Source organism: Ammospiza nelsoni, chromosome 14, assembly GCF_027579445.1.
Source record: "Ammospiza nelsoni isolate bAmmNel1 chromosome 14, bAmmNel1.pri, whole genome shotgun sequence".
Lineage (NCBI taxonomy): Eukaryota > Metazoa > Chordata > Aves > Passeriformes > Passerellidae > Ammospiza > Ammospiza nelsoni.
The window spans coordinates 16,933,134-17,042,053 of NC_080646.1; the positions used below are offsets into that span (position 1 = coordinate 16,933,134).

Sequence of the window (108,920 nt, forward strand, 5' to 3'; positions counted from 1 at the left end):
AATAGTGATACAGGTTATAAAAATGTTGCAGTAAGGTAGAAAAATCATAAAGAAAGGCTTCATGAAATCAGGCCTGCTCTGGCTAGCCTGTCATTTCTTCTAAGGCACTTTCCAAGTTCCCATGTAAAAGCAATCCTGTTGTGAGCAGTTTGTTAGCACAACAATCTATTCCTGGCTGAAAAACAACTGGCACCTGTATAAACCGTTTTTACACCATTAGGTAGAAAAATGAAAAGTATCTCTCACTAACAGCTTTCCTGCATGCACACCCGGGGGTTTGAGTGACTAATCAATACAGAATAGCAACTTGTTACTAACCAATAATTGACAGGAAAGCTACTAACCCACTGGAGTCACACACAAGGTGTGTAAAACTGTATAAACAGGAGTTATGTGAATAAAGAATGGGCTTTTTCCACCATGAAGAAAATCAAGTCCCACGTGATTTATTCCCATATAAAAACACCAGCGGTGATGGGAAAGGGGTGCTTTTCTCCGGGTGGGACATCTGCAAGAAGCTCCATATAGGAGGAGATGGTCCAGGAGGCCAACTGGAGCTTCACCATCCTCCTCTCCTGGGTGGCTTGGCCTGACAATTCAGCAGAGGAGAGAGCAGAGCATCCCCATGACCTGCCAGGGTGCATTCAGGCTCCTCTGCTCCAGTCTGCAGGCTAATTGCAGGTGGGACCAGGAAGAGGAGCCTTCTCTGTTTACTCACATAGTTTCGGGGTGAGTAACACACTCTGGGCCCAGCTCTGGCTCCCTAGTGCTGTCAGTGAGACCTTCCCCTCACAGCTGCCCCAGCCCCTGGGCTGAAGAAGCTCTCAAATGGAAGGACACAGGGCTTTGAACCCCCTCCTGCACCATCCCAGAGGGGCTGGGGGACACAGAACTCTCCTTGCCTGGCATTGAAGATCTTTGTCCTCCTTTCCTCCCCTTCCCCCTTCCTTCTGGCACACAAGGAGCTGCTTTGATGCCCTCATGAGACAGATTTTCCACCGATAACAGATCCTTGTGATAACAGATCCTTGTGGTCACCCCTGTGACTGACTCATTCTTCCCAGGAGCTAAATCCTGGTGTCTTCAACTCTCTTCAGGCACCTTGGGAAAGGAGTTATCTTGTTTCCTTTATAACTACCTCTACCAAATAACCCCCTCCTGACCCTGCAGCTTGGCCAACCCTTGGCCAACCTGTCCCCAGGAACTCCCTGTCCCTTGGATGTGGGAGCAACCCTTGCTGATTGGTTTTCTTCCTCCACAACCATGGGCTGAAGCAGAAGATCCCACAAAAACATCAGACCTCAATGAGCTTTTACACCCAGCAGAGTGAGTGGTCTTGGTGTCCTGGGTGGTTTCCTCGTCCAGGAATTGCTTTTTGAAGCCACCCTCATCCTCTCCTGTCAGGAGATATCCTACGGAGAAACATCTTTGGACATGCTGGATGCATTGGGAGAAACATCTTTGGACATGCTGGATGCATTGGATGGTGCTGGGTTTTGCACAAGAGGCAGTGAGTCATCACCCTCTCATCACTTATCTTCTCTGGACTCATGAGGGTATCACAGACCTTGGTCACTGTGCCCTTGGTGCCCCCTTCCCAGCCTGTTTTCAAGGAAGTGGGCTGGGGACAGTGACTCTTCGAGGGTGTTTTCCAAGGAGAGCTGCTGGGGGAAGGATGCTGGTGGGATTTGGGGAGCCGCCCTTGTTTGCCGGGGCTGTGCAGGGTGTGAGGAGCCCTGGCTGGGAACACGGCGTGCTCTGCAGCCGCCGGCAGTGGGAGGTGCTGCTGGCTCCGGGGGTTATTGCTGCACCACTGAGGTAAGAGGGATTAGCACCGCGAGGTTGGGAAACCTCGGCCGGACCCTCTTGCCGAGCTGGAGTCGGATTGCAGCAGGAGCACCACGGAGAGCCCGAGGCCACGGGCTGGCAATCACCGCCCCGGCAGGCTGGGACATCTTATTGCCCTCGTAAAAACCTCTTTTCACTCATCAGGCTAATGTGGGTTTTGGCTGGAGTAATTAAAGCCTCATAAAGGGCCCGCTCGCCTCCCACTGCCACATCCCCGCTGTCCCCAAGCTGCCCCTCGCTCCGCTCCGCCCTCCGTGCCAAGTATTTCCTTCTCCTTTTCTCTGCGGTGAGAAGGAAAAAATCCCAAGCAAACCCCACAAAAAGGCCACTTTCCCCCCCTTTTGTCTTGCAGCTAACCCGTGGGTGCAGGGAGCTGTTGGAGCACCCGGGCTTTTGGCAGGAATGCTGCTGGCCTGTCCCGTTTGTAGGAGCTGAGACAGCCAAGCCTGCCAAGCACTGGAGAGCTGGGGATGAACCTGAAGCTGTTCCTTGAGCTGGGAGCTGGCCAAGCTCTACTGGCCAAGTGTCTTCTTTATTCCCTTCTAGGCTTTTTCCATGCCTGGGTGTATTTCCACAGCGTGGAGACGGGTGGAAAATTACTGGTGATGCTCCAGTGCCAGGTCCCTGCCCTGGCAGAGGTGAGCTAAGGCTGCGTGCTCATCCAGGGAACTTCTCACCACGGGATGCTGCTGGGGGAGGAATGCCTTGAAGAACCAGCTAAGAAGTTAAAAAAAAAAATAAATAAAGCTGTTAAAAATAAATAAATAGATAAATAAATAAATAAATGTTATAAATATATCCCTTTTTTTCCCTGATTAAAAATATTTCTCTGAAGAAATCCATCTGTGCCAGTTCACTGAAGTTTTTCCAGCCCAACAGCTGTCTGGGTTCTGCTCCTCAGAAGTACCATGAGAAAGTACAAATACATCCCAAACAGAGCAGATAAACCAGGATAAACAATGTGCACCAACATCCACAGCCCCGATTCCCTGTGATCGCACCCTCAGGGAGGAAAGCAGCAGTGGCAGAGAGCTTGGGATGACAGGGAGCACCTGGGATTGGTGGGATGGCTTAGCGAGGGAGGGAGTGATGGATGGATGGATGGATGGATGGATGGATGGATGGATGGATGGATGGATGGATGGATGAAGGGATGGATGTTTAGAGGAGCAAGGAGCAAGCCCTGAAGATCTCCCTTCTGCTGTCCAAGGCATGATTCACAGCCCACATGCTGCTCCACCAAGGAAGCAGAGGCAACACCACAATCTTCCTGTTATGGGAAAACCTCGAGTTCAACACGCAAACCAAGGAGCTGAGGTTGGGGTGCTGCACCCCTGGGACCTGGGAGCCTCCATCCCAGTGTGGTTCTCCTCCTCCAAACTCAGGGATGCTTATCTAACCCAGTTCCCCTGAGCCAGGACTGGTGGGAGGGACAGAGTGTGCCCTGCTCACATCCAGGTCATTGGAAAATCCCTTTGGCTGGGACAGATGCAGCACATGGACATCACATACCTCAGACTGCTGAGCCTGGCTTCTCCCCTCCTCTGCAATGGCACCTCCAGCCTTCCTCTTTTTCTCCTGAAACTACTGATTTGGCCTGTATTTGTGAGCTGTTTTAGGGAATTTCACTCTTCCAGCCAGGAAGGGCAAGCCCAGGTGTTTTGGTGCCCATCAAAGGAAAACATCTCCTTGGCAAACATAGCAAAGCCATTCATCACCTTCAGACACCTCTCTTCCCACGCAGCAATTTTCAGTGCCTGCAAAGGAAAAGAAAATAACAATAAATGAGTGAGGCTCTGGCTGTGCCTGCTGCAGAATCCCTGGATGGGGCTGCAGGACCTTCTCCAGCCCAGTGTGGGACAGGACATGCCCCAGCTGACTGCTTGGATGCACAATCTGTCCTTTCCCATCCCTCTGTTACTGGGACACTGATGTTGGGGATGACCCCAGTTCCCTCAGCAGGGTTTTTATTATGGAAACCCTCAGGAGAGAGGGCTGGGAATGAGGAGGTGGTGGATAAACCCCACTGCCAGTTCAGGCATGGCTTCATCATGCCAGGGAGAGGAGAGGAATGGCTGCTCAGGGTTAGGGCTGAAATGACCCCCTGCCTTGCTCTTCCCCAACCCAACTCCATGTCCTCATCATCTTGCAGCTCATGGAAACCTGTTAGAAGGAGGTTTACTCTTGGCTGACCCTCCCTCAGGGATATCTGATGCCATCTGATTCACAGCAGCTGGATCAGCCCTTCCCACAGGGAACCACAGCTTGGCTCCAGTTCAGCATCTGCCCCTGGGCTGGGGACTCCCCAGCCCCAGCTGGCAGCTGGCCTTGATGCTACCAAAGTTCCTGGGGACTTCCCAGGGCATCCCAGCTTTGGAAGGGCTCACATTGCATCAGCCAGGCCTGGAGGAGATGCTCAGTGACACTCAGGGATCTCGTCTTCCTCTTGGCTTTCAAAGCTTTTCCTGCTTTGCATGTTCTCCAGAAGGACGCCAGATCTCCCTGGGGCACTCTTGGTGCCACTTGGATGGGGACCTCCTTGGAACAGACACTAAGAAAACACAAATCCACAAGTTTTTTGTCCTCAGGCAGGTAATTAGTGGCTTGGGCTTTGCCTGCGCCAAGCCAGTGGCTCTGCAAGACATGGCAGGTCCTGGGTTTTCCAGACTTTTCATCAGCTGGCCAGTGGCATACATAAATCCCAGCCCAGGAAAATCCTGGATGAGTCTTTGCTGTTTTCCACAGTCCCAAAACCCACTGAGCACTTTCTCATCAAAGCTCAGCACCAGCAGAAGAATTATGCTCAGGGCAGGGTCCCATCTGCTCTCCAGAAGGTGATTCCCAGCTCACAATTCCAGCTTGGGCCTTCTAGCCCCAGCAGGACTTTTCAGCCTCAAACAATGATGAATTTTTGGAGAAGGCTCCATTACCCAGCATGGCCCTGGCTGGGTAATCCCATCACCACATCCTGACATATTTTTTCCCTGCAGCAAAAGGGAAAAATCCCCCATAGCCTTTGGTCCTCCCATCCCACCACCTCAGGCCACCACCAGCTTGGAGGCTTCCTGCTTTCCCAACCTCCTTGCTGCTCCAAACATCTCATGGGGCTCAGTGGATGGCCTGGGGCTGTGTCCTGGTGGATTTGACTCCAAGGGATCAGGGACAGACTGGGGAGGCAGCACAGGATGCTCTCACAGCCTCAAAGCTTGGAGACACCATCACAGCCTGGGATGGTTGTAAGTTGGTGCTGTGAAAAATGCATATGGCATTATTGGCTCTTTGCAAATATTAAAATGAATATTAGATGTGTTATGTTGGAAAGTTATTCTGTATTAATCTCTTTTAAGTAGTGTGATAAATATGGTTTTTAGGCTACAGCATGATATTAAAATAGAAACTACGTGATGTAAGATACTTTTTGTATTATTTTGTATACTTTTTCATTCCTAGCTCAAGGAATGGAAAAGATAATCAAGAAATTCTTCGCATTATCCTATGTGGATAGAGATAACAGCAACAGACACCAAGATCCCAAGAGAAGAATTATTGCCTCCTTATCAGGACAGCTCAGACTTTGAGGAACCAAGAAGGTCGATTTACAAGATGGGGAGGGGGGGCAGCTGAAATTAAGCAGAAACCCCCTAGTTTGAAAGCAATGTTTGAATCATGTATGAGATCTATGAATATGCAATAGGCTATTGCTTTTAAGGGGAAATCCTTTGTTAGCAAAGTGTGCTTTGTGGCAGAGTGCCAGGCACCCTATGTCAGTAATCCTTTGCTTTTTGTTTTATTCAGACTTATTGTCCTAATTATTATTACTATTTTCATTACTATTAAACTTCTAAAATTTTAACAAAAGCAAATGGCATCCCTAAAATCTCCATCATATCCCCACAAAAACGTGTGGGCAGCACATGGAGAAGTCCTTTTCCATGACAGCATTTCAAAAGTCCAGGAGGAAAAATAAATTCCAGAGAATAAATCAATAAATTTCTCCCAAACGTGGTTTTAATTATCAGTGTTGATGCAGACTTCAAAGGGAGGAAAGAGAGAGGAGGACGAAGAGGAGGAGGAGCAGAGGCTCTGATTGAGCTCTTAGCAATGTGTATTCCTCTGCATCCAGCAAAGATTGAGAAAGGGATTGATTTTGGAAAGAAAAAAAAACCCCAAAAACAGATGTTAACACATTTGCAACCCAAAAACCCATGGGAAAAAAAGCCCCAGATCCTCACATTCTTGCACTGACGCCCATCAGCTCCTCCCAAACACCCGTGGCCACTGCTGACATCAGTTCCAGGAGAGCCGCAGGAGCTGGGACGTGTTTTGGGGCTAAGCCGCCTGTTTTGGAAACACTTCCCTCATTTCGAGGGTGCTGGTGCCAGCTCATCTTGGGCACGATGCCCTCCTTTATCTTCGGCTTCCCCATCGCCCCGAGGCTGCTCCTCCCAAGGTCATCCCAGTGATCCCTCTGGGTGGCTGCTCCTTATCTGCCCAACCAGGAGCTGCAGCTTCCCCTCTCCCCTCCAGGGATGGATGCCAGGCTGAGATAAAGATCCACTGGCTCCAGGGAGGGGGATGGAAAGAGGTTCGATGGAAAGAGGTTCTCCCATCCAAGCACGAGGTGGAGGGGACCATCTGCCACCAGGACACTCGATGGGCCAAAGAGCCCCGGGGCACCTCGTGCCCATTGTCTGGGCACGCTTGGATATGGGGAAATTAACATAAACCGAGATAAAACCAAGAGAAAATTAGCATAAAATATATATATAGCCAAGAGAGGGGGGTGAGAGAGAAGCTGTTGCACTTCTCCAGGTATTTCTAAAACTCCTCTCCAGGGCCATGGTGGGGGAAAGCTGATTTTGCTCCAAAATTTTGTGCAGGCTGAAGCCAGCAGAGAACCAAAACCAGGGAGAAAACCAAACCCAAACCCGTGGCGTTTTGCATCTCATCCTCTGCTGGGCCTGGGAGGATGCTCGGGAGAGGGAAATCTTCAAATCCTGGCTCAGAGGATCCATCCCCACCATCTCCTATTTTCCACAAGGGCAGAGGAGATGTTGGCACGGTGGAGCCTCAGCTGGAGCATCCCAGGGGCACACCTGGGTGCCACGGGAGGGCTGCTGCCTCCGGGGCATGGGAAGGGCTCATGGGGAGGAGCCGGACAGACGGACAGCCCCGTGCCCGGCACTGGCCGGGTGGGGACGCGGCCGGCCGGGATTTTCAGCAGCTGAGTGAGCCAGCAAAGCCAACAGGAGAAAAGAGCTCCCGAGTCATGTAAACAAACAAACAAGCAATTAAGAGATGAAATGAATCTCCCGAGTACATAACCTTTCTATTTAAACACTCCAAGCCTGGAAGTGTCCCAGCACATCTGACCCAGCTTCGCCTGTGATCTCCCTGAGGGATGAAAGGGGCTGGGTTTTAGGGAGTGGCTTTTCTTCTGCCTAATTATATTATCCTTTCTTTCTTGTGTTGGTTTATTTCAAAGGGAAAGTCCCCAGATGTTTCCTTCTGTTAAAAACAGGTTAGAAACTGTTGTAAAATAGTTGATAATTGTTAAACACGTACTGTTAGTTTGGTTATTATATTGTAAAAGGGTAGTTATAAGAAATACTGTACTCAGTAAAGTGCAGTATTTCAGTTTCAGTAAAGTGAAACGAGCCAGCCTGGACAGAACAGTAATGGGCCAATCAGGCGCCTCAAACCTTCATGCAAATGAAGGATCCGAAAAGAAACCAATCCAAAGGGACAAAAAACAGGATTAAAAGGGGCTTCTAACCCATTGAGCCCCTGCTGCTCCACCTGGAACACCGGGGCCATCACTGCGGAGCAGCCCCAGCGCTGCAGCATCCTCGAGGGAACGCTCCTGCTCGGCCCCCCTTGCTTTAGGCCTTTATTTTTATTATAATAAATGCTGAAATCACTTTAGTACCGGGAGCCTGCTCTCGTTTTTAACACTTCTGCATCCCCTCCTCAGCACGGAGCAGGAGCTGTCTCCCTCCCCAGCCCTGGAACAGGACCGACTGCATTGACCTGTTAATGATGGAATTTAAGGACGGTATAGAGGAAACGATACCGTCCTTAAACTGGGGTAAATGGACCCAGCAGCATTAAAAGAGCAGAGGGAAGAGAAAAACTAGGCTTTAAAAGGAAGGCAGACAGCCTTGGGAGAATTTTGGGGGAGAATGAGGGTGCTTCTTCCACACCAGGACAAGGCACAGAGGTTTAAGTGGGTTAAACCCAGTGGGAGTGGTGTTAATTTCACTGGGATTTCTGTCCCCTGCAGCTCAGGGGACCCTTGACCAGCTCCCTCCTTGGAGCATCCAACACCCCACGAGCTGCCAGACTCCCTCCTGCCTGCTCTGGGGCTTCCCTGTGCGGCCACTGCTGATTCAGGACAGCGAGGGGCTCACCCTGCTGGCTTCAGCACAGCCTCTAATCCCAGGCTTAACTTTAAGCCCAGGTTTGAGGTCCCACAGAGGACAGTAGTCACACAGCCCAGCCGAGGTCACCGCTGAGTTATGCTGACTTTCCAGGGATGGGGCTGGGTGGGGTGTGTGTGGGTGTGTGTCTGCAGGGTTTTAATGAGTGCTGTTAAATTGCTTAAATCCACACCCCTGCAGAATTTTGTGAACCAAAACTAAGTGTGGAGGTTGCAGGGATAAGGACCATTTAGAGGAAGCATCACTTACTAGTTTTTGAGAAAGAAAACCCTTGCTTGATACCAGACTAGGAGCTCTTTCAACCCTTGGTGATGGTGTTCCACGTTAAAAAGGCTTTTACTGAGGTGCTTGATGTACCCAAACACCCCACTCTGCCCCACCACCAGGGCTCAGTCCTGCAGAAAATATTCAGGGACAGGGACCACATATTTGTGAGTCTGCTTAAAAGACTAAAATACCTCCTTATCTGGAGGCCAAACATGCAGATGCAGCCCAGGTGCCATGGGATGGAAAGGGGATGGAGAGGGGTGATGTAGCTTGGATATATCTGCATCCCTGGCAGGGAACAGTCCCCAAAACTTAGCAGACCAGGAATGCTGGGTGACCCCTCCCAAACCCCACCATGCAGAGATGTGGATTTTCCCCCCAAACCCCACCATCCAGGGATGCTCGACAGTCCCCAGACTCCAAAATCTGGTGGCACATGTGGCACTCACCTCCCCACCCACCCCAGGGTGGAATTTATGAGCAAAGACAGGAACGGGGTTAAAAAGAGCCCAAAGCCAAGAAAACCTGCACAGACAGGGAAGTGAGAGCCCCAAGATAGTGCTCCCACTCTTTCACATCTGAGCCTTCAGTAATCACAGCTGCTTTCACTTCCCCTTCGCCCTCCGCCTGTTCCTCCGCTGCTGGGTTTTGGTTCCTCTCCGCTCCCCCATCACCCTCCCCCTTCGGAGGCCAAGCCTTCAAAGCACTTCAGCTTTTATTTCCCTGGGGTGCTGCCAGTTCCCATGTCCCGGCTCTGGCACGACAGTGCCCTCCGAGGAGCTGGGGATGTGACAGGGATGTGAAGTGATGCCTCTTCCCTGCAGCGATGCAGCTTGGATGGGTGCTCTGGGAGAGGATGGATGCTGGGTCAGGGGAGGGAGAGAAGGGTGAGGAGTAAGAAGCAGAGCAGCTGAAGCTCTCTTTCTCTACGGCTTTTCCCAGGTATTTGACTTCCAACAAAGCCGCAGCAGACCTAACAATTTAATGCTGATTGCTTTTAAAGAGGCGGCCCAGAGAGGCGGTGCTGGAGGGACGCGCTGGGCTTTGTTCTGCTGTGGCAGCGGGAGTGGCGCTGCGTGCAAGGGTCAATATTGACTTTGTGCCGAGGCAACCGGCGGGGTTCACGGGCTGCAGGCATTTGGGTGCTCCGGCTGCACCCTGCCCGCACCCTGCCAGCACCCCAGCAGCTTTTTCCCGGCACCAAGAGCGATTTGCTATCGATGACAACTGCTGCTGTAAATAACATCCACCCTGAACATCTCAGAGCACACTCAGCCCGAGGGTATGCAGGATACAGACTCCCTGGGGATGCTGCTGCAAGAGCAGGAGCTCCCCGCCCTCAGGAAGGATATTCTGGATGGGAACAGGGGGCAGAGGTCTGCCTGTGTGTGCCTTGGCACATCCCAGAGCTGGAATTCTTTCTGATAATGGCCGTGTTCTCTCATCACAGCCAAACTTTGCTGCCTTTATAAAGGAGCTGTGTTTGCCAGGATGGCAATCGTGGTGTGTTTGCACAGGGGGCAGCGAGAACCGGGTCAGGGCTTTCCCTGCCACCCTCATTCCCACCGGTGAAGGAAATCTGGGCATGGCATTGGCTGCCCAAGCCATGTGCCCAGCAGGCACACGGAGCTGCCCAGCAGAGCAGGGGGACAAAGGGACAATGCTCCCCTCAGGAGCTTGCTTTGGGATGGCTGGCTCCTAACCCCACGCTGGTTCCTGATTCTCAGGGATGCAGAGCCTCGGGAGCACAGTCAGCCCAGTGCAAACACAGCAGCTTGGGCCATCAATTACCCCAGTTAGGAAGTCTGGCTGATCCATGTCCATGGAGTTTATCTGGAGCCATCCCATGGCCTCAGGCTGCAGTGCATTTGGGGGACAAGAGCCCCTGAAGCAGGGATGGGAAGCTTTCAGCCATTTTTTCCGGCACATGTTCTCATCTTGTCCCTTTTTATGCCTGATCCTCTCTCCCAGGGCTGTTGCCAGCCACAGGCTGGGCTCTCTACCAGCCACATTCCTTCAGGTTGACGTGGCTTTTCTTTCCTCCCTCATCCTTATCACACTGGAGTTCATGAATCATATTTCTCCTAAACCACCCAAGCACCCCGTGGAAATCAAGCAAGACAGAGCAGAGCCAGGCCTGGGGGCTCAGGCTGCTCTTGGGGGTACAACTCTCCTGGGGAAAGGCTCTTGCAGCCATCCAAGGAGCCATGGAGGAATAAATCCCTTTCATAAAGCTTTTATCGCTGTGCTGGCCCTCCCCAGCTTGTTTTGGCACTGCCTCTCCTGGCACGCTCACCCAGTGCTGGAAGAAGGATGGGGGGGAATTTTCTGAATATTCCTGTGGGACTAGAGGGACAAAGGGTCACTGGGGTGCTCTCCCCCACAGCTGGCAGTGGCCAATGATGACCTGCCAGGGGTTGAATGCAATGGGACAGGGATTGGGAGCACCCAGGCACTCCTTGATTTTAGACTGAGGGGTCTTTGTGATCACACTTGCTGGAATCTGATTTTAAGTCTCATTTTAGGAGTCTCCATGCAAAGCCCATTTCTCTTTAGGATCCCAGGAGCCTGTGGTCAAGAGTATATTCATTTTATCGTCATTGTGATGACTAAAGTGACCTTTATTCCTCATCTCCCTGGACAGCACAAAGGCTTTTTGATCATTCCGTCCCCTTTATCCCATTTTCCCAGAGAGTCAGAAAAGTGAGGTACAACACCAAAGCCAGCAATCCCAGAGAAAAAACTCCATCCCCATTTAAAGGACAACATGAGATCCCATGAATAAAACCCCAGACAGAGGAGGGAAAACCCCAGAGACCTAGGAGGGAACTGCCCCATCAGATTATTTCAGTCCCCTGTGCATCTCTGAGCATCCCAGCTCCAGGGAATTCAAGCTCTAATTAAGCTCAATTACTCCTGAACACAATTTTTCAAGCACCCACGGAGGCAGGTGGCCAGGGGAAGAACTCTGCACCTGCAAGTTTTAATTGGGTGCTTGCCCCACCAAAGTTAAGCTATCTGTGTTGCTGGTGCCAAGGAGTCTGTGCCCAGCCCTGCTGCTCTTTTGGCAACCACCTTATCACCAGTCAGGGTCATGCAGCTGCTTTCCAGCATCTCCCAAGTCAGGAGGGCTGGCCAGACAAAAAAATTAAGCACATGGAAAGCAAAACATGAAGGCAGAGGTTGGAACCACCACTATGCCTTTGGATCATCTCCCTTTTCCACTGTCACTCCTCTTACAGGAGGAAGATTTGTGTCTCATGGTGTTGTTTTGAACCCTGCCAGAGCAAGGAAAGGAGAAAACCTCCCAACACCCCCTGTTCTCACTTGCCACCGCTGATCTGTCACCCTGTGGCAAGCCCTGGCCTCCCTCAGTGCCTGGCTGGGCTGTGGTTGGGGACAAAGCCACTTCCTGCCACCTCACGTGCTTTGGGCATCTGGAGTGGGTGGCATCCCCGTGCCCAGGGGGGAAGAGGTGTCAAATCTGGAGCCCTGGGGTGCAAAGCCACTGCACCAGGTGCACCACAGAGACACCGCTGCTCAAAATCTAAATATTGGGAGGTTTTGTCACTTTTTTCAGATGCTCTTTTCCTGCTGTCCCAAGATGGAGGAGTGGGATGGGACAGGCACTTGAGATGATGCAATTCCCATCCCAACTCCTGATCAAATCCAGACCAAAACCACCACGGCATCTCCATCCTCCTCTGGTGCTCCCCAAATCCAAGCAGCAAAGGGATCCCACAGAGTTTGGGATGGGGGGAAGCAGCCAGAGCCAGGGATGCTGAGAGGCATGTGCAAGCCCAGGAAAGGAGGTGGGCTGCTGCCTTTGCTCAGCTTTTGTCCTGGCTCTTTACCACTCCCAAGCCATGCTGAGAGAAACAGTTTTAAGCAGGATGAATGAAATTGCAACACAGCAAGATTCATGGGAGTGCTGCCTCGGTCACCCGACAGTTTCATGGGAAAGTGAAACAAAAAAATCAGCATGAGGCTCAAAAAGAAGAGCTGAAGGAAAAGAAAAAGCTCATGGGAAGTGTCTTGGGCCTGCCCTGTGAACCTGGGTCACACACAGAGCTGTAAGGGATGGAGGTGGAAGCCTGAATGCCCTGAGGGATCCATCCCTCAACACCTCTTGGTGACCTCACTGACTAAGGAGAGCCTGGCAGTGCCTACTGCCCAAGCTGGCACAGAGCCCTGGTTTGGAATCACGTCCTTCATCACCACCCCAAGCCTCATCCTACAAAAACAGTGTCCCAAAGTCACCTCCTCAAGCAGACAGGGCTTCCCCCAGCTCTATTCATGCTCCTTTTCCACAGGGAACAGCTCCTGCATCTCCCTGGCCACGTGTGGGGACCTGTACCTGTGCCAGGCTGGAAGCTGCTCCTGCCTCCCAGAAGGAGCTTAACTGTTTCTTCTATTTGCCCTGAGGGAAAGGTGGTTTGGGCACAGGTTTATCCCAGCCTGGGAAGCCATCACAACCTGCTGCCAAAGAAAAATCACAGCAATTGTGCAGAAGATCACTTCTCAACATTTCTGGAGCAGCTGAAGGCAGCAAAGCAGGCTTGGAAGAGAGGAAGGCTCTTATCAGGAACGTGGTGTTTTGTCCTGGGATAGAGGAATCTCTGTTGGATTTTCTGTGCTGCCAAGTCAGGGAGCAGGAGGAGGGATAAACAACTCCAGGCACAGGAGATAGCTATGACAGATCCCAAGGACAAGTGCCAGTTGGAGCAGCCAAAAGACACATTGTCCTGTGAGCAGAAGAAACACCATTCACATCAGAAGTCATGGAAGCCAGAAACACCTCTGCTACTGTCAGTGAGCTTAAGGGAAGGTCCTGTGATAGGCTGAGAACATGAGCAAACAATGTAGTTCACTCCATAAATCCTGGCAAAATGCAGAAATCACAGCCACAACCCCACTCCAGCCCTCTGTCTGAGCCACAAGCTCTGCTCACACCAAGATCCTTCTCAGAAATTGTGACTACATGGATTTCTGTCAGTGGAAGAGCCAAAACATGGAAGGTTCAGAGGTTTTATTTCTGTGGGATGGGTAAGTTAAGCAAACCTAACCTAATGACCTCTTCCCTCATGCACAGCAGGCTGGAGGTTTCTCTCACTGGCAGGATGCACATGCTGTACCCAAGGCCTCAGATTTGTTTGGGTTTAGCCAAAAATGAACTCTGTAGGTCAGCAGTGCTCTGCTGGAGCAGTATGTTCCACAGCTCCCAGTCCCCTTAGGAGCAAGATCATGTTCCCAAAGAAAGGCTGCACTGGGAGAGCCCTGCCTGGTCTGGCCCACAAGGGCACAGGATTCCCAGTTTATTCATACCAGGCAATAAACTTTCAAGCTGAAAAGGTCATCAAAGGTGAAGTTTCACTTCATTCCCATGGGAAACACACAGCCTTGGCTTTCCATGAGGGCCTGGCTTGCCTGTTTCCTGACTGGGGCACCCAGATGGGCAGGAAGCACTTTGGAATGAGGCTGACACCTGCACCCCTCTCCAGACAACAGCTACAAAAGGGCAAAAGGACTGCAGAGCTCCTTTCAGTCATTTTTTTTCTCTGATAAAAACCCTAAGCAGACACAACTTAGCAAAGATATTGGCCAAAGCAGTTACAAGAGGCAACTCATCAGGAGAAGGATTAAAAACTCTTTTTTATTAAGTTCCCAGAGGGAAAAATCTGTTTGGACAGTGACTCCTGCTGGGAGGAACATGCAGCCAGCACAGCTATGGACCAAGCTTTGTAGAGCAGGAATGGTCCAGGAGACACTTGCTAGAAGGGGCTGCAATTACCCTGCACCAGAATTTGCAGGGCCTTTTCCTCTTTAGAACCACAGGAGCTCAAACACCTTCTGCAGCCTGCCCAGAACAGAGCAGGTGTGAAGCACTGGGGGCTGAGCAGCCTCAGGAACAGTTACTCCCAAAATACCACAGGGTTTTCCACACTAAAGCAGCACATTCTTGGCTCTGGTTTTTGAAAGTCTGTGGTGAGGTACCACAGTTCAGTTTGGCACCAGCTGGAAGACAACCGTTGGCTCCTTCTGTTGGAGAGCAGCTCAAGGTATGCACGCCATGGTACCAGGGTAGCTGAACCCAGCTTCCTGCTGGCTTTATCTCCAAACCATCAGGAAGGCACAAAACCACCATTTACATGCCAAAACATCAGCTCTGCCTTGGCACATCCCGTTCTTCAAGGATCTTTTTAACTCTTTCCACGATGGTCCACACTTCTGCCATGGCACCCCGGCCTGCAGGGCAAGAGCAAAAGCACATGGTGAAATCCAGGGTGGGGGCAACTTAAAGAAAGTGTGTGCAGCAAAATTCCCTATCTCACCTCCTTTCTCCAGGGCATATTTCAATCCAAAATTGTGTGGTTTCAGAATCTTTCTAAAATAGTTTTTGCCTACACAAAGGACTTGAAAAATCCATACCATTCCCATGGCTCTGCCTGGGAGAAAGGACCTCCATTAGAGAAAGCTGTTGTGGATTCCCACCAGACTTCTCCTGGGACTTGGAGAAGGCTGAGTGCTGGACAGAACAAAATGGAAAGGCTTTTCCTTTGGGCCTGGTTATCTGCCAGATGAACATCTAATCTATGTTGTGCTGCTGCTTTCCTTTGAGCAGTTTTAAACTCAGGTTCAGAATTTTAAAGCCTGAGATGATTAAATCACCTTGTCTAACCTTGTGTGCTCAGCTCAGCACTGGGAACTGAGGCCATTCACTCTTCTAATTTGCCTGGAGCTGAGGAAAGATGCTTCTCCCACAGGTATTTGTCTCTTGGAAGACTGAAAAGGAGTCTCTCTCTTGGTAGTTTATCTTGCTGGCTAATTGATCTCATAAATTACTGCTCAGCAGAAATTAGTTCTGGGAAATGTTGTTTTCATCTTTTTCAGACCTGTAAATCCCAGGATGTCTGCAGCATCCTGTGGACAAGCTGCAGGCAGATTTGGACCCTTCTGCTCTCCTAAGCTCAGGGAGAAGAGCTGCACCTGACAAGAGAAACTCCCTCTGCATGGTTTGGTAGAGCTACACCCTTCCAGAACACTTCCAAGGCCTGCCTTCTTCCTCCACCATCCACTACTCCAACACCTCTGGCAATTCAGTGCTGGATTTTGAGGTTTAGCAAAGCAAACTCTTACAGCACAGCTCAGGCCTACAGGTGGAAATCTGGGGGTACCAGGCTCTAGAAATCCAGCCAAGGATGATGAAGACAATGGCAGTGTGGAAACTATCCAGTTAAAAAACTCTGGTATTGTAACTCTTTTAGCTGGACTTTCTGTCTAAACCCACACTTTAGTAAAGGAGAAAAAATAATCAGATAAAACTTGGAGGCAGTAAGGATCTGGTGCATTTCAGGTGAGACCAAACCACACAGGGTGAGGAAGAGAAACCTCCTAGAGCAAAACAAACCACAACATCAACAGACAAAACTGGTGCAAACTGAGTCTCTCCTGCACCACATGTGTGAGCTTTGCTACATGCTGCTTGTGTGGAAACCAGGGAAACCCCTGCGTGGATGGAAGCCACAAAACCAAAGTGAGTGTGGAAGAGGCTGTGGGGTGAAAGGCCTGAGAAAAGGGGAAGGGGTGAAAAAAAGTCAGTTGTGGAGACTAGTTTGGTCTTCAGAGAGATAGAATCCATTAGTGCCCTGCCATAACGTCCCTACAGGCTGCCAGGAGAAGTGCTGGTGTTTGCCATCAGGGAGATCTTGTTGGGAATTGACTCACGAGCACAAGCGGAGTCCAGTCAGATGAGGCTGCTCCTGCCATCCCTGCATCCCTCTCCTCCAAGCTCCTTCAGGAGTTTGCTCTCACAGCTGAGACAGCTGAGCTGGACATGAAGAAATTTGATGTCATCATGTCTAAAATCCCAGTGGAACACTAATCATCTAGGATATTTCAACTGATGTCTCAGTTACTTGACTACACTTACCTAACTGTAAATATTTTTTAGTTTTCAGTTCCAAAAGTACAAATGCACAGAGGCATTGCACCTACCTAAGGATTCCAAAACCAAGCCAGCCTAGAATTTTACCACAAGGGACATTTTAACAGCCTGTCTTTGTCACAGACTCTTTATTGGACTGACAGGGTGGTTAAAATCCTGCTGGAGCCAGGGCTGTTACACAGAAGTAGGTGCAGGCTGTGGCTGTAACTAAGGCACATTTTACAGAGATCTGCCCAATGAAATTAAAAAAAAAAAAAAAAAGCAAATCCATTCATCCAAGTGGTTTGTATCAAAACCCTTCCCAAAAGTCAAAATACCTCCGAGCAAGCTACTGAAACTCAAATGAGAGTATTATTTCTTAGCACTGCAAGCTAAATGTATTCAGTCTGCACTTCCTCCACACCCCTCTTTCACTTCACAGAACTCTGGTGTCAAAACCCCAAATCACAGCTTGTTTGGGAGGCTGAAAAGTAACCAAGGTAACAGCAACAAATGTTAAATGTGTGTCCAGCTACTCCCCCAGCCACATCTGCAGAGGGCTTTTCTCACTGTCTGCACTCAGGGACAAGATTTAATCCCAAAGATGGAGCTGAGGTGTCACAGACATATTTAATGAAAAATCCTTTTGCTAGGATCTTTTTCTCCTGAGAAGCTGAGAGGCCTGAAATGTAAACAATAATTATCTGCTGCTGTGGAATGCAACAGGTGCATCTTTGATTGGTCTCATGTGGCTGTTTTTAATTAATGGCCAATCACAGTCCAGCTGTCTCAGACTCCCTGGTCAGTCACAAGATTTTATTATCATTCCTTTCTATTCCTTGCTAGCCTTCTGATGAAATCCTTTCTTCTATTCTTTTAGTATAGTTTTAATATATAATTTTCTTTTAGTATAATAATATATATATAATAAAATATATAATAAAATAATAAATCAGCCTTCTGAAACATGGAGACAAGATTCCCATCTCTTCCCTCATCCTGGGACCCCTGCAAACACAGCTACACTGAGAAACTGAGGCACAATGAAAACAGCCCTCAGTCCCAGCAGAGGGCAAAGTCAGAACAGCCAAATCCCAGGCTGGTAAATCTTGCCACAGAACCTTCCTTCTCTTTGATGTCCTTTCCTCCTGAATGAGCATCTCTCTTCAGTATCAGGTTCAGCTGGAAGCTCTTAAGGCTATTTAAAAATTAATGACGAGGGATAACACGGGGCAAAGCTTCAGCTTGTTTGTACAAACCGTGGCAGTTCAACATCTCTGTGGCCACACAGCAAAAGGCAGCACATCCCTCCAGGACAGGGCAGGAAAAGGACTGACCTTCATCTCCACACACCAGTTTCTTCACCACACAGGGGATCTCTGTGTAGCCAAAGGCCTTGAGCTGCTCCACGTGGCGAGCAGTGATGGGGTGCTCCCACATGGCCGTGTTCATGGCTGGGCAGAAGAGCAGGGGCTTGCTCAGGTCCCACGCGCGGATCACACATGTCTGCAGGAGAAGCCATGGCAGGGCTGGGATCCCCTCACTCCTTCCCATCCCTCTGCTGCACCTTTCCAGCCTGGCTGTTTTGTCAGCACAGCTGGACTAACCCATGGGCTGGGATGAATTTGTAGCACATTCCAGCCAAGCTCATCTCTGACAGGCAGGAAAGATGAGGGAGGCCAGGCAGAGGATAAATCCCACCCTGCTCCAGGCAGCAGCCCAGGCTGGAGCAAAGCAAGCTGGAAGAAGATGTGTACAGACTGTGAGATACAGAGGAGCTGAGAGGTGGCCACAGATCTTACTGACTACAAAGACACCCCCAGGGCAACACTTCAGATAACAAAGCTGAACACTGAAAGTTGGCAATGAGTCTTTCTGACATGAAATGCCAGCTGGATCCGTTACTCTCTGTAAGGGAAGCAGTGCTGCTTCCAGGATACAACAGAGCACGAGCACATATGGGCTGCTGCAGGAGATGCTGGCAGGTTACAAGGCATCTGGCAGCTCCTGTGTGCTACAGGCAATCGGATCTGACTCCTCAGCACTTCCAGATAACCCAGGACCACCTCATCCCCTTGGAAAGATAAATGCTGGTTGTTCTTAGTGCAATGTCCATTGGGTTCCCCAGGCCTTGTAGCATTTCAAACAAAGGAGCTTCCAAGGGAGCAGCTCTGATCACAGAGTCCTTACAGGAACCCTGCCCATCCTCTTTTGTACCCTGTGACTTCAACCCTTCCCAGCACAAGGAAATCTGATGGAATCTGTTCTGAACTCCCAACCAGCACCTCCAGCACTCACTTCCCTTTTCTGGAGCTGCCTCTTCCCTTCACAAGGCTCTCAAAGATTGGCAGGAGCCTGTGAAGCCACACATCCCTGACATCCATCCTGAGCTCTTCCCTCAGCACACCCACAAGGGACCCAGAAGGACAAGACATTGCTTGTCCCTCCCACAGCTCCTTCTGGCTTCTCTCAGACCCCCAGATCTGCTCTGGGTGGATTTTGTTCATTTATATGCACTTCTTACCCAAAAGGCTGTAGGTCACGCAGATCTGCAGTTTCCTGAGATCTTTTGTGTGGTTAATGCCTGGCCACAAACTATTCAGCCCCACTGAAGGTCCCCAGCACCCAACAAAGAAGCACACTCCCTTTAAATACACTTTCTGATTAGGCTGAAGAGCTCAAGAGCCCTTTAAATACCAAAAAACAAGCCTGAACAAGCAAAATCCTCTGTAGCTGAGGCTGGGAGCTAAGTGGGCATGAGCATGTTTGAAAGTCTGTGCTATGTTAGGTGAGGGAGGTGAAGTAGCAGGAAGTAAACAGTTTTATCTGATCTCACAGGTGTCTTTCCAGATTGCATTGAAAAAAATGTAGAGGAACTCAAAAGGGAGTGTGAGTGTGTTTGTGTGTACAGAGTGACAGAGAGAGAGAATGGAGGCACAAAGAAATACCACCCTCCAGAAAAAGCAGGGAACACAAAGCAGGGCTGGGAAATGAGATGAGAGACAGAGAGAGCTGAGGAATGGGAATGGATTTCAGGGAAGGAAGAAGGAGCAGAGGAACCACGGTGGGGAAGAGAGACAAGCAGATGAAAGGGGAGCAGAACGTGCAAATCTCACTGTTGGCGATGCTGCAGAAGCACCAAGGTTCCATGGAAGCAAGGTCAGGCAGTGCTGAGGGGTGGCAGCAGTGCAGGCAGAGTCTGGGTACTCACCAGCAGGTTGTCACAGATGCCATTGGCGACCTTTGCCAGCGTGTTGGCATCCAGAGGTGCCACCACCATGAGGTCAGCCCAGCGCCGGAGCTCGATGTGCAGGACGGGGTCCGAGCGGCCCTTCCACAGCTGTGGGGGGACATCAAACCCTCACACTCCTCATCCATCCCACCCAGGAACCACAATTCCTATGGAATTCCTGTGGGATTATGCTTATGGAAATTAAGGGATGGCAGTGGATTGGTGGATGGGGGGTCCTTTCCCCACAAGACAATTCCCACATGTGACAACCACAGCAAAGAGCTGCCCCCATCCATGGCATTCCTTAGCTTTGTAATTATTCCTAAGAGCTCCATCCCTCAGCCAGCTGTGCCAGGCAGGCCCAAATCAGGGTACATTTCCTGGAGAACCCATGTAATTTATAATTTTCACATAGAAGTGAAGCTGCCCACTGGTTTCTCACGAGGTACAGACCCCTAAATGAACATGTGACTTTTAATTAGGATACACAACCCTACTCACACTCAAAGCAGCAAAGGGAACCCTCCTAAGTCCTGCAGGGACAGTGTCCTGTTGCCTTTCTCCATGATGGATGAAGTTTATCCAGGTTTTTGGCACTTCTCTACTCTCTCAACTCTTTGAATCACAGAATGGTTTGGGCTGGGAGGGACCTTAGAACTCATCTTCCACTTGACCAGGTTGCTCCAAGGTCCATCCCACACCTGAACACTTCCAGGGATGGGGCAGCCACAGCTTCTCCTTGACACACTCTTTAATGAATATTTCTATTATCTCTAAAGCCCTGAATTGCTCAAGAGAATCCTGGTTTTAAGAGGTCATTTAACTGGCAAATAGTCCTGAGAAGCAGCAAACAGCATCAAGTGCTTATTCCCCAGAGGAGACCCAACCACAGGCCAGCATGGGCTGTGTCAGGGCCACAAACTGCTCCTCCTCTGAGTCACGGGAAGCCACAACAAAAAGGCAGCACCTGAAAAGCTGGGGCTTCCTGAACACCTTTCCACCTCCTCCACTCACTTCTGTCCTTTCTGGTCCTGTTATTGTCAGAGTGGAGGATCTCCCAAAGCGATGCTGAGCAGGCTGTCACACTGAGCCCAGAGAAGGCCATCAAGCTGGTCAGAGGGATGGAGCAGCTCTCCCATGAGGAAAGGCTGACAGAGCTGGCAGTGTTCAGCCTGGAGGAGAGAAGGAAGGCTTTGGGATGACCTAATTGTGTCCTGCCAGTGCCTGAAGGAGCCAGCAAGATGGAGGGAGGCTATTTACAAGGACCTGGAGCAACAGAGCAAGGGGAAATGGGTTTCAGCTGCCAGAGGGCAGGGTTAGATATTGGGATATTGGAAGAAAATGTTCCCTGTGAGGGTGCTGAGGACCTGGCACAGGTTGCCCAGAGAATCTGTGGCTGCACCATCCCTGGAAATGTTCCAGGCCAGGTTGGATGGGGCTTGGAGCAACCTGGTATAGTGGAAGGTGTCCCTGCTCATGGCAGAGGGTGGAACTGGATGAGCTTGAGGTCCCTTCCAACCCAAACCATTCTGTGATTATTTCCCACTACAAGGGCTCTGTGCCTGCTCTCCAGTGTGCCAGCAGACCTCAAAGCCTGACCTGCAGCCCTTCCATCACCCCACTTCCTCAGAAACAACTGCCTGAGGCTGTAGCACCTTGGGATCCAGTAAGTACCAACCAATCCATAAGACCAGCAAGAAATCTTCCTGGCTGTTGTCACTGGCGTGTTTCTATCCACTTAAAAGTGATGCTGATGTGTGAGCAGGAATAGGGGTAAGGAGAGAGCACCTTGTGCTCAGACAGCACTGCAAAGCAGGGATGAAATGTATGGAAAAACAAATCTTGATGCTTGTACAACAAACCTCTTCATACCCAAGGACTCTCAAAGTGTGTCAGTAAAACTGCAGTCAGGAGAAAAAGCTGTTTCACAGGGAGCAGAGATGTTCACAGCTCTGACAGCTGAGCTAAGGAGAACGAAGCTGCTGCCTGCGTGACAAGTATGACTCATGACAAGCATCAAACTTGCTCACCATGGCTCTGCAGTGGCTGTCTTGACATTTCCTGACACTCAGAGCAGCTGAGCCCAGGGTGGAGAGAGTCCACTCTGCTCTTCCTGCCTGCTGCAGGACAAAATCCTGCACTGCATCAGGGCAGCCTCTCTCTTCCTCCTCCTTTACAGCACGTTCTTCAAAAGCCACATTCCAAACTAGACCAAGGAGTGAGCCTTGGCTCAGGTTTAAAAAAAGAACTAAGTGTGGTTTCTTGCAAGAAAACTTAAGAGGAATGCTTCTATTTGCATGGACAACTCACCTGCCACTCCTCTTCATCACCATAGATGGCCACAGGAATCTCCTGGGCATTGTAGAAATGTTTTGCTCTCTCAGTAGTGACCACCTTCACCTCGAGCTAAGCAGAAAGAAAAAACCACTGGTTAGACTTGAGGAGAATGCTGAAGGTTTTGTGGCTTCTCAGAGAACCTTCCCTATTCACAGCTGAAATGCCAGGCCACCACAGGCATCTGAAGGAGCCAGAAACTCATTTCATGTCTACCTAAAAAAGACAAATCCTCACCTGCCAAGCACAAGGGAAAACTTCTGTGCAGCTGTGTCCATAGCACAGGGTTTCTGTGCAGACTGAGTGAACACATGAGGGTTCTGTCTGAAATCTCAGATAAACCTGCAAAGCCACTGGAACCTTCATTTATTGGGGAAAGCCTATCCCATCCTTCAGGTGTTTATCTGGCACACACTTACAAAAGGTGCTAAGGTGAACCTCTTGATTCCTCCTGCAGAAATCTTCCCAAGTGGAAAATTTTCTGCTTTCTATGTGTCCTGCAGCTCTGATAATGTTGCCAACAGCTCCTGCCACAGGCAGTGAACCAGAGATGTCCTCCACACGTCAGGGTCAGCCAGTGCCAGCTCTGCATGCCCTGACAGCCCATGTGGGACATGGAGCTGAATTTCCAGCTGCAATTTCTCCCAAGGGTGTTCCTTAAACCCATCAACATCAAAACACATGGATGGAGCATGGATGAAGAGTGGTAATGAGGAAGATGAACCTCAGGCTGCTGATTACAGTGAAAAATATCCCTTTTCCAGGGTGTTGGCTACTACCTGCTCCTTCCAGCAACTCCCAGAAGCCACTGCATGGTTCCATTGATCTGACAGTGAAACGGGGAGAAATCAGCCCCACCAGCAGCTCCTTCCTATCAGAAAACAGCGCCTTGAGGAGGCACTTGGTGTGTGCACTCCTTGCTACAATCAACTGCTGGAAACCTCCAAGCTCCAAGAAGTTCTCTGCAACAGCAGCAGTGATGTGTCAGAGCACACGAATCCAGCTCCCAGCACCATTTATTCCACTGGGAACCAGGCACGGTTGGCTCCTTACATCCCATGAGATTAGAATAACAGCTGGGAGCAGTGGAAAATCCCAGCCTCAGCATATTGTGCCCAGTGGTAATTTCCCCCAATTTCTGAAGGATAATACAGCTGCACAACACATTTTTGGTACTGCACATTTGCTTTGCTTTTCTGCCTCTTCTAAATGTCTGTTTTTCTTGAAACACCCCTGACTGGGAATGCCAGGTGTTCATAGTGTTTTTGAGCATGAAGATCACACTCCCAGGCATTAGCTAACTGTATTATTTCCATGCTACCCTCACCTCACAGGAAGCTGCTTGAGCCAAGCAGCGACACCCACAAAGGTGCTATCGCTGCGCCGCAGGCTCCAGGCGAGGTGTTAACCTCAGTCTGCAAAAAATTTATTTCATTATTTCTTTATCTGGGGGGTTTGAAGGCCACTGTGCAGTCTGAAGGAGATGGCTGCTCTCTGAAATGCTGCCATTGAAAAAAATATTTATTTCTTCCAAGCACAAGCCCACAACTAGGGAAGAGTTCTGGCTGTCGAGTGCTGCATTCAACCATTCCAGGCCAGAACATTGCAGAGGGATGTTGAAGGAGTTGAGTGCTGAAATCCCACCAGCCCCCAAAAGAAGTTGTTCTGTGAGTTAAATATTCTCCCTAATGAAGGTTTTCTGCTGGGGTGGGCTCCTGGTTCCCTCAAGTCCCTGCAGGTAGACTGGGAAGAGCCCAGTGTTCTCAGGATTACCTCAGCCTGCATAGTTTATTCTGTTTACCTGGCACACCCTCTGTTTGCCTGTGGATATCTTCAACAGCAAAGGCAGTTTGGCCACACTCAAACTCCCTCACTGGAGACAGTTTAGATTAGTTAAAGGGCTTTGACCTAAGCCAAATATCCAAAACAAACTTTACCACAAAGCCCATGTTCAGGCAACACTGCTGGTCTCTGATAAAAGATTCTCCTGGCACAGCCCTTTCAGGGGAAGGAGGTGCACGTGGTTATTTTATTTTTTAATGGTTTTCTCAGATCTGACAGCAAAATCTTTCCAGACAGCCTGAGCCACGAGCTCCTCTGTTAAATGGCACCTACAGCCTGAGGCAGCACAATGAAGTGACAGGGTGGGATTTAAACCTGAAGTCCAGGTGACATCCTGGAGTTTCAAGAGCAAAACATTTTGCCCACCAAAAAGTCCTTGCCTTTCTTTAAGCTAAGATCACAGATTGGTTTGGATTAGAAAGGAAATTAAAGGTGTTCCATGCCACCCCCTGCCATGGCAGGGACACCTTCCACTATCCCAGGGAGCTCCAAGCCCTATCCAACTTGGCCTGGGACACTTCCAGGACAAGTCAAGGACAATTCAAGCAAAAGGCAGTGAGCTGTCACATCCCCTGGCACCCTTGAGGAGGTGTTAAAGCTTAATGAGCAGCAAAATCACTCTGCCAAGTCGTTCACCACAGAGCATTTCAGGCAAAACATCCATTTAAACTAACCACCCTGGTCGCAAGCCTGTGACCACATCTCCTCTGGTATCAAAGCCACGTTCTGCTCCTGCCCTGCCTGCTTTGTAAAGCTCTGCTCCAGCAGTAAAGGAATCGATGCAACAGCCTGGTACAGCATCAATAAATGCCATGGCAAAGTTACACTGACTCAGCAGGCTCGAAATCAGAGCAGAAATGAGTAAATAACTTTGATTAATAAGCTTTTAAAAACTCCTGGATGTCTCACTTTTGCTTTTTCTGCCCTAAAACCAGTGACCACAAAGTCTGCACTGGATGTCACAGACCTCTGGGGTTGCACAGAGAGTTTGAGTGCAGCTGTCTGCAGCTTTTAATTATGAAACACTCAGAGAGAAGCAAAGGGTTTGAGCCATGTTCCTACCACAGGTCATTTGCACAGAAGGATGCCCCAAGCTCCAGGAGCAAAGGAAAATGGACAATAGCCAAGCTAATCCAAGAGGGAGAGGATTAGAAGACCTCTATCTCTGGCTCTGGGCTGGTCACCCCACTCCTTAATGTCATTTTTCTTTGTCTTTATTTCAGGCTGGGACCTTTGACCTCACTAATCACATCAGGCCAAGTCATAAATTAACTGAGGCCTCCCTTTGCCTCACCTCCAGCTCCCTTCCCAGCTTGGGTGACAACACCAACCAGATAAAGCAGCACCTCCTCTGCCTCTACTAACTGTTCCCACAGAGGTACAGCCTCCCAAAGGAAATTCATGCAGCAATCTCACCAATAAATCTGCACATTTCAGTGCACCCCTCTTGCCCCTGCCACTCTTTTCTTTCACTGCTCCAAAATATTTCTTCTTCTTTTTCTGAAAGCCTGAAAGTTTTTTATGTTTAACTTTATCCTACAGCAAAATTAGCACATTTTCCTCCCTGATCAGGCACCAGTGGCCCCTGCTGGGCACCTCTGTTATTCCAGACAACAAATAGTAAAAAAATACTACACAAATACATAGGGAAACTTGTGTTCTCCATTTCTGCTTTTACAAGATCCGTTTTCCCTTTCTGGATCACATTTGGAAAAGCCATATCCCACCCATGGAAAACTGCAATATCCTGGAGATTTCAAGTTTCAGAAGCATCACCTCTGTCTGCAATCACGTTTGATAACTTGACAGATAAGGACAAACTCCAGAAAAAACCAAACACCCAAAGCAAAGATTGTTTCAAGGATGAAATAGTAAGAAAGAAAAAAAAAAAATTTAAAAACAGGTGGAACCCTCCTCACAGAGATGTTTGAACTAAGAGGCCCCCAATGAGGAACTTGTTATTTCAGCAGAAAGCAGAGTAAGCACTCCCCAAAACCAGGGTAACTCCAACTCCAGCAGAAGCTTCACTCACCGCAGGGATTTTCAGCAATTCTGCCACCAGCAGGGGCAGCTTGAGGGCAGCCACGCTTCCAGTCACTCCCAGCAGCACGTGGAACTTTTCCTGTGCCACAGATGAGCTGCTCCCTGCAGGAATGCCTGGCTCTGGCAGGGAGATGGGCTCCATGCTCCAATCCAGCTGTGCAGGCACAGGGAAACAAAGACACTGGGCTAACACAGCTCCAACCCCAACACATTCCCAAAAAGGGGGATCTGCCCTGGATTCTGCAGGACCCACAAAGATGGGATGGCGCTGGGTCGTCCCCAAATGTCACCCATCCCACAGGGATTACAGAACTTTAAGGGCAGCTCAATGTGTAACCACATTTTTCTCTCAGATACTGGGAATCAGACTCCTAAAACTTAAACAGAGAGGCCACAAAATCACCCTGGTAAAGTTCATACCCTCCAAAATTAACACTCCCACGTGCTGAATTTAGGACAGATAAATAAATCAATTTGGGATAAAATTTTACAGCAAGTTCTCTAAAGGCAAACAAACCCCTGCTGAGATGCTTTCCCTCTGCACTCTCTGGTGATTAATAAATGCACAGAGATGTCTTAATAATTAAAAATGTGGGGCCTCAGTGCATGCAAAACCATCTTGTTTCCCACTGTGTCCCTAAATATTAACAGCAGCACGAGAAATAATTCCCTAGCAGCTCTAATTCAGCTCTGCTGCTTCCTCCTGGCCTCCCCATGCTGCTGCCACACTGATAAAAAACAGAAATTAATGTTTTGGTGAGGAAAATAACACAAGTATCTCAAATATAATCAATTAATAATTAAGCAGCAAAGAGCAAATTCAGTTCTTGAAAAATCACTGCATCCAGTAAAGTTTGTTCCATTTTAGTGATGTCTTTGTTGTTCAAAGTGGAATTACTTTGGGTGGAAAGAAGATGGACACAGGCTGTCCTGATTTTTGGGAGAATTTGGAGGTTAGAGAGAGGAATTTCACAGCTTGGTTTGGGTTGGAAGGGAAATTAAAGTGACCAAACCCCATCCCCTGCCATGGGCAGGGACACTTTCCACTAAAAACCCAATTCCAGCTTTGCTGATTAGCAGGGGTAATTAAGAGGTGGCAGGACATTGGCTGAGAGATTTTAAAGCTACCAACATGCTCTGCATATTTATCTATATCTAATTAAAATCAGATTATTATTATTTATAAATAATTTCAATTATTATTTAAAGCATCCCTAGGATGCTCTCAAAGCGTCCACAATTAATTCCACCAAAGCATTCACAAATTAAGGGTAATTAAGAGGTGAGGAAATGTAGCAGGACATTGGCTGAGAGATTTTAATGCTATCACCATGCTTCACATATTTATCTATATCTAATTAAAATCAGACTATTATGATGATTATTTATAAATAATTAAAATTATTATCTATTTAAAGCACCCTTAGGATGTTTCCAATTAATTCCACTGAAGCATCTACAAACTAAAGCCTGGGTATTAAAAAGTAAATTTTTAAGCAGGAAATTTTCAAAATGCTTACAAATTATAATGATAAAAAGGATAAAAATGATAAAATTATAGAACAATTATTAAAATGGTAAAATAATGATGAATACGGTAAAATAACGGTAAAAATGTGAAATTTTAAAATAGTACAAATGTAAAAATAGCGGCAAAACCAGCAAAATAGGGGTAAAAATATAAAAATAACAGCAAAATATTATAGTAAAAGCTGTATGTATAATAATATATGTAACATAACGATAAAAAAAACGCTGGGGCGCGGTTTCCTCTTACCCAAACACACCGGTGGGGAAGCAGCCACCAGAAAACAAGCAATTTACAGGCCCTTAAGGGTTCATTAAATCGACTTTTAATGCGGTAGCGATGCTGAAAAAGGCTCCAAAAGGCCGCACAGCAGCACCGAGAAGCCGCAGGGGCCCCCAGAAGGCGGCAAACAGCGCCCGATACCGCTCCGGGCAGGGCCGGCAGGGCCGGGAGGGGAGCGGGGCCGTGAGGGCAGCGGACGGACCGGAACTGCGGGGTGCTGGGAACGGGAGCACACACAGCGCTGATTGGTGCGCGCTCCTCCCGCCCTCGGCGCTGATTGGTGCGCGCTACTCCGCCCTCAGCGCTGATTGGTGCGCGCTGCTCCCGCCCTCAGCGCGGATTCTTGCGCGCTGCTCCCGGGCTCAGCGCTGATTCTTGCGCACTACTCCTGCCCTCGATACTGATTGGTGCGCACCACTCCTGCCCTCGATACTGATTGGTGCGCACCACTCCTGCCCTCGATACTGATTGGTGCGCACAGCGCGCGCGGCCAGCGGGAGGAAGGGGTGTCATGGCGGCCCCTCACGGCCCCGTCCCGGGTTATGGCGGCAGAGCTGCCACCCGGGAGGGTTCTGTGCCACTCTGTGCCCCAGTCGTGCCCACGCGGCGGATCTCGCCAAGGGCAAGCGGGTGGCTTCAGGCTGCTCAGGAAGCAGTCTTAACTGGGATTGTGGCAAGGCTTTGGAATGTAACAAAAGCCAAAGAAACTCGGTGTAGAAGTCGTGTGGGGAACGGGGTAGAGGAGAGGGCCTGAGGGCCCCTCAAGTGACAGGGGTGATATCTGAGCTTGGAAAGTGCTAGAGAACAGGAATGAAACCTTTCCTATGCGATTCAGGGCAGCCACACAGAGCTGGCAGGGGAAAGTGCATTAAAGGACCGAGTGTTCATTGTCTGAGCCACACACAGGATGAGGGGAATGGCTTCTCATGCCAGAGGGAAGGGTTGGGTGGGATACTGGGAAGGAATTGTGCCCTGGCACAGGGTGCCCTACAGCTGCCCCTGGATCCCTGGAAGTGTCCAGGGCCAGGCTGGACAGGGCTTGGAGCAGCCTGGGACAGTGGAAGGTGTCTCTGCTGGAGGAGCTGTAAGGTCCCTTCCCACCCAAACCAGCCCATGATTATGTAGGCACGACAGATCTGGGGCAGCCCGTGGTGCCCAGCCCTGTGCAGATCCAGCTCAAAAGCAGCACTTATTTGGACATCTCTCTGATATTGGCTACAAACAAGCAGCAAGGCCAGCAAGAGGCAGAGAGAGCTGTGCCCTGCAGGATGTAGAAGGTGACAGGGATGCCTCAGGAGAAGCCCAGGTGTGTTTTATGAGAAGCCTCTTGCCCAGCAGCAGGAACAGCCCATCTCTCCCACCCTGTGGGCTTCAGGAGCACCACACTTTGATCACACCCACATCAGCCCCATCTGGAGCGGGGACAGCTTACAAATAACCGAGGTGAGAACGAGGGGTCAAGTTTCCCACCAGGCTGGAGCCACGGCGGGGGGGCCACATTTCAGCGCTCACACACTCAGGAGACACATCGGAGAGGAGGGTTAGGTGCTGAAGCAATGTCTGTTAGTTACAGCTCGTTACAGTTATTATTGATGCATCTTATTGTCAATGCAAGAGGTGAAGTCACTTAATCCATCATTTCTCAGACACGGATGACAGAGCACGTGGTTTGGCAGAGTAAGTTTTAGGCGAGCTAGAAATGGATTGCACAATATTTAAACCTGATTAAGTACATAATAGGCTTAGCAAAGGATTACTTTTCTCCTGACATTTTATACATAAATATATACACACACACACACACACAGACAGGCATTTTATCAGTAGCTGCATTTTAGTCTGGTCAAGAGACGACTGCCTATTGCAGAATGACTGGAGTGACACCCTTAAAAAGGAAACTAGTCTTGGTGTGCTTTGCTGGAGAAGAGAAGGTCCTTTTTGGGGTGATTCTCAGGGGTAGGGGTCACATCCAAGCATCACTGGAGGGCTGGAGGGGACACATACGGGGCTGGGACTCGCACAGTCCTGGCTGGTGGCACACTGAGCTCCTTCCCCATGCCCAGCAGGAGATACTGGAGCCAAAGGGCTGGATTGGATTCTGTTTGGGCTTCTTTTCGAGGACTTGGAGAAAAATTTGGCTTATTTAAAGTGCATTTAGAGTTGAAAAGCATCTCAGAGAAGTAGCTTTCCCTACTCCTGCCCTGCAGCATCCATCCCATTTACGCTCCCACTCATAATCTTTTCCAGTCACCTTCCCCAAGAAGTGTTGGTCTGAGCTCAGCTGCCTCCTGCTAGTGTGCAGGATCATTATTTAATGTTCATCATCCCCAAATTGGGCAGGGATTCAGGCCTGACAGGGATTTCTGCACCAGGAAAACAGAGGGCCACATCTCACCATGCTTTTCAGGAGTGCAAGTGAGCAGGAGTCCTTCCCTCCAGCCTGGAGGTTTCCTTAAGAGACTTAAATTAGCACAAACCTCCAAAGCTAACGGGAACAAACCTTGGCCTGGCTATTTCCATGAGCAGGGAGACTGCTTGGATGTGCTGGGATTTGGGGTGGCAAGATTTGACCCGCAGCCTTGCCCAAGTGTCAGTCCTCTGAGGAACGCTCTGTGGCTTTTACAGCTGCTTTTCAGAACAGAAGCCTTTCAAAAGAACAGACTCAGGATGCAGAATCTGGAATAGGATGGTTGTATCCCACAGGGAAAACCTGTCCTTGCTCCCCAACACACACACACGTGCACACACACACACACACTGGTCCTCCACGTTGAAGTGTAAACTACTCACAACACCACACACTGAGAGAAGTTGTAGATCCTGAGCCAGGGTAGATTAGGAATCTCTTGGCTTCCAGCATATCAACAGCAGGATTAAGGGTTTCTTATATTTTTTTTCCCTTTTTTTTCTTTTTTTTTTTTAAATCCTAAATCAGCCAGCCACCTGCTAGTTAAAAAGCAAAAGAAAAAAGGAGAATTCCCAGGATTGCTTGCCCTTGCTGAGACAGTGGCAAGTGGCTGGACACTACCAACTGAAAGAGAAAACTCACACACGTCAAAAACCCGAGGTTTGGGGCTTATTCCAAGAGGGAAGATGGGTGCTGGTTGCTCTTTTTCCCTTTTTGGGGGCATGGGGGGGCTTTTGGCTGATGAGGTTCTAACATACACCTATCACCACAGTAATTAAAAAACCACCACTGTACACTATTCCACAGGGAAAAAGAAGACACGTGAACGGACACTGACTACCACGCACAACAAGAGCCCTGCAGGTCAACTCACGGCCTCTTCAGAACGAAAAAGAAAGGAGAAAAGAAGAGCTCAAGACAAGAAAAACAGGAAAAGAAAAAAAAAAAAAAGGAAAGAAAAAAAATCCCAAAGGATCTCGTTACAAAGACGGGAAAAGAACCACCATTATGGTACACTCTGACTTGCTGAGACAGCTGCAGAAACTCAGGCTCAGGCTTCCTCCTCCCTTTCCCCCCCCCCAGCTCTTCCTCCCGAGGACAGAGTCCCGCTGCTGCTCACATCTCGTTGGAGTAGGTGTAGTTGGGGGTGGCCGAGTACTGCGTCTCGTGCTGCATCATGGCGCCCTGCGCCGCCCCCATGGCCGCGTTCTGCGCCGCCTGCTGCACGTGGGGGTTCTTCCAGGCCCCCGTGGTCCACTCCTCCTGCGCTTTGCTGAAGCTCCCGCCGCTGCCCCGGTAAAATTTGTGCACCTGCAGGGGAAATCCAGAAAAATCCGAGCGCCTGCGGCCGGCACGGAGCTCCCAAGATGGCAGGAGGGCCACCCAAAGCCACGTGGAACCCCTGTTCTTCCTGCCATACCATGGTGAGAGCGATGAAGGAGAAGACTGCCATGGCTGTGAAGAGCACAGTGGGGATCAGCATCACCACAGCCGAGCCCACGTTGGTCCCAAAGAAGGAAATCGCTGCAATCCAGCCACTGCAAGGAGATGGAAACAATTGGTTCATTCACCAGCTCTCCCAGACTGCCAGCAGCCCTCCCAGCTCCTCAAACCATCTTCACCAAGGAGAGAACCAGTAAGGACACTAAAACACCACAGTGACCACCCTTGTACCCAGCACAGCAGCATTTTCCTTACCAGACCCCCCATCCAGGGATCCCCACTGCCTGGATAATGCTGATCACCAGCTGGGCCATGAAGGTGAAGAAGAAGGCCATGAAGCTGAAGGAGCTGTCTGTCCTGCAAGAGAAGGTTCAGTCACTCCTGCACCTCCATCCCCATTGCGCTCCAAGGGAAGGGAGATGCTCCGACGTATCAGACCTGGCCGTGGTTTAGCAGGAGGGTGATGGAAAGAAAAATTAAAGGCAAAGGAGAAACTGCAAGAGGCTGGAGGTGGTCAAGGGGCACCTGGGAAAGCCACAGGGCACCAGACCCTCCCTATGGCTCAGTCAGCTGGGCTTGAGGACATCTGTGTTGGGACACGGCTTGAGGACATCTGTGTTGGGACACGACTTTCAGCTCACACCACCCCACATGGGGAATAAATACACCCCTAGTTCTCTAGATTTGGGGACTGACCTCAGCACCACGGGTAATCTGTACAAACACCTCGAGGATTCATGGAAAAATATAAGAGATGCCGTAGGGATGAGAGGGAAAGTGGCACCCCAGCTGCATCCTCACCACTGTCCCCCAGAGGCACAAGGAAAGTATCCTTACATCACCTGATGGGGGGTTTGGCCCCCAGGAAATCCCAGACACTCTGGTTTTGAAGGTTAGAAACTAAAGTTAAAGGGCTGCACAGAAATGAATTCCCCCAATTAGTCAGTCAATGCCCCAAGCTAAACACTGACCATTTATGAAGGAAAACAATGCAGAAAGAAGCCAGGCTCAGGTGCAACCACTTACTTGAAAGCTTTGTAAATAGGTCTAAACCAGCAGACATAGGAGCAGGGCGTAAAGAGAATGAGCCAGAGAATTGCCAGTCCAAAATTTACAGCTCCGCCGCCTCCAATGAGCCACGCGAGGCAGCCCACGAGATTCACCGCCAGGGTGATGCTGTTCACTGCAAACACACACACACACAGAGCAGAGTAGCACGGATGCAAGGGTGGCACTGAGACACCAAGGACCCCGACCCCAGGGATGTGGCCTCAGAGTCCTGCCCTAGCTGGATTTCTCTTAAATTAAGCTTGGGAGCACATTCCCAGGCTGGCAGGGCCGAGGGGGGTCAGGTCTCAGCTGAGTGTAACAGGAAGAAAATCAATGTATCACTCAGAGTTAATTCCCTAAGCAGTTCCTGGGCTCTGAAGATTGGCCGGAGTTGCATCCTCCTGCTCCTGTTGAGCCAGGACACATTTCCACTAACAGAAGGAGGAAAGTTGTGGTGAAGTTTTTTGCTTGCTCCAGATACAGCTTTACTGAAGGAGCTCGTGCAGGAGCTTCCCGAGCACCACTGAGAGCCAAAATCCTGAACTCCTGACCCTGCCTCTCCAGTTCAGGGGGTGACACATTTCCCTCGCCCACCCCTACTTGGGATCAGGCCACACAAGGGCTCTGACTATGAGTCCCAGCTCAGCAGACACAGGACAAAGCAGAGAAGGCTCAGCTGCATTCTGACGCCTCCGAGTTGGGAGAATGATTCATTATTTCGACGAGAACGAGAGCCCTCCCACCACCGCCTGCCTGAGAGCTGCAGCTGGCAAGGCAAGGAGCTCAGCTGCCCTAAAGGACATGAGGGACCTTCCAGCCACGCTGTGCTGGGTGTCTGAGGGGCTGCTGGGGAGAAAATGACCCAGAGAGGAGCTCCAGAGGCAAAACCCAAGGGACAGTGACTGGCTCTAAGAGCTGGTGCTAAGGAGCAAGGACCAAGCTCTGCTGCATTAAGAGGAAGAACATCCTGGTTGGGATGAGGAGAGAACTGAACACCCACAAGAGAAAAGCAGAGCTTTTTTCCTCCTATGCCTTAAACAAGCAAACCCTCCTGACCTGATGAAGCCATCCCAGGGTCACCCTCCTGATGGGACACAGCCCCATGGCTGCCAGCCTGGTGCCATGGCAGAAGCAGGAACACACCACAACCTCTGTAGTGTTAGCTCAGCTCTTCCTAACCTGCCCCTAAAGCACAGGGCACTCCCTGGGCACTGGTGCTTCCAAAGTTCAGGGGAAACGCCTGATAAGGGAACAGAGTTCTAGGAAGAAATGAAATGCTGGTGCCAACTTGCCCTGAGCTGTGCACATTTCCACCTATGCTGGGGTGTGACCTGTCCCTCTGGCTCTGTTCCCTGCCCATGTTTGGTGAAGAAGAGAGATCCAGGACAGCTGGAAGAGCTGGAAGCTGGTGACAGCTCTGTTAGCACAGCACGGCACACAGAGGCATGCAAGAGGAACGGGCAAGCTCCGGGAAGCCTCCAGCTCCACGTTTTGGGGAGCAGACACACCAGCCCTCCAGTCTGAGCTGTCTCCTCCTTACAGCAGGACATCAACAGCACCACCAGTGACCCTGGGACACCGAGCCAGCTGCACAGCTCCATCCTGGAAGCTGGAAGGCTGGGAATCCATGGGATGCTGCAGCCCACCTCTCATTCCTGACTTTTAACAGGAGACACCTGGAGGGGGAGAAGGGCTTCCCCTGACCTTGCCCTGCCCTTTCAGCTGGCAGCTCCCAGAGGAGCAGCCTTTGGAGAGGCAAACAGATCCCACTGGAGCCATTCCCACGGGGCCACTCACGCATCCAGAGGTAGTAAAGCCGCTTGGCCATGGTCCGGTGCTGCGGCGGGATCTCCGCATCGAAGTCCTGGTAGAAACATGGCTTCAGGGGGATGAACTTGGGCAGGGGAGGGAAGTTGTTCACCTTTTCTGCAAGGAAAAGTTTCACTGGTGTCAGGCTGAACAAAAAACAAGAGGCTTCCTAAATAACCCCAAGAACAGTCAGATTTTACACAGGAGTTAAGATTTTACACCAACCCACCCTAAAGGATCAAATTCAGCCCTCACTGGCCACACAGATCCTGCAGCCATGGACACCCACCACCCCACTGGTGACCAACAAGGTGACATTATGGCCAGTAGAGCCCACAATGATCTCCAGAACCCCCCGTACCTGCCATGCTGGCACACGCTCAGCCTCTCTGCTCCTCAGGGAAAAATACTTGGGAAAAACGTGGGAGCTTTAGCAAAGCTGGAGGAGAACGAGAGAAAAAAAGGTTGATTGAAGTGGTCAGGGACGTCTGCAAAAGCCTTCACCTTCCCCCCCATTCCCAAACAACTCAAGGACAGCAGTTGGCTTCACTTGTGTGACACTCTGGACTATCACACATGCAGGCTGGCACCTGGCTGGCAGTGTGATAAATCCTGGCTCCTCTGGCTCAGGCTTATGTGCCAGTTAAGGCAGAAGATTACGAGAGGATCCAGTGATGTGGGGCCTCCCACTCCCAACTGACGTACATCCAGGAGAGGGCCAGGTAGGGCAGCAGGGAAACGAGGTGGCTGTGGGCAGTTTGAAACAAAGTTCACGACCTGCTCCCAAAATAATTCTTTAAAAAAATGTAGTATTGTTGTTTTTTGCTGAATTCCAGCACAGGGTGCTACCTGGCTGCCTCGTAGCTGCCATCTCTGCAAGCCTAAGCCAAAAACAAGGCCAAAAAGGGAGCAGAAAATCAGAGCAGAGAAACCAGCTGGAAAAAAAATAAATCAGTGGCGATTGTCACTAATGAGTCACTTGAGTGCCTGGCTTAACAATTACTCATGTCATTTGGCACCTCATTCCAGAGCATGCAGGTGGGAAAGGGGGGGAGCTCAACATCCCAGGACCATCCCAGACCATTCCACGCTCAGCTCTGTGCCAGATGTGAAAATTACAGCGAATTAAAGCAAAAAATTATTATCTGAGGTTTTAAAGAGAAGGGTGAAGATGGCGTATCCCCACAACCTGCCTGCAGGTTTTGCCCTTTCCCAGCTATCCGGGCAGCGACCAACACATTTCCCAGGACGCAGGGTCCTGGCTGTTTGTACCTGGGGCTCCCGGGGGGATTTGGGGGGCTCTCTCTAGGGGTCTATTGACACCCCCCAGGGCTCGGCGTGCCCGACATCCGCCGGCAGCTCCCGGATGGATGCTTACATCCATCCATCCCGCCGGTGCTATAAATACGAGCTCCTCGGGCGCGGTGACGTCCGCCCGCTCGGCCGCCCCTACCCACGTGTGCCGGGAGCGGGGACACACGGCCCGGCACCCCCCGGCTCCGCCACCGCGGGGGAAAGCACCGCCACAGCGATACAGCGGGTGGGGTTTTAAGGAAAATGAGGAGTATGGTGGAGCGGATGGAAAAAGGACGGGGGATCGCACAGGGGATGGCACCGAGGAGAAACCGCTCTGGTGCGCGGGGCGCGTTTGGGGAGGGCAGGCAGGGCTCGGCATCGCTGCCCCTGCGTTTCCACGCGTGAAGGGCTGCGCGCCCCACGCATCCCCACCTCACAGCCGGCGCAGACTCCCAGCAGCGGCCTGCATCGGGGAGAAGGGCGGCCCAAGCCCCGCTCGGTCCCCGGCGCACCCACGCGTGTGCAGGGTCACCGCGGCTGTCCCCACGCCGCGCATCCCCCCCCGCAAGCGGATGCAGAGCGGGAGGTCGGTGCAAAGGGCGGTCAGCCCCCTCGGGGGGGAGCATCCAGCGGCCTTACGCCGAGGCGTTTCCCCTCTGCACACTCCCGGGACTCACCACGTGGCGTGACCCGTCCCGTCCCCTCCGGTCCCCGGCGGGTGGCGGCGGCCGCCCGCCCGCCCGCCCGGTGCTGCTCCTGCCGCAGCGACCGCGCTCTCGCGAGACTGCGGCGCCGCCGCCACCCGGGCTATGGGCAGCGCCGGGATCTCGCGAGAGCGCCCGCCGCTGTCCAGGGTCCTGATGCCGCCGGATGGAGGGGCGGGGCCACGGGGAAAGGGCGGGGCCGAGGAAAGGGGCGGGGCCTTTCTGGGGGGGTCTATAGGGCTGGGGGCTCCATAGGGTTGGGAGTGCTCTATGGGGTTTGGGGGGCTCCATGGGGCTGGGAATGCTCTATGGGGTTTGGGGGGCTCCATGGGGCTGGGAGTGCTCTATAGGGCTGGGGGCTCCATGGGGCTGGGAGTGCTCTATGGGGTTTGGGGGGCCTCCATGGGGCTGAGAGGGCTCTATGGGGTTTGAGAAGTTCCATGGGGCTGGGAGTGCTCTATAGGGCTGGGGGTTCCATGGGGCTGGGAGTGCTCTGTGGTGCTTGGAGGGCTCTATAGGACTGGGGGTTCTATAGGGCTGGGAGTGCTCTATGGGGATTCGGGGGCTCTATAGGGCTAGGGGCTCCATGAGGCTGGGAATACTCGATGGGATTTGAGGGGCTCCATGGGGCCAGGAGTGCTCTGTGGAGCTTAGGGGATTTTATAGGGCTGGGAGCTCCATGGGGCTGGGGGCTCCATGGGGCTGGGAGTGTTCTATGGAGCCTGGTAAGCTTTACAGGAATGGGGGCTCTATAGGGCTGAGAGTGCTCCAAGGGGCTTGTGGAGCTTTACAGGAATGGGGGCTCTATAGAGCTGGGAGTGGTCTATAGGGCTTGGGGGGCTTTACAGAAATGGGGGATCTATAGGGCTGGGAGTGCTCCATGGGGTTTGGGGGGGCTTTATAGGGATGGGGGCTCTGTGGGGCAGGGGTGCAGCGACCTCTACCCAGGGTATGGCAAGCAGTGTGTGGGTAGAAGACCACTCTCAGAAGGGCAGGGGCTCTTGGGGACAGCCCTGGCAGGGCACACAGGCTCCCTCTGTCCAGGAGGCAATGGGAAACCAGCAGCTCCCCCCCAGCAGGGCCAGTTTTGGGGTACTCCATGTCCATACCCTGATGTGCTTCATTCTGGGAGCAGTAATTAATGAATGGATTGCATTAAGGGCACAGGACATGTTAATTGCTTTTGCCAATGATGCCAAGGTTGGGATGTGGAGGGTAGGGGAAGGGACTGGACTGATTTACAGACAGAACAGGGATATAAATCCCAAATCAGCCTGAGAGCTCCACAGGCTGTGTCCCTTGTTCTCAGTGCACACCACTTGGCCCTCCTGCCTTAGAGCTTGTGAGAATATCAGTGAAATGTGAAAATGACTTTATTGGACAGCTAAATCATCCTCCCTTCCCGGGGTCCAGCCTCAAGGGTCATGGAGGGGCAGCAAGGACAACATCCCACCAGGGGAAGATGAGAACAGCTGGGCAAGGAAGCAGCAAAATCTCTTTCCACCAGTGAGCCCTGGTGGCCAAACCCCTTCAGCAGGGGAACAGCGTTGCTGTGGGGATGCAAGAAAGGAAACCTGGCAGAATCAGGGAAAATGCCTGCTTCGCAGATGGTAAGATAGAGGGAAGCAGGAAAACCAGCGTGCCACAGATGACCCCAAAGCAGGGGGCCCAGCTGTCCACTCTGAGCCCTCTCTGGGTCTTGGAGCCTGAGCTGATCCCCTCAGAGAGCAGGGACCCCAGGGAAGGAAAGGGGGCAGTGATGGGATCATGGATTCCAACTCCTGCCAAGCACTGGGGATGCTCAGTGCCTTGGAGAGCTGCTCTGGCTCTGCCTCTGGGCACTGAGCACACTGGAGATTTGGGGCTGGATTCTTGTCCTTTATTGCTTTCTCTCCAAGCTTTCTCACATCTAAATTTCCTCCCCACCTGCATCTCTGCTGCCTCAGCACCTTCCCATGCCACTGAGGCTTTGGGAAAGGTCACCTACAGAGCTGATCCTTGCCCTTGGCACTACCACATTCCTGTTTGCCTGCAGATTTTCCAGTCAGGGATATTCAGGAATCAAATGGATGTGTGCTCCCCTCCTTCCCAGGGAATGAATGCCTGGAGAGCCAAAGGATAACGGGGAAAAGCCTCCCTGCCCATCCCACACTCCCTAAGCAGGGCAGGCTGGGGAGGAAGGGCAGGGCCAAAGAAAAGGCTGGATCAAGCAGCAAATTCCCAGCAAGAAAACAGGTTCAAAACCAAGGAAATCAATCCACAGGTCCAGTTTAGGGTCAGTCTGTTGGAGTCCAGAGCAGCTGCAGCTGACCTAGAGACCAGTCCTGACATAGCTGACACTAGGACTGAGACCCCTGGGTTGAGCTTAAAAAGAGCTCCTGGGCCATGGGTGGGGGGGAATTGGGGTCCCAGGTGGGGTTGGTGAGGAACATTCAGGTTTATTAATGCCCTCAGGGTCCTTAAAACATCCCTCTGCTTATCATGCTGGAGTTCTGCAAAGGGATTTGTCTTATGAAAGGGATTTTTCCCTTTTCTTTTACTGTCGGGCTATTCAAAATGAGGATTATCTTGAGCTCTGTAATTTTCTGCTTACGGTAGGGATAAGACCTCAGCAGAGAGCTGGTGCCACCCCAGGATGCTCCAAGGGTTCCTCTGGCATCTTGGCACAGCTCTGCACCTTGGGCTGCATCCTCAGGGGGCAGCTCCAGGACCCTGATTGGGATGGGGACAGGGTATCCCTGCAGCTGTGCCATCCTGGAGGTCCCTCTGCACCCCTTTTGCCAGGGTGACAATCCACGCTGGCATCAGCCTGCTGCTGAGTGCAACGTGATGAGAGGCTGAGACCTGAGCCGCGCCGATGTGACGCAGAGATGGGTGATGGCACCCAGACTTTCCTTGTATCGGATGCTCCCACTTTCCGTCCTCTTCCCAAGCACGGCCACCTTGCATGAAAGAAAATATGGAGAGGGCAGGTGGAGGACAGGGGCTCAGGTTACTGCTCCTCTCCAGATGCACCTGATCTCTGTTAGGAATATGTTTCTGGGTTTTTTTCCCCATTTTCCCAGGTTTGTCTGGGCTCTGTGCTGTGTCCAGCAGCCCTCTCCATTCTTGCCGCCACCAGCTCTCCTCTTGGCTCTTCCAAGCTCACACCTCCTGTGGGGTTGGGACCAGGCAAGAGGGTCCCACAGGGATTTGGAAATCCTCTGGCATGGGGTTGGGATGGCACTGGAATGCTCAGAGAGAAACTGTAATGGGAAAGGGGAAGCAGAAACCACTCCCTGGGGGTGGGTCCTACTGTAACCACAGTGGCTGCTCAAGAAGGACAGACAGACAATACTCAGTGTGTAATTCCTTTACTCTTATTTTTTTCATCACTCCTGCCTTTCCCATTTGCTTTTTCTCCATTTTAAAAAGGACTCCTCATTCTCTTTCCCAGCTTTTGTTTCCCTGACCCCCCATGGCTGGAGCTGTCTGTGCCTTTGTCCCCCATCCCTGCTTTTCCTCTCCCACCCCACTGAGCTCATTTCAGCTATTCCTTGGCTTGGAGTAACCCATCCACTCTGTTGTCCTCCAACAAATAAGCTGACAGGCTAATGAATAGCTTCAGATGGTAATTAGCAACGGAGTTGCTAATAATGAATTTCATTTACATTTTAAGCGCTGCAGAGGGAAAATAAGCCCCTGTCATTAATGCCCTCCCTGCTCCCAGCACAGCCTTGGCCTTGGGGGGAATGCACCCTCTGGAAGCCTTGCTGTGATTGCACCTCTCCCTCCTCCATTTCGGAGGCTGTGATAGGCAGAGTTCATTAAGCAGCAATTAGTGATGGAGGGGGGGGAGAAGCTGCTGCTGCTTCCATCATTTGATGGTGGGGAAGCGCCACAGTGCCATGGAAAATGGGCCACGGGAGGCAGGAGCTGGTTCTGGGCCAGGAAAGAAGGGCTGGATGCTTCAGCCAGCACCAGGGACTCACGTGGCTTGCCCAGAGCCCTGGAGCTGTCAGCCCCCTGTGTCCATGTAGCCCTCCCAGGCTACCTGGATAACAACCCTGAGGGATTTCTCAGTCCCTAAAATCCTTCCCCATTATTTCCTCAGGGGTTTAGCACATTTTGAAGGCAGAGCTTTCCCAGATGGGTTTAATTCATCCCTGCCTGCCCAAGGAAGGAACCAAGTGCCTTCTGCACAGATTCCATGAATCGTTGTCAAATGGAAAGATGGAGAAATGTCATTGTTTTGTCTCATAGCAGTGAGGAATTCACGGTGGGAGCACAGGGAATAGGTTTGCTTGCTACTGCAGAGCACCAGAAAGGAGTTGGGAATGCTCAAAGCCTGGATCTGGTGCTGGGGGTGAGCCTGGGAGCATTGCCTGCCCTGCCTCAGTTTCCCTCTGTGTGCCCAAGGAGCCTCAGGGAGGGTTAGATGGATTGGGAAACAATGTTCTGCATCTACAGGGGTTTGCCAGCACACTGCTTGTGGATGGAGGATCCCATCCCATCCCATCCCATCCCACCCACAGACCCACCCAGACCCCAATCCAGTGTTTGGATTGGGGGGGGTGTCCTAAATCCACCCCCATTTAGGCAGTGGGATCCACAGAAAGCTGCTTTGGGGACCACAGGGATGTGGCATCCTCCCTGGATAGGAGGTGACAGCCACATCCTGCCTTCACCTCCACGGACATGGGATCGATTTATTTATATATTTATTTATTTTTTCAAGCCCTGCTAAGAATGAAACCAATCCAGGGGCCTCCAGAGGCCGATAAGATTTGACTGCAAGTCAATACTCACATGTCTTTCCACTGTGCAATGATCCTCCCGGCCAGCGGGGCGGGAGGGGACAGGCAGGTGACAGGGGCGGGCACAGGGCCAGCCTGGGGCAGGGACGTCGCCTCTGCTCCGGGAAAGGATTGGGGGCAGGAAGGGGACATCTCCTGGCCTGTAACAGGGATTTTCTGGGATTTGTTGCCAGTACATGTAATGGTGAGCCCAGAGTGGGCAGCTCCACACTGGGAGGTGAACGAGGGACAGGGATGGGGAAGGAGGAGGAGCAGGGGAGAGGGAGAGAAATTGCCCGTGAAAACCAGCTCTGCTACGGCATCTGCTCCGCGGAGCTTTGGGAATTGAGAGGTTTCCCTGCCGGCACAGCCAGGGCTGAGGCTGCAGGGTGCTGGGGGGAGCAGAGCCCTGGCACACTCGATTCACACTCGATGCCATCTGCCAGGCTTTCTCCTGGCTGCGGGTTCCAGTGGCTTCTCTCATGGCTTCTAAGGGTCGAGCTCAGACTCCAAAGTACTTCCCAAAGTACCTGCTGCATCTTTGTGCCATCCCTGGCCACAGCGTGGCTGGGATTCCGCATCCCTCTGGGAATGCTGCAGGGCAGGCAGGCAGGGTGACATTTGCAGTTAGCAGAGGGTGTCCTTGAGAGGAGCGAGCGCCGAGAGAAGGGACCAGGTTCTCTTTAAGGGGGCAGGACTTTGGGAACATTATGAAGGCAAGAGTGAGCTTCTCCCTCTGCCTTCCACCCTCCCCTCCTTCCCTTCTCTGTTCCGGGACAGAGAGCCGGGTTCCTTGCCCTTCCCTTTGCCTGGCAGGGATGAAGGCAGGAGCTGGGTGCTGGGATGAGCGGATGAGCAGGGGAGGAGGAGGAGGAGGGGAGGAAGGGGAGGGAGAGGGGGAGGATCTGCTAATTACACAGAACAGCTCTGGGGGCTGCTGAAGTCCAGAATGAAGCAAAGAGCAGCAGAAGCGAGTGCTGCAGTGGGAGCGGAGGAGCCCAAGCATCACCGAGAGCTGGAGCCGGCTGTTATCTCTGCTGGGAACAACTGGGAGCACCCAGAGGATCCTGCAGCCCTGTGTCCCACAGGAGACAGCCTCTGGCACTGCCACCGAGCCCGCTGCCAGCCCCTGGAGAGCCGAGGAGAAGGGGCTGGTGGTTGCAGCACGCAGGGCTGGGCTGGAGGGCAGCGAGGTCAGCCCTGCTATGGTTGTGGGGGGCTAGGAGCCTGCGTGCATCCACCGGGAAGAGGTGAAGGATGGCTGCTGAAGGAGGGAGAGCCAAGCCCCTTGCCCAGTCCAGGATGGAGAACTTCCGAAGGGTGAGGACCTCGGAGGAGGAGATGCCATTACCCTTCCCAGATCTGCCCCCAGACGTGGTGGAGATGAAAGTGAAGGAGGGCAGCAAGATCAGGAACCTGATGAACTTCGCCATGGCCCAGATGGAGCTGAAGGGCAGGCGGCAGATCGTGTTCAGCGGCTGCGGCAGGGCGGTCACCAAGACCATCACCTGCGTGGAGATCATGAAGCGCAAGCTGGGAGGGCTCCACCAGGTCACCAAGGTACGCTACAAAACCGTGCTGGAGGTCTGGGAGAGCCAGGACCCGCCGCTTGATGGACCTGCACAGAACCTGACTGTCCACAAGAACGTCCCCTCCATCTGCATCCTGCTCTCCCGGGACCCCCTGGATCCCAACCAGAGCGGATACCAGCCCCCCGAGCCCCGGCACGAGGCAGGAGAAGACACATTGGGATCCTCCAGCAAGGGGCTGAAGCGGCCGCTGCCGCCTCCCTGCGAGGAGTTGCTGCCCAAGAAGCTGCAGGTACAGGAGTCTGACAGCCCCAGGGGCACGGGGACCACCGCTGGCCAGCAGGACCCCTGACCCCAGTGCCTCCCATCCCGCCTGCCAGGTATGGAGGCAGGAACATCCACTCATTCCGGGGTCACTGGTGGGCTGCAGGCTCCCCCTGACCTGTCCCCACTTGCTGCTCCTTGACCCCTGTGGATGGGGGTCCCAGATTTGGCGTGAGGGTTAAACCCACCATGTCTTGGTTATGGATTGAAGCAGGTGAGCATGTGGGGGGGGAGCTGGTGATCTCTAATTCAGCAACCCAGGGACACTGACCACCAGCCACATCCTGCAGTGACTCCCAGGGAGCCGAGGGGTGCCTGGACCACCACCACCGCTCCCCACTGCAACGCCTCATCCATCAGGAGAGATGGGTTTGCCCCAAGCTTATTGGAATAAAACCTTCATTATCAAACCCGCTGCTGAGGAGCTGTTGGAGTTATCAATGCCAGGCTCAGCATCCTGTGAGACTGTGATTCATCCCAAAAAACAAGCACAGGGGTGCTCCCTCCTGCACCCTCAGAGCCGAGCACTGCACTGTGCCGCCTGCCTGTGGGACAGCACGAGGAAATAAAACAATCCATGTCGGATACTCTGGTCTGGAGTGGGGGGAAACCACGCTGTGGGGAGCTGGGGGCAGTGGGATGTTGGGGGGGGGGTTATTGTGACTGGATGCAGTGCCCAGCACAGAATGAGGAGGTTTTGGGGTCGTGTCTTGGCTGCCAAGTGCTTTGGAGCAAAATCCCTGCTACTTCCTTGGGGTAAAGAGAAATGAATGGAAAATAAAAGCTCTTTAGAAATAGTTGAGATATGTCTATGGGAAAATGGGGGGGATCATCTTGGCTGCTGGCTGTGGCATGGATCAGCACAGTTAAGGCTGCTGCCAGCTCACAACAAAGGGATCCCAGCCAAACTCTGTCCCTTGGAAGAATGGGATTGGGGTCTCCTGTGCCGGCACAGCAGCACCTGGCAAAGCCCCAGTTCCAGTGGGGACAGGGGAGATTTGGGGGACAGATTATGGGATGCCAAGCCCTGATCCACCTGGTTGCCTCTGCCCAACAGCACTGCGGGATGAATTAATCTGTATTAAGAGCAAAACCTTCCCAAAATCCACGTGTGAGGGATTGTCTGGCTGCAGCTGCCTTATCTCCCTGCCTCACTCCCGCTCTACAGGGACAGTCAGCGTTCTCTCTTTGTCAAGGGCTTGCTTGGCTGGGAGCGGGAATGAAAGGAGAGGAGGAGGAAGAGGAGGAAGCAGGGTCTGTTTTGTGAGGCAGTGACCTTGTTATCTCCCTCAGCAGACAGCTGCTCCTCGGGCCAGAGGCTCATGCTTATCTGTCCTACTGCAGATTGATTCCTTTCACTTGAACGTTAATTTCCAACTGTTTTTTTATGTTAATGATCATTTTTTGGTGGGTTTGGAGATGGTATAGCTTTGGGCTCTGTCCCATCCAGCTCTTCCCAGTTCCTTCCTTCAGTGCAGACCCCATTCAAGATCAACCCTCCACCCCACACAGTAGCACCGGGTACAGGCACCTACTCCAAATGCATCAAAAATCACTAATAAAATTAATTTTAAACCCTGTAATCATAAGTCCCTCTGTAAACACCCTGATCAGAGCCTGAAGACTGTGAGAGCCACACAGTTAAACACTAACAGCCCTACACCTCCACTGCTGCCACCTCACATTTCTCTCAGCAAGGGAAAAAAAAGAATAAAAGCCACTTATTTCTCCTTATTTTGTTAATTCACAAGATGTTTTTAATGGATTTCATGGGCAGGTAGTTTCTAATCACAGAGGCAGCACTGGGGATCTTACCCTCATTGCTTTGCTGCCTGATGGCTTCCTACATGAGAAAATAATAAAAAATTACTGAAAAAAAATTTTAAAACACGGTGACGATACCGGGGGACATACTGAGTGGAATAATCACGACGGTTTTGTGGTTTTGTGCAGCAGTGCTAAGCACAGCCCCATGGACGATTTCGTGCCCGGGCCGGTGCGATGGCGGCTGAGGGCAGCAGCCCCCGGTGAGGGGACAGGGACACCCTCAGAAAACTGGGGAGCTGGCAGCTGAGCCGGTCTGAGCCCATCCCCCTCATAGGGACCGAGTGCGGTGGCTGTCCTTTGACAGGGACGGGGAAGTTGCACTGGGGCTGCGCGGACTCGGCTAAATAGGGGCAGCAGCAGCCCGAACCCCTTCAAACCGAGCTCAAACCCCTCATAAACGAGCTCAAATACTCCCGAAAAGCGGATCGGCGACCTGAAGGACCCGGATGGCCGCTCCCCTCACGCACAAAATGGCGGCCAGCCCCGCCCCAAGATGGCGGCGGTCCCGCCCCGCCGCGCCTCCTGTCCGTCCCCGCCGCGCCCCCAGCCCGTCCCCGCGGCCTCCCGCCCTTCCACGCGCCCGCTCCGTCCCCGCCGCGCCGCCGTACCCGCCTCAGCGGCCCCCCCTGGCCCTCACCTCCGTCCCTCCCTCCCGGTGCGGTGCGGGAGCTAGCGGCGCGCGCCCCCGGTTGCTGGTGCTGTCTCCCCCCTTCACAGCCCGCCGCCATGCTAGCCGCCAGCGCCTCTCTCCTCCGCCGCTGCGCCGTCTCCGGCCTCCGCGCCGCCGTCCGCCGGCCCGCCGGCCCAGCAGGTGAGCGGCCGCACTCGTCTCCGTCCCTCCCGCCGCGGTTGGCGCCCGGGTTCCCGGTGCGACGGGGAGCGAGGCCGCGCGGCCCGGCGCGTCCTTGCGGTGACCCCGCGGCCTAGCACGGGCCGCCCCCGCCGCTCCCGCCGCCGCCACCGGGACCCCCCCGCTGGCACCGCCTCAGCGGGCACCGGGCACCGCCTGAGGGCTGCAGCGAGGGGCGGCGGCGCTTTCCCTGCGCCCCCCGCCAAGGTGACATTGATGGAGGGCGGCGGTGACCTCCGCAGCACCGGGGCGCCGGCCAGCCCTGGCTTCGCGGCAGCTCCGCGCCAACCCTCACCCTCCTAATTAACACCCCAATTAATTATATTTATTATATTAACGCCCCAGCTAATAGGGAGAGTAGGAGGACCAGCCCCAGGCAGCGTTCTGTGATGGTGGCCAGGGTGGCAGGGCTGGAGGACGGAGGCTGCAGAGAATGCACTGCCTGTGCCTCGCAATTAATAGCTAATTAACCTCTTCATCGCAATTAATACCTAATTAGCAGACACTAGTAATGCTCGGAGACTTGTGTGTGCCTCTGCTGCGGCACGTGTGAGTTCAACGGCTGCCGTAGGGAACTTGTCACTGCGTCTTTTTAAATAATAAGCACAGGATTTCTTAGGTGCTGCTCAACACCTTTGATCTTTTGTTATTTTAAATCCACTAAAATCATTGCTCGCTGTTCCTTTGAGCTGCCGAGCACCGGCTGCTCCTGGGCCTTGTTTCCAGGAGGCTCCGTGTTCTTCTTTTCCAAGCTGTTGTGTGTCAAACACCCCACTTAACGCTGCTGCCACCCTTTTGCAGGGGAGTTCTGTGGCTGCAAAACTTCCCCTGGGCTCCTCGTTCTCAGATTTTCAGTAAATTAATGGTTTTCTTCACATGTGCTCCTTACTGGAGAAAACTGCCCAATTCTGCCCTCACAGAGAAGCTTGAACACGTTTTTGTTTCTTATTAGGTAATTTTATGCTTAATTCCTGTTTAATTCACTTTAAAGCAAAGGTGCTTGCCCTTTGGATTTTCTTTTAGCTGGGGATCTCTGCCTGGATAGGTTGGCTGTCACACAAACGTCATGTGTGTGACAGTGACCTTGATGGACCCTGCTGAAACTCAGGCCACAGGGACTCTGCAGGTACAGAAATAAACATTAATGTGGAAAAGAAACATAGCAGCAATTGAGAAACACACCCTGGAAAGGCAGAGCTTTAATTCTTATGGTCTGTATTTGCCTCCTGGATCCAGGGAATGGTTTTGTTGGGGAAAGACTTCACATTTTGACTTGAAGATGGTATTTGAGCGCTTCAATTTAGGCTTTTCTCCAGTTGAGATTTGCCGGTTCTCTGCAGGATTTTTTTTTCCTGTGTAAGAAAAATAAGGATTCTCCTTCAGCCAGCAGAAACCTGGAGGGTTTTCAGCAGTGTCCTGGGAGCAGGAGCATTTCCAGAGCCCTGCTCTTGCTCTGAGCTCAGCTGTGCAGGTGATTTATTGCAAAGAGCAGGGTCAAAGGTCTGCTTTGGAGCTGGGGAAAGGAGGGGGAATTTCCCCATAAGGAACCAAAACAGCATTTTAATTCTGTCTTGGCCTGTTGTTTACTTTTCCATAGCTAAAATAAATAAAGCTATTTTCATGCTTCCATTGCATAAACCAGTATTGCAGCTGAAATGTTGGACCAGGTTAAATTTTGTTAAAAAAGCAAATTGCCTGATAATTAAGCTGCCATTAATGAAACCAAAGAGAAATACATCAGCAAAAATACGGCCCAGTTGTGGTGTTGGGTTTTTTTGTTTTGTTTTTAAATAAAACCCTGTAGTTGATCGCTGTGAGTGGTTCATGCTAGGTTAAGAAAGAAAAAGTCAGGAGCTAAATTTGACTTGTGTGAAGCAGAGCTTTGAGCTCCAAGGTCGTATCTGGTGAGTGACCTCTCTGCAAATATTAGTGGAGTGAGATTAGCTGTGGGGAAAGGAAGCACCAGGTTTGTAGTTCCCTTAGAAAACTCTTCCAACCTTTGTGGGGTAAAAAACCACAGGTTCATCCAAAAAACCAAAATTTGTGATAGTGTTGAGTGAAGAAACAATGAGCCTGTCTGACTAATTTGTTAGCATACAATCTGCTTTTTGATTAGTTATCAAGTATTAATGCAATTGCAACCTTGAGATCCAGGAGTTTTTGATAGATATCTTGTGATCATTTTTTTTCCTCCTCCAGCCCTTCTGTTGGAAGGAATATCTCTCATCCCTTTGCTTTTGAGAGCCTCTCTAGGAATTGCATGGAATTTTGTTGGTGAGGAACATGCGTGTTACAGCTTCTCAGTCTCGCTTGGTTGTGGGAAGAGGGAGAATTCCTGTATTTTACAGAAAAAGGAATGCCAGAAAACCTCTTCAGAGTAGGTTTTTGTGTGTCTTTGCCCTGCTCTGACCAATGCTCTGGGAACACTTTGATATGGAAAAAAGCAGACACTTTGCTACAACATAAACCACGATATTTAATAAGTTACATCCACCTCATCCAGGACTGACTGTAACAAGGGCAATCCATATTTTATGGCTTCTGGCCTCTTGGTCAGGCCTGAAGCAGTGTTCTGTTCCTTTTGCTCCAAGTTTGTTCCTTTTTTCCTGCACCCAGCTGTGCTTCCTGCCCGCTGCTACTCTCACGGGGGGTCACAAGAGTCAGATGAAGAATTCGATGCTCGCTGGGTGACGTATTTCAACAAGCCAGATATCGATGCCTGGGAGCTCAGGAAAGGTAAGTTGGACACCAGAGAAGCATAACAGCATAACTTGAAGTTTTCTGATTAGAAATAACAACTTTAGTTGGTGTTTTGTGGATTCCCCATCCCTGGAAGTGTCCAAGGCCAGGGCTTGGAGTGACCTGGTCTAGTGGAAGGTGTCCCTGCCTGTGGTGGTGTTTGTAGGGGTCTTAAAATGAGGGAAGAGATGAGAATCTTGACTTTATGTTTCAGAAGGTTGATTTATTATTTTATGATATATATTGTATTAAAAGAAAGTGATATACTAAAACTATACTAAAAGAATAGAAGAAAGGATTTCATCAGAACGCTAGCAAGGAAAAGAAATGATAATAAAATCTTATGACTGACCAGAGAGTCTGAGCCAGCTGGGCTGTGATTGGCCATTAATTAAGAACAACCACATGAGACCAATCACAGATGCACCTGTTGCATTCCACAGCAGCAGATAATCAATGTTTACATTTCATTCCTGAGGCCTCTAAGCTTCTCAGGAGAAAAAGATCCTAGCAAAAGGATTTTTCATAAAATATGTCCGTGACACCTGCCCATGATAGAATGGTGGACGTGATGATCTCTGAGGTTTTTTCAACCCAAACCATTCCATGATTCCATGATTTTAACATCTGGATGGGAGGGACAGTAGCATTTGCTCCAAGGACAGTGTTTTTGAGCTCTGCTATGCTCATTTTTCTTTGCACTTTGGCTGATGGCTCAGCCATAACTCCCTGCAGACTTTTTGTGTGGAGTTTTTTTGCTGTGGAGTTGCCAAGTTGCCAAGTGGAGTTTTTTGCTGTGGAGTTGCCAAGTTTTATTAAACTTACCCCATTTATGGGGTGGTATAGGGCTGAGGGTATCTGTAGGGCAGTGTGGGGTGTGTGCACAGCGGGGATAGGACCAGGGTAGGTGTGTGGGGCAGCATAGGACCAATACAGTGGGAGGATTTATCTTTTAAGGCCCATTATGCCTTAAAAATGATATTTCATAAACAGATAATTGCAGCCAGAGGGATCCTTCCAGCAGCAGCTGCCTGACAAGGTGCTGAGTTTTTCTGTCAGAAGGAAGGGAGCAGACAGCAAGGGGCTCCTTTTGAGATGGTGACAAGCTGGTTCCAAATTCCCCTTGGTGTTCCCCTGTCCCCACAGGCATCAACACACTGGTGGGCTACGACCTGGTCCCGGAGCCCAAGATCATCGACGCGGCTCTGCGGGCCTGCAGACGGTTAAATGACTTTGCCAGCGCTGTGCGCATCCTGGAGGTTGTAAAGGTGGGTGGGACTGCCCTGTTCCCATGGCCAGAGCCTGCCAGCTGGGCAGTTCTCCCTGCTGCAAAGGGAAACCACCATCAGTGGCTCCATGGTGAGCACAAAGCTTGCTGGTTTCTTGGAGGACTGAGAGAAGTAGCTCAGAAAGCTCTCTTGGGGATCACCTGAAACCAGCTCCTTGAAACCTGAATCCAGCCTGGCCAGGGAGTTCAGAGAAGTCAGGACTTTTATTTCAGCCCTAGAGGAGCTCTGCTCTGCCACAGGCAGAACTGGGAGGCTTTGGAAATGTGGATTTTGAAATAACTCCATTTTGAAGTAACTCCATTCTTTGTTTTTTGGGGTTTTTTTTCAGGACAAGGCAGGACCCCACAAGGAAATCTATCCTTACGTTATCCAGGAGCTTAGACCAACTTTGAGTGAACTTGGAATCTCCACTCCAGAGGAACTGGGCCTGGACAAAGCATAAACCTTTTGGTAAGATTTGGTGTTGCTTTCCAGGCTCTTGACATGGGAGTCCTGTACACCAAACCCCCCTGGCAAAGACAGCATAGGCAAGACCTAATGTGCCCTAATCCCAGACTAAAATAAAGCCCTAAATAAAAATCCTCATGGAAGTGAAGCCTCTTAACTCAGTTTCCTCAGGGGATGACCAGTGTCATATTCTTTTTTTAAATATTATGCCTAGAATAGAGATGCTGTGTGTCAGACTGCTGCAAATAGTGCTTGATTCTGGATATTTTAAGTCCTTTTCCTCCTCCTTGCCCTGGGGTCCTGAATCAGCTGTGCTGGGAGTGCAGTACCACATTAACATGGTTAAACAAGACTTGAAGGTAAAAGGGATGGAAAGAACTCATTTGGGACCTCATGGAAACTTTGTGGAGCTTCTAGGCTGCTTCTTTAATGTTTTTTTAATTATTTTTCCCCTGTTATTTTCTATGCCAGGTGGATCACTCAAGCGTTCTGCTGATGCCACAGATTGTACACCGTCACTTGGAGACACAAACTTTAAATCTTACTTGACATAACTTCTTCCTTTATTGAGTCACAGTGGAAGTGCTGTGGAGTTGGGCCTAATAAAGGAGAAACTGGTTTGACTCATGTGGTACCAGTGCCTCGTGTGGTCATTTCCTGTTGCTTTTGTAGGGAAAAACAAGGAACAAACCACAAATGTGCTCGTAGGAGCTTCTAAATTGTTGATTTCTCTGCAAAGCTTGTGTCCAGAGCCTTCCCAAGCACGTGGCTCTGGGAGGGGAAGAGCAGGAGCTGTGTGGAGAGCGTGGTTCCTGTATGCACAGCTTTGGGGGGGAGGCATTTCCCTGAAATCATGTCCAGAGCCTCAGGTGTGGGTTCGGGGTTCCTGTTTGCAAGGGTGGTGTCCTCTCCAGGAAGGGGATCTGTTCTGGGATACTGTCCCTGTTTTCCATTCATCTCTGGCCCAGGCAAGGGTTTGGGGAAGAAAAGAAACCAACAGAAGCAAGTGGGAGGAGAAGGGAAACGCCTTAATTCTGTTATTTTCCTCCTAGAAGAGGGGAATTTTTTGGGAAAACAGGAATTCGTTTCTGGATGCCCTGCTGTTGTGTCCCACAGTCCCATCCCATCCCACTGTTTCATCCATTGTAAGACTTTTTCAGTTCCTGTTCCTTTCTCCTCTTTCTTTTTAGATGTATAAAAGGGTGAGATATAGGAATGTGCCCCCTGTTGACAGAGTGACCAAACTATCCTCTGTCCCCTTAAAAAGGAAAGAAGCTCAGAAGTTTCTGTCCTCGATTATGTGTAAAAGGCATCTCATAGGCTTGGGGGACTTAACCTCAAACTTAAGGATGGCCAATGGGACAGGAGCCAAAAAATCCCGCCTGAGCAATTTACTAGAAAAATAAGAGAACAAACAAACTAATGTTTTTTGTGAGGTGTTTTACCAGGAGCAAGAACCTCTTGCACTTAGATCAGCTTTTCTCTGTAAAGAGTTTATTATTTTGCCTTTTATTAAACATTTTTGTTTCCAACACTGCAACAGAAGCCATCCTGCTCATTTTAGACCTCCAAAAGTGGCTGAGCTATCTTGGGTGTGAAATAGACCACCAAGAGCTTTTGGCTCGAAAAGATTCCTATTTCAATCCGTGGTCCCGTCCCGCCGTTCTGTCCTACCCCGTCCCGCTCTCCCGTCCCATCCCGCGGTCCCGTCCCGCATGCGCGGCAGAGGGGCGCGCCCTTTCCCCGCCTCCCATTGGCTGAGCTCTGCCGGCCCCGCGCTGCCATTGGCGGGCGGGCCATGGGGCGGGGCCAGGGGCGGCCATGGCGACGGGCGGCGGCGGAGCCGGGCCGGGTCCCGGTGCCGGTGCCGGTCCCGCTGCCAGTGGAGCCGCCGGCCGGCGGGGCCCGGGGGTACGTGCGGTGTACGGGCGCGATGGGAGTGCGGGGCTGGGAGGGGTATGTGCATCCTGGGTATGGGGCTGTGTGAGATATCTGTATGGGGATATAGGATATCTGCGTGGGGCTATGGAGCTGTGTGGGGTGTCTGCATGGGGCTGTGTGGGATTTCTTCCTGGGGCTATGGGGCTGTGTGGGATATCTGCACGGGGTTATGGGGCTGTATGGGATATTGCATGGGGCTGTGTGGGGTATCTGCATGGCGCTATTGGGCTGTGTGGGTTATCTATGGGGCTATCAGGCAGGGGTGGGATGTCTGTATGGGGCTGTGTGGGATATGTGCATGGGGCTATGGGGTTGTGTGGGATATCCGTGCGGGGCTATGGGGCTGTGTGGGGTATGTGTATGGGGATATGGGGCTGTGTGGGATATCTATGGGGCTATTGGGCAGGGGTGGGATATCTGTATGGGGCTGTGTGGGATATGTGCATAGGGGGTATGGGGCAGGGGTAGGATATCTGCATCGTGGGTATGGGGCTGTGTGGGGTATCTGTATTGGGCCATGGGGCTGTGTGGGATACGGGTATAGGGCTATGGGGCTGTGTGGGATATGTGCTTGGGGCAGGTGTGGCATATCTGTATCGGGCTATGGAGCTGTGTGGGATATCTGTATGGGGCTATGGGGATGTGTGGGGTATGTGTATGGGGCTGTGTGGGATACGTGTATGGGGCTATGGGGCTGTGTGGGATATGTGCATAGGGGGTATGGGGCAGGGGTGGGATATCTGTATGGGGCTATGGGGCTGTGTGGGATATCTGTATGGGATATGTGCATGGGGGTATGGGGCAAGGGTGGGATATCTGTATGGGGCTGTGTGGGATATGCACATGGGGGTTTGGGGCAGGGGTGGAATATTTGCATGGGGCTATGGGGCTGTGTGGGGTATCTGCATGGGGCTATGGGGCTGTGTGGGATATCAGTGTGGGGCTGTGTGGCTGAGGAGAGCGTGGTGCAGTGTGGGGTACGTGAACAGGGGTGGTGGAGGGCTGGGCTATGTCTATGGGGCAGTGTGGGGTGTGTGCACAGGGGTTATGGGGCTGGGGGTATCTGTAGGGCAGTGTGGGGTGTGTGCACAGGGGTTATGGGGCTGGGCTATGTCCATGGGGCAGTGTGGGGTGGGTGTGTGGAGCAGTATAGGAACAATACAGTGGGACAGTTCATCTTTCAGAGTTGCAGACAGGGAGGCACAGTATTGTATGCAGTGTATAAATATAAATATACAAATAAATATATATATATATGTACACACACAGAGGTGTATCAGCACAGCATCAGCTGGCCAGGAAGGGGTATGGCACACCCAGAGAGATCTGGGGGGACACTGCCTGCCTGGTCATTCCCACCATAAAGCTCTGTCCTGCTAATTCCAGCTTAAGACACTGAGGCTAATCCTGGCTGTGCTCTCCAATCACCATCCCCAGTCCTCTGCCCTGCTCCTTTAATTCCATGTCCCTCCTGTGCCAGCCCTCTCTGATTTTCCCTCTATTTTATTCATTACTTCTTGTGTTTGTGGAGGTTTTATCCTCCCTCTTGCCCTTAGGAGCGTTGGTTCTCCTTGACAATAATTGGATAAAAGGAGAAGCTCGGAAACCCCAAATTAAAATACACAATCCTTACATTTGTGTTTGATTAACCTCTCAGTAAATCTCCTCCACCACCTTTTCCCAGGTATTACTGCAGCCAGGCTTGCACAGGAACTGATGGTGACTACCTGTGCTTTTAATTAGCATCACCATTCCCAAATAATCCTCTCATCTGCTAACAGATCTGCTTATTCCTTTTCCTCTCCCTCCTCCTGGGCTGTCCCTGGGGACAGATTTCCCTGGGGACAGATCTCTCTGCTGACCTTGAGCTCCCAGGAAGGATCAGATGCTCTGAGATGACTCTGCTTTACTTCATCCCCGTGGAGAGGTGCTAAATGATTCTTCCACTCTTTTTTTAGCTGGTTTGGGCTGAAAAGAAGAGGCTGAACAAAGGGACAGATGTGGTGGAGAAAAGAGGTCCATACATCATGAGCAAACCTCCCTCCATCCAGGCCAAGCTGAGTAAGTGATGCTTGGTGCACTCTGCTGGCATTTTGGGTGTCATTCCCACCTCTCTCCCAGAGCTGGGGTTACCAAAAGCCCTTTAATTCCTTGGTGGGATAAAACCTTTATAAAAGCTCACCTGCACCACCCTCCTCACCCATTCCCCAGAAGAAGAACCCCTTTGGGAGCACTTGGGGATTTTTGTCTCTGTCCCTGTGCTTGGCTTGCAGAGAGGCAGCGGGAGCTGGCAAAGGCAGCGCTGCGAAGGCAGGGGCTGCTGGGGGCACCAACTGCCCTGAAACCAACTCCTAAAAGGTCTGATCCCCTCCTCCTCTTTTCAATGCCTTTTCTTTGGGGACACTGGGAAACTCAGAGGATTTTAAAGAAGAGTTTGGGACCTTGTTCTGCTGGCTCTGTTTGGCCAGGAACACCCAGTATAATAAAATACACTGCTTTTCGCTTCTCTATTTTGGGGATGATTTGGTGGTATGGATTTATTTGGGTGTCCTGGGGTTTAGCTGGTGGTGGGAAGGAGTGGGATCCCTGCCCTGGCCCCACAGCCTGTCAGCTCCATGGATGTGTTTGCACATAAAACATCTGTGCTGGTCTCCTTCCTGCATTTCCTGGCAGGTCTGTGAAGTTCAACAAGGGCTACACGGCACTCAGCCAGACAGCTGATGAAAACCTGGTCTCCCTCGACTCAGACAGGTGAATAGCCCAGGATTTTGGGTAAATATCCCACGATTTTGAGGGTGGGGGTGCTCCCAGATGGCTTTTGGGGGGGTTGATTTTCCTTGTCACTTGTAGAGCATCCCTGATGGCACTGGGCACCTCAGGGCAGCAATATGCTCCTGTTGTCATAGATTTCAAATACTCCTTGGGGTTGCACTTCCAGCTCCTTTTTTCCCCCAAATTCCCCTCATCTGCACCCTACAGCCCCCATTTCCTGGCCAGCTCTGTTTCTTTTTCCCCTCAGTGACGGGGAGCCAGGATCCAGGTGTTCCTCGGGATACTCCTCCGCTGAGGCAAGTGCGGGGCTCTGGCTGTGACACTGTGGGGTCCCCAGGGGCTCCCTCGTCCCCCTGACCCCTCGAGGCTCTGGCTGGGGCTGGGAGCATCACCCCCAGGGCGTGGATGTGTGTGCATCCTGCAGAGCTCTGCTTTGTCCCCCTGCAGCAGGTGACCCAGGACCTGAGCCGGCAGCTGCTGCAGGACGGGTACCACCTCGACGAGGTCCCCGATGATGAAGACCTGGATCTCATCCCCCCAAAACCTTCTGCCTCCTCTTCTTGCCCCTGCTGTTTTGGAGAAAATCTCTCCTGTGTGATCCAGTAGCTGCACAAGAACAGGTCAAAATCCAGCACTTTCTTTGTCTCGTGGGATGGCTGGTGGGTGTCCAGGTCCCACGCCAGGACGGTGGCACAAGGACTGAATGATGCTGCTCGTGGCAGAGACCAGCTGACTCCAAAAGACTTCTCCTTACACTCAGCAATACCAGGGGAGGTGGCACAGTGACATTCTGGTGACCTGCATGTTACCTGGCACTTGGCTGGGGTGGGAAGGGAGGACAGGCAGGGCCTGGCACCTCCACAGGCGTATAAAGGGAAGGATTTGGGAGTTTCTGGGGTTGGAGCTAATGGCTTATTCCCATTCTCCTCAACGCTGCTTTGATGCAGGTGAGGCACAGCCCAGGCCCCCCATCCCAGCTCTGCACAGGACTTGGATTTGGGGGGCTGGAGAGCCTCCCTGCTGCAAACCATAAACGCTGCCTTAAACCATGGTCCTGCTCTATGACATAGAGGACAATCAGCTTCTTATACAGAAACCTTATTTAAATATTTCATGTCAAGAGACATGAACTGGTTGGGTGGGGGGCATGTTTGTTTGTTTTTGTATCTTACTTGTAAAAGGGAGCACTTAATAAACTGGATCTCATTACTCAGAAGGGCTGCTGGTGCTGTGAGGGGGACTCCTGTGTTCTCTCATCACATTTTACTCTTTTCCTGTGCCTGAAGAGCAAGGGGGGGAAACACAGCCAGCGTTGGGGGGATGCTGGAGCTGCTCCCAGCCTCTCTGTCCCCCTCCATCCTCCTGCTCCCTCCACCACGCTGCCCTTCGCCAGGGACAAAGTCACTTCTTTATTCACAGCAGCAGAGGCTCTCCTGCTCCATCATCCCCCAGGCAGCCCCCTTTTACAGCCAGGGAAGGGGGACACTGGCCAGGCTTGGGAAGAGCCCACCAGCAGCAGCAGAAAGCCTGTGGTCTGCACCACCTCCAAGAGGTCAATCCATAGAACTGCTCTTTCTACACCTCAGGGCTGCTTTGGGGGTTTAACAGGTGGAGGGAGACCTTTCAAGCGAGAAGACTTTGCCCACAGCAGTTTCTATCTACCCAAACATGGAGTGTCGTGGTGGAAGTGTCCCAGGTGCTGCTCAGAGGAGGCAGCAGGCTCGGAAGAGCAGCATCCCCTCGGGTGAGGAGAGGTGCAGGGAGATGCTCTCGTTGGCTGACACGAAGAGCACGGAGCCACGGCGCAGGGACATCTCTGAGGCTGCTGCTGTGGAGGTGCCCATGGCTGTCCCTTGGATCACCAGCAGGATGCTGGCAGAGTCCATGGCAGAGATGAGGTACAGCTTGATGGAGGCAGGGATCTGCCAAGGGAAATGTCACTGTGCTGGGGTGTCCCTCAGCTTTGATCCTCTCTGCAGAGCTGGAAGGGGCTTGTCCCCACTCCCACCCCTTTGCTGGGCCTGCAGCAGCCCAAGCCCAGGGACCTCTTCCTGGTTCTCCCTCTGCCCAGAGCTGCTGGAGAAGGTGAACAAGCTCCAGGGAGGGATAAAGAGACCAGCACCCCATTACGCCCAAAATCACTCCCACCCTGCCAGGACACTGATATCAAAGGTGAGCGAGCCCCAGCCAGCACTGGTGTGTCCCACCCGGTGTCCCCAGCACGGAGCTGTCATCTCTCACCTCTATCCTCATGATGGTGAAGTCTGGCACGGGTGGGTCGTAGAGGTAGACGTGGGGATCGAGCTGGCTCTGCGCTGCCGGGAGGATCTTGGAGCTGCTGGGTGCTGGTGTGTAGTTGAGCATCTCACACAAGGTGAGCACATCGATGAACTTGGGCGTGAGCCCGGCGCGCACCGTGTTGTCCGAGCACGCCATCACCTCCACGCAGTCTGTGGGGACGGGGCAGCGCTGTCAGCCCAGCCCAGCCCCCAGCCTAGCCCTCAGCCCAGCCTCAGCCCAGCCCAACCCAGCCCAGCCCCTCCTCCCGTCCCCACAGCCAGGCCTTGCAGGATGCCGGGCTAGGAGAGCCCCACGATGCTCACCTCCGTGCAGGTAGGCGTGGGGCTCGTTGGCTCCCAGGAACATGGCCTCCCCTGGCTCCAGCCTCACCAGGTTCAGGAAATAAATGGTGAAGCAGCCGATGTCCCCCGGGTACTGGGAGTGCAGCCGCAGCAACAGCTCCCCGTTGCTGCCCGACGTGTCCTTCCCTTCTGCCGCTGCACAGGACAGACCAGGCCAGGTGTGGGGAGAGCCTCTCCCCAAACACAGCCCCCCGAAGTGGTTTGGGGTGTCCCAGCCAGCACCCACCTTCCTGGGAGATCCTCTTCACCAGCATGTTCAGCTGGTCCACGAAGAACTTCTTCTCGCTCTTCATGAGGCGGGTGAAGCACACGCGCAGCGCGGCCGAGACCCCGCGCGGGTCATCGCTGCCGCTGCGCTCCAGCTGCTCCGCGGCCACCTCCCCGATCAGGGCCCGCAGCTCGGGGACATCTGCGGGGCCAGCGTCGCTCAGAGCCAGCCCAGGCCAGGGCAGAGCAGCACCCCCATCCCAGGAGAGCACTGTCACTGTCCCCACAGCGAATCCCATCCCTGGGAGCGCTGCCTGCACCCTGAACCCAATCCCAAGGGAGCAGGGCCGCCATCCACAACCCAAACCCTGTCCCAAGGGAGCATGGCCATCATCTCAATCCCAAACCCCATCCCAAAGGGAGCATGGCCACCATCCCCATCCCAAAGCCCATCCCAAGGGAGCAGGGCCACCATCACCATTTCAAACCTCATCCCAAAGGAGCAGGACCTTCATCCCCATCCTAAACCCCATCCCAAGGGAGCACAGCCCCCATCCACACCCCAAACCCCATCCCAAGGGAGCAGGGCCACCATTCCCACCCCATAGCCCATCCCAAGGGAGCATGGCCCCCATCCCCATTCCAAATCCCATCCCAAGGGAACAGGGCAATCATCCCCATCCTAAACGAGCATGGCCAGCATCCCCACCCCAAAGCCCATCCCAAGGGAGCACAGCCCCCATCCACACCCCAAATCCTGACCCAAGGGAGCATGGCCACCATCCCCATGCTAAACCCTAACCCAAGGGAGCATGGCCACCATCCCCACCCCAAAGCCCATCCCAAGGGAGCACAGCCCCCATCCACACCCCAAATCCTGACCCAAGGGAGCATGGCCACCATCCCCATGCTAAACCCTAACCCAAGGGAGCATGGCCACCATCCCCATGCTAAACCCTAACCCAAGGGAGCATGGCCACCATCCCCACCCCAAAGCCCATTCCAAGGGAGCACGGCCACCATCCCCATCCCGAAGCCCATCCCAAAGGGAATATGACCGCCATCCCCATCCCAAAGCCCAGCCCAAGGGAGCAGGATCACCATCCCCACCCCATGGACACCATCCCCACCCCAGAGTTTGACCATGCCCCCTCCTCCAGCCTTACTCTGGAGGAAGGAGACAATCTCCTCCACGGGCCGGAAGCCACACATGCCCTCAAAGGGGGTGAGGGCGATGGCCATTTCGGGCTTGTGGTTGGCATCGGGATAGTGCTCAGGGAACTGGGCATGGAGCTTCGCTGCCAGCTCCTGCAGAGAGGGGACAGGAGCTGCCTGAGTCCCCAGGACATGAGATCCACCTGGGCTGCCCACACCGGGCTCTTCCTACCTTGTTGGGGTGTGCCTGGACAGACAGGGCGGTGTTGACCGACAGCACCTTGAACAGGAAGGGCAGGTGCCCCTGGAAGGCGTCCTTCACCTTGGCGCCCAGGCAGGCGGGGTTGTCGGCGATCCACTGGCCCAGGGTCTTTTGGGGGATGCGGTTATCCCGGATGAGGGCATCGCCCCGCGGGTGCGTGCCCATCCACAGCTGCCAGACACCAACACACACAGCTGGCACCCCGAGCCGAGCCGGGCAGGCAGCACGGATGACTTGGGCTTTTCCAGGGAGGTGATCCCTGGCAGCTCCCTCGGGGGCTGAGTCATGCCGGGCTTCCCTCCAAGCCAGGGGGACACGGGACAGCTGAGGGGCAGCATCGTGTCCCGCTAGGACACAGGATGGAGAGAGCCACCACGGCCGCGGGGTGGGATGGACACACGGATGGGACGGACACACGGACAGAATGGACACAGAGACACACTCACCTCAGCGTAGGGCAGGTCAGGCTGGATCTGGACCAGGGGGTCACCGCTGGCCACCAGCTTGGCCACCTCGCTCTCCAGGCCCACCTTCCCCCAGGAATAGTTCTGCACCGCGCAGGACAGGGGGAACACTGCGGGAGGGAAGGCAGGTGTTAGCGGGGCACCGAAAGGACCCCCGGAAATCCTCCCGGACACGCACGGAGCCCGCGGGGCACGGTGACAGGATGGCAGGGAGGGAGAGCACCACGGCCTTGGCAGGGGACACTCTGTGGGGACGATCTGCAACCATCACACGGCCATCTGGGGGTGCCCGGGCTGGGGGCGCGGCTCACGGGCCCTGCTCCCCGTGGCCCTGGGGGGTCCCGGAGGGGGTGCCGGTGTCGCATCGCGGAGCCCATCCCCGGGCGGGCGGTGGTGCCCGGTGCCCGTGCCCCGCTCACCGCGGATCTCCGCCATGGCTCTGCCGGGCAGGACCTGCCCCCCCCTCCCCTCACCGCCCCCCCTCCGCCACCGCCGCGCCTGACGTCACGCGGCCACGCCCACCGGGTTAACCCCGCGCGAGCAGTGCGCGCCGCCGTGACGTCACGCGGCTCCCGGTCACGCGGGTGCCCCGGAAGCGCCAGGAGCGGCGGCGGGCGGGAGCGGAGCAGGAGCTGGACCGCGCCCATGTCGGGCTTCGACACCAACCCGTTCGCCGACCCGGTGGACATCAACCCCTTCCAGGTGGGCGCGGGTTACGGGTGCCTCTCCCAGCGCGGCGCGGCGCGGCCGGGGCCCCGTGCCCCGCACGCCGGGACGTGGCACTGAGTGAAGCGCCGCCGGCCAATGGCGGAGCCGCTCCTCCGCACCTCGGCCAATCAGAGCGAGAGGGCGGGACCAGGGGGGGCGTGAGGCGGCCGCGACCCCCGGCCCTGAGGGCGGCCTGGAGCCGAGCCCCGGGTCCCGATCCCGGGGTCCCGCTCCCCGTCTAGCGCGGGTCACGGTCCCATCTCCTCCTCTTTCTGCAGCCCCCTCCCCTGCGCCGCCACCGCCTGGGATCCCGAACCCCTTCCGCAGCGCTGTGACCCCCAGGTCCCTCCCGCTGTGTCCCCGCACTCGGCTGCTCTCACCTCGAGGGGGGCTTTCCCACCCAGCTGGGAATGCCTGCTCTGAGGGTTTATTCGAAATAATCCATCGCTGGAGCTCTCTCGGCCGTGCTGCGCGGCGGGCTGGTTGTTCTCTGAGTCTCTCTGGGTTTGTTTTTAAGGCGGTTCGGCTTTAAAGTGAGTTCCCGTGGCAAAGCTGTGGATTTCGTGGCTCCAAGCAGAGGATTGCTGTTAAGGTCACTGAGGACTCGGTGTGTGCTCGCTGGGTTTCTCCTCTGTGGGATTAACCTCTGGAAATTGGGGTCACTGATGCAGGGAGCTGGCCTGGCACGGCCTCTGTGTGACAGTCAGGCTCTGGAGCTCAGCCTCACCTCCGCTGCTTGTCTGGCATGTGAGCACAGGAAAAACTGCTTTCCTGACCTTGGATCTCATGGCTGAGCCAAACACAAGTTGTTTGTTGATAGAGCTGAGTCCTTTGAGGAATCAGAGAGAAAAAATTCTTTCTCTTCTTCCTCACTTTCATTTTGACACAGTCCCGTGACGCTCAGGAATGGGAAGAGTTGGGATGATTGTGTTCCTCTGGTGTTCACTCTGGAGGATGGAATATATTGCTGTTCATGGACGTGGGATTTGTTGCTTTGGCTTTGAGGAAGTAAATATTCCTAGAATCACAGAATGGTTTGGGTTAGAAGGGAAATTAAAGCTCATTCAGTCCCACCCTCTGCATGGGCAGGGACACTTCCACTGTCCCAGGCTGCTCCAAGCCTCGTCCAGCCTGGCCTGGAACATTTCCAGGGATAGCCAAAGCTTCTCTGGGCACCTTGTACCAGGGCCTCCCCACCTTCACAGGGAAGAATTTCCTAATATCCAATCTAATCTCTGTCAGTCTGAAGCCATTCTCTGTTCTCCTGTCACTTTGGGCCCTTGTAAAAAGTCTGTCTCCATCTTTCTTGTCATCTCCCTTCAGCTGCTTTGTGCACATTAAAGCTGTGCTGGTATCTGGCAGAACAGGGCTGTGCTCACTCTTTATTCACTGATCAAACAAGAAAAGGTTGAAGGTGATTTCCAGGCAGTAACTCCCACATCAGGCTCACTTAACAAGGATTGACACATGTCCCACGGTGGATTCCTCTGTGAGAGCTCTTTGCAGCTCCTCTGATCCTTGTGGAAGCTTCTGTACCCTCCTCTTGGGTACAGAAGTTTTTGTCTTACCTTTTATTTTATTTTTCCAAGAAAAATTCCCCAGTCCCCAGCTGCTGGTTGAGAGGAATTTTTGACTGCTGCTTCCTGGAGCCTCCTTGGTCAGGTTTGAAATGGAATCCCAGCCTGTGGGACAGCCTGTTCCCTACCAGGGGCTGGCTCCAGGTGCTGGCTCTGTGCTGGGGTGACAGTGACAGTGTCCCACTGACAGTGTCCCAGCCCGTGGATCTCTCCTGCCACAGCACCAGGATTGTCCCTCCTTGCTGCAGCTCCCAGTTCAGTGCTTCATCCTCCTCAAATCCTGAGGTTTCTGCCTTTTCAGGAGGCTCTGTTCATGATGTTCTCCAAGCTTTGTGTAAAATAAGCTGCTTTGGTCCTGTTAAAAATATCTCTGGCTGCTCTGTTACTTATTGTAACCAGTTAATGAGAGATGATTAACTTCCTTCCTTTATCTAGTAACCTGCTGCTGCAAGTGGCAGCTGCCTCCAAAACTTTGATTCCAGCTTCAGACAGAGCTGGAAAGTTCCATCCTTTCCAGAGATATCAAAAACAAAATCCTCAAGATTTCTCTCAGTGCATCTCCCAGGCAGTGGCAGCACCCTCAGTCTGCAGGACTGGTTATATTTGGGGCAATACTGTGATATTTTGACAACTGTGTTAAGTTCCAGGTGATTCTAGGTTGAGCTCTTTTTCCTTGATCTCATCTAGAGAGGCCTCTCATTTTGTTTCTTTAATCTGTGGGAAGAGAAAGAAAAGAAAAAAAATAGAATTCCTTGCACAAACCTGTTGTACCCAAACCTTTCAGCAGCACGACAGCAACTTTGTATTTGCATTAAAGCTGCATTTGAAAATTGTTTTAATATTCCTGGCAGTGCAGTTTGGTCCAGATGTGGAGTTATTCTGTGCTGGAGGCACCTGAAGCCATGAAAAAGAGCATCACACATCCCTGGCACTCAAGAAGTGATGGTTGGAAGGGCAGCACATGGGATCTGCCCATGGCACCCTGCAGGTCCAGCCAATTGTTGATCTGTGAGCACGAGCCTTTGTGGCTGGACACCTTTATTGTGGCTCCAAGAGGTTCTGAATTAAATCCCTGTCTCCTGATCCTTTCCAAGGCTTGTTCTGAGAGGCTCAGCTGCCTTTTGCTGCTAGCTGGCAGAAAACAGCTGTAAAACACAAAGTTTGTGGGCAGCTCCTGGCTGATCTCTGCATTCCTGGTGCTCTCTCATCCCTCACTGCCTGCTCCAGGCTCACAGGAGCTGCTGCCTGTGCTTCACCCTCTGCTTTCCTTCCTGCCCTCCCCAGGCACGTGTCCAAACACTTCAGCTTTGTTGCAGATTCTCTGCTCTTTGGGTTCCTATTTTAGGCACGCTTGCACAATAGCAGGCAAGTTCAGCCCAGCTGCTGGGCCTTGGCCTCACAGCCTAATTAAGTGATTTTTTTTTGAAAGCTGTGCAGCAAGATGAGAGCTTGTCTACCTTGGGAATCAAACTGTGGTGGTGCTCTCCCTGCCCTTGGAGAGCCTCCAGCTTTTTTTTGGGTGCAGATAAGCCAAGGGAAGTAAAATTTGTGTTTTACAGTGGTACCATAGCATTTTTCCTTGTTGCCAGCCTGCCCACCCAGGCTCTCTGGAGGGTTATGCAGCTCTCACATTCCACTTCCCACACCTTGAAGGGAGTTTTTCTTCCTTGTGCAGTTGTTTTCTGCTGGACTTTAGTCTGGACTAAAGGGTTTGTGCTGATGGGCAGCACTGCCATGCGTGAGGGGAAGTATAAACTTGTGCTGACAGCCCTTATCTCTGCACAGCTGAAGCTTCCAGAGGAGTCAGGAATGAAATAAAAGCACTTTTTATCTCCAGCATGGCAGCCCTGCTGCTTCTTCCCACTTGTTGCAGCCTTTCCTCGCTGGGGAGCTGAACTTCCCTGAGCAGCATTGGCGAGAATGAGAGGTGATTCACAAACGAGTGTGACCTGTTGGTGGTGGGAGTGCCTGCCCTGCAGGAGCTCTGCTGTTACTCATTAACTGCTCCCTGTGCTCCTGCCCAGCACCAGGCTGCGCTAGAGCCCCGTGTGAAAAACGCCAGTCACTTCTTTTTAAAACTTTAAAAGTTTCATAGTAATAAAATGGTTATAAAAATAGCAATATAATAAGACTAATAATAATTTAGACAATTTGAATTAGGACAATATGAGACAATAGAAACAAAGAGTTGTGGATAGTCATTTTTCTGGGCAGCATAAGCCTGAAAAAGGACGCACATTAATAGGATTAACCCTTAAAAACAACAGCCTGTTGCATATTCATGCACCTCATACGTGATGCATAAATTCCATTCAGACACAGAATTCTGTCTGGTCAGTGTCAGCTTCTTCCTCTTAATCCTGACAGCATCTCAGGGCTGGGCAAGGGCAAGGCAGGAAGAAATTTGTTTCTTCTGATAAGAGGGCAATAAATTCTCTTTCTCTGAAAGATTTAGGTGTCCTGTGGCTGCTGTCTCACTGGGCGTCCTTTCTTTAAAAAAAGTATCTTACATAGCGTAGTTTCTATTTTAACATCTACTTAAGAAAATTAATGCAGCATAACTTTCTAACACAGCACATACAATATTCATTTTAATATTTTCAAAAAAACACTCATAAAATATGCATTTTTCACACCTGGGAATGGCTCCAGAGGGATTTTCCTCCGTGCCCCAGCTTCATCAGCCCCGCACACCCCGGAGCAGCCTCGGTTCCTTCTCCCCCCATGGAGCACCAAATTAGAAGGGCTGGTCTGGACACACGAGGTCCTCACACCAGGTGCTGAGGGAGGGAGAAGCCACGTTTTAATTTTCTGAGCCACTCCCAGCTCTCAGGTTGCCAGGCCAGGAGGATTTCCGAGTTCCAAAAGGGCCTCGTTGCTGGGGTAAGGGGGAGAGGAGTGCTCCAGAGGGCAGCACCTGGCTGCCCAAGAGGAACCTCTGCATGCAGAGGAGTAGGTGGAAAAGAGGAGATAAAAAACAGCTGCGTAAAAACCCTGCAGGTGAGGGGAGGGAGGTGTGTGAGGTGCACAGAGCCTGTTTTTAAACATCAGAGGATGTTTAAAAGACGAGTGGGAGGTGCTGTGAGTGGAAGTGAGAGCTGTTATGCCAGCAGCATTAAAACCTCCTAAAATAATTGGTGTCACACCTCCAGCTCAATTTTCCTGAGTGTTTCACTTATTCAGAGCAATCAGTGGCATTTTAGCTTGCCAGCATCTCTCAGCCAGGATCAGCTGTGTCTAAAATCTCATTTTATGTAGCTCCATGCTTGCTTTGTGAGTCCCAGCAGCATCCTGACCATGGGTGGATGAATCCAAATCCCTGGAAATTAGGAATATCTCATTGTAGGTTAGCAGAAGTAACCTGCACAAAGTATTCCTGTGTTGTGGTTGTTCAGACATCCCTCTTGGCTGAACAGGAGATTATTTCTGCTGACAAGTCTTGCCTTGCTGGTAGTGATCTCCATGGATATTTAAATTCCATGCCAGCCAGGGCCGTCTCCCTGTGGCAGGGATGTGTTTCACCCCCTCAAATTCCCAGCTAACAAGCAGATGGAAAGCAGGCAGCATGGATGAGATGGACTTGCTGTTCTTAAAGGCCTTTTTCAAACTGAACAATTCAGTGCTGTCAGTGGGGATAGCCCATATCCAGTGCTGATTTCTCCTTGTGCTCTCTCCCTGCAGGACCCCTCGGTGACACAGCTCACAAACACCAGCCAAAGTGGCTTGGATGAGTTCAACCCCTTTTCTGAGAGCTCCCAGCGGGTAAGTGCCACGTGTCCTTGTGCTCTGTGTGCCTGGTGGTGCTTTAAGTGGTGTAGAAGGTCCCTTGATAGGTGCAGTTTAAAAAATAGAGGATTTCACAGCTGATTTCTGTAGCCCCACATTTCTCTTTGCAGAAAAAAGCAAGGCACAATTCTTCCCAAGAATATTTCTGGGGTTCACATTCTATGAACCTCAGAGAAAGAAACCACAATTCTTATCATTTGCTCTGCCTGTGTTTGTGCAAAAGTAGAGTACAGCATAGAGGTTTTTTTACCTAAAGTGATGGTGTTTTGTTTCCTTGGCCTGTCAGGGCCAAGAGTGTGTGTGTGTGTCAGGACTGTTGAGTGACAGTCATGAGATTCAGGGCAAGGTAAGCAGTGTGTGCAGAGTGAGTGCTGGGCAGATTCAGTTTTAGATGTGTAGAATAATGTAGTATAATAAAGCAATTAATTAACCTTCTAATATCAATGGAGTCAGATGCATCATTCCCTCCCCTCATTGAGGCCATCACAGCACAACTCTGGATTTCCCCGTGGATGTGGCTCATGGTGTGCAGGAGAGGGAAATTGCTCCTGCACTGGAGCAGTAATGAGCTCCCAGCTCACTGGCATGGAACAGCTCCTCTCCAGCTGCCTGCTGGCTCCCAGGGAAGCCCCATGAAGTGTGAAGGGGAAGATGGTTTGTGGCAGGGCGCTGCAGCATTTATTTGCTCCTTGGGCTGCGAGCTGAGCTGTGCTGGCCACTGAGGGATGGCTGGGAGAGCCTCACCCTTATTCCCTGGCTGCTGCCACGAGCCAGGTGGGAGAAGGAGGGCAAGAAGGGGAGATTAGTTAGATTTTATTTTGCTTTAAACAATTCACCAAGAGCCCTTTGGGTTTCTCCTGCCCTGTTTTTCCTGATCTCTCCCAGACAAATGCAGCGCGGACGACGCCGGCGACGCAGCCCTCGCAGCCAGCTGTGCTGCAGACATCTGTGGAGCCCACACCACAGGTACAGCCCCTCCCTGCTGCCCTCCCAGCCTCCTCCAGCTCCCAGGGCCTCTGGGAGCACAGCATTCCCTGGGCTGGGCACTGGGAAGCTGCAGGTGGGATTTTCAACGTGTATTTCCGAGGCAGATCTTTGTAGGGAATACACACGTGGAGTTCTTCTATCTCCTTCCCTGTCCCTGTGGTGGCAGAGCTTGCTTTGCCTTGTGTCCTGTTGGCTCTGGCTTCTCTCTGGAAATCCTGGAATGAATCCTGCTAATGCTTTTAGCTTAGTTCTGGTGTCTGGTCAGACATGCTCAGTGCCAGGAGAACAAATGCAAGTACCCGGCCACCAGCACCACCTCATCCAAAGAACTGGGAGAAATAATAATTTCTCAGAATATAAAACAGGTAGAAGAGATCCTTAAGACATGTGGTAGGCAGCTGGGAAGGGAATTGTCCTGGTAAGCCCAGGAGCCCTGCTCACCACTCTGGAGTGATGAGCTCAGAGCAGTGAGATAAGTGTGAGGTAGAAGAAGCTGTGGGTAAGCTCCTCCTGCCAGCCCTAACTTCCTGTAGGATAACTTGATTTTGTCCTCCAGTGGCAGAATCAAGATATGACAGGCTGAGCTTTCATGTTACCCTTGTGTCCAAGATGTGTGAGGCTGAGCTTTCATGTCACCCTGTGCCCAAGGTGTCAGGGGCTGAGCTTTCATGTCACCCTGTGCCCAAGGTGTCAGGGGCTGAGCTTTCATGTCACCCTGTGCCCTGTTTCCTTCCCAGCCTGGCACCCGGGTGCCACCACAGCCCAGGGCAGGGCAGGGCTGACCTCTCTACTGTTTGTGCCCTCCCCAGGCCGTGGCTGCAGCAGCACAGGCAGGGCTGCTCCAGCAGCAGGCAGAGCTAGAGAGGAAGGCAGCAGAGCTGGAGAAGAAGGAAAGGGAGCTGCAGAGCCACGCAGCCAGCATCGACCGTGAGTACTGACTCCTGCCCAGGGCAGCCTGGCTCCCTTGGTTTGCCAGGATTTCAGGATAATTCCCTGTAGCAGCCCTTCTGGGACATGCCTGGCATCCCACAGCTTCCAAGATGGGAAGTTGGGATGCTGGAGGCCAGTTCTGGTGGGTCCCTGCCCTCAAGCAGCTGCATTTCACCACCAAAAGCTCTCAAGCATTGATCTGTGCCCGTGTCAGAGCTGGTGAGTGACTCTGCCACGCTGAGGCTTCTCACTGAGGGCAGCAAAGCTCTTCTCCTCAGCCTCAATGCTCTTTTAACCACAGGATCCAGTATTTTCCCCCTAATCTTGGTGTGAAGTGGCTGAATCTGGGCTTGCAGGGCTGAGTGATGGTGGCTGTGATGGCCCTTTGGCCAGTGCAGGGAATTCTGCCTTCCTCCAAGGAAAACCCCTGCACACAGCTGCTGTGCCGGCAGTTTATCCCATTCCTGCTGTGCTGCCCAGCCCCTGGGCTCTGCCAAGGTTTTAATGCATGAATTAAACAATTGCTGAACAACTGCTTGGAAATTCTGGGGTGGGATTAGCCTTTGAATGAGAGGAGAGCAAGTGAAAAGCTGCTCCTTCCTTCGTCCCTCCCACAGCGAGGCAGAACAACTGGCCTCCTCTCCCCAAGAGGTGTCCCATCAAGCCCTGCTTCTACCAGGACTTCTCTGCAGACATCCCAGCTGACTACCAGAGGATATGCAAGATGCTCTATTACTTGTGGATGTGTAAGTAATGGCCTCACCTGCAGTCAGAATTCTTTTGGAGGAGGTTCTGTGTGAAAAGCTGAGCTCTGTCACGCAGTAAATGCTGTTGGTGTTGTCTGCGAGGCTCAAATCAGGTTTCCCTCCTTTCTTATGAAGAACCTCGAGTTTATGCTTTGGGAATAGCTCATTCATGACAAAATTTTAATTGTTTAATGGAGGCTTGAGCACCTATTTAAGATTTGGCTGTGAGCAGCAGGATCAGATGAGCTTCTTAGGTCAAGCTCTGTTTCCCTTCCAAGGGAGGCAGGGAAATTAGATGGCCCAAAGTCACCTTAATTTCTGCAGCTCCCCCTGTGTTCACTGAGACATTGAGGGTGCTTTGGAGTTTCCAAGAGCTTGCTGATGTTGTTTTTCTCTCTCTCCCACCCCAAACAGTACATTCCATCACCCTGCTCCTAAACCTGCTGGCTTGCCTGGCGTGGTTCACAGTGGACAACAGCAGAGGAGTGGACTTTGGGCTCTCCATCCTGTGGTTAATTTTATTCACCCCTTGTGCCTTTCTCTGTTGGTACCGACCAATTTACAAGGCTTTCAGGCAAGTGCTGGGTTGGTTTTGTCTGTAACAGGGATGTATCTCTTAGTGGGAGGAGCTTTGGGTTTATCTGTTCCCATCGTGTTTTGCCCTCAGGATTTTTCCAGCTCTTTGCATCATTAGATAAACCCAGAGCACTGTGTTGCTAAACATATTAGATCTGTCTGATAGAACTTAATTATGGTGATCCTTTTTCATCCTGAAATCCAAGCCTAGGCAGAGAGAGGACACTTTGAATTCATGTTTTATTCACTTTAATAATTTCTAAGACACTGTTTGGTACACTGATGTGGAGCACACTGTGTTTGTTGAGGGAGCTGCCTTCACCCCATCTTGCTCTGGGCAGATGGACACATTTAGGTGCCCAAATTCCTCCCCTCAGCAGCTCTTCCCTGCAGAAAGGAGTTCACTGAAGCTGTTCCTCTCCTCTGAGTGCAAGGATCACAGGTTTCACTCCTCTCTCCTGCAGGTCTGACAGCTCCTTCAGCTTCTTTGTCTTCTTTTTCATCTTCTTCTGCCAAATAGCAATCTACATCATCCAGGCTGTTGGAATTCCTGGCTGGGGAGACAGGTAAGCTTGGCTTTGCTGCCTGCCATGTCACACATCCCTTTTCTCACCAGGGCTGTGACTGGCAGGAGCTTTGGGGCCTGCTTCTGACAGCTGCCTGTTCTTTCTGCTGTGGTTTTTCTCTCTCAGCTCATGGCAGGTCCCAGCTGCCTCCCTTCTCTGCTCTTCCCATCCTAATCCCAGTATGAGAAGGGGAGTATGTGAATTACTGGATATTGGGCAGGAATTTTTCCCTCACAGGGTGCCCAGAGCAGCTGTGGCTGTCTCTGCATCCCTGGCAGTGTCCAAGGCCATGTTGGATGGGACTTGGAGCACCCTGGGACAGTGGGAATTGTCCCTGCCCATGGCAGAGAGGTGGAATGTGATGAGTTTTGAGGCCCCTTCTGACCCAAACTGTTCTGTGATTCTGTGAGAACTCTTCTGTGCCTCTTCTCCCTCACTCAGCACAGATCATATTTGCTCCTCTGGTGTGAACCACATCTGCCTTGTTCAAACTGGAGCCTTCCCTGACAGCAGTGTGGGGCTGAGGGATCTCTGACCTGAAATCTGGGTGCTACTCAGCCCTGACTCTGTCCCCAAACTCTCCCTGGATCCCTCTGGAGCATGTGCTTGGTGGGCTGAGATAAGCAGAGAGGCTTTTAGCCTCTCCCTTTCTCAGTGACATTGTCCAGAAGGGCGAGCCTGGGCTTTTGGAGCGGCTCCAGCAGCCTCATGTCAGCAGCTGTGCCCTGCAGGGAGAGCACAGCCTTTCCTTTCACCTTGCTGCCCCTGCTGCAGCTCCTGTTCTGGAGTCAGGGAAGGTCAGCAGCCTCTTCTGGAGCTCAGGGAAGGTCAGCAGCCTGTTCTGGAGCTCAGGGAAGGTCAGCAGCCTGTTCTGGATTTAGGGAGCTCAGAGGAAGGTCAGCAGCCTGTCCTGGAGTTACAGAGCTCAGGGTGAGGTCAGCAGCGTGTTCTGGAGTCAGGGAGCTCAGGGAATGTTGGCAGCTCCCATTCTGAAGTTAGGGAGCTCAGGGGAAGGTTAACAGTCCCTTATGGAGTCAGGGAGCTCAGGGGAAGGTTAGCAGCCTGTTCTGGAGCTCAGGGAGCTCAGGGAAGGTCAGCAGCCTGTTCTGGAGCACAGGCAAGGTTGGCAGCCTTTTCTGGAGCTCAGGGAAGGTTAGCAGCCTGTTCTGGAGCTCAAGGGAAGGTCAGCAGCCTGTTCTGGATCTCAGGGTGAGGTTAGCAGCTCCCATTCTGGATTTAGGGAGCTCAGGGAAGGTCAGCAGCCTGTTCTGGAGCTCAGGGAGCTCAGGGAAGGTCAGCAGCCCGTGGTGCCTGTCCCAGGGCAGGCTCCAGGCAGGAGCTGCTGTCTATTTGTGCCCTGTGCCTGCAGAAGGGCCCGTGGGCAGCGCTGTCCCTGCCTCCCCCCTGCCCGAGTCACGGGGGAAGGGGAGTGGGTTCAGTCTCCCTGGAGAGGCTGCCTGCAGCTCTCTGCTCTGTTCCCTGCTGCCAGCCAGCCAGCCAGCGTGGGTATTTTTGGCTGCAGTGCATGGTGTGCCTTTCTGCTTCCCTGTGCTGCCAGGAGCAGTGCCACACATGGCATGAGACCCATCCCTCCTCCTGCTGCTGCTGGCACATGGTGTGCTGGTGGAGCACTTGGAAAGGTTCCTTTCTCCAGCTCTCAGGAAGGTGTTCTGAGTGAGGTGTCTTGGTATTTTCAGCCACAGCCAGGTGCTGGTAACTCTGTGAATTCTCTCTGCTCCTTTTCCTTCAACACCTCCCAGTGTCTGTGAATTAGAATGGTGGAATCACAGAATGCTTTGGGTTGGAAGGGACCATGGGCAGGGACACCTTCCACTGTCCCAGGTAGCTCCAACCCCCATCCAGCCTGGCCTGGGGCACTTCCACAGCCACAGCTGCTCTGGGCAGCCTGTGCCAGGGTTTCACCACCTCCATCCCTTCCTGTCTCTTCCTCCTCCTCTCAACCCTTTCGTCCCTGTCAGGGTGACACTCAGCTCCAGGCTCCAGACCTGCCAGCTGATCTCTCCCAATTCAGCTCTTTCAGCCTATCTTTACCCCTCTTGGCTGAATTTGGAGAAGGTGCCCATGGAAGTCACTGTTGGCGCCAAGGGTATTGATTTTGCTGCCTGAGGGGAGGGCACAGAGCTGAAATGTGGGTGGGATGAGCACAGTCCTCCTCTAAAAATGCTAATGGAAACTCTATCCCCAAAACAAAGGCCTGGACGAGCTCCAGGCTCCCCCGTTTCCATTTTGTGCTGCCCTGTAACCTTGCCCTGCAGCAGGGGTGTGCTCCCAGCTGTGCTCCAGCTGTGCTGGGATGCTGTCCATGCCCAGCCCCTCTCTGTGCTGGGATGCTGTCCATGCCCAGCCCCTCTCTGTGCTGGGATGCTGTCCATGCCCAGCCCCTCTCTGTGCTGGAACGCTGTCCATGCCCAGCCCCTCTCTGTGCTGGGATGCTGTCCATGCCCAGCCCCTCTCTGTGCTGGGATGCTGTCCATGCCCAGCCCCTCTCTGTGCTGGGATGCTGTCCATGCCCAGCCCCTCTCTGTGCTGGGATGCTGTCCATGCCCAGCCCCTCTCTGTGCTGGGATGCTGTCCATGCCCAGCCCCTCTCTCCCCTGTCCCTGGCAGCGGCTGGATCGCGGCGCTCTCGGAGGTGCACGGCAACGTGGCCGTGGTGGTGATCATGATGGTGGTGGCAGCCTTCTTCACGCTCTGCGCCGTGCTCTCCCTCTTCCTCCTCAAGCAGGTGAGTGCCTCGGGGGCCAGCAGAGCTCAGGCTGCCCCCAGGGCTCCTGGCTTTGATGCCTCCCTTCACCCACCTGGGAATGATGGTGGGATGGGGGCACTGGTGGCTCAGGAGGTTTTAATTAAAGTGGTTTTGCTTGTGCTTCCTGCAGCGATGCCAGATTTTTTGGACAGTCTTGAAGTGGGGAGTAGCCTCCCTTTGGGAGTCATAGAATCATGAAATGATTTGGGAAGGGATCTTAGAGCTCATCTTACCTCCTGCCAAGGGCAGGGACGCTTTCCATGGTCCCAGGGTGCTCCAAGCCCTGTCCAACCTGGCCTGGAACATTTCCAGGGATCCTGGGGCAGCCACAGCTTCTCTGGGCAGCCCACCCTGACAGAGAAGGATTTATTTCCTGATACCCTGCCCTCTGGCAGTTTAAAACCATTTCCCCTTGTCCTGCCTGGAGCTGGCTGAGCAGAGGTGGTCGTGGCTCTGTTCAGCACCCAGGGATTTTCTGTCACTGCTCCCACAGCCTTGTGGGGCTTTTCAGAGCCTGGTGGGGTCCCAGTGAGTGCCTTCCCACTGATCCTAAACCCAGCCCTCCTCCCTCCTCCTGCCTGCCCACAGCAGGGCTGGATTTCTGCAGGAACAGCAGAAAGTGAGCTTGAGGGAAGCCAAGGACAGGCTGGACTGATCCTCTTTCTGTTGGTACTTCCTTCTGCTCTCCTGCCTTTATCTTGAAGGAAATACCTGGTGCTGTTGGCACCTTCAGGTCCTGCCCTGCAGTAAATACTGGGTTAAGCATGAACCATCACAATGTGGGGAATTTTGGGTCTGAAACCACTAATTTTGCTGAGAGCTCCGCATTTTTCAGCAAATGAAGCTCTCCTGAAATCTGCCATGGGGCCAGTGGCTGCAGCCCATGCTCTGCAGCTGTCCAGGGAGCTGCTTAGCCTAGGACAAGCTGGGTGTGTGCATCAATCCCACAGGCTGGTTTCAATCCCTCTCTCTCTCCCCTCTCTTCCCCAGGTGCATTCCCTGTATCGGCGCACAGGAGCCAGCTTCCAGAGGGCCCAGGAGGAGTTTTCCCAAGGCATCCTCACCAACAGGAGCTTCCAGAACGCAGCAGCTGGGGCAGCCTCCTCAGCTGCACAGAGTGCTTTCAGAGGAAACTAACCCTGCCCAGCAAATCCAGCCCTTCTTCCCAGCAAATCCAGCCCTTCATCCTGGGCTGCCTCCCTCTCGCTTCCTCTGCCCTCATCTCCCCAACCTTCTATTTTTATTTTTGTTTGTTTTTTTCTGAAAATGCACTTTTTTTGGGGGTACCATGTGAGCTCTGTGATGCCGACACTCCTGATGAGAAGAGGTTTTTTCTTTTGGGCTTCAGCTGAGCTACGGTTTGGATGATGATTCCTTTTCCCTGTCTTGTTTTAGGGTGTGGGGAGATGGGGGAAGACATTCTCTGAGGCAAATATTCCTCTTTCCAGGACCTTCCAGGTGTTTGTCTCTTCCTCCCCCTCACTCTGTCTGTAGCAGGAAGATGAGGGGAAGCAGGTTTTTGATTTTACTCTCTCTTCTCTTGGCCTTTGCTATGAAGAATTTGATTATCTGCTGTTTTGGGGAGGGTTTTGTAACGTGCATGTAGTTGATGTCATTAATTTTAAGAACAGAAACTGTACTTTTGGTTTATTACACTCACACAATGCTGTATTTTGACCTCGTAACTGCTGGGCTTCCTGAGAGCCACAAAGGAAAATCTGGGAGCAGGGGGGAGTTTGGGGGGGGATGTATTTCCCCTGATGTCCCCAGGGCATATCCCTTGCTTCCAGGAGGATCCTGCAGGTGCCAGAGAGGGGGAGAAGGGATCAGTGGGGGCTGAGTCTTCTCAGTGACTTGAGAGCAGGAGAGGGAGGGGAAAAGGGATTTTGGTTTGGCTCCCAGCTCCAGTTTGGGGGCAGCTGAGGATGCCGGGTCACACAGTGCCTGTGACGCCCTTCTCCAGCTAACCCTGAATGAGTCTTTCTCCAGGGAAGGCTCCTCCCTGCCTTCCTCCTGACGAGTTTAATTTTTTTTTTCAGCTGGGAAGGAACTGTTTCCGTGTGTGTTCAGCTGCATCCCAAGATGGGATTTCCCTTGGGACGCAGAGGGGCGGATGGCGGCAGGTTCCCACCTCTCCCTCCCTCAGCCCCGTGGTTTGGGTGTCGTGGGGAGGGAATTTAATGCAGATTTGGCTTTGCGGTGCCCCTTTGCCGGGCTGGGGTTGTATCAGACCCCCCTCCTGTGCCGCTGAGGGGCGGCGGGGGCGCTGGGATACAGAAATCGGTATTTTTACACCCTTTTCCTTCTGTATTACTGGATTTTTTTTTTTCCCCTGCGTCTGATCTTTTAATGTTTAAAAAATTATTAATAAAAATGTTCATGTGGTCCAGACACGGTGCCCGTGCGGCGGCAGGGGCGTGGCTTGGTGTGATTGACGGGTCGGGGGCGTGGCCAATACGGACGGGGTGGAGCCAGGAGCGTGGCTTCATGTGGGGATGTAAATGTATGGGCGTGGTCATTGCTGCTTGGGGGCGTGGTTCGTGCCGCTGGGGGCGTGGCCTGCGCCGTGGCGCGCCGGGAAGGCGGAAGCGGCTCCCGGGCCCCGAGTGCCGGCACCGGGGCACCGGAGGGGCCATGGCCGGGCCCGCCTGGGCCCCGCCGCGCCTCGACGAGTTCATCCTCACCGAGCCCCTCGGCTCCGGCACCTACGCCACCGTCTACAAGGCCTACAGGAAGGTAGGGCCGAGCCCGCCGCGGGGATCGCCTTTTTGCTCCGGAATCTGCCCCCCCACCCGCGTGGGAGCCCCGATTTCCAGCCCTCCACACGGAGTACCACCCCCGTTTTCCAGCCCTTAACCTGGGGTACCACCCCCATAGCCCTTGCCTGGCACCTGCTGCCCCCTTGCAGGGGTTCCTTCCCTTTCCTCCCCACCCACGGTGGCTGTTTGGGTGGGGGTCCAGCGTTGTCCCCTCCTGACAGAGGGACACGCGTGAGGTGGTGGCCATCAAGTGCGTCAACAAGAGGAGCCTGAACCGGGCATCGGTGGAGAACCTGCTGACAGAGATCGAGATCCTCAAGACCATCCGCCATCCCAACATTGTGGAGCTCAAGGACTTCCAGGTGGGCTGGGGCCTTCCTGGGGGGATCTGAGCCAGAGCTGCTCTGTCTTGGATCCATCCCCACTTCCCACGGGTGTGTCTGTGGGCTTGGTGCCAGCAACTGGGCAAACTGGTCCAGGTGAAGCTGTGTGGGTGGCACAGCTGGGGTGGCACAGCAGGGTCTCGTTGCCTCGCAGTGGGACAGTGACCACATCTACCTGATCATGGAGTTCTGTGCCGGGGGGGACCTGTCCCGCTTCATCCGCACGCGCCGGATGCTCCCCGAGAAGGTGGCTCGTGTCTTCCTGCAGCAGCTCGGTGAGGACACCCCGCCTGCCTCCCACCCTGCCTCTGCTGGGGACCCTCCCCCAGGGTTTTGGGGTGCGGGGCTGTGCTCTCACGTGCCCATCCACCCGCCCAGCCTGCGCCCTCAAGTTCCTCCACGACCACAACATCTCCCACCTGGACCTGAAGCCGCAGAACATCCTGCTGAGCGCCCCGGAGAACCCGCAGCTGAAGCTGGCAGGTCAGAGCATCCCCTGGCAGGGACTGGCAGGGGGAAAATCCCTTCTCCCTGTGCCCTCATGAGCTCTGTGCCTGGCAGATTTCGGCTTTGCCCAGTACATGTCCCCGTGGGACGAGAAGCACGTGCTGCGCGGCTCCCCGCTCTACATGGCCCCCGAGATGGTGTGCCGGCAGCACTACGACGCCCGCGTGGACCTCTGGTCTGTGGGTGTCATCCTTTATGGTGAGTTTGGCCTTTATTGCTCCAATGGGCTCTATTCAGGGCTGGTTATTCCCTCTCCATCTCCCCCCACCTCTCCTTTTCCCCCCACAGAAGCTCTTTTTGGGAAGCCGCCCTTTGCTTCCCGCTCCTTTGCTGAGCTGGAGGAGAAAATCCGCAGTGACCGGGCTGTGGAGGTAACGTGGGGTGGGATGGGATGGGGCTGGGGAAGGGGGGTCTCACAGCCCTCAGTGGGCTCAGCCCCTTCCTTCCCCAGCTTCCCAGCCGGCCCCAGCTGTCTCTGGAATGCCGGGATCTCTTGGGACAGCTGCTGGAGAGGGACCCTCGCAAGCGCATCTCCTTTGAGAGCTTCTTTGCCCACCCCTTCGTGGACATGGAGCACGTGCCCGGCCCCGAGAGCCTGGGCAAGGCGGTGAGCGGGGCTGGGGGCTGCTGCCTGCCAACGGGGGCATTCCAAGCCCTGAGACCCCCCCTGTGTCCCCCAGACCGACCTGGTGGTGGAGGCGGTGAGGAAGGATCAGGAGGGAGATGCCGCTGCCGCCTTCTCCCTCTACCGCAAAGCCCTGGAGTATTTTGTGCCAGCACTGCACTGTGAGTCCCTCCTGAGGGTTGTGTGGGGTCTGGGTGTATTTCTGGGGGGGCAGACCCCGAAGGATGCCAATTTTTAGCCCACCCACCCCTGTGTTTGGTTGTTCTCCCCCTTAGATGAGAGCGACGTGCGGCGCAAAGAAGCCATCCGGGCCAAGGTGAGCCAAAACCCCTGGGGGGGTGAGGGCAGCACCCCCATCCTCTGCACCCCATATCGGGGGTCTCTTCACCCCCAAAATGTGCACAGGTGAGGCAGTACATCTCCCGAGCAGAGGAGCTGAAGGTGTTGGTCACCTCTAGCAACAAGAACCTCCTGGAGAAAGGAAACCCGGCCAGGGAGCTCCTTAAAGGTCGGGAGTGATTTTTGCCCTGGTGTCAGGGCTAGCAGAGGGGCTGTGGTGGGGTTTTGGGCTGAAGGGTGAAGGTTTTGGGCAATCCCTGTGTCCCCTTGCAGAGATGGCCAAGGACAAACCTCGGCTCTGCGCGGCGCTGGAAGTGGCCTCAGCTGCCATTGCCAAGGTGAGGGGTGGCCCTGGGGGTCCCCTCACCCATCGAGGGAAGGGGGAGGTGCAGACCTGGTGAGGAGGGGGCTGCTGGACCCCACCAACCCCAGCCAGCGCACGGGGCCTCTTGCAGGAGGAGGAGGGCAGGGATGACAGTGACGCCCTGGAGCTGTACCAGCAGAGCCTGGGGGAGCTGCTGCTGCTCCTGGCCGGTGAGTTGGGGCTGAGGCCGGGCTTGTAGGGCAGGGATGGGTCCTGCTCCCATCCCTCATGCCCTGGCACGTTTCCCCTGCAGCAGAGCCGGCGGGGCGGCGGCGGGAGCTGCTCCACACTGAGGTGAGTAGTGCCAGCCCTGGGACACTGCTGTCCCCGCTGGCCTGGCCCTCAGGGACTGTGTCCTCTCTCTCTCTCCCCACCAGATCCAGACCCTGATGGCCCGAGCCGAGTACCTGAAGGATCAGATCAAGGTAGGATGTCTGGGGGGGGCTCTGGAGCATGCTGGGGGAGGATGGAGGCTGGAAAATGCCCCTCTCCCCTGGCAGATGCGGGAGGCACAATCCATGGGCAAGGAGGCGCTGGCAGAGTCCGTCCGGAGCGGTGAGTGCCCTTTGCCACAGGTTTGGGGAATATTCCCCAGCCCGAGGCTGATCCCAACCCCACCCAGCACGGGCCCTGTGCCCCCGGGAGCCCTCCCAGGGGTGGCAGCGGTGGGGACAGCCTGGTGAGTGCCCCCTGTGCCCTGGCACAGCCTGTACCTTGCAGTGACCCCTGGAGCTGCCCTGCCGGACGCTGCTCGCTGCCCTGCCAGGAGACACCAAGGGAAGGCTTTGATATCCATCCCCCACGCCCCCAGGGGTGGCACCTGGGGGGTCACCCTCGGGCTGCCAGCCCCAGGGGGGCCAGCAGGGCCATCTGCCCCTCTCGCAGGCGCTGGCTCATTTCCCTGCCAGCCCTGCCTCGGCCGTCTGCTGCCGCAGCCTCCCCTGGCACAGCGGGCGGGTTATTCCACTCTAATTCCCTCCGCTGGCTCCACGGGAAGGGTATTTTTATCCTGGCACTGGGCTCTGGCAGGGCATCCCCCCTGCTTTTTCAGCTGGGTGGTTCTTCCACCTCCCAAATTCTGGGGGAGCCCACAAATCCTGCTGGGATCTGAGGGTGGGCAGGGATGCTCCGCTGTGCCTTCCTTGCCCAGCATCTACCTCTGCATCCACTGCTGCTCGTCCAGCCTCCATCCAACAGCCACTGCACTGGCCCAGCCCGGCCATACCTGCCTGCCTCTCACTGCTGGAGCACTGGGAATGAGGCTTTTCCTTCCTAAACCTGGAGCCTGACAGGTGCTGGCTGCACCATCAGTGTCACGACCGTGAGCAGTGCTCAGCGGGGACCCATTGAGTCAGTCACCTTCAGGGAGACACTCTCAGCATCCTGCCTGCCCTGCTCCACTCCTCAGGGCCCTGGCACCCCCAGCATCCAAATCATGCTCCTAGGAGTCGTTGTTACGGGGTGCTGATGTTGTCTGTCCTGCAAAACAAGGTACTTGTCTCAAAAATCTACTGTATCTCAAGGGAATGTAATTTATTGTCTTTAATAAATTTTAATTTTGATTTCTCCACCTCCTCTGTGCTCAGGTTTGTGGTTTAAGCCTAAGAGGGGTCCCCAGGACCCAGAGGCTGCCTGGGGTCCTGGAGCCATTGGGGTGGGCAGGGGACCTAGTCCCTGTTCCCCCAGGAGCAGAGCTGGGGTGTCCCCTCCTCTGCTCCAGCAGTGCTCTCCCTTCCTGTGCTCCCCAGGGACACGAGGCAGCCAAAGCAAGGTTTGACCTTGTTTTCACTTCCCATCTTTTTACTTTTTTTTTGTGTGTGTGTGGAAAACACGGAGCAGAACGACACTACCCATTACGTAAAATCCTGTTTTCTCCAATAGATTTTTGTGGCGGGTGAGGAAGGGCCGTGAGGGAAAGCAGAAGGGCTGAGGCGAGCAACAGGGGGATTTTTGGGGTGTCCCACAGCTATTCTGAGCCATGACCTCTTCCCAAGACAGCCTTCCCCACATCCCACCCCAGCGCCGGCTGCTCCGTGCTCAAACCGGCGCGGAGTTTCCCGGGCAGATGCGATGAGACGCTTCAGTATCTTTTTTTACTCTTTTTTATCTCTTTTTACTCTTATTATCGTCATTATTCAGAGCAGAGATTATACCCTGAGGCTTTGAAGCGCTTTCCCAGCCCGTGTCCTCCCCCGGCCCGTGGCGGCTGCGGCAGCCGGCGCGGATAATCGCATCTGCCTTCACGCTCGGCCGCCAGCACGGCCCTGCCCCAGCCCAGCCCCGGCCCTTGGGGACAGCGTGAGCCTCTGGGTGCTCCCCTGGGGCTGAGGGGGCCGGGGTGGGTGTCAGTGTCACCTGCACTGGGGTTTTTGGCTGCCCAGATGTCACCGAGGGAAGGTGAGCGATGTGTCTGAGCAGTGTGTGACGGTGTTCACAGGGGTTCTTGGATGAGGGAAGAGATGAGGATCTGACTCCATGTTTCAGAAGGCTTGATTTGTTATTTTATGATATATATTTTACATTAAAACTATACTAAAAGAATAGAAGACAGAATTTCATCAGAAGAATAGCAAGGAAAGAATGATAACAAAGCTTCTGTCTCAGACAGAGAGTCCGAGCCAGCTGGGCTGTGATTGGCCATTAATTCCAAACAACCACATGAACCAATCACAGATGCACCTGTTGCATTCCACAGCAGCAGATAATCAATGTTTACATTTTGTTCCTGAGGCCTCTCAGCTTCTCAGGAGGAAAAATCCTAAGGAAAGGATTTTTCATGAAAAGATGTCTGCGACAGCAAGGTGCACCGGTTGTTTCGCTTGTAGCTGCTCTTACCAGGATTTTCTCAGGGCTCTCTAGAATTAATCAATTTTACTAAGGCATAAACTGTGCTAAAATAAGCAAGAAGAAAAGAAACTGAATTCCAAGAGTACAAGAAAAAGGTAACAGACAGCTTTGAGCCACCTGGACTGCCACCAATCACGTATTCTGAGAAGTGCATGCAGAGCACGTGGACAAGCGAAGACACCAATAAGAAATGTTTGATCAGGGTGTGCAGTAGAGTTAAAATGTATAAAATAAATACATAATATAAACATTAAATGGATTCTACTTATATTTTTATATATAGATATAAAAAATTATATATTGATTAGTTGTCCAAGAGTCCTGGATTTCCCACCGGAAGACGGCACGAAGGGAGCAGTGTCCAGCCTGGCAGCATGGCCTTTGTCACTCTGCTGCTCAGGGAGGAGCTGCTCCCCTCCAGTCCCATCCATGCCACCACCCAGCCCTTCCCAAGGGCTCTCCCAGCCGTCAAAGGGTGGCTCTTGGGGCTGGATTGTCACCCAGAGAGGTGGGGAGTGTCAGCTGTGTTGTCACCCTGGCGGTGCCAGCGTGTGGGGTGACACGAGGTCAGGCACACGATGGGCTGGGGACAGCTGGGTCAGTGTGGAGCCAGCCTTGGGCTTCCCCAGGGCTCTGTAATCTGGATTAATCCTGGCTGTTGGACCAGCAGTGGGTGCATGGATGGGCCATCCCTTCCCACAGCCACTCTCAGGGAAGTTTAATTGCCTGCAAAAAGGAGAAGGGAGATTCCCCAGCCTTCCGTGGCAGCTCATTTGTTTCAGCACTTTAACAATTGCTCATTTAATGCTTTATCCATTGGGGAAACCACTCACTCGTCCCACACTCACCACTGGGAAGGAGGAAGATCCTGCAGCCAGCTGAGCAATGGGCTGGTGCAGGAGGGCAGGAATTTCTTCAATAAAATTTATGTGATTTGATCAATAAAGGTTATTTTATTTTATTGACAAAATTTGTTACTGCCAGCATCTTCCAGCAACCAGCAAGAGCTTACTTGAACAAACCTATCCCAATCCCAGCCCCATAGGTGAGGGAATGATAGAAGACCTATAAAAGAGAGAGAGAAAAACAGTATTTTCTGCTTTAATCCACACTTATTCTTTGCTTTAAGATTTTCAGTCTGTGTGTTGATGCCCGGAGCAGTCGTATGACGTGGAGGCTGCAGGGATGCTCAGGATACAGCAGCAGGAACTGGGAAACTGGGATGCATCCCTTGGTGGGCAGGGAAAAGGCAGGAGGGGCTGCCTGCCCCTTCTGCCCCATTCTGACCTCATTCCTCCATCCCAACCTCTCACCGCCATCCCAGCCTCTCTTTCCTCCTTCCCAGTCTTTCCTCCCTGCATCCTAGACTCATCACCCCATCCCAGCCACTCCACCCTCCATCCCAACCTCTAATCCCTCCATCCCAGCCTCATCCCTCCATCCCAACCTCTCACCCTCATCTCAACCTCTAATCCCTCCATCCCAGCCTCTCCTCCCTCCATCCCAGCTTCTCATCCCCCAGTCCCAGACTCATCCCTCCATCCCAGCCCCATTCCTCCATCCCAACCTCTTGTCCCTCCGTCCCAACCTCTCATCCCCATCCCAAATTCTCCTTCCTCCATCCCAGCCTCTCCTCCCCAGTGCAGGCAGTGACCCAGCGGTGGCAGCAGGGACAACGATGGCAGCAAGGACAGCAGGGGCAGCAGGGACAGCAGGGGCAGAAGGGACAACGGGCACAGCAGGCACAGTGATGGCAGCAGGGACAGCAGGGACAGCAGGGGCAGCGGGCACAGTGATGGCAGCAGGGACAGCAGGGACAGCGGGCACAGCGATGGCAGCAGGGACAGTGGGCACAGCGGGCACAGCGATGGCAGCAGGGACAGCAGGGGCAGCGGGCACAGCGATGGCAGCAGGGACAGCGGGCACAGCGATGGCAGCAGGGACAGCAGGGGCAGCAGGGACAGCAGGGGCAGCGGGCACAGCGATGGCAGCAGGGACAGCAGGGACAGCGGGCACAGCGATGGCAGCAGGGACAGCAGGGGCAGCAGGGACAGCAGGGGCAGAAGGGACAACGGGCACAGCAGGCACAGTGATGGCAGCAGGGACAGCAGGGACAGCGGGCACAACGATGGCAGCAGGGACAGCGGGCACAGCGATGGCAGCAGGGACAGCGGGCACAGCGATGGCAGCAGGGACAGTGGGCACAGCGGGCACAGCGATGGCAGCAGGGACAGCAGGGACAGCGGGCACAACGATGGCAGCAGGGACAGCGGGCACAGCGATGGCAGCAGGGACAGCGGGCACAGCGGGCACAGCGATGGCAGCAGGGACAGCAGGGACAGCAGGGGCAGCGGGCACAGCGATGGCAGCAGGGACAGCGGGCACAGCGGGCACAGCAGCATCCCCGGCGCCGGCGCCGCTCGGCTCTGCCGGGAACGCTCTGCTGAGCCTTAACACGTCTCGGGAGCGGGGCGGGGGCAGCGGGGGCTGCCTGGCTGTTCACATGCCTGGGGGTCATGGAGCCTCCTAAAATAAACGCGCTGAGCTTCACGCGGCCTTTGCGCGGCTCACGTGGGCCGGGAGGGCGCCGAGCGCAGCCCAGGGGTCGGGCACGGGAGGGGGCAGGGAAAGGTGCGGGAGAGGATCCGGGCTGGTTCTGGGGGGATGAACCGCGGGGCTGCATCCCCTGCTCCGGTTGGGATCCTGCTCTGCCGTGGGATGGGCATTGATGCATCCATGGAGGGCAGGGAAAAGGCAGGAGGGGGAGCCTGCCCCTGCTGCCCCCATCCCAGCCTGTCCTCCCTCCATCCCATCGTCTCCTTCCTCGATCCCATCCTCTCCTTCCTCCATCCCAGCCTCTCCTCCCTCCATCCCAGCCTCTCACCCCCATCCCGACCTCTCATCCCTCCATCCCGACCTCTCATTCCCATCCCAGCCTCTCCTCTCCCCATCCCAGCCTCTCCTCCTTCCATCCCAGCCCCGTGGTTCCCTGCTGTGGTTGGGATCCTGCTCTCCCATGGGGTGAGCCTTGATGCATCCTTGGTGGAGAGGGAAAAGGCAGGAGGGGGAGCCTGCCCCTGCTGCCCCCATCCCGGCGTCATCCCTCCATCCCAACCTCTCCTTTCTCCATTCCAGCCTCTCATCCCCCCATTCCGACCTCATCCCTCTATCCCAGCCTGTCCCGCTCCCCGTGGTCCCCTCCCCGGTTCGGATCCCGCTCTCTCCCTCGGGCGCTGGGATTTAAGCAGCGAGGGCTGGGCTGGGGCCGCGCCCGCTCCCTGCTCTCCCTTTCCTGGTGGGGATTTGAGCAGCTCGGGCTGATCCTCATCAGGTATGATCTCCTCGCAGGGCTGAAGCTGCTCCTGCCAATCTTCCCTCTCGCTGCTCCCAGCGCTGAATTGGGGATCTGATGGGAGCACACATCTCTGGAGCTGCTGGAGTCCCCAGGTCCCGGGGGCTGGAGGGCTGGGAGGATGTGTGTCCACGCCTGAGCTGCCTCTGTCTGTCTGTCTGTCCTCTTGGGAATGGTCATCAGGAGTTTCCCAGAACGACCTGGCCCTGGCACAGGATTATCAGGGGGCTGGGGGCAGAAAGGAATCCCTTGGTGCGGCGTGGCTTGATCCAGCACCAACAGTAATAAAAAATAAAATAAAATAAAATAAAATAAAATAAAATAAAATAAAATAAAATAAAATAAAATAAAATAAAATAAAATAAAATAAAATAAAATAAAATAAAATAATGATGATGATGATAAATCAGTTTCCCAGCACCCTCTCCTGTGTTTTCCTGGACGACCCATCCTTCCTCACAAAACCGAACTGCAGCTCATCAACTCCCACGGGATTTGGAGCGATGAATTCTCAGCCCATGCCAAGTTCTTCCAGGAAGCCTCACCACAGGAGCCCCCTGCCTGCCGGGATGCCACCAGGGCTGGGTCACACCTGCTCGAGCTCGGGCTCATCCCTGCAGAGTGTCCTTGCTTGGAGCAGTGCCTCCACTGGGCATCCTGCAGTGCCCCTGAGACTCAGAATTCTGAAGGTTTTGTATTAAAATAGCAAAAAAAAAAAAAAAACCTGCAGAAAAACGGGAATTTTGTTGGTTTTAAACCTGACTGCTGCCAATGAGCTGCTTGTAGCATCCCCTTAGTCCCATATGTGAGTGCAGCCAGGAGAGGAGCTTTCTTTGGGATTCTGCTGCCAGGAAAATAGGAACATTTTTTTCCCCAAAACCAGGAAAATCGAAAAATTTGCCCAGGAAAACAGAGCTGGGGGAGAAAAGTGAATGCATAGACATCTCCTGGTATTTATTCCACCGGTTATAACAGTACCATGGCACGGGGACAGCACAGGAGGGGAGGGACACTCAACCGAGCACGGCACGACTACAGCACGACGAGCGGGAGGACGGGGAGATTTTCCCTCATGGCTTTGTTCTTCTCCTGGCAGGAACAAGGACAGGATCCCACCCCAGGAGAGGGACGGCACTGCTCCGGGCAAGGGCTGCTGCGGGCTCAGCTCAGCACCAGCGAGGGCTTTTGCTCCTCTCTGGTGTCAATTCAGGCTTCAGCACCCCCCCTTCCCACAGGGATCGGATGGCAGGTCCTTCCCGGCTGGCTCCTCCAGAGGGGCCCTCAAGGGCACGGGGCTGGTGTTCCTGGCAGGGATGGGAGGCTGTTTCTCGGGGGATGGGGATGCAGGGAGGGGGGTGGTCCACAGCCTGCCTCGTCCTTGCGAGGCAAATCCGAGCCTCCCGCTCGCTCCTGGGAGGGTGAGTGAAGGCAGAGCCGCAGCTCAGTGGGGCCGCCACTGCAAGGTCAGTCACACCCCGAGGTCAGTCACACCCCAAGGTCTGTCACACCCCAAGGTCAGTCACGCTCTGAGGTCAGTCACACCCCAAGATCTGTCACACCCCAAGGTCAATCACACTGCAAGGTCAGTCACACTCTGAGGTCAATCACACTGCAGGGTCAGTGACACTGCAAGGTCAGTCACACCCCAAGGTCTGCCACACTGAAAGGTCAATCACACTGCAAGGTCAGTGACACTGCAAGGTTTGTCACACTGAAAGGTCAGTGACACTGCAAGGTCAGTGACACTGCAAGGTTCGTCACACTGAAAGGTCAATCACACCCCAAGGTCTGTCACACTGAAAGGTCAATCACACTGCAAGGTCAATCATGCCCCAAGGTCAGTCACACTGCAGGGTCAGTCACACCCCAAGGTCTGTCACACTGAAAGGTCAGTGTGGACTAGGGTTAGTCTGGGGTGAAGTTGGTTTTCCTTCACCCAGCTGGATTTAGGGGGAAAAAGTGAGGGAGAGGGGGATCAAGCAAGGCTGGGAGCCCCAATGTCACACTGCAAGGCCAGTCACACCCCAAGGTCAGTCACATCCTGAGGTCAATCACTCTCCAAGGTCTGTCACTCTCCAATGTCAATCACATTCCAAGTCAATCACACCCCAAGGTCAGTCACTCTCCAATCACACTCCAAGGTCACTCACGCCCCAAGGTCACTGTCCTTGCTGTCACCTCCCCGGCTCTGGCTGCAGACACCCCTGCCCGGGCACGGGGGAGGCCGTGGGGTACGGGGGGGACACATGCTGGCTCCTGGCTCTAACCTCAGCCAGAGAACGGAAAGAAAGCCACACATCAGGGACACCTGGGGCAGGGGCTCGAGGGGCCACGCTGCTCAGGGGGAGCCGGGTGACACACGGCAAGGGTGACAACGTGGCTGGGGTCCCCGCTGAGGCAGCAGCCCCCGCCAGAGCCTGCGCTGCGTCCCCTCCCTGCTCAGCCCCGTCACATCACGGAGCACTTCTCCGCCGACTGCTTCAGGTCCTCTAGCGTGGCCGAGGCTTTGTCCTTCAAGGAATCAAGGTCCAGGTTCTGGATGTTACTGAGCTGCCCGATCACCGAGTTCTTCTCCTCCTCCTCCTCGTTGTCCTGCTCGATCATCTTGGCCAGTTCCTTGGGCAGCTCCACGTCGCCTCCCACCAGCTGGATCTGGTTGTCGTCCGTCTCGTTCTGGAAGGGGCCGGGAGAGAGTCAGGAGGGGGGATGGCACAGAGGGAAGGGGGCTCCTGGAAGCACCACAGGAGGGTTTTAGGGCTGTGTTCCCACCTCCAGGACCATGTGGGAAGGTCCCTGGGGGTGAGGGTGGGATGCTGATGGAGCCTGAGGAGAGCCTGGGCACCCACAGCGAGGGGCGAGATGGAAACCCACGCACAGCACCAGTGCAGACTGGTTTCTATCTCTCACCACAGGGAGTTAGGCACCTAATTAAGCTGGGCTTATGCTTAACGCCTGCTCCCAGCGGCGGTCGGGATCTGCTCCCAGCCCAGAGCCACGGGGAGACGCGGGATGAGGCAGCCCAACTGCCAAGCGGGATCAGTAATGAGCAGAAGAAACTTGTCAAGAGATGAGAAGGACATCTCAAGCACGAGAAGGCAGTGAAAGGATGGTGGGGCCAGATCCAAACAAATCCCAGTTTCCCCTGGGGAATAAAATAAATCTCCATCTCTTCTTTTTCTCCCTTTTCTGGCTTTTGGCAGGGCGTAAAAGAAATTCTCCAGCTGTTTATTTCCTGGCTGTAAAAGGGGGTGGGAAGCAGGGGGGTGAATCCAGGCTGCCTGAACAACACCAAACAATCGGAGCAATCTCACTTGGCTTAGCTGACCCTCTGGAACTAATATTAGCCCAGCTCCAATTTGGGGTATTCACCACTGAGCGACTCTTCCTGAATACGGGGTGGGTTTGAAGGCAGAGGAGCTTGTGACAATTCCAAGAAAGGCTGAATTATCCCTTGATTAAATTGTTTTCAGTGAATGGGTCATCTTGCGGAAATTCCAAAATCGGAGTTTAGGTGAGAGACGTTCGCCAAATAATCCGGGGAGAGGAGCTGAGCTGGCTAATCCAGCCAAGAAGGTGCAACCCTGGCTGCACTCCCGGCCCCATGGAGTCCGGGGTGAAGGTGGTTTTCCCTCACCCAGCTGGATTTAGGGGGCAAAAGCCAGGGAGAGGGGGATCAAGCAAGGCTGGGAGTCCCAATGTCTCGGCCTGGTGGGCTGTGGTGCTCAGGGGCAAGGAAAGTGGCCAGAGTTTGGGAAGAAGGATGGTTTTGAGGGGAATTTGTTTGTGTTTGGGCTTTGAGGCTCAAACCCCAGCCAGCCAAGGGAGTCCTTGCCCTTTCCCCTCCCTCCAGAGCTCCATCTGGAGCTGGGCTCCCCTCGTGGCCCCGCTCCAGCACAGCCGTACCTTGGGCAGCCTGTACTTGTCTCGGAAGTGGGACCTGACCGTGGCTCTCTCCGCCTTGCGCTGGGCAAACTGGGCATCTCTCTCCATCCTGCGGAGCACACGGGGCGCTCACCAACAGCCCGTGCCCCCCATCCCGGGGTTCACGCTCCCCCCCAACCTCAGCACCCCCCATTTTCTCTGAAAAGTCCCGTTTTCCCACAATTTCCTCCCCCACAGCGCAGGCTGGAAGGAGAAAACAATCCCATCTCCCGGGCGAGGAAGAGGATTAAGGGATTAGGGGGCTCATCAAACCCCCTCACGGTCCTGCTGTCCCCAGCGCCGGCTCCCCCCATCTCCCATGCACGGGATGTGGGACCGCAACGGGAGCATCCCGTTCCCGCAGGGACCCCGGGGCTCAGCCCCTGCTGGTGCCGGTGCCGGTGCCGGTGCCGGTGCCGCCCGCACTCACTTCTCCTCCACCAGCTGCCGCTGGTACTCCTCATACTCCTCGCGGGTCATGCCCTGCGCCTCGGCCGGAGACTTCTCGCCCTCGCTCTTCTCCTCGCCGCCCAGGCCGCCCGTGAGGTTCTTCAGCTGTCCCCCCACCATGCTCTTCACCATGAACGCCATGGCCGCTCCTCCGGGGGGCCCGGGGGCCGGGGGGCAGCGCGGATCTGCAGCCGGGACAGCCGGGACAGCCGCGGTCACCGGGGGGCTCCGGGCCGGACGGGGGTGGGATGTGGGGGGAACGGGGCTAAGGGTGAGCTGGAGAGCCAGGGAGCCCAGAAATGGTCGGTGCTGGGGGGCGGGACAGGGAATTTCAGCGGGATGCTGAGGATGGGAGCTCCCGGAGAGCCGGGACAGGGAATTTCAGCGGGATGCTGAGGATGGGAGCTCCCGGAGAGCAGGAGCGCCGGGTTAGGGGGCAGCTGGGGACACCGGGATGAGCTCCGGGACAGCCGGAGCACCGAGAGCCCGGGGAGCTGGGACACCGGGATGAGCTCCGGGACAGTTGGGGTACAGAGAGCCCGGGGAGCTGGGACACCGAGCGGTGGAAGGGCCGGGATGAGCAGAGCTGGGCTCCTGGGGAGCGGGGCACCGGGTTAGGCGGAGGTGGGGACAGGGGAGATGAGATCCCGGGGAGGAGCCGCGGTCAGCGGAGAGCGGGGAGCGGGGATACGGGTTTATGGAGGATGAGGGATCAGCAGAGCCAAGCTCACACAGTACCGAATTCCTGAGGAGCCGGGATCAGCCGAGCTGAATTTCCCGGGAGGCGGAATAGCGAGTGATGAGGAGCCGGGGTCAGCAGAGCTGAGTCCCCGGGGTCACGGAGGAGAGGGGCTCAGCGGGGATGAATTCCCGGGATGGCGGAGAGAGGAGTGCCCGGGGTGGTGGGAGGCGGAGGAGCCAGGGACGGGGAGATGGGTTTCTGGGGAGCTGGGGCACGGGGTTATGGAGGAGATGGGGTCAGCGGAGATGAATTCCCGAGGTGACAGAGTACCGGATTCCCGAGGAGCCGGGACCAGCGGTCAGCGCAGCGGAGTTCCCGGCACGGTGGAGCGCGGAGTTCCCGGAATGCCAGAGTGCTGAGAGATGGAGGAACCGGGCTCAGCGGAGTAGAGTTCCCGGGACGGCCGAGTCCGGAGCTCCGGGGTCGGCAGAGCGGAGTTGCCGGGATGCTGGAGCGCCGAAGTGCCGGGATGCCGGGAGTACCGGGATGCCGGGATGCCGGAGCGTGCGGGGTCAGCGGGGCCGCGCTGCCCGGCCGCCCATGGCGGAGCGGTCCCGGCCGGGAGCGGAGCGGGCGCTGCAGCACCGGGGCTCGCACGGCTCCGGTGTGTGTGTCCCCGCACGACGGCGGCGGCACCGCCTCCCGCCCGGCCCCGCCGCCTCCCCCGGCCCCGCCGCCCTCCGCCGGGCGGAGCCGCCGCCGTCCCGAGCCGCCCCGGGCACCGCGAGTGCCGCCACCCCCGCGGGAGGAAGCAGGAGCCCCGGAGCTCCCCGGGGACACCGCGGTGGATGGAGGCACGGTGGGGGCTGCGGGGAGCCCCCCGAACGCCCTTCCCTCCGTGATTCCCGGCTGCTCCATCCCAGCGAGGAGCAAACCCACCCCAGCGCCCTTTCTCCCACTCTGTTCCCCATCCGTGGGGTCTGGCAGGAGGGAAAGCCGGGCTTGACACTGGGAACAAGCCATATGTACCAGCACCAGTCACAACTGTTGTTTGCTCATCCATCCAAGGGCTGGTGCCCAGAAGTTCCCTCCTCTTTATCCTATTAATGATATCCCTGGAAGTATTCCCATCTCTGGAAGTGTCTGAGGCCAGGCTGGACAAGGCTTGGAGCAACCTGGGGCAGTGCAAGGTGTCCGTGCCCATGGCAGGGCTTGGAGCTTGGAGTAGCTTTATGGTCCCTTCTGGCTCCAGCCATTCTGGGATTCTGTGATCCTGTGATTTTATTATATTAATTAATACTAAAGCTGCTCTCAGCCACCAGAACACAGGCACGAGGGCGTTCATTGATCACCTAAACGAGGAGGAGGACGGAGCAGGCATTGATTGTGTTGCATCATTCCCCGGCTCCCTCCAGCCCCACTCCCACTCCTGCTCTTCCCTTTGACTGCAGCCTCATTCCAGGCCTTGGGGAGTGAGCAATTAATGGCATCAGCCACGCACCTCCCTTCCAGATGGCCAGCCTGGCTTTAACAGACATTTCTCCCTTTTTTCTTCTCTGCTCCTGAAAAATGAGCACGGATCCAAACCCCAATCCCGGCTTGTGGGAAATCATTTCATTCCCGAAATATAAAGACAATCTCTGCAGATTAAAATGATGGAACAGCTGGGAAGCGACAGAACAAAGTGACAGAGGGAGGGGGAATGGGCCCATCTCCTCCCATCCCCCCACCCAAGGTAAAATTATGTCTTAAGAGGAAAACAGACTGAAAAATAATGCATTTTTCTAGGTTAATAATCTGGCCGGCAGCTTGGCAGTGCGCTGCTTTTAGGGATTGGGACACGCTCTCGGAGGTGACAACGGGGGATTTGTCCTGGTGAGGGCTCTCCCGGCAGAGCAGAGCCCCCTGATTGATGCCAGCAGTTCCCTGGAGTCCACCCAAAAGTGCAAACCGATGCTGGGACGAGGGAGGTCCCTCTGTTTGGCACAACCCCAGTGTCACCCTCAGCATCCCCCAGCACGCAGCTGCCCCTGCTCCTGCTGCTCACCCCGAGCTGGCAGCTCAGGAGCCTCAACAGCTTTTTGAAGTGATGATTTTTGCTTTTCACACCGATCCGCAGGCTCTCCTAAGCGCTTTCCCATGGAGAACCCATGGAAAATTAATTTTAACCCACAATGAGCTGGCACAGCCTTGGTGAGAAACAGGCTGGGAGCCCCCAGATGTCCCACTGCCAGCAGTGTGGTCACGTTCTGGCCGTCAGTCTGGCTGGAAAGAGAAGGACCAGCACCTCTGGTTGTGTCCCTGGGTGCTGGCCAGAGCCTCGTGTGGGCTCAGAGCAGATTTCAGCTGTGGCTGGTCCTGCGAGCTCCGCTCATGCCGGATTTCGCTGCGAGCATCCATTAACAATAAGAGACTGGAAGTCAGGACCGATTTTTTCCAGCTGGGTTAGATGGGTCAGCTCCCACGGAGCCTCCCTGTCTGAGGAGCTAAGAGCAAACAGCTCCTGACGAGCAGAACCACCGGGCCAAGGCAAGGAGGTGAAAACAAGCCGGGCAGCGCCTTGGATCCCAACCCTCGTGGTGGGGATGCTCGCTCAGCCCGGGTTTTATAGGGATGGAGCAAAAGGCAAAGACCTCCAGAGAGGTTCTGCAGCTCTCCCATCCCCTCAGCTTTTCCTGGAGAGGCCGGTGGCCCACCTGGAGGCAGAGCCGGGGGGACAATCAGAGGGTGCAGCGAGCTGGGAAATGATGCTCCGAGGTGGTTGATTTCCCCATTCGCCTTTCCTCGGGCGGCTGAACCGTTCCTCATCCCTGAAATATATTCAAGTGAGGATGAGTCATCCTTCCTGCCAGGACTCTAACCTGCCGTAATGAGATGTAAATCCTTGCATGACCCATTATATTAGCTTATGCTATATCACACATCTCCACGGATTAAACGGCAGTGAGATGAGACGTCCCCCCGCCGCAGCCGCAGACAAGACGGTGGAAGTTAAGAGGATCCTCTCTCAGCGTTGACACCTGATTTAAATTGGAAGCAAGCAGCTCCCTCTGCCATGCTGAGAGGGATCATTCCAGCTCCTCTTTCCAGGTAACTGGCTCCAAAGGAGCAGTTACCACAGCCCAGGCTCCAGAGGATGCTCCAGAGGATGCTCCAAATGGCCCAGGAGTGGCTGGTTCAGTGGATTGTAGAGGGGAATACTCGGTGACCTCAACCTGCAGGGCCATGGCAATAAAGCAGCAGAAGGCCTTATCCTTGTCGGCCTGAAATGCAGGGAACATGAGCCTTTTTTAACCTTTGGAGACCCCCCGGGAGTAGGTGAGGGAATCCTGGAAAGCCGCGTGTGTGCGCGCCAGAGCCGCCACGGGAGGGAGATGAGAAGGCGTTTCCAAAGCAAGCAGGCAGCCCACTGATGCTGCTGCTGCTGCTGCTGCTCTGCTGCTGCTGCCGGGGATGTCACGCCGGCACTTGGCAGCTGAATGTCACTTCTGCTGATGGGGACAGGCACTGCCACCTCAGGAACCGCCGCGCTCGGCTCTGACCCCAGGCACAGGGCAGGGTCACCTTCACTCTGCCACCTGGGATGGGGACAGGGACACCCCGGGGACATCAATCCAGAGTCCTGCTGGTGTTAGGGACCACCAGCTCGCAGGAGTTTGGGGGAAAATATCCTGAAGTTCTTGAGAAAAACATCCCTTCAGTGGGATTCCCTCTGGAGATCCTTTAGGGGGATCAAAGTGCTGCCATGTCACTGACAGAGGGAATAAAGAAACTTTAGGGTAAAATGTGGTAAATTACCAGATGAAATTATTTCTGGCATTTACTCAGCTCCATAAAGCTGGAATTTGCCTTGGCTGAGGAAGAGGGGTGGCAGCTCAGCTTGTCATGGAAGTGAAATCAAAGATTTCCCTGTCCTAGGGAGGCATTCCCATGGAAAGCCTCCCCACTGCTATAGAGCCAAGCCTCTGAGCTCCCAAAGCCTGACATCATCTCCACAGGATTAAAAAATCATCCTTGCCCTGGGAGAGCCCCTGGGAGCCCCTGAGTGCTGCTGGGAAGGGAAGCCAGGAGTGGGGGATGCTGCTGGGGTGTCCCCCAGTTCCCTCAAAATTCCCTGTTCTCACCTTTCTGTCACTGAGCACGGGGCTGCCCAGAGTCACCATCAGGGGGTTTGGGGTGGGAATGGCCCTGTTATCCAGAACATCCATCCCCAGGGATGGGGATGTGGGGTGGGAATGATCATCGAGGACAGAGCCCTGGTCCCACGGGATGGGGATTGGGGTGGAAATGTTCCTGTCATCCAGAACATTGATCCCAAGGGATGGGGATTTGAGGTGGGAATGGGCACACAGGACACAGAGCCCCTGTCCCCAAGGGATGGGTGTTTGGGGGTGGGAATGGTCACACAGGACAAAGAGCCCTGGTCCCAAGGGATGAGGATTTGGGGATGGGAATGGTTCTGTCATCCAGAACATCCCTCCTGAAGGATTGGAATTGGGGCGGGAACGGTCACACAGGACACAGAGCTCCTGATCCCAAGGGATGGGGATTTGGGGTGGGAATGGTCACACAGGACAAAGAGCCCTGGTCCCAAGGGATGGGGAATTTAGGATGGGAATGTTCCTGTCATCCAGAACATTGATCCCAAGGGATGGGGAATTTAGGATGGGAATGTTCCTGTCATCCAGAACATTGATCCCAAGGGATGGGGAATTTAGGATGGGAATGTTCCTGTCATCCGGAACATACACCCCAAGGGATGAGGTTTGGGGTGGGAACGGTTCTGTCCCACGGGACACACAGAAGGGCACAGAGGAGTTTTGGGGTGCCCCGAGTGCTCTGCCAGAAGAGGAGAAGGGGAAGCATCTCCCAGCAGCAGAGCAGCGCTGCAATTCCCGCCGGGAGGAGGAGGAGGAGGAGGAGGAGGGCTGTGCGAGGTGAGGAAGAGGAGGGAGGCGCTGGGGGGGGCTCCCAGGGCGGTGTCTGCAGCCGAGCCGTGACACAAATGCGGCCGGACAGACATACAGAGCATGTAAACAGGCACATGGGGAGAGCATGTGCTGCTCCGCGCCGCTGGTGGAGAGCGAGCCCCGAGCAAAGGCGCTGGCGCACACACACACACGCACCATTCCCACGGGCGATCTTCCAGCCTTGCCTTCATTCCTGGAGTGCCCAGAAGAAGAAAAAAAAAAATTAAAAAAACACAAAAAAAAAAAAAAAATAGAGCGAGAAAGAGAGAGAGAAAGGGGGAGAGGTGAACGGCACGGAACGGTGATGGGAATGGCTTTGTACATGGCGCTAAAAATAGTCCTGGTGGTAAAGTCGATCGTGGAGAGGGGGAGGAGAATTGCCAGGGCTTGGGAAGGCCGTGCTCCGGGGATGGAGAGGAAGGGCCCTAATGAGAACTGCTAATTAGCCCCAAGCAGCAATGAGAGAGCAGTTGTGGGGCGCTCATTGCACCCCCTCTGCTCGGGATGGAGGATTTGCCACCCAGGGAATGAGGAGCCAGCTGGAATTGGGGTGCTGTGGAGGGATTTTGGGTGTTTAGGGTGAGGAAGGCTCTCTGCAGCTGGAATTGGGATCCCTTGGAGGGGATTTTGGGGTTTTTACAGTAAGGAAGGCTCTCTGCAGCTGGAATTGGGGTCCTTGGAGGGGATTTTGGGGTGTTTAGGGTGAGGAAGGCTCTCTGCAGCTGGAATTGGGATTTTGGGGGGTTTAAGGTGATGAAGGCTCTCTGCAGCTGGAATTTGAGGGATTTGGGGTGTTTAGGGTGAGCAAGGCTCTCTGCAGCTGGAATCGGGGTCCTTTGAGGGGATTTTGGGTGTTTAGGGTGAGGAAGGCTCTCTGCAGCTGGAATTGGGATCACTTGGAGGGATTTTTGGGTGTTTAGGGTGAGGAATTGGGGTCCTTTGAGGGGATTTTGGATGTTTAGGGTGAGCAAGGCTCTCTGCATCTGGAATTTGAAGGATTTTGGGTGTTTAGGGTGAGGAAGGCTCTCTGCAGCTGGAATTGGGTCCTTTGAGGAGATTTGGGGTGTTTAGGGTGAGGAAGGCTCTCTGCAGCTGGAATTGGGGTCCTGTGGAGGGATTTTGGAGTGTTTAGGGTAAGAAAGGCTCTCTGCAGCTGGAATTGGGGTCCCTTGAGGGGATTTTGGGTATTTAGGGTGAGGAAGGCTCTCTGCAGCTGGAATTTGAAGGATTTTGGCTGTTTAGGATGAGGAAGGCTCTCTGCAGCTGGAATTTGAAGGATTTTGGGTGTTTAGGGTGAGGAAGGCTCTCTGCAGTTGGAATTGGGGTCCTTTGGGGGGGGTTTTGGGTGTTTAGAACCAAAGCTCATGGAAGGAGCACTAATGTATATATAAAAATTATATATCCCCTAATGGAGAAGAGAAAGAATCTGCAGGGAGAGGGGGGAGCCAGGAAAGGATGATTTGGCTCTGGGGTCCGTGTGGGGTGCAGGTGATGGGTAGGGATGGAAAAGCAAAGGATGTGTGAGTTTGGAGATGGCCCTTTCAAACAAAGCCCAGCTCTCCCCAGCCCTGTCCAGCTGGGATCCCACTGAGTGGTGTGGAGAGGAGATTTTCCTGCTGGATTTTCCAGGGATTTTTTTAAAGCCCGTGCTCCTGTTCCCTGTGCCGCGTTCCCTCCTGGCACGGCAGGGAGAGGTGCCCGTGTGCCACGGCAATAACGCCCTGCAGGATGATGATTCACACGGGAATTTGAGGCAGGATGGAGCTGACACAGCCGGGCCCTGTGCCCGACTCGGTGCCCGAGGGAGGAGGAGTGGGAGGAAGGGGACGTGACGTGAGCCAGCACTCGGGGTGTCACCCAGCCTGTCCCCACGCTGCTGCCGATGGACAGAGCCCCAAAGTCCCTTGGGATAAATCCCTGGAGGGGTCCAGGATGAGCAGCTGCAGGCACAGAGTGAGAGAGACCAAGAGACTCTGTGTGGGGAAACTGAGGCACGGTGGCGACAAGAGGGGCAGGACTTTCAGGGTGAAATTGCTGATTTGTAGTGAAGAACACAGCAGATCTCTCAGCATCCTCGGAGGATGCTGAGGCACCAAACACCACCCCTGAGACCACATGGGAAGTGTGGTGCCATTTGGAGGAAAATCAAAAATCCCAATAATCGAAGATCTCCATAATTTTGGGGTGAGTTTCCTCACCTTTTTTTGACAGGAGGGGACAGGAGCAGAGCCCTCCCTGCTGTCTCCCATCACGTGAAGCTTCTGGGTACTTCTCTCCGTTCCCAAAGCCGTTTCTTGCAGGCTTTGCCTGTAAATGACTTTAATCTTCATAAGCCCAAAAAGTAAAGCGGCTTATCGGGCTGGGCACTGCTGGAGCACCGGCAGGAAGGGGGGGTGATGTGGACAAGAGGAGGGGGGTCAGTCCAGGGGAGAGGAAACCCCACACAGAGGAGACCCATCATCCCCATCCCATCCCCTTCTGAGGTCTCAGGGAATGGGGTGAGCAGCAAATCTCCCCTCTGCGCACTCCATCCCACATCCCTGAGCTGTGCCCGTGTCCCACCACTCCATTTTTTCCCTTTTAACCCCGCTCCAAGAGGAATCTCGGTCTCGATCCCGGCCCGGAGCAGGCGGAGAGCTCCTGCCAAGCCGGCAGCCGGCGTTTAACGCTGAATAATTCCCTGCGGAGGAGCGGAACTATTCCAAACCTGCCAGACGCCACCTCCACCCGGCTCCCTGCGGGAATTCCAGCTCTGGGGACGGGGCCTGGGACATCGGGGTCTCACCTGCACAGGTGGGATAATCAGGGAAGGCGGCGAGGTTCAGCAATCAGCTCCAAACTGCTCCCCCAAAGCATCAGAAAGTAAAAAGTAAAGTAAAAAGTAAAGCCTGGACTAAAGGGGAGCTTTGGCATCACTTCATCCCCATCACAGCCAGTTCTCACAGGTAGGATGCAGCAAAGTGCTGCTCATCCTCACTGATCTGGGGAGGAGATGGGGGGTCCACCCCCATTTTTTCCCCCGGAGCCGCTGGCAACAGAGAGGGGCCGAGGCGGGGTGTGCCGCGTCCGTATGGAATGGTTTTTTTATTACAGTTTTTAATCTCACAGTCGGTAGCATTACATGAGAATAAAGCACTGGACAGGACTGGAAAAAAAGGCCTCTGGAGACAGCATGCAAACATTGCAACGAGTTTAAAGCAAAACAACCCAAAAAAAGAAAAAGCGTCAGGCGGGGACGCGGCCGCGCTCTCCCGACCGGGCGGCGAGTCCAGCGTCTCCCCCTCAACCATCACTTCTGTCGCTGGGGGTTTCCTTTTCATGTGTCCGTTTCATTGGTTTATTTATTATTATTCTCCTTTGAACAACCTTCTTCTCTCTCTCTTTCTTTTTTTTTTTTTTCCTTTTTTTTTTTTCTTCTTTTAATTACATTAAAAAATAAGATTCGTACTTTAGTAAAACGCCCAACGCTCAGCTGGGCCCTTGCTCGAAATAATAAAAAAAAAAGACAAAAAAAAACCCAAAAAAACCAAAAGAAACCCAAAACAATAAACGCTCCCCCCAAAACCGAGAAAATAACAAAAAATACCCCACAAAAATTAAAATAAAAAACAAACAGCGTGGGAGACAAAAATGAAAACAAAAAAACCAAACCTGGAAAATAAAAATAAAAACTGACAGATTTGGAAGTTTGGAAGCAACCGGGGGGAATTGGAGGGGGGCTGAGCACCCCCGGGGCTCCCTCCTGGTGCCGTGATGGGGCAGGGGGGCTGAGCACACCCCGGTTCCCCCCCAGCGTGGGTCCCCTGCGGCTGTGGGGTGGCAGAGCCCCCCCTCACAGGTAGAGCTCCTTCTCTTTGATATGCACTAGCTGTTCACGGAGCTGGTGGAAGGACGGCCGGTGGCCGGGGTCCAGCGTCCAGCACTTCTTCATCACCTCGTAGACGACGGCCGGACACCCGTCCGGAGCATCCATCTTGTAGCCCTTCTCCACGCGGGGCACCACGTCCTTCAGGGGCTGTGGGGAATTCGGGGGGTTAAGGAAGGGGCTCTCCCCAAAAATCCGGGCTCAGCTCCCTCCCTGAGCACCCCGGGGGTGTTCATCACTCACAATTCTCGGATAAGGCACTCGCCCGAAGGAGTAGATTTCCCAGAGGAGGATACCGAAGCTCCACACGTCCGACTTGGTGGAGAATTTCTGCAGGGAGAGAAGCAGGCTCAGGCAGGGGTGTGGGATCTACAGCTCCACAGAAGACTGTGGACTTTGGGTGTGGGAATCCCCAGTGTTGGAGAATTCTTGTGTTGGATAAGAGTTTAAGAAAAATATGGAGCTCAATTGAAAGTTATGCTTTTCTGCTCTGCTTGACTTTAACCATGCAGATTTGCCAACCTAAAACAAACGTCTGGGTGACTTTAGCTAATGATTCAAGTTTAGATACCATATGTTTGTCCAATGTGGCCCCCAAGAAACCATCTTCCACCTGTTTGGTTGGTGTGCCAGTAGAGGTTTGGCCAATCCCAAAAGATACTCAAAAAGCTGTATCAGGCACATTTTTTATGGGACCATCCCCAAATAATCTTTGGATGCATGGGAAGAGTGGGCTCCTCACCTTCTCAAGGCATCTTCTGAGCCTCAAGAATCAGAGATCCTTGGCTCTATGTACATGACCTATTGGGTCAAATTTAATTATACAAAAAAAGATGGATCTTTAGCTAAAGATGTTACTCCCTTTCACAGCATATTTAAAAATCAGACCTCATGGTGCAACTATGCTTCTTTAATTCAATCTGCATTTACTATTTCCTTCCAATTACCTGCTGGAATGTTTTTCATTTGTGGAGACAGAGTTTGGCCTGCTATCCCAGCACACATCACAGGACCAAGGGTGGCAAGGGATCTTCCCCACCCTCAGGGCAGCTGTTTTGGGGGTCACAAAGCACCAAGTGGCACTCAAGCACCATCTCTGGGACAGCCTGGAACGTTCCCCCTTCCAGCACACACCCAAGCTACCCCTCTGCTCTGCTCACCCACCTTTTCTCTAAGTGCTTCTGGTGCTGTCCACTTGACAGGCAGCTTGCCTGTGTCCTGTGTGGAGGAGGCTTCCTTGGTGAGCCCGAAGTCGCTGACCTTGGCGATGTTGTCCTCCGAGACCAGCACGTTCCTGGCCGCCAGGTCCCGGTGCACGAAGTTGTTGGCTTCCAGGTACTCCATGGCTTCACAGACATCTCTGCCAGCGGTGGGGGGCACAAGGGGGTTGGCAGGGAGGCCCCAAAGCGCGGGTGGGGCGGGTCAGGGGGGTGGGCATGGCCTTGCCTGGTACTTACAAGGAGAACTTGAGCAGACAGTCTGCCCCGAGCACCGACCGCCCGCGCGACCGCAGGTAATCTACTAGGCTGCCCTGAGGCAGGATGGACAGAGAGAGGGGTCAGCAGGGCCAGCAGCACACCTGCTGTCCCCTCCCTTGTGGGGCAGGACCAGGGGAGATGTCCCTTTAAGATAGGGCAGGACCCAGGGATGATGTCCCTTTAGGATGGGGCAGGACCCAGGGATGACGTCCCTTTAGGATGGGGCAAGATCCAGGGATGATGTCCCTCCCTCATGGAGCAGGATCAGGGCAGATGTCCCTCCCTCATGGGGCAGAACCCAGGGAGAATGTCCCTTTAGGATGGGGCAGGACCAGGGGAAATGTCCCTGTAGGAGGGGGCAGGACCCAGGGATGACATCCCTTCTTCATGGGGCAGAACCCAGAGATGATGTCCCTTTAGGATGAGGCAGGACTCAGGAATGATGTCCCTCCCTCATGGGGCAGGACCCAGGAAGATCGTCCCTTTAAGATAGGGCAGGACCAGGGAAGATGTCCCTCCCTCATGGAGCAGGATCAGGACAGACGTCCCTCCTTTATGGGACAGGACCCAGGGGAGATGTCCCTTCAAACGAGGGGCAGGACACAAGGATGATGTCCCTCCCTCAAGGGGCAGATCTCGGGATGTCACCCCTGCTGGGAGCCAACGTGGGACAAGGGACATGCCACCTGCAGCCAGCCCTGTGTCCCCAGTGAGATGCAGCCCAAGCTGGCGTGACCCAGCCGTACCAGGGTGAAGCCCCAAGAGCGTGGGGGACACAAGGGGACAGAGGGGGAGGGCAAGTGGCCGTGTGGGGGGGGTCTCACCTTGGCCATGTACTCGGTGACGATGTAAAGGCCACTCTTCTCCTCCACAATCACCCCCAGCAGCTGCACCAGGTTGCTGTGTCGGAGCTGCCTGTGTGGCACAGGAGGGCTCAGGGTGGGGGTTTGGGGACAACAGGGGTGTCAGGGGCCACCCACCGTGCTGGCAGGGACAGAGGCGTCCCCTCCCTCACTCTGTCCCCCAGTGAGGGTGGCACTCACGTCATGACGGACGCCTCTGCCAGGAAGGCCTGCGCTGTGGCGTCGTTTTTAATGCACTTCACGGCGACTTTGTTCCCCCGGTAATCCCCCAGCATCACGTCTGCAGGCCAGGAGAGATGGGCACAGGAGGCACTGGGAAGCATCCCAGCCTCCTGGGGCCCCACAGAGCCCCCCCACCACTCAGGGCCACCACGGGCTGGGGACAGCGGGCTCACCTCCGAATTCCCCTTTGCCAATGATCTGTAGCAACTTGAGGTCCTTCATGTTGAGGGCCCAGCCGCCTGCATGGGGGGAGAAGGGGGAGTGAGAGGGTGCTGCGGGGTGCCCAGGGGCAGGGGAGGGGGCACCACGGCCACTCACTGCGGGAGAACTCGTCCTGTGCTGCCACCGTGCCCTCCATCAGCTTGGGTTTGATGAGGCGGGTGCAGAGCCCGTCTGCGTCCGTGGTGTAATGCTGGGGGGACACAGCGGGGCCTGGGTGACACCTTGGCACAGGGTTGGTGACACCCAGCGGTGCCGGGCTCTGAGGTCCCACCAGGTGGCAGCACGAGGCCACGGACAGGCCTGGTGGCGGCCTTGTCCCTCCTCCTCCTCCTCCTCCCTCTGTCCCCAGCAGAAAGGAAGAGCACCTACCCCCAGCCCTGCAACCCCACAAGCTCTCATGTCCCCACAGGGCATTCCAGCGGCGGCCTCACCTCCACCAGCTGCATGAGGTTCTCAAAGTAGACCTCCTCGTCGATGCTGAGCTTGCTGGAGGAGTAGATGATGCGGTAGTGCTCCACCTTGCCCTCGCAGCTGACGCACAGTGTGTAGTCCCCGGGGTAGTTGGTGCTCTCCCGCACCAGGAACAGCCCCGTCTCAGGGGGGTACAGCAGCCTCTCCGCCTGCTCCCTTGTGATCTTCCCGTGGAACCACCTGCAGGGCCACGCAGGGCGGGCTGAGGGCTGCCTGCACCCCTGTGGGGCTGTGCTTGGCTGTGCAGCAGCTTTTGGCCCTGCCGGCGTGGGGACGGTGCTCCTCGCTGTCACTGTGCTGCTCCTGGCTGTCCCCACCCACCCCTGACACAGCTCCCTCCATGGTGTTCTGCTCCCCTCCTCCTGCTCCCTCCTCCTGCTCCTCTCCTCCTGGGCCCAGCTGGGATTCTGTCCCTCTGTCCCTCTGCATGCTCCCAGGAGGTTCCTCCTCCAGCCTGGGAGTCACTGGCAGTGCTGGGATGCAGCAGGAACATCAAACCAATCCCTCCTCTACAGACCCCATTCCAACCTTCCCTCCTCCTCCCAGCAGCCTTTACCAAACCCTAGGTTAGATAAACCTAAGCCCAGGTTAGGTAAACCTAGGTAAACCTAACCCTAAGTCAGCCTAACCCTAACCCCAGCCTTGGGTACCAAAAAATAAATTAAAACACAACCCAACCATCGAATCACCTTCTCAGCCATGCAGGCAGCTCCCAAAACACCCAGAGCTCTCCCTAGCAGCAAATCCCAATCCCAAATCCACGCTGTGTCCCGTGAGGAATGTCCCTCCTGCCACAGGGATGCTGCAGCCCCAGAGCCCTGGCAGGGTACTCACGGCATGAGGCTGAGCTTGATGCCAGCTTTGACCCCTTCCCGCTTCTGCACGTAGTTAGCAGGAATGATGCCCTCCCTGCCCACCTTGTTCTTCGCCTTGTACCAGTTGGGATCCTGTGGGGACACAGCAGGATGTCACAACGAGCCCGTGGTCCCTGCATCCCACCCGAGGAGCCCTCTGGGGGTTCCCCTTGCTGGCTGCAGGCAGGATGGGATGAGCAGGGCATTGGGGTCGGTGCTGGGACCACCAAACCCCAGTGCTGGTGGCCCCACAGGGCTCACTGTGATCCCAGAGCCCCCCAAACCCAGAGCCCCTCTTTTCCTTCCCCGGAGAGGAGCCCAGCACCGCTGCCTCTCCCATCCCTCCTCCACCTCCCAGGAGGCACTCGCCTTTTGGAGAAACCTTAACTAACGAGGCCATGGATTAATTAACCAAGCTCCTGGCCAGATTCACACCCAGCCAGCGGGACTGGCAGGACAAGGGGCTGCCATTAGCACATGTCAGGGGGTGCAGGGACAGGGGACAGCTCACCTTGGTGACAGCCACGATGGTGAGGACGTCTCCTTTGCTGAAGGGCAGGTCCTGCTCGGCGGTACCGTGGAAGTTGTACTTGGCGATACATTCTGTACCAGATGGCCACACGGCCTGGCAGGAGCAGGGGATGCCATCAGAGCCCTGCCCGAGCGTGCCACCCACCCCTGGCACCCTCAGGGACCCCCCTCACAGATGGGAACCCAAAGGGGGTCTATTCAAACCAAGTGTCCCCACGTCCCTCCCGAGCGCTGGGGCCACCTCTGGATGGCTCCATGGATGGACGAGCCAGCCTCATGGATGGCTCCATGCCCCCCTCTCCTCACCCAGAGCTTACCTGCATCCCTGACATCTTCTCAGGAGGTTGGGGGAGCAACTCTCACAGGGGGGACACCTCACTTGGTACCATGAGACCTGCACGGGGGGAAAGGATGGCTGAGAACAGGGCACGGCAGGAAAGAGGCACAGCACGGCACGAATGAGGTGAGAGGAGGATGCAGCACCCCCCAAAGGATGCTCCCAGGCCAGGTGAGCATCTCTGCTCCCTCCAAGAACAGGTCCTGCATCAAAATATCCCCAAACTGAGGTGGAAGTGGGAGCTCTGGGCCCGCTCAGTCCCTGCAGTTGGGGTGGGAGCAGCTGCTCACCCGGATTAGGAGGCATTTGCACGGATCCAGCTTCTTAAGAACTGAGTTTTTGAGAGCAGCATCTGCACCAATGATAAGTCCAGCGCAGCGTGGAGATGCCCAGAGAAGGGAAGGGAACAGAGATGACCTCCAGAAGTCCATCCCACTCCTCTCCCAGGCTACACAGCCAGAGCCCTGCTCTCCCTGGTGACCCACACATGGAAACATCCAGCCCTGAGAGCTTCCCAGGCCTGGGATCCAAAAGAAATAAACCAAAAACTGCTCCCTGCAGCATGAAAACCACTGGGACAGTGGAACGTGCAGCTCCTGGAGCCCAAGGGGATGTGCTGCCCAGGGGTGCTGTGCTCTGGGATGGCTGTGTGGGAGGGAGGGGAACAAACCCGGCTTTATTCCCGCCGCTCCAGCCCCCGGCACGGGATGAAGTCACCGGCCCCACAATCAAACCAGGCTTTCTTGGGCTGGGGCACCGGGGTCGTGCCAGGCTGGGGGGCACAAGGGGGGACACACACAGAGCAACCCCAAAACCCCACCCAAATATCGCGGAATCCATCCCCTCCCCTGGGGTCACCGCCCGCAGCGCTGCCGTGGCGTCAGCCAGGGCTGGGAGTATTTTGGGAAGGAGGAAGTGAAACGAGGGGCAAGGAGGAGGAAGGAGATAAGGGGCAGAGCTGCGGGAGGAAGAGCTCGGTGAGAACGTGGCCCTGTTTCCACCACGTGCCCGCAGCCTTCCGGAAAAGGCGTCACGCTCCCCCCTGCACCTCTGTCACCTTCCCCAGCGTGGGGACATGGCAAACGGCTCTCTGCTTTTGGCAGAAATCAAGGCTGGGGTGTTCACCCCAAAAGCAGAGCCTGGGCACCTGAGGGGTTTCCATCCCCACAGTGCTGGGGGGGGTTTCTCTGCCAGCCAGGCCGGGGAAAGCTGGAGATGGCACCCAAACGCAGCCTGGTGGCACCTTGGGGACACTGCCAGGAGTGCCAGGATCCAGGGGAGGGCAGAGCACGGCAATTCTGGGCTGGGGAGCACCAGATGCGACCCACAACTGTGAACCCAGAACGTTCCCAGCTCCAACCCCCTGCTGTTCCAAGCTGATTTTTGCTTAAATTTTGGATTCACACCTGGCACGGAACAAAGATTTCACCCAAGGGTCTGGATCCCACCGGTCTGAAAGGCAGCACCAGAAATGCAGGGAATAAACCCCGCTCTCTAGGCTGTGGAGGGATGTAGCTGAAGCCTGGAGGAAGGTTTGAGGAGGGGATTTCCCATGGCTGGGCCCTTCAGCCCTGTTCCCCATGCAGGCTCCCGTGGGACAGCAAGCACAGGCTGTTGCTCAAGGAGAGCTCCAGCCCAAAGCCCTGAGTCAGCGCTTCCCACCAGCCAGGCCTTGCTTCCAAACAGCCCAAAAGCAGCAGGATGGAGCTTTCCACCAGCTGGAAAACCCTGCAGCCAGTGCAAGAGATGCCCAAAGGTTCATCCCACAAAGGTTTTCCACTCCGTGTAGGAGCTGAATCCTCCCAGTCCCAGAGGCCGCTTGTTTGGGCTTTCAGCTCACGGATGTCACCAGCATTTATATTTGATAAATGCAGCAAGGATACAAAATTCATAGCCTGCCTTCATAAAGAGAATTTTTTTTCCCCGCTAAAGAGGAAACTGCCTGAGCAAACCCCACCAAGAACACGCTGCAGCCAGCCCAGGCTTTTTTATCTTCCCAGATCGTGGATATTCATGGCACAGGACTGTGGCATTGTTATAATCACACACAATAAATCCGCCTTTCACTTTTAAAGAGGGAGGTGGTTCCAACACCAGGGGCTGCCCCTCAGCCCGATACAGGCCTTACTCCTCTGAGCCTCTTTTTAATCGTCACCTCATTTCTGCCTCAAAGCCGAGACTTTCCGAGGAAGAGGAGGAGGAAACCACACGGGGCAGCTGCCAAAGCAGCCCCCGAAGGCCCCGTGTGACAGCCAGCAGTGTCACCCGGGCCAGCCCCGGCCCCGAGCCCGCCCTGCACATCCCTCGGGATGCTGGGCTGGGAGAAGGACCTGGAGATGCTGCCCGAGGGGATGCAGAGCTTCAAAGCAGCATCTTGTGCCTGCTGGGAAACCACGGGCATCGCCCCTGCTCGCTCTGCTCCAGCAGGATGTGCAGCAGCACATGAAAGAAATTAATAATCATTAAAAAAAATTAGCCAGGGAGCAGCTGGGCTGATTGGGCAGAGCCCAGTGCTGGGTTTGGCTCTTCCCAGCCCTGCCAGGCCAGGGTTTGCTCCTTTGCAAGCTCAGGATGTGCTCAGGTGAACCAAAACCCAGCTCCCTTGTTTGCCCAGCGGAGCATCCTGGATGCAGGAGCCCCAGGGATGGATTTCAACCCCCAGGGATGGATCTCATGCCCCAGGTCCATCCCTCATTTCCCAATGGGAAGGCCAGCCTGGCAGCCAGGAGCCAGGCAAGGCAGGTATAGCCAACACCTCTGAGAATCCAAAGGGCATTGGGAAATGAGCTGGGGACAGCGTTCCTCTCATTAATCAAAATAAAACCCAGTCGTGCCAGACCCATGGGCACGTTGGGAGAGGGGTTTGGGAGCCCCACCATCACCACGGGGTGGGCAGGTGAAGGATGCTGCATCTCAGCTTCAAATCCAAGCAGGGGAAGGGGCAGCACCTGCCCAGCACCAGGATGGCTCTGTTGAAATGAAGTTTGATGGCACAGAAGCCTCATTCCCAACGGGAACAGGTGTGTGGGCATCACCCACACCCACCCCTTCCCGTGCACCCACCTCCCAGTGAAGTCCTTTAAACTTCAAAAAACAACCAAAAAAAAAAAAAAAAAAAAATCGCAAAGCCACCCCAAACCAGACAACATCCTCCCTGCCTCTGAGAGATGTTATCTGCTGTTATTACAACGAACACCTACGATTACTCTAATCGAAAGAAAAATGTTCCTCCTTCATCTCGCCTGAGAGCTCGCAGCGTTTCGGAGCTGCTCCCCCAAACCAGCCCCAGCCGGGTGCCCTGCTGCAAAAAAGGGGGGGAACAGCTTCTTTTTCAGGGGTTTTGAAATTCTTTTAGAAGAGAAAGAGAGGATGCTGCTGGTCAGAGAGTTGGAGATACCCGTGGGACAGGTGGTGGAGGCCTGCAGAGAAGCTGCTCCCAGCCCCACATTGCAAAGAGGATTTCCTGGTCCTCCTTTACCCTACAAAAACCTCACCAGGGTGACTTTCCACCAGAAATCACCCCAGTATCCCCTTCCCTGGTGCTGTCACCGGGGGACAGAGACAGGACGTGGAGCGGGGCACGGAAGGGTTTTTTTGGCAAACGCCCGCTCAAAACCGAAAAGCTGGGGGCAGGCAGCTATCAAAGAGCAAAGAGGCACCCCAAAAGCCCACAAAACTCCACAAAACGCCCCAAAACTCCCCAAAATGCCCCAAAACTCCCTGCCTTGGCAGGGGTAACCCCACAGCTCCACGAGGGAGGATGGAGATGCTCCCAAAACCTCCCGCATCCCTCCGGGGACCTCTCCTTGCCAGGATGGGGTTGTGCTCCTGCTTGGGTCCAGTGGGAACAAACCCCTGTCCCGGGAGGAAGGCTGCCATCCTCCTCCTCCCATTCGCCTTTTTTTTGATAATTTTTTTTTTGGGGGACTTTTTGATTTTTCGGGGGGGACTTTTTTTTTTTTCCCCGCCCAATGGCACAACCCGTTTCGCTCTCGCTGAACCAAGAGCAACAGCCGCGGCTATAAATAACCCGCCGCCGCCTTATTGCCCGAAAAAAATTTAAAAAAATAATGAAAGACAACAACAACAACAAAAAAAACCCTCCAAAACCCAACAAAAAACAACAACAACAAAAAAAAAAAGCCCCAAATTTTAAAACGTTCAACCCAACAAGGAGCTGCCAAGCGCTCCGAGCAGCCGGGCTGAGCCCGCGGGCCTTTGTACGGGATGGGGATGCAGCGGCAGGGGGAGGTGGTACCCCCGGCGGGCTCGGAGCCCCGCAGCATCCCTCGCCGTGCCGGGGGTGGCTCTCTGTGCCCGTGCGGGACGGGAACGGGGCGCGGGGTCCCCGGGGACTGCGGCGGGGCGGGAGCGGCCGTGCGGGGTCACCGGGGGTCAGGCGGGGCCGGACCCGCGCCCCCCCCCCCCCGGCCCATTGTCCGCCCCCCGCCGGTTCCCGCGGCCGTCGGTCACTCACCTCCGTGCGGGCAGGGGCTCAGCCCGCCGCCGGCTGCTCCATGCGGCGCCGCCGGGGCCTCCGGGCTCGGCTGGGCCGGCGGGGGGGCGCGGGGGGGCGGAAGGGGCGGGGGAAGCCGGAGCCGCCGCCGCCGCCGGAGCGCGGCGGGGCCCAGCGCGGCGGGTGTGCGGGGGGCGCGGGGCGGGCGGGGCGCGGGGGGTCCCGGGGCGGCGGGGCCGGAGGGACGGACCGAGGGAGGGAGGGAAGGAAGGAGGGACGGAGGGAGCTGCGCCCGGAACCGGAGCGCCCCGAGCGCAGCGCGCATGCGCCGCGAGCACCGCGCCGGCGGCGGGGCGGGGGCAGCGGGAGGAGCGCGGCGCCACCTGGTGGTCACCGCCGGTAGCGCAACTAACCGGGGACAGCGGGGACAGGGACGGACAGAGGGACAGAGGGACAGCGGGACAGCGGGGACAGAGGAACCGAGAGCGGGAACGGCGGGGACAGCGGGGACAGCGGGACCCGCACCGCGGATGGGACACGCACCGGGAACGGCAGCGGCAGCAGCACCGGGACACGCACCGGTAACGCATCCCCACAGGCACCGGGACCGGCATCGGGTAGTGGGACCTGCACCGGCAATGGGAACCGTAGCGGGACCGGGAACAAAAACGGGAGCGGGAGCCGCACCGCGACCGGGAATGGAACAGGCAGCGGCAACGGGAGCCGCACCGGCAATGGGAGCGGGAACTGCACCGGGAGCGGGACTGCCACCGGCGCCCGCATGGGGACCGGTAAAGGGACCCGCACCGGAATGACACCGGCACCGGGATCCGCACTGGGAACGGGACCCGCACCAGGAGCAGCCCGGGGACCGGGACCGACCCCGCGGTTCCTGCCCGGTGTGCGCTCACATGGGTGCAAATAGTACTGAAATTATGCTAAAATGGCAGTAAAAGAATAAAAAGCGTTACAAAGTCTATAATAAAGAACGTTAAAATGGTCAAATTACAATGAAAATTATAATATAATATAATATAATATAATATAATATAATATAATATAATATAATATAATATATAAAAATATCTTAAGGTCCCTTCCAACCTAGCCCATTCCCTGATTCTGTAGTCCTAGGAGATATTATATGTAGAATTATTGTTATTAATATTAACAATAATGCAATAAAATTGCTTAAATAACTGATCATAAATAGCATGACATCACATAAACATACCAGAGAGCATAGCATAATGTAATGTCATATAACGACATGATATGATATAATAATATAAAATAAATTAATGGAATGAATAGGCGATCTTTAAGGTACCTTCCAACCCAACCCATTCCCTGATTCCATGGGGACAAAGGGACCGCAGGGGACAGGGAAAGTCGGGGTGCAGCACCAGGGAGGTCGCAGCAGCCACGGGAGCGGGGTGCCAAGCCCAGCCCATCTTTGGGAAGCACATCCTAGCTCCAACAGCGCGCAGGAAAGATCCGGGGATGCATTACTGGGGTGAGCCCCGAGTTCCCCCCGGCGTCTGGAATGTTCCTCTGGCCTCGGGGACGTGTGGAAGGGGCTCCATCCTCTCCCAGGCTCCTTCTGGGAGGAACTGAAAGCAGCTGAAAGTGCACCAGAAATGCACCCGAGGTCACCGAGCCACCCCGCCCCGGTTCTGCCCTGCACCCACCCGGTTCTGCCCTGCCCTGCACGCACCCAGCTCTGCCTGCACCGTCTCGGCCTCTTTGGGGTGGCTGGGAACGGGAATTCCACAAAAAATCCTCATCTTGCCCCGCAAGCCCCAAGAGCCTCAGCATCCCCAGGGCTGGTGCGGGGATCGGGCTGAGGCTGCTCCGTGCAGGGGGACATGGAGGTCCCTCCTGGCTCCTCCACACAGGAGATGCCACCACCGTGGTGGCCACAGGGGTCCCAGCCAGGTCCTTGTCCCTCCTGGCTCCTCCACAGCCCAGGTTCCAGGTGCAGACAGTGGATGGAGCAGACAAAGCTCCTCCTCTCCCCCGAGGCTGGGGCCACCTCGGATGGGCTCAGTCCCCTCTAGAGCCCTTTGGGATTCCAGTCCTGGCTGGAATTTTTCCCTGGAAGCGT

General features: G+C 54.2%; 10 protein-coding genes across 14 annotated transcripts; 5 read left to right on the forward strand and 5 right to left on the reverse strand.

The window, feature by feature from the left end:
• Nucleotides 1-14,189: 14,189 nt before the first annotated feature.
• Nucleotides 14,190-27,891, reverse strand: PPCDC (phosphopantothenoylcysteine decarboxylase). Of its 2 annotated transcripts, XM_059482276.1 has the most exons (6): nucleotides 27,708-27,891; nucleotides 25,920-26,084; nucleotides 22,022-22,117; nucleotides 19,691-19,819; nucleotides 17,817-17,985; nucleotides 14,190-14,801 (listed from the first exon to the last, which is right to left on the reverse strand). In XM_059482276.1, exons 2-6 carry the CDS (start codon nucleotides 26,070-26,072, stop codon nucleotides 14,716-14,718), a joined length of 633 nt encoding a protein of 210 aa, XP_059338259.1. In that variant the 5' UTR covers nucleotides 26,073-26,084; nucleotides 27,708-27,891; the 3' UTR covers nucleotides 14,190-14,715. The 2 variants fall into 2 exon arrangements, with proteins under 2 accessions (XP_059338259.1, XP_059338260.1); XM_059482277.1 differs by lacking the exon at nucleotides 17,817-17,985.
• Nucleotides 27,892-30,667: 2,776 nt separating this feature from the next.
• On the reverse strand, nucleotides 30,668-36,511 carry SCAMP5 (secretory carrier membrane protein 5). Its single transcript, XM_059482475.1, has 7 exons — nucleotides 36,423-36,511; nucleotides 34,811-34,888; nucleotides 34,438-34,566; nucleotides 32,617-32,773; nucleotides 31,846-31,947; nucleotides 31,568-31,685; nucleotides 30,668-31,458 (listed from the first exon to the last, which is right to left on the reverse strand). Exons 2-7 carry the CDS (start codon nucleotides 34,815-34,817, stop codon nucleotides 31,264-31,266), a joined length of 708 nt encoding a protein of 235 aa, XP_059338458.1. The 5' UTR covers nucleotides 34,818-34,888; nucleotides 36,423-36,511; the 3' UTR covers nucleotides 30,668-31,263.
• Nucleotides 36,512-42,236: 5,725 nt separating this feature from the next.
• RPP25 (ribonuclease P and MRP subunit p25) lies at nucleotides 42,237-43,371 on the forward strand. Its single transcript, XM_059482444.1, has one exon. The coding sequence runs from the start codon at nucleotides 42,482-42,484 to the stop codon at nucleotides 43,103-43,105; it is 624 nt and encodes a 207-aa protein (XP_059338427.1). The 5' UTR covers nucleotides 42,237-42,481; the 3' UTR covers nucleotides 43,106-43,371.
• Nucleotides 43,372-45,453: 2,082 nt separating this feature from the next.
• Nucleotides 45,454-50,856, forward strand: LOC132079540 (cytochrome c oxidase subunit 5A, mitochondrial). Its single transcript, XM_059482225.1, has 5 exons — nucleotides 45,454-45,715; nucleotides 48,371-48,490; nucleotides 49,640-49,761; nucleotides 50,111-50,232; nucleotides 50,701-50,856. Exons 1-4 carry the CDS (start codon nucleotides 45,631-45,633, stop codon nucleotides 50,222-50,224), a joined length of 441 nt encoding a protein of 146 aa, XP_059338208.1. The 5' UTR covers nucleotides 45,454-45,630; the 3' UTR covers nucleotides 50,225-50,232; nucleotides 50,701-50,856.
• A 1,192-nt stretch (nucleotides 50,857-52,048) lies between these two features.
• FAM219B (family with sequence similarity 219 member B) lies at nucleotides 52,049-56,150 on the forward strand. The gene is made up of 6 exons (XM_059482278.1): nucleotides 52,049-52,140; nucleotides 54,129-54,231; nucleotides 54,444-54,528; nucleotides 54,844-54,921; nucleotides 55,190-55,238; nucleotides 55,390-56,150. Exons 1-6 carry the CDS (start codon nucleotides 52,051-52,053, stop codon nucleotides 55,546-55,548), a joined length of 564 nt encoding a protein of 187 aa, XP_059338261.1. The 5' UTR covers nucleotides 52,049-52,050; the 3' UTR covers nucleotides 55,549-56,150.
• Nucleotides 56,151-56,317: 167 nt separating this feature from the next.
• Nucleotides 56,318-59,777, reverse strand: MPI (mannose phosphate isomerase). Its single transcript, XM_059482275.1, has 7 exons — nucleotides 59,655-59,777; nucleotides 59,179-59,379; nucleotides 58,958-59,099; nucleotides 57,811-57,993; nucleotides 57,546-57,719; nucleotides 57,184-57,392; nucleotides 56,318-56,864 (listed from the first exon to the last, which is right to left on the reverse strand). Exons 2-7 carry the CDS (start codon nucleotides 59,371-59,373, stop codon nucleotides 56,646-56,648), a joined length of 1,122 nt encoding a protein of 373 aa, XP_059338258.1. The 5' UTR covers nucleotides 59,374-59,379; nucleotides 59,655-59,777; the 3' UTR covers nucleotides 56,318-56,645.
• Nucleotides 59,778-60,251: 474 nt separating this feature from the next.
• SCAMP2 (secretory carrier membrane protein 2) lies at nucleotides 60,252-74,708 on the forward strand. Of its 2 annotated transcripts, XM_059482421.1 has the most exons (9): nucleotides 60,253-60,374; nucleotides 65,639-65,719; nucleotides 66,629-66,709; nucleotides 67,540-67,657; nucleotides 68,278-68,406; nucleotides 68,821-68,980; nucleotides 69,447-69,548; nucleotides 72,177-72,294; nucleotides 73,306-74,708. In XM_059482421.1, the coding sequence occupies exons 1-9, from the start codon at nucleotides 60,318-60,320 to the stop codon at nucleotides 73,450-73,452; spliced, it is 993 nt and encodes a 330-aa protein (XP_059338404.1). In that variant the 5' UTR covers nucleotides 60,253-60,317; the 3' UTR covers nucleotides 73,453-74,708. The 2 variants fall into 2 exon arrangements, with proteins under 2 accessions (XP_059338403.1, XP_059338404.1); XM_059482420.1 differs by lacking the exon at nucleotides 72,177-72,294 and having other exon boundaries at nucleotides 60,252-60,374.
• Nucleotides 74,709-74,902: 194 nt separating this feature from the next.
• Nucleotides 74,903-78,862, forward strand: ULK3 (unc-51 like kinase 3). 3 transcript variants are annotated; one of them, XM_059482245.1, is made up of 16 exons: nucleotides 74,903-75,051; nucleotides 75,296-75,436; nucleotides 75,612-75,732; nucleotides 75,836-75,940; nucleotides 76,019-76,162; nucleotides 76,253-76,335; nucleotides 76,416-76,571; nucleotides 76,645-76,750; nucleotides 76,865-76,905; nucleotides 76,995-77,097; nucleotides 77,202-77,266; nucleotides 77,384-77,462; nucleotides 77,546-77,586; nucleotides 77,670-77,717; nucleotides 77,793-77,847; nucleotides 78,013-78,862. In XM_059482245.1, the coding sequence occupies exons 1-16, from the start codon at nucleotides 74,950-74,952 to the stop codon at nucleotides 78,579-78,581; spliced, it is 1,959 nt and encodes a 652-aa protein (XP_059338228.1). In that variant the 5' UTR covers nucleotides 74,903-74,949; the 3' UTR covers nucleotides 78,582-78,862. The 3 variants fall into 3 exon arrangements, with proteins under 3 accessions (XP_059338228.1, XP_059338229.1, XP_059338230.1); XM_059482246.1 differs by having other exon boundaries at nucleotides 77,549-77,586; XM_059482247.1 differs by having other exon boundaries at nucleotides 77,999-78,232.
• Nucleotides 78,863-84,482: 5,620 nt separating this feature from the next.
• On the reverse strand, nucleotides 84,483-89,010 carry CPLX3 (complexin 3). The gene is made up of 4 exons (XM_059482348.1): nucleotides 88,875-89,010; nucleotides 87,843-88,047; nucleotides 87,395-87,482; nucleotides 84,483-86,164 (listed from the first exon to the last, which is right to left on the reverse strand). The coding sequence occupies exons 2-4, from the start codon at nucleotides 88,001-88,003 to the stop codon at nucleotides 85,940-85,942; spliced, it is 474 nt and encodes a 157-aa protein (XP_059338331.1). The 5' UTR covers nucleotides 88,004-88,047; nucleotides 88,875-89,010; the 3' UTR covers nucleotides 84,483-85,939.
• Nucleotides 89,011-96,572: 7,562 nt separating this feature from the next.
• CSK (C-terminal Src kinase) lies at nucleotides 96,573-106,924 on the reverse strand. The gene is made up of 13 exons (XM_059482060.1): nucleotides 106,835-106,924; nucleotides 102,338-102,414; nucleotides 102,001-102,114; nucleotides 101,470-101,582; nucleotides 100,596-100,815; nucleotides 100,261-100,354; nucleotides 100,116-100,181; nucleotides 99,901-100,000; nucleotides 99,682-99,772; nucleotides 98,837-98,910; nucleotides 98,544-98,739; nucleotides 97,623-97,709; nucleotides 96,573-97,529 (listed from the first exon to the last, which is right to left on the reverse strand). The coding sequence occupies exons 2-13, from the start codon at nucleotides 102,350-102,352 to the stop codon at nucleotides 97,347-97,349; spliced, it is 1,353 nt and encodes a 450-aa protein (XP_059338043.1). The 5' UTR covers nucleotides 102,353-102,414; nucleotides 106,835-106,924; the 3' UTR covers nucleotides 96,573-97,346.
• Between the last annotated feature and the right edge of the window lie 1,996 nt (nucleotides 106,925-108,920).

Excerpts from the sequence above, each read along its gene's own strand:
- FAM219B (XM_059482278.1), top strand. The coding sequence starts at position 52,051 with ATGGCGACGGGCGGCGGCGGAGCCGGGCCGGGTCCCGGTGCCGGTGCC. Across the intron at positions 54,232-54,443 it reads CTCCATCCAGGCCAAGCTGA|AGAGGCAGCGGGAGCTGGCA; the intron begins GTAAGTGATGCT and ends CTTGGCTTGCAG. Across the intron at positions 55,239-55,389 it reads CGGGATACTCCTCCGCTGAG|CAGGTGACCCAGGACCTGAG; the intron begins GCAAGTGCGGGG and ends GTCCCCCTGCAG.
- CSK (XM_059482060.1), bottom strand. Across the intron at positions 100,001-100,115 it reads TGGCAAAGGGGAATTCGGAG|ACGTGATGCTGGGGGATTAC; the intron begins GTGAGCCCGCTG and ends CCTGGCCTGCAG. Across the intron at positions 99,773-99,900 it reads GCAGAGGCGTCCGTCATGAC|GCAGCTCCGACACAGCAACC; the intron begins GTGAGTGCCACC and ends TGTGCCACACAG.
- PPCDC (XM_059482276.1), bottom strand. The coding sequence starts at position 26,072 with ATGGAGCCCATCTCCCTGCCAGAGCCAGGCATTCCTGCAGGGAGCAGC. Across the intron at positions 19,820-22,021 it reads GTGATGAAGAGGAGTGGCAG|CTGTGGAAGGGCCGCTCGGA; the intron begins GTGAGTTGTCCA and ends GTCCCCCCACAG. Across the intron at positions 17,986-19,690 it reads GCATCTGTGACAACCTGCTG|ACATGTGTGATCCGCGCGTG; the intron begins GTGAGTACCCAG and ends CTTCTCCTGCAG.
- SCAMP2 (XM_059482420.1), top strand. The coding sequence starts at position 60,318 with ATGTCGGGCTTCGACACCAACCCGTTCGCCGACCCGGTGGACATCAAC. Across the intron at positions 66,710-67,539 it reads CTGTGGAGCCCACACCACAG|GCCGTGGCTGCAGCAGCACA; the intron begins GTACAGCCCCTC and ends TGCCCTCCCCAG. Across the intron at positions 68,407-68,820 it reads GCTCTATTACTTGTGGATGT|TACATTCCATCACCCTGCTC; the intron begins GTAAGTAATGGC and ends CACCCCAAACAG.
- RPP25 (XM_059482444.1), top strand. The coding sequence starts at position 42,482 with ATGGCTGCTGAAGGAGGGAGAGCCAAGCCCCTTGCCCAGTCCAGGATG.
- SCAMP5 (XM_059482475.1), bottom strand. Across the intron at positions 31,948-32,616 it reads CCTATTTACAAAGCTTTCAA|GACAGACAGCTCCTTCAGCT; the intron begins GTAAGTGGTTGC and ends CTTCTCTTGCAG. Across the intron at positions 31,686-31,845 it reads ATCCCTGGATGGGGGGTCTG|TGGCTGGATTGCAGCGATTT; the intron begins GTAAGGAAAATG and ends ATCTCCTTGCAG.
- MPI (XM_059482275.1), bottom strand. The coding sequence starts at position 59,373 with ATGGGCACGCACCCGCGGGGCGATGCCCTCATCCGGGATAACCGCATC. Across the intron at positions 59,100-59,178 it reads TCCAGGCACACCCCAACAAG|GAGCTGGCAGCGAAGCTCCA; the intron begins GTAGGAAGAGCC and ends CCCTCTCTGCAG. Across the intron at positions 57,720-57,810 it reads GAAGAGGATCTCCCAGGAAG|CGGCAGAAGGGAAGGACACG; the intron begins GTGGGTGCTGGC and ends TGTCCTGTGCAG.
- LOC132079540 (XM_059482225.1), top strand. The coding sequence starts at position 45,631 with ATGCTAGCCGCCAGCGCCTCTCTCCTCCGCCGCTGCGCCGTCTCCGGC. Across the intron at positions 45,716-48,370 it reads CCGGCCCGCCGGCCCAGCAG|CTGTGCTTCCTGCCCGCTGC; the intron begins GTGAGCGGCCGC and ends TCCTGCACCCAG. Across the intron at positions 48,491-49,639 it reads TGCCTGGGAGCTCAGGAAAG|GCATCAACACACTGGTGGGC; the intron begins GTAAGTTGGACA and ends CTGTCCCCACAG.
- CPLX3 (XM_059482348.1), bottom strand. The coding sequence starts at position 88,003 with ATGGCGTTCATGGTGAAGAGCATGGTGGGGGGACAGCTGAAGAACCTC. Across the intron at positions 87,483-87,842 it reads CGGCAGCTGGTGGAGGAGAA|GATGGAGAGAGATGCCCAGT; the intron begins GTGAGTGCGGGC and ends TGTGCTCCGCAG. Across the intron at positions 86,165-87,394 it reads ACAAGTACAGGCTGCCCAAG|AACGAGACGGACGACAACCA; the intron begins GTACGGCTGTGC and ends GGCCCCTTCCAG.
- ULK3 (XM_059482245.1), top strand. The coding sequence starts at position 74,950 with ATGGCCGGGCCCGCCTGGGCCCCGCCGCGCCTCGACGAGTTCATCCTC. Across the intron at positions 75,437-75,611 it reads TGGAGCTCAAGGACTTCCAG|TGGGACAGTGACCACATCTA; the intron begins GTGGGCTGGGGC and ends GTTGCCTCGCAG. Across the intron at positions 76,906-76,994 it reads AAGAAGCCATCCGGGCCAAG|GTGAGGCAGTACATCTCCCG; the intron begins GTGAGCCAAAAC and ends AAATGTGCACAG.